Raw genomic sequence first — 118,385 nt, 5'->3', positions numbered from 1 at the left:
TCAAAGCATTTCTGAAATGTTAAAATTTCAGTAAAATCACTTTTGAATCTGATACCCTGTATTTGTTTTCATTTACCAGTTTGTTAAACTTCTGAACCTTTGAAGCTCTTCTATGTCCCTGTGATGTCTGTGATAAAACCTGCAGTACAGACCAAAAGTTTGGACACACTTCCCCATTTGTTTGAAGGAGAAGGTGTGTCCAAACTTTTGGTCTGTACTGTATGTCTAAGAAAAATTGGGATTTTTTTTTTTTTTTTTCATTTGTTTTTTTCAATCCAACAGATTTAAACAGGTTGTTTATTGTTTTGCTTTTCTTTCATTTGATACTAGCAGATTGACAATTATTTTCATACTTCACTGACCAACCCTATTGTATTCAGAAAATGTAAACAAATCCCACAAACCCATGGAAAGAGGTATTTTTTTCAATTTTTGCTACATCACTTCCTTTAATTACGCTCTTCAATCACATGAAATCCCAGAACTGGTGCAGTTCTGCAAGATGAATCTGCAAAACTGATTCAGTTCTTGCTGAATACAGTATTGCAACTGCCTGTACCGCTTTTGCTATCATCTGATTCTCCTTCATTTTGCACATTTTCAAAAGAAAACAAATCTGGCACACAGGCAGATCCATGATTTCACAACATTTTAAGTTGTGGAGTCTGCATTGCCCTACAGAATTCACCTCAGATCTTACTCGAAAAGGAATCCCCTTTGATTGTTGCATATGTCTCCAAAATTCAAATGAACACCTCTGCATTAATGTTACCTTCATATAGTGTATGTACTGTAAGATAAGCATGATGATGCACCATATACCATTACAGATACTGGCTTTTGCAACTTTTGCTGAAAACTGCCAGCTGATCTTTCTCATGTCTTTGGCACAAGGAATATGATATTTAGCTTTCTTTTTAAATGACCAGAGTACTCCTTTTCTCTCCATAGTGGATATATAGCTGATATAGTATGACACAGTTTACATTTATGGATGCAGTAGGAGGCTGTTGAGTGACAATGATTTTTCAACCAATGAACCAATGATTTTCAACTGTGGTAAATTGATGGCTGTTGTCATGCAGTGGCACCTGAGGATTTGAAGATCTAACCCATCCAAAAGTGGTTTCCAGCATTGGCCTTCTAATTTCTTTTAAAAAATGTCTTTACAGTTATAAAACTTTACAAAGTGGTCACATTGCTGAGTTTCCTGGCATGTTACTATATATAGCCTACAGTCATGTGACAAAGCAACCTAAACAGAAGTCACAAAGCATTACTATAAACTGTGGAGGAAACAAACTCAAACGAACGCAAAAAACAGCATATCATTTGTAAATGTAAAATTTTGCATACTTTTAAAATGAATAAAATGAATACAATGCCTTATTATGGCTAGCATTAGTTTCTCCTATAAAATTGAACCAACTTTCACGCATGTTAACATAAGAGATGTTTGTTTGTTTGTTTGTTTGTACTGTTTATTCCGAATATGCCAGGAAGCAAAATAATAAAGCATAGAAAAACCGAAAATAAATGACATTCGAAAAGGAGTGAGAAGAAGCATAGCTTATTAGCTCTCACCCCTTTGTCTAAAATAATTTAAAAAAAAAAAATATATATATATATATATATATATATATATATATATATATATATATATATATATATATATATATATACATACATACATACATACATACATACACACATACATAGTCTACATACTGTATCCATATATACACATACACACATACCTAAACATACCTACACATACATGCACACATATACATATACACATATACATACCCACACATACACACACACACAGGCTTCTCTGCCTCTCATCACCATGCCATATCAAATGAATGATAATAAACAATAATCATACATGAACTTTATCCTTTGTACCCTCTAAACAACATATTTGTGTACATTTTCTTGAACTGTTGGATATTTGGACTTTGTTTGAGTTCCTCACTTAGGTTGTTCCATAGCTTGACACCGGTAATAGATATACAGAAACCTTTCAAGGTTGTTCGTATGTTTAAGATTTTGAAGTTATGTTTCCCTCTTAACTGATACCCTCCCTCCCTATTCCTAAATACATTTTGGATATTTTCTGGTAATTGTCTGTTTTTTGCTTTATACATGATGATTGCTGTTTGGTAAGATATGATGTCAGTGAATTTCAGTAGTTTTGATTGTATAAAAAGTGGATATGTGTGTTCCAAGTAGTTGACCTTATGAATAGTCCTTATTGCTCTTTTCTGCAGGATGGTAAGTACTGTAGACTGTAATGAAGTTTTGTAATTATTTCCCCAAATCTCAGCACAATAATGTAAATATGGCAAGACCAGTGAACAGTAAATTGTGCGAAGTGAATTGTGATCCAGTAGTTGTTTTGCTTTGTGTATGACTGCAATGCTTTTTGAAACTTTGGACTGTACATGTTTGATGTGTGGTTTCCAACTCAGTCCGTCATCTACTGTAACCCCAAGAAATTTGTTTTCGTGCACCCTTTCAATTTCAATCCCATCTATTTCTATTTGCACCTTTGTGTTTACTGTGCATTTGCCGAATAACATAAACTTGGTCTTACTTACATGATAATTGATAATAATTGATAATTTATTCCAGTCAAACCATATTTTTAGTTTTTTCATTTCCTTGTTTATAACTGTTTCCACTTGTTTAATGTTTTCACCTGAATAAAAAATATTGGTGTCATCTGCAAAATTGACCAATTTTAACCACCTAGATACTTTACAAATGTCATTAATATACAGGATAAACAATTGTAAATGTAATGTAAATGCAAATGGATCACGGAAAAAAAACTAGCAAATTAAAACTCAATAAACATTTATCCAATAGTTTAAACAAATGACTACATGTTCAGTGGGAACCAAGTCAGAAAATAACAAGACATTCTTTGGGCTCTAAAAGATTACAAAATAATGTGACCTGTGCCATTCTCTACCAATGCCAGTCTAATCTTATAAATCAGGTCAAACTGCTGTTAACATCAACCACAGAACGAGGAAGTAAGTGCAGTCAGGCTTTCATTTCTGTGAAATTATTCTGTTTGAAATGTAAAGTGTCACTTTGTCCAGGCTTTTATTTTCAAGACTCTCCTACAACGATGACTCGCTGCTCAGAACTGAAATGTTCTGCTGTCATAATTCTGACTTTCAACATCTTTTGTACCGTCTCACAAAGTAAGAATACCTTTAAAATCCTTAGAATCCTTTGTTTTAGGTGGAGTTTTACTTAACTTTTTTTATTTGACGGATTCTGTTAAGATACTTAAATATCATCTGAAATTTATACCAATAATTTTCTTTTCTTTTTTTTTTTTACCCCAGATGCGCAGGTACTTGATTATTTTGTGGGCTGCTTTGAAAACGGCACAGTCGAGGTACAGTTGGAATTGAATTCTCAAGAAATATTCTATGTGGATTTTGACAAAGAGACAGTTGAATACACCGGGCCTCCATTTTCTAAGTTTGACCCAAGCTTAATATTTAATCATCTGCACTTATACAGTAATGCTAAGAGAAACAAGAATGCCTGCTTAGCAGCAGCCCCATTGGTAGCAATAGAAACAGGACATCCACCAGAGGAGAGAGGTAAGTACAGATGCACTGTGTCATTATTTATCAAACAAAAATTAATTCAACATGCAGAATAGCTGTAGTGCACCCAATGATTTGAGAACTTGTAGAACCAACTTTAGCATTAATAACACATTTTCTGTATCGCATTATCAGTCTTTCACACTGTTCTGGATTAAATTTGGTCTATTTGTCTTTATACCATTATTTCACTTAATTTACATTTGAGGACATTGGTTTTTTGCACAGCTCTCTAAGGGTCCCAGCATAGTATTTCAAACACCCTGAGGACTGGACTAGAACTGTTAGACAGATGCCCTTCAGTTTGGCTCTAAGATTCTCTGACGTTCGTGGACAAAATCATTGACTGCAAGACACAAAACAGGCCCCATTCACCACCACTTTGACAGTTGGTATAAGGTGTTTTGGATGTCCTTTGTACCCTACAGACATCTCGATTTTTGGTCTAACCGATACAAAAGACGCTGTTTTGTGGTCTGTTGTGCTGTCACATTCTGTTTGGGAATAAAGGATTTGTCTGTTTTTCTCTGATTGTACTGTCATGAACATTTACATTTAACATCCTAAGCAAGGAATATCAAGTGAGATGAAATTTCCAGAAATTTTCTTTTTTTTTCTTACTATTCTTCTATTGAGGATTGAACAATGAGATTAACTCGCTGGGATGTTCACTCCTCGCAAGTTTTGCAACTGTATTGAATGATCACCACCTCTGAAAAACCTTCAGAAAGACAGAAGCAAAAAAAAAGTACAACTTTTCTAAGACTGATGGGGAGAAACAGTTGCCCAGTGACTATGTCTTTCATCTTTGTCATTATGTCAACACAATGTGCATGAATGAATCAAACCAATAAATTGACAAAATTCTGATTTTACAGAGGTTCTCACACCTGCTCCTGCCTATGTACTTAACAGCCTGTTTTTCATACGCTGCCTCTGCATGTTGTCTTAATTTGTTAAATAAAAAAAAACATGTCATATGTTCTTGTTCATCTGAAGATATTGTGAATAATTGTAAAATGTTATTATCCTCAAAAGACCCTCCTGAGAGTGTCCTCTACACTGCAGAAGAAGCTGAGCTGGGAGTGAAAAACAGCCTCATCTGCTTTGCCAATAATTTCTACCCGCCTTTAATCAAAATAAACTGGACCAAAAATGGCAACCCGGTGACTGAGGGGGTCTCACTCAGCCGGTATTATCCCAATGAAGACCACACCTTCCACCAGTTCTCCACCCTGATGTTCACTCCAAGTGAGACAGATTTTTACAAATGCATTGTGGAGCATTCAGCACTGAAGATGCCTGAAACGAAGATCTGGGGTGATTATCTGTTTAGATTTATGTTTTTAGACTTTACACATTCACAAACACACATGTATATATATATATATATATATATATATATATATATATATATATATATATATATATATATATATATATATATATATATATATATATATATATATATATATATATATATATATATATATATATATATATATATATATGATTATTTGGTGTAAATGAAGACATAACGATTAATGTTTTAATATGTTGCTCCACAGAACCCAAATTTTCTCCTCAAACTCCTGAAGCTCTTGGACTGGATGTTTTCTGTGGCTTGGGCCTGACTGTGGGCGTGTTGGGTGTTGCAGCTGGAACATTATTAATAGTCAGAGCACTCCCCTGAAAATTATTTCTTAGTCCTTAAGAAAGTATATTGCTAACTATACATGGAAAAAATTATTGTATTTATTCAAGAGCTTGGTTTTGAAAGAAGTCAGAGGTACAATAGTTATTTCTGTTTTCAGTATCGTGTAATACTCTGGATTACTTCTGTTGCTCGGCAGAGATGTTCCATATTTTTCTCTTTGTTTGGTATCATGACTGGCATAGCTACCTTACCAGCCTCGAGTTCCCCAATCACTTGTTTCTACTCTGCAAATGGGTCCTTTTTTGTATAGTTAACTCCAGATTTAAATGTTTGAACCAAAGCTTTGTAGCAACTATTTCTCCTGTTTTTCCTTTGCTCTGTCCAAGCGCTTTACCTATTTTGGATTTCAGGGATAAGCCTCATATGTAAGGATTTTATTATGTGAACGAGTCTTTTGTGATATACATTAGCTTCACTCATTTAAACATTTTTTTTTTTTTTTACATAGTTTAGCAACTTTATCCATATAAAGACCAGCACCTGTGATGAAGCACCTGTAATTTCGTTGTGCATGAACAATGACAATAAAGAATCTTGAATCTTGAAATAACATATCTATCGTATCCTTCTTAAAATAATGGCCTAAGTCATATTTTTTTTAGGTTCCTTAAAATACAGAAAAAAACTTGAAACAAATAGTTTCTGGGTAAGTTTTTTGAAAAACTTGTAAATAAGCCATTGGGACAATATATTAAGAGAGTGAAGATATGCACATCACACGTAGACACACCTGCCAATCCAGGTTCCTACTGAGCTCTAAAGACACTAGCAGAAGCTTCTGGTTTTGCTGACTAGTATCAGGAATAGTATTTCACCTTTCATCGTAATGTTCACAATGCATTGAGAAATATCTTTTAATGTATTTCTTTATCTAACCTCTGCTACTTTGATTCTCCATTCTACTATATTTCTGTCAGAAATACAACATCAGATGTAGTTAACAAATAAAAACCTATGCTTTAGCCAAAGGAGTTTAACAGACGAAGCATTGCAGCTCTGTTTTGGCTTTTTCCTTTTCCTACGGCAGATCAACATGTTTTGCTTGTTGATTTGGCCTTTAAGTTTCCAGTCAAATGCGCTTCCTGATACATCCATCTCCCTTTATCAGAACTTGGGACCACCAATGAGAACACTGGTGACCCCTTAGTGATGGATTTTTGGGGAATGGGGCAATGAGGGTTTCAGTGTCCTTGGCATGAGATATTTTAGCCGCACTGGCAGCAAAATAAGATGCCAATTGCATGTAAACTCAATAACTCAACAATATTACAGCAGGGGCGGGAGGGGGTCCCACATCACCCGCGTTCCCTCACCGGCCTGGGATAGGTGGGTCGGGGTACCCGGACCCGGCGGGGCTCGCCGCGCAGCCTGGGGTGCCTTCTGGCAGTGTTGGACCCCCCCGGGGAGGGGGAAACATGCGTGATTGTGTGTCTGTGTCGGTGAGAATGCGGTATGGAAGGGTCCTGCCATGGAGGATTTGAGCCTCCATTGGCAGGACATCAAAACTTAATAATTTATCAATATTATATTATACAAAGATGGTTATTATTATTATTATTATTATTATTATTATTATTATTATTATTATTATTATTATTAGTAGTATTATTAGTATTATTAGTATTATTATTATGTATAGTATATCATATTATTATTAGTATAGATATCGGATAGGTGAATGGATGAATGAATGGGATGCCTGGGTCTGGGGCCCTCCGTTGTCGGGCCTGCACGTGTGTCGCCTTGTTGGGGGGTTCCCTCTCTCCGGGCCCGTCTCCGGTCCCCCCCGCTGCCTCTGCGGCGGGGCGCCCTTCTGGTCTTGGAGGGCCACTTTCGTGGGGGGCGGGTGCGCCTGCCCGCGTCGGCGGCCGGGGCGGCTCTGTCTCTCCGGGCAGGTTGGCCCCCTGCCGGGTGGGGGTCGTTGGCCTGAAGGGTGAGGGCCTCCTGGCCGCGTGTCCGGCCCGGACCGGGTGGCCGGGGATTGCCTGGGTCGCGGTCAGCTGCCGCGGGATCCCTGGCTGCTTCTTCCCGCGCCGTGGGGACCCCGCCCGCGGACCCCCTCGGTCGCTGCCGGGGGGGGGGGGGCCTCGCAGGCGGTGGGTTGCCTCCCTCCTGCTTCTCCCCTCTGTGGGGTTGCTGGTGGCCTGGGTTCCGGGCTCTTCCGTGTCGGCCTCTGGTCTCGTGGGTGGCGGGGTTGCTCCCCCCCCCTCCCCCACTATAGATACACTTCAGGTAGAGCTTTGTTTGGTTTATTACACACACACACACACACACACACACACACACACACACACACACACACACACACACACACACACACACACACACACACACACACACACATATAGCCACTTAGTCACATGAATATACACAAACATAAACAGCCACACAAACATATACATACACACACACACACACATAGACATACACACTGGCTTGTTCACCTGCATGCTGGCTCTCTAGTTTTTGGGGTTAGGTAGCGGTAGCGGTAGCTTAGCTCAGACTGCGATCAGATCTCAAGATTTAGGTCGATTGCTGTTGTTGTTTTGGTTGGCTCCGTGCCGGTTTCGTGTTTTGTTTGTGGTTTTTTGTTGCAGATTTCCAGTGCGTGTTTCCATGTGTTCCTGCTTCCTGGATTGGCAGTGGATGTCGTCACCACCCCCCCCCCCCCCAAAAAAAAAAAAAAAAAAAAAAAAAACAATATTACAGCAGAATATGTCATGAGTATTCTAATAAAACTCCATGTTTACTCAAGTGTTTATATTGAACAGTGTGATGTTATCTGCTTTCAAAGTTAATGTCAGCCGTAAAATATGAAAATGTGTGATATTCTGATGTAAATACATAAATGTGAAGCCAGCTTTGATAGCAGTAGCAGATAACTGAATGTCACACAGACACATATATATATACAAGTACGTATATATGCATATATTATCATCATCATCATCATCATCATCATCATCATCATCATCATCATCATCATCATCATCATCATCAACATTATTATTATTATTATTATTATTTTATTATTATTATTATTATTATTATTATTATTATTATTATTATTATTATTATTATTATTATTATTATTATTATTATTATTATTATATTGGTCCCTAACTTTCATCTTCATTGATCAAACAAAATGTGAAAACAAATAACTCTAGAGCACCACGCCTATCAAGCGCTCCACTTTCTTAAAAAAAATGTAGTTGAGCAGTCTGTTGATTCACTTCCTCATTGTCTTTCAGTTTGCTGCCTGAGGTTGTATTATATCCTTAGTCACCATGCTTGTTCTTAAAAGTTTTTTGTCACTATTTTTCCTGTTTTTTTCAAGTTCATGTGAGTAGCATTCAATTCTAAATATGTTCAAGGACAAGTCTTAAAATGTAAAACTTGAAATTGTGTTGCGTTGGAATACATGATAACCAGCAAACTCCTTTTGGTTCTGCGTTACAGATGCTCTGTATGGCTATGCTGTGGTCCGCTGCCAGTTCACCTCCACCCGTGATTTGGTGTATCTGGAGCAATTCTACTTTAACAAGGTCTTGCTGGGCCAGTACAACAGCACGCTGGGAAAGTATGTTGGCTACAGCAAAAAAGCAAAGGAAATTGCAGATGATCTCAACAAAAGCTTACGCATTCTGGCGCAAGCGAAGAAGAATGAAGAGAAATGCCGAAATAACATCGAACCACTCTTAAATCTAACAAATCCAGGTGATTATTCATGAAACCCTTTAATTATCCTGATTATAGTAGCCTGCAAATTTCATTCATAATGTCACTGTTGTTGGTGAAATTCTGTACTTCCTCTGAATATGTAGTGAAACAATAGAATAATAAAAGCAGTGAGAAAAAAAGGAACAAGTCAGAGATAAAGATGTAATAGCAATGCTTCAGAAAGAGAACTTTGAACTGTAAATGTTTTTTTATTACAGCATAAAGTGGCTATTGATGCTTATAGGGAAGTGTGGAAAGAATCACTTTGGTAAAAAGGATAGTCCTGGAGGAAGTTATCAGATATGGGATTTTTTTTAAAGATAAAAGTGTATGTGAATTGAAAAAGTTGAATAAGAGGTGAACTAAAAACAGGAGTGATAAACTGTTGTGATTAATTTAATAGTTATCTTATAAAACTAAAGCCGTGTTTTATCATTCAACCAGCTTTCACCTGGGTCACAGATGAAAGCAAAAAAAACTATTGAAAAATGGAAAACTAAAACGTGAAAGTTGTCCGCTGACCTTTCCAACTGCATCACTGTAAAAATAAAGGCTCCTTTTATTTTGTCGTTTACAACATTCAACACTTTTTTACTTTACCTTGAGAACACTAAACACATTTTACTTTTTTACTATTACATTAATGTTCCATTTACTGTTCCATTTACCAATTATTTTGCTTCATCATTACAACATTCACACAGTTTAATATACTTGATGCATTACTTCTGACATAATGAGTATCTCCAAAAATACATGCATGGTATTCATCTTTAAAGCAGTAAGATCATATTATTTTCCCTGACATTTAGAGATTTGTATTTTTAACATCCAATAACTTTAGTTCTTTGCCAGCAGAGTGAAGCAGATAGTTGACTACCATGTGAGGCCATTACCAAGATGGTGTAATCTTGCAAAATATGTCATTAACTTTTTCTTCTTCTTTTTATCTTTTGTTTGATCTTTTTTTTCTCAAACTATGTTTGGTTTGGCACACCAAAGAAAAAATATAGCATTTTAGGTGCAAACAGAAACTGATGGTGTTAAGTTGATTAATTTTCTGCTTCTTTTTTTTTTCAGTTGAACCCTCTGTCAGGGTGAGGCAGGTTGAGATACGGGACAGTAACCAGAACACGTTCTCATGCAGTGGGTACGGCTTTTATCCCAAACAAATTAATCTTACATGGCTGAGGGATGGAAGGAAGGTGACAGATGGTGTGACATACTCGGACGTGCTGTCCAGTGGAAACTGGCTCTACCAGATCCACTCCTACCTGGAATTCACCAACATACCTGGAGAGAAAATTGCCTGTCAGGTGGAGCATGCCAGCCTCAAGGAGCCAAAGAATTATTACTGGGGTAAGAGAGTGAAACAAGATGTAAGGTGCAGCAGCTTATCAAATTAGGTTGAATCACCATATTAAGCTTACTATTCAGTCTGTAGCCTGTCTTTCTCTTGCCTCTTTTTGTAGTGTATTCTACTCGTCATTTTAAACACTCAATAAAATATATTTACCTTACCCCCGTAGCTCAGCATAGTAACACATGAAAACATTTAGTACATATAAGAAATACCTGACACAAATGAGAACTCAACCGGTTGAAGCATAGTTGTGAACACTGAAGAGATAACAAAAGTTCAGCTTACAGTACAGGGTTTCCACCATGCAACATGTCTAGTAAATCTTTCAAATTCAGCTCCTAGAGCATTGCTTTGTCCTTTAATTTTGTCTTTCACGTTATAGTCAAGGGGCAACTTTAGAAAAGAGCCTCGGTTAAGACTTTTGCTCACATGTCTAGGTAAAGTTTGACAACCTATTTTTTTTGTTAGAACAAATCTATAGAATGAATTTTAGGGGTGTTGTCATCTTGAATTGTTTTGCTGGTTACCACTAGAGGCCCTAGAATATTCAAATTCTCAATTCAGGCATATGGTCAGTTTTGGTCAACCTGTATAATTTGTATGCATAATTGTCAAGATTAAAACATTGTATATCTAAGGAAATAGATAAAACAATACTAAAAAAGCCTTTATGAATCATATTGTAATATTTTAGCCAATATTGGATCCAAAATATAACTTTTTTATAGACGTTTTTGACACAGAATTTCATAGAAAATGTGTTTATTCACACTAAACAACAGAAAACATCTTAATATATGTGGGTCCAGTAGCTGGTCTCCTTGTTTGAGAGAGGGGGGAGCATGTCAACTCGCTGGTTAATGAAAGACATGATATCTCTCGAACTGGTCAACAAGTTTATTGACATCATCATGATCCCGTTTGACTCTTGATGGAAGACAGTCTTTATGGGTATCTTCACCATCCTCATCCTCATGTGTCAGTCCAAAGAGTGATCTTGTATCCTCTGCCAGGGAAGCACGTTCATTGTAGGTGATGGACCAGCGATTTCTCGCACTCTCATTTCTTGTGATGCCCACCAGTCCTCCAGCAACTTTTCCTGTTTTGTTGATGTGTTCAAGGCGAAGGTCAAAAGGCACCCTGTGAGGAACCAGAGCGGCCTCCCCACGTACAAGGGGACAAGGCAAAACTGGACCTGGGTGATGAGGTGTAAAAAACCCTTGCAGAGCGTAGAATGCCAAAAAAATAAGGCTTTTTATTTTATGTAAAAAAAACACAGACAGGCGGAGGGCAAAATCAGCATTCCAAAAAAGAAGGCACAATGGGGCATAGCCTCTCAACAAGCTTCCTCCATTCAGCAGACCCCCTTCTGGTATGCAGCTGCTGTTTATAAACCCAGGCAGGGTGGAGAGGTTGATTGGACACAGGTGTGCCACAATCAGCAGAACCAGGCACACCTGTGTGCTGCTCCCCCGCAGACCACGCCCAATCCTCCACTCTGCCACACACATTAAAAAAAAGTCCGGTGATGGTGAGAAGGCTATGCTTGGTTTCTTTGGCAACAAAATCACCATCTAGAAATCCCTGGTAGACCTCTGGTGCTGTGTGTGCCAGATGTTCCATGTCTGCAATGAATACAGTACCCCATCTTGTGTAATGAGTGTGATCATAAGCAGCGAACCAGGACATCATGCTCTTGAATGCTGACATGTATAGCTTCCAATCTCCGCACCTAAGTGCCCGTGTGAATGCCAGGAGAATAGACATGAGCTCCATGTATTGTCTCCAGAAGGTGAAGGTTGGCTTGTCTTCATGGGCCTTGTCAAACTCTGCAATGAGATTCTGAACCTTACCGACTTCCAGCAAAAGCTCCTCATAGCATGCTGCAGCTGTTTCAACATCTCCATTTCTTATGTGCTCTGATAGTGCACCTGCCAGCTCCAAGCACCCCTTGGTGATTGTGTATTAATTGTCTTCCACCCGTTGGAGAAAGCTTGGCCACAAGATCTTCCAAAGTGGTTCAAAGACAAGTTTGTGTGCACGGGCTATGCGGTTCCATCCCTTTCCCATCATGATATTATCTGCTGTGTTCTTCCCAAACACACCGCTTTCCTCAAGGATGTCTCTCAGCCCTGAATCGGCAACATGATGGCCAATGACCTTTGCAAAGTTCATTTGCACATGAAAGCCACCCAAGAGGATCACCATGTTCTCACGCTCCTTTTGATGGTGCCACTGAAGCATCTTTGCTTTACAATAAAGCTGCTCATCAAATGTTATGACTCTGTACTTTTGGCCTAGGTTGTTGGTCATGTTATGGCAGTTTTTTAATACTGTCCAAAGTGTATCATAGTCAGGTGCTGGAGAATTAATCATTGGCATCATTCCGTTCAGTCAAGCCAGAAAGTGAAGCCCTAAAAAGCATGATGCAGAGCTCTAGCTAGCTTGCCTTGCTAGCTTGCCTAGCTACCTAGCTGCTTCAATTAGCATAACATCCCATTACTAGTTAGAATGCAAAAAAAAAAAATGCTTATTATGTGTGTGTTCAAAACGCCTATAAAAAAATCATATTTTTTAACCAATATTGGACAAAATATAGCAATACAGTTAAAAAATGTATGTTTTATCCATTTCCCTAAATATAAAATCTTGAACATTGAAGATTTTGCATATAAACTATACATTTTGACCATTATTGTGACCATATGCATGAATTGAGTATTTGAATGTTACAGCGCCTCCAGTGGTCACCAGCAAAAAAATCCAAGATGACAACGCCACTATTATTCTTCCTAGGGGTTCCTTCTAACAAAAAAATAAGGTTGTCAAACTTTACCCAGAAGCGTGAGCATAGTTACCAATCTTAGGATTTGCCCCCAGACTATTATTGTTATCTTCTCTTTCGTCTGTGTGGGAGTGTTGCTCGAAATTTTGCTAATTTTGTGAGTACCATGAAGCAGCATTCCTTGTGCTGTAATTTCTGAACTTCATAAATACATTAAACCTTATTTGAGGTTAATTTAATGGAATTATTAATTGGAAGACATGTGAATTAATTAATTATATGCTTATAAAAATTTTATATAACTAAGACACCATTACACAAAGGGCTTGGTTCAAAGATGACGCTGCACATTATCACATATTGATAACTAAATGTGTATTAATCAAGACTAAGTATAATCTTATCGTGGTAAACAGATTACAAATGCACTGGTTTCTAAACAAGGCTGTTGATGGCCACTTTATTCAGATGGGCTCTAATTCACTGGTGGCCCTAAAGCAGATACGATAGAATGAAGAAAACAGTTTGTAAATATGAAAATACAACATGTACAACTGATGCCTGTGATAAATCTATTTTTCAGAGCCAATGGGTGAGGCTAAATGGAACAAGATCGCTGTTGGGACATCAGGGCTGCTGGTTGGTCTGGTGGTTTTTCTTGCTGGACTGATAATGACTCTCTGTAGGAGCAGCACTAATGGTAAAAAACTTGCTTAAAACACAGAAAACTTCATCAATTTTAGAAGAAAAACGAATCAATGACATGTCAATCTTTCTGCGACTGTGAATCCTTTGGTAGCCTCAAGAAGCTTTGCCACAGAAATGCACTTCAGGAGATTTATATCACTATTACAATATAATTCAATCATCCATTCAACACCAAATTATTGTGGTTTTAAATCAACAATCTTTGACTTTTTCTTTCTTTTGTTTCTATCCCAGGTCGGGTGTTGGTGTCGACCGTGTCGACGGATTAAAATGCCTTCCATTTAAGGTGAAGCATTCATCGCTCCTTGCATTTTCTAAACCTGTTACATCCTAGTCAAAGGAAAGGTCACTCACATTAACTTATGTCATTTGTATGTCATTGTTATATATCATATCATATGCCCATTTTATTTACCACTGTGGTTCCCAGCATGAGGGAAACTCTAGATCTTCTATCCATCATGCTGGCAGCAAAGGTACGGTTTAAATGAGAAAGAGGACTTTTCCTGTACACATTGGCAAAGGCTCTTCTTCTGCATCTCCATAGTGAAAATAGCATGGAGCCCACTATAGAACCGGGAAGTAATTGAGCATTTACAGATCTGTCCAAAAATTCATAAAATATGTTGAAATCACTGCTAAAGACTCTTCTCTGCACCATTGCTTTAAATTTTGTGTAGAGTATGACACCCAAACACACCGGGATGTAATGGTCCTCTATTTTGCTGCTATTCTTATGTTGTTGTTGTTTAAACACTGCCTTACTGTTTTTTAATTCTGATTTTTATTTGATTGCAAAGCTCTTTAGTTAGTTTAGTTGTTTTTTTGATGCTCTAAATAATTTGACCTTCACCTTGTTCAGCGCTGCTGGACCCTATCCAACTGTCATAAGATAAGAGACATGGTATACTTGTATCTTGGGAAGGGTCATCAGCCCATCAAAGGACTACAGAGAGACACAGTTGTACTCTCACACTCTTATGGAAAATTTTAAATAGTAAATTTACTTTGGACTAGGGAAGGAAGCTGCAGTAACTAGGGAAAACCCACATAGGCAATGGGGAAACACCTCCAGATGGGATTCAGGCTTATGCTGTAAGGAAACAGTGCTAACCACCACACCACCCTCCGACTTTGGATTAAATATTTATCATCGAACTAAAAAGTGAAATGATCAGAAAATTGGATGGTCCAGGCACAAAGGTAGTGAAATAGGCAAATGCAGGTTGGTATGCTGCATATACTGTATGTATGCAGCATACCATATGTTGCATACATATATGCCTCTGATTTGTGAAGCAATATCTACTGTAATAATATTCTAATCAAACTCTCCGTGAATCCTCTACAAGCCAAACATCTGGTAATGGTAATCCAGAAAAGCTCAAACAAACGGGGGTTTGAGGCACATATGTTTTGTGGGTAGCTGAATTTCACAATGACTTAAGATTTATTTATTTCATGAAATTGATTTTAAATTGAAGAATGAGGTGTGAAGGACCAATTGCCCTAATTTGGTCATTTCTTTATTCGATTACTTCTCTTATACAAATATTTATGATTTACATTATTTTTAGCACCTGTCTTTAATGTAAACGATGACAGAAACTTTATTTTGAAAAGGACTTTTATTTTGAATATTCGGACAGGATATCCTCCTTTTTGTTGGTATTTGCTGCTGCAGCTGCTGCGTATGTATGTGCAGGTGCTTTACTAAAGGGGCGGAGATTTCAACTGATTTTTTTTTTTATAGTGCCTCAGTTAGAGAGGAAAAGATAATGTTATCAATGAATACGTTTGTAAATATTTGATTGAAGTGTGTTGTAAAATGAATATATGTTTACTGCAGCTCTTATGGTGCGAAGGAACTTAATAAACTCCTGAACATCAGTTAAAGACTCAATTGTTTCCCCCTGAGGACACTAGTTTTCAAGTTTCAAGTTTCAAGTTTAGTTTATTCATACATAGCCATTACAATAAACGTATGTAATTGAGACCAATCAGACATCTATAAATGTCCTTTGGCATGTATGAATGGGTCCCCCAAAGTAAGCTATTGAAAGGTTTTGGGAGGGCGCCCAAAGTTCATGAAGGAAAAAATGTAAATTACAGTGCAATGTGGTACCGTTGGGAATATGAAAACAGTAGATATTACAATACAGACAATCAAACATACAAATACATACAATAATTCATACAGTCATCCCAATATCTACGTCATGTGGCAAGGGTATTTTATAAATAGGTAGACAGTAAATTTACTTTTAGATTTATTTTAAAAATGGAGAGAGAACACAGCATCTTCAGGTCGTCATCAAGTCTGTTCCAGATCTGAGGCCCTGCAGACAACACTCATACCAGTACAATGTAAACGCCGTTGTTTACCTGTCATGTGCTGGGGGTGGCAGATAGGGGTTAGATTAGATAGGGTTTAGACCATTTACAACTTCAAACATTATGCAAGCATTATGGAAGAGATTGAATTCATTAAGTCTTAGAAGACCATGGCGATACAAAAAGCGGGTAAGTGGGAGTATCTATAGCAATACAATCAGAATCAGAATCAGAATCAGAATCAGAATCAGCTTTATTGGCCAGGTTCGAACATTGTCCAACAAGGAATTTGACTCTGGTAGTTTCGCTCTATGGTATTAAAGGTAAACAATAAACAAATGAACAATAGACAAATGTGGAATTTCTATGTACAGTATTAACATTTTAAAGGTGCAGCAGTTTGAGGTAGTGAGAATAAGTATGACCTGTTTACAATTTCAACAGACAAGAATTATGCAAAAAATACAAGATAAAAATAAAAAATTGTACAAAAGAAATACAAAGTGAGAGGTGCAGCAGAGTGAGGCAACATGAAAATTAAAGAGGGTGCTAGATGATTTATTTATATATTGATGATTTATTTATATATTGCACGTGTTTGGTTACTTGCTCTGAGACTGTTATTTGTGAGAGTTCATCAGAGCAACCGCTTGCGGGAAGAAACTGTCTTTGTGTCTGGAGGTTCTGACGCACAGAGCTCTGTAGCGCCGTCCAGAGGGGAGGAGTTGGAACAGGCTGTGTCCCGGGTGTGAGGGGTCGGCAGATATTCGACCTGCCCGTTTCCTGGTCCTGGACCGGTACAGGTCGTTGATAGATGGGAGGTTAGTCCTCTCTGCAGACCTGATTGTCCGTTGCAGTCTGTGCCTGTCCAGTTTGGTGGCTGATCCAAACCAGACAGTGATGGAAGAGCAGAGGAACAGACTGGATTATTGCAGTGTAAAAGGTGATCAGCAGCTGCTGTGGCAGGTTAAACTTCCTGAGCTGCCGCAGGAAGTACAACCTCTGCTGAGCCTTCTTTCTGACGGAGTTGATGTGGGTGGACCTCTTCAGGTCCCGGGAGATGGTGGACCCCAGGAACTTGAAGGAGTCTGTGGAGGAGACGGTGCTGTTGAGGATGGTGAGGGGGGGGAGTGGCGGTGGGTTTTTCCTGAAGTCCACTGTCATCTCCACAGTCTTGAGCGGGTTCAGTTCCAGGTGGTTCCAACTGCACCAGTGGACTAGCTGATCCACCTCCCTTCTGTACGCGGACTCGTCACCTTCCCGGATCAGGCCGATGACGGTGGTGTCGTCCGCATACTTCAGGAGCTTCACAGACGAGTCCCCTGAGGTGCAGTTGTTGGTGTAGAGGGAGAAGAGCAGTGGTGAGAGGATGCACCCCTGGGGGGCACCAGTGCTGATGGTCCGGGTGCTGGATGTGGTGCTCCCCAGCCTCACCTGCTGCCTCCTGTCATTCAGGAAGCTGGTAATCCACTGACAGGTGGGGGCAGGCACGGTGAGCTGGGTGAGCTTCTGGTGGAGGATTGCGGGGGCGATCGTGTTGAACGCCGAGCTGAAGTCCACAAACAGGATCCTCGCATAAGTCCCTGGGGTGTCGAGATGACGCAGGATGTGATGCAGTCTGATGTTGACTGCATCATCCACCGACCTTTTTGCCCGGTAAGCAAACTGCAGGGGGTCCGAGCAGGTAGCCTCACACAGCTCCAGGGACCGGTTGAAGATCCGTGTGAAGGTGGGAGCCAGCTGCTCGGCGCAGGCTCTCAGGCAGGAGGGGGACACGCCATCAAGACATACGTATGACTTTCTTTTGTAGGCTCTCAAGTTTTAGAAGGTAACTGGGAAAAGTGTTTGACCATATGACATTACAGTAACTCAAATGATGTTCAAAACGAGGTTTGTACATAGTAATTAAAGCAGATAATGGAAGAGAATGTCTGAGCTTGTAGAATAGACCAACATATTTTGATAACTTCTTTGTCAGATGATCAATTTGGCATTTAAAGTTGACAAACTCATCAATATGGACCCCCAGGAATTTAGTGGAGTTAACTCTTTTGATCTCCTAACCGTCAATATTTATATGTAGCATTTCAATATTAATTTTCTTCCTGTTTGAGCGAAATAAAATATAATTAGTTTTGCTAATATTAAAGCGACACTACGTAACTTTTCCACCTTAATATCATATTTCCAGAGTCATTGTGATGGTACATCAACTTCCAACAGGTTTAATGACACCTCTGTCATGGTCTGAGGGGTCTGTATCGCTTTCACTGGCACTACGTAACTTTGAGGAGCATGGTAGGAACCCTGCCACACTAAAAAACTACAAATTTTACGGCTTTGACTGCTTTACGGCACATACGTCACTTCCCCCTCCTTCCCGATTCGCAGTCGAGACGAAAATGGGCGGGGCGTGGAGCTCAGAGCTCCGCAGAAGCTGGTAACCCGTGCTGCGTTATGGCTGCAGCAGCTCCACATAACAGACCAGGGAAAAGATCCTAATGGTTTAACTTTTCAACGGTTTCCTGCTCGGAGGCAGAACCACGCAGGCCAAGTATCTGATATAACAGAGTAAAAGAGTGAAAGAGTCGTTGGCTCGCTTTGGATCGCGGCTGTAACGACCAAACATCGGCTTCCACACAGTAAAGCCTGAATTATGGTTCTGCGTTAAATCGACGCAGACCAACGGCGTAGGGTACGTGGCGACGCGCCACGTACGGTGCGTCTCGCCGCGTACCCTATGCCGTAGGCTCTGCGTCGATTTAACGCAGGACCATAAACAGCCTTAAACCACAAACACTCACAGACCGGGGTCGGATCAAAACACGGGTTTTATTCCCCACTTCGCCAGCTAAACACAGTTGCTGGCCAGCTCTCTGCGGTGCAATTAACCCCAATCTTCAGATAAAACTAGTTTGTTGAGGAATAAATATTAACTCTTATTTGTAGCTGCAGAAGAAAAAAATAATCTCACGAGGAAAACGCCTCGGAGCCTCTTCACCATAATATAGCAGTCAAAAAAAAAAAGAAAAGAGAAGTAAGAGGGATACAAAACATGTACTGTATGTTGTACTATTATACAAATTTATTGAAACACATGGGTCTTCAGTAGGGATTTCATATGAATCCAGACCGTTAATAATCATTATTTTCTCCATATACCGCTCCCTGGCTTCCTTGTTTAAGGTATCCCGGTAAATTCCAGTTCCTTTCCAGCAGTTTAACATCTTTTTTTTTGCATTCCGTCTGTTCACTTGGTGAAACAGAAAAGCATCCCGTCTCCTCTCATCAAAACAAATGCAGCGACGGGACAGGAGTTTTCCGGCAGTACGCGCTGGTGCTCATGGGAAACGTAGTGTTCTTTCTGGTAAAACAATACCGCTTTTGTCCAAAAGATGCCGCCAAACTCAGAAAAGCTGAAAGTTACGTTGTGCTGCTTTAAGTGACAGTTTATTACTTTTAAACCAGGCATCCACTTTGATTAGCTCCGTGTTTACAGTGTCTTGGAGAGTGAGTAGGTTTCTATGTGAGGTGAACAGACTTGTATCGTCAGCAAAAATTACTTTGTGAATTATTGTGAATAATAGCCTATATTATTATTAGTATATCGGATAGGTGAATGGATGAATGAATGGGATGCCTGGGTCTGGGGCCCTCCGTTGTCGGGCCTGCGCGGGTGTCGCTCTGTTGGGGGGTTCCCTCTCTCCGGGCCCGTCTCCGGTCCCCCCCGCGGCCTCCGCGACATCAAGACAAGACACTGAACGCGTACGTGACCTGCAGTTCTCACTATGGCCGCTAGTTGCGCTGTTCCCGGTCTGATCCCAGCTGGCCCGATCATGCTGCTCTCAGCTGGAGCAAGTTCCCCATGCAGGTTAACTTGTCCCTTTTTAACTCACTTTAACTTCACTTTAGTTTTACACCAGAATATGTTGTTTTTTTTATTGAAAGAAAGATATAAACAAACAAAGCACATAAAAGTCATATCGGAATTACAAACTTTTGCCTTGGGTTGAGCAACATCAGTATTACAAAATATACACTGAGAATCTAATTATTGTACAACATTAAATAAAAATTTAATAAAAATATCTTATATTATTATCTTATATTAAATCATATGTTTCAAGTAAAGAAAACAGTTTAAGGGCTTTCTTTTCTATAACAAGACTCAAGGACTTACTCGAGAGCTTTAGCTCATTTCTCCAATGGGTCAAACATGGTTTGGTCTTAAAAAAATCTACATTTGTGAATGAAGAACTTTCCCAATAACACCAAATTATTAAGGACAAAGTCCAAATTCTTGTCTTCAACAAAATAATATTATTCTAGTCTATCCACCCATTTTTTGGAAAATCATATTAGGAACAATAAACCAGATGGAATGTCTATTTGTAAGGAAAGATTTTAACCATTTCAGTTTCAAGACACCATTCATAATATTGAAATCGATCACATTCAACATCATCATAGTTTTTTACCATGTCAATCTTTCTTATATATTGACATATATTTCTCCATATGAACTTAAAATTAACTGTATTTATTGTTTCGTCATTCTTGTTGAGATGGGTAAGGAGAATGCCGGATAAATTAGTCTGGACAGACTATCCATTTTTGATAATAAGACGCCAAAAAATGAAATATCCCTTTGCAGCCACCTGTTTAGAATTGACTTACACTTGACCACATTGTTCTAAATATTCATCTTTTCAATTGCTGTTTTGTCCTTAGAGATAAAAATCCCCAAATATATGACCTTCTGTTTTATCTTTATATTATATAGGGATTATAAGCAAAGCAATAATAATAAGATAAGATAAAATAGTCCTTTATTACTCCCTCAATGTGGAAACTCACGTGACTGCTGTTAACATTAACCACAGAACAAGGAAGTAAGTACAGTCAGACTTTCATTTATGTGAAATTATTCTGTTTGAAATTTAAAGTGTCACTTTGTCCAGGCTTGTATTTTCAAGACTCTCCTACAACGATGACTCGCTGCTCAGAACTGAAGTGTTCTGTTGTCATAATTCTGACTTTCAACATCTTTTGTACCGTCTCACAAAGTAAGAATACCTTTAAAATCCTTAGAATCCTTTGTTTTAGGTTTGAGTTTAACTTAACTTTTTTTATTGGACGGATTCTGTTAAGATACTTAAATATCATCTGAAATTTATACCAATAATTTTCTTTTTCTTTTTTTTTTTTTTTTTTACCCCAGATGCACAGGTACTTGATTATTTTGTGGGCTGCTTTCAAAACGGCACAGCGGAGGTACAGTTGGAATTGAATTCTCAAGAAATATTCTATGTGGATTTTGACAAAGAGACAATTGAATACACCGGGCCTCCATTTTCTAAGTTTGACCCAAGTGTAATATTTAATAATCTGCACTTATACCGTAATGCTAAGAAAAACAAGAATGCCTGCTTAGTAGCAGCCCCATTGGTAGCAATAGAAACAGGACATCCACCAGAGGAGAGAGGTAAGTACAGATGCACTGTGTCATTATTTATCAAACAAAAATTAATTCAACATGCAGAATAGCTGTAGTGCACCCAATGATTTGAGAACTTGTAGAACCAACTTTAGCATTAATAACACGTTTTCTTTATCACATTATCAGTCTTTCACATTGTTCTGGATGAGATTTGGTCTATTTGTCTTTATAACATTATTTCACTTCATTTACATTTGAGGACATTGTTTTTTTGCACAGCTCTCTAAGGGTCCCAGCATAGTATTTCAAACACCCTGAGGACTGGACTATAACTGTTAGACAGATGCCCTTCAGTTTGGCTCTAAGATTCTCTGACGTTCGTGGACAAAATCATTGACTGCAAGACACAAAACAGGCCCCATTCACCACCACTTTGACAGTTGGTATAAGGTGTTTTGGATGTCCTTTGTACCCTACAGACATCTCGATTTTGGTCTAACCGATACAAAAGACGCTGTTTTGTGGTCTGTTGTGCTGTCAGATTCTGTTTGGGAATAAAGGATTTTTCTGTTTTTCTCTGATTGTACTGTCATGAACATTTACATTTAACATCCTAAGCAAGGAATATCAAGTGAGATGAAATTTCCAGAAATTTTCTTTTTTTTTCTTGCTATTCTTCTATTGAGGATTGAACAATGGGATTAACTCGCTGGGATGTTCACTCCTCGCAAGTTTTGCAACTGTATTGAATGATCACCACCTCTGAAAAACCTTCAGAAAGACAGAAACAGAAAAACAGTCTTACAACTTTTCTAAGACTGATGGGGAGAAACAGTTGCCCAGTGACTATGTCTTTCATTTTTGTCATTATGTCAACACAATGTGCATGAATGAATCAAACCAACCTGATCTCACAAAAATCCGTGAAATGCCCACGACCTGTCACCACTATTTTCCGTGGTACCAACACGGAAAGTGGTATAATTCCGTGTGGGCACCACGGATATTGTACCATGCAAAGTCAAGGGGATCCGTGGTTGTGATATATACACGGATTATGACATTATTATTATTTATATATTATTCTTTGTTATAGTGGCTAAATTATGCATTTTTGTCGCGCAAGGTACTGTTTTTTACTGTCCGTTTGTAAAAGCACGTTTTTAACGCTGCTTTAGCAGTGTTTTATTGAGGTTTTAATGGGAGCACCACGGATATAGCACTATGCGAAGTCAATGGGAGGCGTGGTCGTGATATATACACGGATTATGACATTATTATTATTTATATATTATTCTTTATTATAGTGGCTAAATTATGGGTTTTTGTCGCGCAAGGTACTGTTTGTTACTGTCAGTTTGTAAAAGCATGTTTTTAACGCTGTTTTAGCAGTGTTTTAATGAGGTTTTAATGGGAGCACCACGGATATAGTACTATGCGAAGTCAATGGGAGGCGTGGTCGTGATATATACACGGATTATGATATTATTATTATTTAGATATTATTCTTTGTTATAGTGGCTAAAGTATGCATTTTTGTCGCGCAAGGTACTGTTTTTTACTGTCCGTTTGTAAAAGCACGTTTTTAACGCTGCTTTAGCAGTGTTTTATTGAGGTTTTAATGGGAGCACCACGGATATAGCACTATGCGAAGTCAATGGGAGGCGTGGTCGTGATATATACACGGATTATGACATTATTATTATTTATATATTATTCTTTATTATAGTGGCTAAATTATGGGTTTTTGTCGCGCAAGGTACTGTTTGTTACTGTCAGTTTGTAAAAGCATGTTTTTACCACTGTTTTAGCAGTGTTTTATTGAGGTTTTAATCGGAGCACCACAGATATAGTACTATGCAAAGTCAATGGGAGGCGTGGTCGTGATATATACACGGATATAGGTTCATGTTAAGGACATCCATTTTAATTAGTTCTCCTTCGATTATGACAAGTTATTAATGCTCAGGGTGTAGAAACGTATAGGTCTGAGAGCCTCCTGACTAATGGTATGGGGCCTATTTTGTGTCTTTTTTTGCACAGTTCACTAACGCTTTGAGCTAGGAAGCTGACATTCTAGACTCTGTATCAGGAGGTGACTCTCATCCACTGTGCCAAGTTTCAGATCTGTGTGACCTTCGGAAGTGTCAAAGGTCACCGCATGTGTTGCGTTTCGGCCCTGCAAAGCGCTATTTCGTGTCTTTTTTGCACAGTTCACTAACGCTTTGAGCTAGGAAGCTGCAATTCTAGACTCTGTATCAGGAGGTGACTTTCATCCACTGTGCCGAGTTTCAGATCTGTGTGACCTTCGGAAGTGTCAAAGGTCACCGCATGTGTTGCGTTTCGGCCCTGCAAAGCGCTATTTCGTGTCTTTTTTTGCACAGTTTACTAACGCTTTGAGCTAGGAAGCTGCAATTCTAGACTCTGTATCAGGAGGTGACTCTCATCCACTGTGCCGAGTTTCAGATCTGTGTGGCCTTCGTAAGTGTCAAAGGTCACCGCGTGTGTTGCGTTTCGGCCCTGCAAAGCCTATTTCGTGTCTTTTTTTGCATAGTTCACTAACGCTTTGAGCTAGGAGGCTGAAATTCTAGATTCTGTATAAGGAGGTGACTCTCATCCACTGTGCCGAGGTCCAGACCCGTGCGACCTTCGGAAGTCCCAAAGGTCACCGTGTGTGGTGACTTTTCTGGGCCTTTTTTGTGTTTTTTTTTAAATAATTCACTAACGCTTTGAGCTGGGAGGCTGATTTTTATTATTATTTATATATTATTCTTTGTTATAGTGGCTAAATTATGCGTTTTTGTCGCGCAAGATACTGTTTGTTACTGTTAGTTTGTAAAAGCATGTTTTTAACGCTGTTTTAGCAGTGTTTTAATGAGGTTTTAATGGGAGCACCACGGATATAGTACTATGCGAAGTCAATGGGAGGCGTGGTCGTGATATATACACGGATTATGACATTATAATTATTTATATATTATTCTTTGTTATAGTGGCTAAATTATGCGTTTTTGTCGCGCAAGATACTGTTTGTTACTGTTAGTTTGTAAAAGCATGTTTTTAACGCTGTTTTAGCAGTGTTTTAATGAGGTTTTAATGGGAGCACCACGGATATAGTACTATGCGAAGTCAATGGGAGGCGTGGTTGTGATATATACACGGATTATGACATTATTATTATTTATATATTATTCTTTGTTATAGTGGCTAAATTATGCATTTTTGTCGCGCAAGGTACTGTTTTTTACTGTCCGTTTGTAAAAGCACGTTTTTAACGCTGCTTTAGCAGTGTTTTATTGAGGTTTTAATGGGAGCACCACGGATATAGCACTATGCGAAGTCAATGGGAGGCGTGGTCGTGATATATACACGGATTATGACATTATTATTATTTATATATTATTCTTTATTATAGTGGCTAAATTATGGGTTTTTGTCGTGCAAGGTACTGTTTGTTTGTCAGTTTGTAAAAGCATGTTTTTAACGCTGTTTTAAACTTAAACTTAAACTTTATTTATTTATATAGCACTCTTTATGCAACTGGAGTGCAACACAAAGTGCTTTACAAAAATACATTAAAAAAAAACAATCTCCCTTGACCCCCCCCCCCCCCCACACACACACACACACACACTCCCCGTACCCTCATTCATAAGACATACACACACATACACACAGCATACTATACAGATGCAGACCCACCCGGCACCCCCCACCCTTATAAAATGGAGTATGGCTGAGCACTGATAGACCATAGTGAGGAAACACCGTCCTATGGGAGCCATCCACACCGAGAGCTGTCCACGACTACAGGGGACGCCGCCGCAGAGACCCCACGGACCCAGACAGAGAGGGGCCCACACCACGGCTATAAAGCCCTGGAGCAGGACCCCAACTATCCAGGCCCTGGAGCAGGACCCCCAACTATCCAGGCCCTGGAGCAGGACCCCCAACTATTCAGGCCCTTGAGCAGGACCCCCAACTATCCAGGCCAGGACAGCAGGACCCCCAACTATCCAGGCCCTGGAGCAGGACCCCTTACTATCCAGGCCCTGGAGCAGGGCCCCCAACTATCCAGGCCAGGACAGCAGGACCCCCAACTATCCAGGCCAGGACAGCAGGACCCCCAACTATCCAGGCCCTGGAGCAGGACCCCCAACTATCCAGGCCCTGGAGCAGGGCCCCCAACTATCCAGGCCAGGACAGCAGGACCCCCAACTATCCAGGCCCTGGAGCAGGACCCCCAACTATCCAGGCCCTGGAGCTGGACCCCCAACTATCCAGGCCAGGGCAGCAGGACCCCCAACTATCCAGGCCAGGACAGTAGGACCCCCAACTATCCAGGCCAGGACAGCAGGACCCCCAACTATCCAGGCCAGGACAGCAGGACCCCCAACTATCCAGGCCAGGACAGTAGGACCCCCAACTATCCAGGCCAGGACAGTAGGACCCCCAACTATCCAGGCCAGGACAGCCCCCCGTAGGCAGACCAAGCTCCCGGCGTGGAGGGCCCCCATGAGGAGAACACTGGCGCTGAGAACTAAGAAACAATAAACAAGATATGAACAGAACTAAAAGGAGTGTAAAACATACTAAAAACAGCATAAATGAATGTTACTATAAAATATAACTTATGGGCACTAACAGTGCCCATAAGTACACTGACAGTAGAAGCAACATTAAAAAATAAATGAGTAAATAAGTAATAAAATAAATAAGTAATTAATAAAAGCTTTAAGAGGAACTTAAGAGGAATAAAATGACATAGAGGAAAACATTAATAAGTAGTGCTAAACAAGTAAAAGGAGATTCAGTTAAAAGCTAATTTAAAAAGGTGAGTCTTGAGCCAACCTTTAAAAGCATCGACAGTCTCTACGGCCCTGAATTCCTCCGGCAGGCTGTTCCACAGGCGTGGGCCATAAAAATGAAATGAAGCTTCACCAAAGGTTTTGGTTCTCACTTTGGGAACAGATAAAAAACCGGTACCGGAGGATCTTAGGGCCGATATGGTAAAAGCAGGTGTGAAAGATAAGAAGGGCCAAGGTCGTTAAGACACTTAAAAACAAGTAAAAGAACCTTAAAATCGGTTTTAGCAGTGTTTTATTGAGGTTTTCAGACTCCTAGCTAAAAGTGTTAGTGAACTATGCAAAAGAAGACACAAAGACCCATTCCATTAGTCAGGAGGCGCTGAGACCTATACGTTTCTACACCCTCCTAACCAGCCAGGACGTTTTGGAGGAAACACTGTTGCAGAAGTTGTTTGGGGGCATCCCCTGAACAGACAGACGTTAGTTTGGTGCAGATCGGACCTGTACTTTTCGATGGGCGGGGCTTTGAAACTTCACCTTTTCCAACATTCGAACGGATGCCGTTGCCAGAAAATTTGACCAAACCAAGTAAAACTTGACCTGTGGCCACCATGTGGGGCCTTGATTGGGCTTGCCAAGTCTCAACTCTGTGAAACCTCTGCAACGCCAACTAGCTCTGTGGAAGTCATACAGCCACGGGACCAAAAGATCTTAGAAAAGGGCCTTCTGCATTGCAACATAGTAAAAAATCAGCCTCCCAGCTCAAAGCGTTAGTGAATTATTAAAAAAAAAACACAAAAAAGGCCCAAAAAAGTCACCACACACGGTGACCTTTGGGACTTCCGAAGGTCGCACGGGTCTGGACCTCGGCACAGTGGATGAGAGTCACCTCCTGATACAGAATCTAGAATTTCAGCCTCCTAGCTCAAAGCGTTAGTGAACTATGCAAAAAAAGACACGAAATAGGTTTTGCAGGGCCGAAACGCAACACACGCGGTCACCTTTGACACTTCCGAAGGTCACACAGATCTGAAACTCGGCACAGTGGATGAAAGTCACCTCCTGATACAGAGTCTAGAATTGCAGCTTCCTAGCTCAAAGCGTTAGTGAACTGTGCAAAAAAGACACGAAATAGCGCTTTGCAGGGCCGAAACGCAACACACGCGGTGACCTTTGACACTTCCGAAGGTCACACAGATCTGAAACTTGGCACAGTGGATGAGAGTCACCTCCTGATACAGAGTCTAGAATGTCAGCTTCCTAGCTCAAAGCGTTAGTGAACTGTGCAAAAAAGACACAAAATAGGCCCCATACCATTAGTCAGGAGGCTCTCAGACCTATACGTTTCTACACCCTGAGCATTAATAACTTGTCATAATCGAAGGAGAACTAATTAAAACGGATGTCCTTAACATGAACCTATATCCGTGTATATATCACGACCACGCCTCCCATTGACTTTGCATAGTACTATATCTGTGGTGCTCCGATTAAAACCTCAATAAAACACTGCTAAAACAGCGGTAAAAACATGCTTTTACAAACTGACAGTAACAAACAGTACCTTGCGCGACAAAAACCCATAATTTAGCCACTATAATAAAGAATAATATATAAATAATAATAATGTCATGATCCGTGTATATATCACGACCACGCCTCCCATTGACTTCGCATAGTGCTATATCCGTGGTGCTCCCATTAAAACCTCAATAAAACACTGCTAAAACAGCGTTAAAAACGTGCTTTTACAAACGGACAGTAAAAAACAGTACCTTGCGCGACAAAAATGCATACTTTAGCCACTATAACAAAGAATAATATCTAAATAATAATAATATCATAATCCGTGTATATATCACGACCACGCCTCCCATTGACTTCGCATAGTACTATATCCGTGGTGCTCCCATTAAAACCTAATGAAAACACTGCTAAAACAGCGTTAAAAACATGCTTTTACAAACTAACAGTAACAAACAGTACCTTGCGCGACAAAAACGCATAATTTAGCCACTATAACAAAGAATAATATATAAATAATAATAATGTCATAATCCGTGTATATATCACGACCACGGATCCCCTTGACTTTGCATGGTACAATATCCGTGGTGCCCACACGGAATTATACCACTTTCCGTGTTGGTACCACGGAAAATAGTGGTGAGAGGTCGTGGGCATTTCACAGATTTTTGTGAGATCAGGTTGAATCAAACCAATAAATTGACAAAATTCAGATTTTACAGAGGTTCTCACACCTGCTCCAGCCTATGTACTTAACAGCCTGCTTTTCATACGCTGCCTCTGCATGTTGTCTTAATTTGTTAAATAAAAAAAGACATGTCATATGTTCTTGTTCATCTGAAAATACTGTGAATAATTGTAAAATGTTGTTTTTATCCTACAAAGACCCTCCTGAGAGTCTCCTCTACACTGCAGAAGAAGCTGAGCTCGGAGTGAAAAACAGCCTCATCTGCTTTGTCAATTATTTCTACCCACCTTTAATCAAAATAAAATGGACCAAAAATGGCAACCCGGTGACTGAGGGGGTCTCACTCAGCCGGTATTATCCTAATGAAGACCAAACCTTCCACCAGTTCTCGACCCTGATGTTCACTCCAAGTGAGACAGATTTTTACAACTGCACTGTGGAGCATTCAGCACTGGAGATGCCTGAAACGATAATCTGGGGTGATTATCTGTTTAGATTTATGTTTTTGGACTTCACACATTCACAAACACACATGTACATGATTATTTGGTGTAAATGAAGACATAACGATTAATATTTTAATATGTTGCTCCACAGAACCCAAATTTTCTCCTCAAACTCCTGAAGCTCTTGGACTGGATGTTTTCTGTGGCTTGGGCCTGACTGTGGGCGTGTTGGGTGTTGCAGCTGGAACATTTTTCATAGTCAGAGCACTCCCCTGAAAATTATTACTTAGTTTTTAAGAAAGTATATTGCTAACTATACATGGAAACAATTATTGTATTCATTCAAGAGCTTGGTTTTGAAAGAAGTCAGAGGTACAATAGTTATTTCTGTTTTCAGTATCGTGTAATACTCTGGATTACTTCTGTTGCTCGGCAGATATGTTCCATATTTTTCTCTTTGTTTGGTATCCTGACTGGCATAGCTACCTTACCAGCCTCGAGTTCCCCAATCACTTGTTTCCACTCTGCAAATGGGTCCTTTTTTGTATAGTTAACTCCAGATTTCAATGTTTGAACCAAAGCTTTGTAGCAACTATTTCTCCTGTTTTTCCTTTGCTCTGTCCAAGCGCTTTACCTATTGTGGTTTTCCAGGTTAAGCCTCATATGTAAGGATTTTATTATGTGAACGAGTCTTTTGTGACATACATTAGCTTCACTCATTTAAACATATTTTTTTTACATAGTTTAGCAACTTTATCCATATAAAGACCAGCACCTGTGATGAAGCACCTGTAATTTCTTTCTGTATGAACAATTGAAGTGGGTGCAATTCATCGATGTGTCGATGCATCGCGATGCGTCACGTGACGATTTGGAATCAATTAATTAAAAAAAAAAACATTTTTTTTTTTTAAGTTATCCTATCCAGATTCCAGACTGAATAAGCTGCTGAATCATTTCATTTTCAAGAATGCACATTTCTTATTGTTCACTTGAAATATGGCAGATATGTTTACACTAAATAAATTTGATGGAAGTACATATCTTGTTTACTTGAATTAATGAACTCATTAAATCCAGGGCTTGACCGTTTTCAGTGTTTTCCGCCAATAGAGGGCGCTCTCATGCAAGTGCAGCTTTCCCTGGTCAAAGTTAAGTAAGTCAAAGAGCAAATGTTTACATAGTCATAAAATAAATTATTTTGTGTCTTTGAAAAATACATGTCAAATGTTCAAAAAACCTTGTTATTTACTTAATGAGTGTTGTTAGAGGAACTGAGTTAATTGATTGGCTATTTATTTACAAATGTAGCCACAGATGAAGACAAAATCAATCTTGTATGGAAAAAAGCATTAAAAATCACAATAATCGAAGAATCGTGGCACCAATAATCGAATCGACAATCGTTATAATTGAAGAATCGAAGAATCGAAGCTCCAATAATCGAAATCGAATCGAATCGTGAGGTACCCTTGTTTGCACACCCCTAATGAACAATGACAATAAAGAATCTTGAATCTTGAAATAACATATCTATCGTATCCTTCTTAAAATATTTCTTTAAGGTTCCTTATAAAACAGAAAAAAACTTAAACCAAATAGTTTCTGGGTAAGTTTTTTTAAAACTTGTAAATAGGCCATTGGGACAATATTTTAAGAGGGTGAAGATATGCACATCATATGTAGACACAAATTATGTGATTCAGATTCAGTTTTTTAATGCAATTATTCAAGTTGAGCAATTCAAATTCAAATATAAATGATTCAAATTCAGTTTCTAGTGGCATATATTTCTGCCCATACACGTGACTGTAGGCTATATATAGTAACATGCCAGGAAACTCAGCAATGTGACCACGAAGCCAAAACAGAAGTCACAAAGCATTACTATAAACTGTGGAGGAAACAAACTCAAACGGACGCAAAAAACAGCACATCATTTGTAAATGTAAAATTCCGCATACTTTTAAAATGTACGTGAAAGGGGAATAAAGTGAATACAATGCCTTATTATGGCTAGCATTAGTTTCTCCTATCAAATTGAACCAACTATCACGCATGTTAACATAAGAGATGTAAATGGATCACGGAAAAAACTAGCAACTTAAAACTCAATAAACATTTATCCAATAGTGTAAACAAATGACTACATGTTCAGTGGGAACCAGCTGGTCCAGTCGTGTCTTCCTACAACAAAATAATGAAGTCAGAAAATAACAAGACATTCTTTGGGCTCTAAAAGATTACAAAATAATGTGACCTGTGCCATTCTCTACCAATGCCAGTCTGATCTTGTAAATCAGGTCAGACTGCTGTTAACATCAACCACAGAACAAGGAAGTAAGTGCAGTCAGACTTTCATTTCTGTGAAATGATTCTGTTTGAAATTTAAAGTGTCACTTTGTCCAGGCTTGTATTTTCAAGACTCTCCTACAACGATGACTCGCTGCTCAGAACTGAAATGTTCTGCTGTCATAATTCTGACTTTCAACATCTTTTGTACCGTCTCACAAAGTAAGAATACCTTTAAAATCCTTAGAATCCTTTGTTTTAGGTGGAGTTTAACTTAACTTTTTTTATTTGACGGACTCTGTTAAGATACTTAAATATCATCTGAAATTTATACCAATAATTTTCTTCTTTTTTTTTTTTTTTTACCCCAGATGTACAGGTACTTGATTATTTTGTGGGCTGCTTTGAAAACGGCACAGTCGAGGTACAGTTGGAATTGAATTCTCAAGAAATAGTCTATGTGGATTTTGACAAAGAGACAGTTGAATACACCGGGCCTCCATCTCCTAAGTTTGACCTAAGTGTAATATTTAATAATCTGCACTTATACCGTAATGCTAAGAGAAACAAGAATGCCTGCTTAGCAGCAGCCCTATTCATAGCAATAGAAACAGGACATCCACCAGAGGAGAGAGGTAAGTACAGATGCACTGTGTCATTATTTATCAAACAAAAATTAATTCAACATGCAGAATAGCTTTCATGCACCCAATGATTTGAGACCTTGTAGAACCAACTTTAGCATTAATAACACATTTTCTGTATCACATTATCAGTCTTTCACACTGTTCTGGATGAAATTTGGTCTATTTGTCTTTATAACATTGTTTCACTTCATTTACATTTGAGGACATTGTTTTTTTGCACAGCTCTCTAAGGGTCCCATCATGGTATTTCAAACACCCTGAGGACTGGACTAGAACTGTTAGACAGATGCCCTTCAGTTTGGCTCTAAGATTCTCTGACGTTCGTGGACAAAATCATTGACTGCAAGACACAAAACAGGCCCCATTCACCACCACTTTGACAGTTGGTATAAGGTGTTTTGGATGTCCTTTGTACCCTACAGACATCTCGATTTTGGTCTAACCAATACAAAAGAAATTTCCAGAAATTTTCTTTTTTTTTCTTGCTATTCTTCTATTGAGGATTGCACAATGGGATTAACTCGCTGGGATGTTCACTCCTCGCAAGTTTTGCAACTGTATTGAATGATCACCACCTCTGAAAAACCTTCAGAAAGACAGAAACAGAAAAACAGTCAACAACCTTTCTAAGACTGATGGGGAGAAACAGTTGCCCAGTGACTATGTCTTTCATCTTTGTCATTATGTCAACACAATGTGCATGAATGAATCAAACCAATAAATTGACAAAATTCAGATTTTACAGAGGTTCTCACACCTGCCTCCTGCCTATGTACTTAACATCCTGCTTTTCATACGCTGCCTCTGCATGTTGTCTTAATTTGTTAAATAAAAAAAAACATGTCATATGTTCTTGTTCATCTGAAAATACTGTGAATAATTGTAAAATTATGTTTTTATCCTACAAAGACCCTCCTGAGAGTGTCCTCTACACTGCAGAAGAAGCTGAGCTGGGAGTGAAAAACAGCCTCATCTGCTTTGTCAATGATTTCTACCCGCCTTTAATCAAAATAAGCTGGACCAAAAATGGCAACCCGGTGACTGAGGGGGTCTCACTCAGCCGGTATTATCCCAATGAAGACCAAACCTTCCACCAGTTCTCCACCCTGATGTTCACTCCAAGTGAGACAGATTTTTACAACTGCACTGTGGAGCATTCAGCACTGGAGATGCCTGAAACGAGAATCTGGGGTGATTATCTGTTTAGATTTATGTTTTTGGACTTCACACATTCACAAACACACATGCACATGATTATTTGGTGTAAATGAAGACATAACGATTAATGTTTTAATATGTTGCTCCACAGAACCCAAATTTTCTCCTCAAACTCCTGAAGCTCTTGGACTGGATGTTTTCTGTGGCTTGGGCCTGACTGTGGGCGTGTTGGGTGTTGCAGCTGGAACATTATTAATAGTCAGAGCACTCCCCTGAAAATTATTTCTTAGTCCTTAAGAAAGTATATTGCTAACTATACATGGAAAAAATTATTGTATTTATTCAAGAGCTTGGTTTTGAAAGAAGTCAGAGGTACAATAGTTATTTCTGTTTTCAGTATCGTGTAATACTCTGGATTACTTCTGTTGCTCGGCAGAGATGTTCCATATTTTTCTCTTTGTTTGGTATCATGACTGGCATAGCTACCTTACCAGCCTCGAGTTCCCCAATCACTTGTTTCAACTCTGCAAATGGGTCCTTTTTTGTATAGTTAACTCCAGATTTCAATGTTTGAACCAAAGCTTTGTAGCAACTATTTCTCCTGTTTTTCCTTTGCTCTGTCCAAGCGCTTTACCTATTGTGGTTTTCCAGGTTAAGCCTCATATGTAAGGGTTTTATTATGTGAATGAGTCTTTTGTGACATACATCAGCTTCACTCATTTAAACTTTTTTTTTTACATAGTTTAGCAACTTTATCCATATAAAGACCAGCACCTGTGATGAAGCACCTGTAATTTTGTTGTGTATGAACAATGACAATAAAGAATCTTGAATCTTGAAATAACATATCTTTCGTATCCTTCTTAAAATAATGGCCTAAGTCATATTTTTTTTAGGTTCCTTATAAAACAGAAGGAAACTTAAACCAAATAGTTTCTGGGTAAGTTTTTTGAAAAACTTGTAAATAAGCCATTGGGATAATATTTTAAGAGGGTGAAGATATGCACATCACACGTAGACACACCTGCCAATCCAGGTTCCTATGAGCTCTAAAGACACTAGCAGAAGCTTCTGGTTTTGCTGACTAGTATCAGGAATAGTATTTCACCTTTCATCGTAATGTTCACAATGCATTGAGAAATATCTTTTAATGTATTTCTTTATCTAACCTCTGCTACTTTGATTCTCCATTCTACTATATTTCTGTCAGAAATACAACATCATAACTGTAGTTAAAAAATAAAAACCTATGCTTTAGCCAAAGGAGTTTAAAAGACGAAGCATTGCAGCTCTGTTTTGGCTTTTTCCTTTTCCTACGGCAGATCAACATGTTTTGCTTGTTGATTTGGCCTTTAAGTTTCCAGTCAAATGCGCTTCCTGATACATCCATCTCCCTTTATCAGAGCTTGGGACCACCAATGAGAACACTGGTGACCCCTTAGTGATGGATTTTTGGCAACGGGGGCAATGTGGGTTTCAGTGTCCTTGGCACGAGATATTTTAGCTGCACTGGCAGCAAAATAAGATGCCAATTGCATGTAAACTCAATAACTCAACAATATTACAGCAGAATATGTCATAAGTATTCTAATAAAACTCCATGTTACTCAAGTGTTTATATTGAACAGTGTGATGTTATCTGCTTTCAAAGTTAATGTCAGCCGTAAAATATGAAAATGTGTGATATTCTGATGTAAATACATAAATGTGAAGCCAGCTTTGATAGCAGTAGCAGATAACTGAATGTCACACACACACACACACACATATATATACATGCAAGTACGTATATATGTATATATATCTTTATCATCATCATCATCATCATCAACATTATTATTATTATTATTATTATTATTATTATTATTATTATTATTATTATTATTATTATTAATATTATTATTATTATTATTACTATATTGGTCCTTAACCTTCATCTTCATTGATCAAACAAAATGTGAAAACAAATAACTCTAGAGCACCACGCCTACCAAGCGCTCCACTTTCTTAAAAAAATGTAGTTGAGCAGTCTGTTGATTCACTTCCTCATTGTCTTTCAGTTTGCTGCCTGAGGTTGTATTATATCCTTGGTCAACATGCTTGTTCTTAAAAGTTTTTTGTCACTATTTTTCCTGTTTTTTTCAAGTTCATGTGAGTAGCATTCAATTCTAAATATGTTCAAGGACAAGTCTTAAAATGTAAAACTTGAAATTGTGTTGTGTTGGAATACATGATGACCAGCAAACTCCTTTTGGTTCTGTGTTACAGATGCTCTGTATGGCTATGCTGTGGTCCGCTGCCAGTTCACCTCCACCCGTGATTTGGTGTATCTGGAGCAATTCTACTTTAACAAGGTCTTGCTGGGCCAGTACAACAGCACGTTGGGAAAGTATGTTGGCTACAGCAAAAAAGCAAAGGAAATTGCAGATGATCTCAACAAAAGCTTACGCATTCTGGCGCAAGCGAAGAAGAATGAAGAGAAATGCCGAGATAACATCAAACCACTCTTAAATCTAACAAATCCAGGTGATTATTCATGAAACCCTTTAATTCTCCTGATTATAGTAGCCTGCAAATTTCATTCATAATGTCACTGATGTTGGTGAAATTCTGTACTTCCTCTGAATATGTAGTGAAACAATAGAATAATAAAAGCAGTGAGAAAAAAAGGAACAAGTCAGAAATAAAGATGTAATAGCAATGCTTCAGAAAGAGAACTTTGAACTGTAAATGTTGTTTTTTTCTAAATTACAGCATAAAGTGGCTATTGATGCTTATAGGGAAGTGTGGAAAGAATCACTTTGGTAAAAAGGATAGTCCTGGAGGAAGTTATCAGATATGGGATTTTTTTTAAAGATAAAAGTGTTTGTGAATTGAAAAAGTTGAATAAGAGGTGAACTAAAAACAGGAGTGATGAACTGTTGTGATTAATTTAATAGTTATCTTATAAAACTAAAGCCGTGTTTTATCATTCAACCAGCTTTCACCTGCGTCACAGATGGAAGCAAAAAAAACAACAATAAGTTGTCCGCCAACCTTTCTAACTGCATCACTGTAAAAATAAATGCTCATTTTATTTTGTCTTTACAACATTCAACACTTTTTTACTTTAACTTGAGAACACTAAACACATTTTACTTTTTTGCTATTACATTAATGTTCCATTTACTGTTACATTTACCAATTATTTTGCTTCATCATTACAACATTCACACGGTTTAATATACTTGATGCATTACTTCTGACATAATGAGTATCTCCAAAAATACATGCATGGTATTCATCTTTAAAGCAGTAAGATCATATTTTTTTCCCTGACATTTAGAGATTTGTATTTTTAACATCCAATAACTTTAGTTCTTTGCCAGCAGAGTGAAGCAGATAGTTGAATACCATGTGAGGCCATTACCAAGATGGTGTAATCTTGCAAAATATGTCATTAACTTTTTCTTCTTCTTTTTATCTTTTGTTTGATCTTTTTTTCTCAAACTATATTTGGTTTGGCACATCAAAGAAAAAAAAATAGCATTTTAGGTGCAAACAGAAACTGATGGTAATAAGTTGATTCATTTTCTGCTCCTTTTTTTTTTTTCAGTTGAACCCTCTGTCAGGGTGAGGCCGGTTGAGATACGGGACAGTAAACAGAACACGTTCTCATGCAGTGTGTACGGCTTTTATCCCAAACAAATTAATCTTACATGGCTGAGGGATGAAAGGAAGGTGACAGATGGTGTGACATACACGGACGTGCTGTCCAGTGGAAACTGGCTCTACCAGATCCACTCCTACCTGGAATTCACCCACATACCTGGACAGAAAATTGCCTGTCAGGTGGAGCATGCCAGCCTCAAGGAGCCAAAGAATTATTACTGGGGTAAGAGAGTGAAACAAGATGTAAGGTGCAGCAGCTTATCAAATTGTAGCCTGTCTTTCTCTTGCCTCTTTTTGTAGTGTATTCTACTCGTCATTTTACTCACTCAATAAAATATATTTACCTTACCCCCATAGCTCAGCATAGTAAGACATAAAAACATCTAGTACATATAAGAAATGCCTGACACAAATGAGAACTCAACCGGTTGAAGCATAGTTGTGAACACTGAAAGAGATAACAAAAGTTCAGCTTACAGTACAGGTGAGGGTTTCCACCATGCAACATGTCTAGTAAATCTTTCAAATTCAGCTCCTGCATTGCTTTGTCCTTTAATTTTGTCTTTCACGTTATTGTTATCTTCTTCTTTTTTGTACACCATAATCTGTCAGTTTATTTTTTGCTGTCTGTGTGGGAGTGTTGCTCCAAATTTTGCTAATTTTGTGAGTACCATGAAGCAGCATTCCTTGTGCTGTAATTTCTGAACTTCATAAATACATTAAACCTTATTTGAGGTTAATTTATTGGAATTATTAATTGGAACACATGTGAATTAATTAATTATATGCTTATAAAAATGTTATATATGACACCATTACACAAAGGGCTTGGTTCAAAGATGACGCTGCACATTATCACATATTGATAACTAAATGTGTATTAATCAAGACTAAGTTTAATCTTATCGTGGTAAACAGATTACAAATGCACTGGTTTCCAAACAAGGCTGTTGATGGCCACTTTATTCAGATGGGCTCTAATTCACTGGTGGCCCTAAAGCAGATACGATAGAATGAAGAAAACAGTTTTTAATATGAAAATACAACATGTACAACTGATGCCTGTGATAAATCTATTTTTCAGAGCCAATGGGTGAGGCTAAATGGAACAAGATCGCTGTTGGGACATCAGGGCTGCTGATTGGTCTGGTGTTTTTTCTTGCTGGACTGATAATGACTCTCTGTAGGAGCAGCACTAATGGTAAAAAACTTGCTTAAAACACAGAAAACTTCATCAATTTTAGAAGAAAAACGAATCAATGACATGTCAATCTTTCTGCGACTGTGAATCCTTTGGTAGCCTCAAGAAGCTTTGCCACAGAAATGCACTTTAGGAGATTTATATCACTATTATTACAATATAATTCAATCATCCATTCAACACCAAATTATTGTGGTTTTAAATCAACAATCTTTGACTTTTTCTTCTTTTGTTTGTATCCCAGGTCGGGTGTTGGTGTCGACAGGTTAAAATGCCTTCCATTTAAGGTGAAGCATTCATCGCTCCTTGCATTTTCTAAACCTTAATGCCACTCTTGGCCTTCAGGCTCTGTGGTCAGAAATATGGGTGTGCAGTGGTTAAATATAGCTTTTTCCAGGGGGATTTCCAAGGAAAAGCCTTTTGTCCCCCTCATTGACTTGGGGAAAGTTATAGATGCTCTGGTGTAGACTATTGAACGCTCTCTATCTCAGTTAAGATCAATCTTATCTGCAATGCTTGCCAATAATTCAGAATGCAGAAGGTCCTTTTTCCGCCGGCGCTTTTACAAAATAGTATGATCACGTAATCATTCTTCTCCACTGGCTCCTTATCAGACTCTGAATTGATTTTCAGATGTTTTTGTTCACTTTTTAAAGTTTTAAATGAGTTGGCGCCTTCTTGTTTATTAAAATCCCCTGCACATCCATACCCCCGTAAGAGCATTGCAGTCAACCAGCAAGCAGCTTCTAGATGTTTCAAGATGCAAACTAAAACACAGAGGTAATTGAGCATTTACAGATTTGGCCAAAAATTCATAAAATATGTTGAAATCACTGCTAAAGACTCTTTTCTGCACCATTGCTTTAAATTTTGTGTAGAGTATGTCACCCAAACACACCGGGATGTAATGGTCCTCTATTTTGCTGCTATTCTTATGTTGTTGTTGTTTAAACCCTGCCTTACTGTTTTTTAATTCTGATTTTTATTTGATTGCAAAGCTCTGTAGTTAGTTAAGTTGTTTGTTGATGTTCTAAATAATTTGACCTTCACCTTGTTCAGAGCTGCTGGACCCTATCCAACTGTCATAAGATAAGAGACATGGTATACTTGTATCTTGGGAAGGGTCATCAGCCCATCAAAGGACTACAGAGAGACACAGTTGTACTCTCACACTCTTATGGAACATTTTAAATAGTAAATTTACTTTGGACTAGGGAAGGAAGCTGCAGTAACTAGGGAAAACCCACATAGGCAATGGGGAAACACCTCCAGATGGGATTCAGGCTTATGCTGTAAGGAAACAGTGCTAACCACCACACCACCCTCCGACTTTGGATTAAATATTTATCATCAAACTAAAAAGTGAAATGATCAGAAAATTGGATGGTCCAGGCACAAAGGTAGTGAAATAGGCAAATGCAGGTTGGTATGCTGCATATATGTTGCATACATATATGCCTCTGATTTGTGAAGCAATATCTACTGTAATAATATTCATGCACATATGTTTTGTCGGTAGCTGAATTTCACAATGACTTAAGATTAATTTATTTCATGAAATTGATTTTAAATTAAAGAATGAGGTGTGAAGGACCAATTGCCCTAATTTGGTCATTTCTTTATTCGATTACTTCTCTTATATAAATATTTATGATTAACATTATTTTTAGCACCTGTCTTTAATGTAAACGATGACAGAAACTTTATTTTGAAAAGGACTTTTATTTTGAATATTCGGACAGGATATCCTCCTTTTTGTTGGTATTTGCTGCTGCAGCTGCTGCGTATGGTATGTATGTGCAGGTGCTTTACTAAAGGGGCGGAGATTTCAACTGATTTTTTTTTATAGTGCCTCAGTTAGAGAGGAAAAGATAATGTTATCAATGAATACGTTTGTAAATATTTGATTGAAGTGTGTTGTAAAATGAATATATGTTTACTGCAGCTCTTATGGTGCGAAGGAACTTAATAAACTCCTGAACATCAGTTAAAGACTCAATTGTTTCCCCCTGAGGACACTAGTTTTCAAGTTTCAAGTTTAGTTTATTCATACATAGCCATTACAATAAACGTATGTAATTGAGAGCAATCAGACATCTATAATGGTCCTTTGGCATGTATGAATGGGTCCCCCAAAGTAAGCTATTGAAAGCTTTTGGGAGGGCGCCCAAAGTTCATGAAGGAAAAAATTAAAATTACAGTGCAATGTGGTACCGTTGGGAATATGAAAACAGTAGATATTACAATACAGACAATCAAACATACAAATACATACAATCATTCATACAGTCATCCCACGTCATGTGGCAAGGGTATTTTATAAATAGGTAGACAGTAAATTTACTTTTAGATTTCTTTTAAAAATGGAGAGAGAACACAGCATCTTCAGGTCGTCATCAAGTCTGTTCCAGATCTGAGGGCCTGCAGGCAACACTCATACCAGTGCAATGTAAACGCTGTTGTTTACCTGTTATGAGGTGTTTGTTCCTGGTTTGGTGTTGGTGATGGGGGTGCCAGATATGGGGCAGGCCGGTCAGTCTGGGGTTTAGACCATTTACAACTTCAAACATTATGCAAGCATTATGGAAGAGATTGAATTCAATAAGTCTTAGAAGACCATGGCGATAGAAAAGTGAGCGAGTGGGAGTATCTACAGTATAGCAATACAAGACATGGCACGTATGACTTTCTTTTGTAGGCTCTCAAGTTTTAGAAGGTACCTGGGAAAAGTGTTTGACCATATGACATTACAGTAACTCCAACTAGGTTCAAAAAGAGTTTTGTACATAGTAATTAAAGCAGATAATGGAAGAGAATGTCTGAGCTTGTAGAATAGACCAACATATTTTGATAACTTCTTTGTCAGATGATCAATTTGGCATTTAAAGTTGACAAACTCATCAATATGGACCCCCAGGAATTTAGTGGAGTTAACTCTTTTGATCTCCTGACCGTCAATATTGATATGTAGCATTTCAATATTAATTTTCTTCCTGTTTGAGCGAAATAAAATATAATTAGTTTTGCTAATATTAAGTGACAGTTTATTACTTTTAAACCAGGCATCCACTTTGATTAGCTCCGTGTTTACAGTGTCTTGGAGAGTGAGTAGGTTTCTATGTGAGGTGAACAGACTTGTATCGTCAGCAAAAATTACTTTGTGAAAGCTACTGGTGGAATTTACAAAATCATTAATGTATAAGAGAAATAAGAGTGGACCCAAAATTGAGCCCTGGGGAACCCCATACTTTATGTGTGTCACAGAGTCACCACTTACCAGTGGAAAGTGAGGTGCTTGGGTTTTGCAGCTCACAACAGCAACTTCCTGTTTGCCATGTCCCTAAAGATTTCAACCACGTCACTGTGGTTGATCGGAACGTCCTTCTCAATTCCCAATAATAATATTCTGTCAACCTCAGAAGGAATAAGGCCAGTGTGCTTAACACACAAACAGTGATGCACGGGGAAAATCCAAAATCCACAAAGGGAAGTGGAAGACCTCCATGCATGTTTTGTCCATAGCCATCAGCTTTATAGCTGCTCTGAGTTCTTTAAGAGATCTCTAAATGAACAACGACAATACATCAAAGAAAAGGGATTGTGTTATGGATGTATGGAAATCGGCCACAATGGAAAAGACTGCTGGCATCGCCTGTTTTAATCAGAATGTTAGTTCTCTAGCACACTGGACTAAATGTTATGAATGTGGTATGGTTTTGATACGGAAGGTCTGAAAGCAATTTAATTTTGGCTGTTAAAAAATATGTTACATAATAAATGGTGGTTATGAGGTTTGCAGATTCATTTGTATAATTAGTGTCCCAGCCAAGAAACTCCTACATGAAAAAAACATTTATTTATTACATTTATTTTATTGTTTATTTTCTACTCACTTTAAATAAAATCATGTCACCTACCTTCATGTCTTTACATAACTGGGCACAGCAGCCCTCAGTAGTGTCTTACTGACAATGAGATACTAGTCCTGGAATGCTGCTCTCACCAATGTTAGTTTATGCCAGACATGGCTTCTATTCCCCTATTAGTACATGCATGGGAGAGAAAGCTTTATTTTTTCTTTAAAAATTAGTTTGGCTCTATTAGCTTTTTTTTTTTTTGTATCCAAAGCAGCTTAGATGGGGGGACATCCCTCAAGCTTAGGAACTAGTGGAGCAGGTAAAGAAATACAAACGCAGAAAAAAGGCAATACAGACTAGGCGTTTTGATTAGTGATGGCCATATACTGAACTATTTAGTTTTGCAGGATAATCTGACATCAAAGACCTAGATCAGAGTGTAATTATCAAGCTTCTTCGCCTTTATCTCTTCCCAGCTTCACATCATGCTGCCTTTGCTGTACTATGGAAGGGAGTACAAAACAGTATTGACAGATCTCAAAAGAGGCACAGAAGAGGGCGTGGACTGGAAATTTAGTGTCTCACTCCACTACCTAAAAACATTAATTCATCTATCTATCCAATCTATTTATCTATCATAAAACCACAGGTCTTTCTGACTAGAAATTGAACAAAGATTTGGACCAATTAGGCATTTTTTAGCTGCAAGACAACGCGCAGGGTATAAGTCTCCCATATCTTCCTCACGATGCGCCTGCGTTCTCTGGAATGAGCCGTTTTGGATTTTATTTCATTTTTCTTTTCCTATTATGGAAAAGTCCGAGTCTAATTCTCTTCATATGTTTCGCTACTTATGTTTACATACATTACAAGACGCGGTAAAAAAAAAAAAAAAAGAGAGAGAGGGAGAGACGCCTGATGAAAGCAAACGCGAGGGAACTGATGGCACCACGCAGATGTAGAACAACAACAAACATGAATAAAAAGAAAATCCCGTCATTTCTTTTCTGCATCCATCTCTTGTGTTTACAAACACGTCACGGATTTGTTGTCCTTGTCAGTCCGGCTGTGAATGGCGTCAGACTGGAGTGATAAACTGCTGTTCCGCCCCGGAGGTTACACCAAAAACCAGGTCAGACGAGTTACGTTACCGAGCAGCGATAAGACCCTCGGGATGCTTGATAAGACGCTTTTTATAAGGCAGGGGATGTCTGAAAACATGATGCTTCTAAGCTGCCGAACCGACAATACAAGGCTGGTAAGATTTTAAGATCTATTTAATTCCAAGGGCATTATTTGTTGTACTACTCCAAAAGGGAAAATAATAACTTGAACCACGTTTACATGTGTGAGCATTTTAACTGTTGGTGGTACTCCTGGTATTTTTCTATTTTACCCTTCACTGCAACCTTATCCAGTTATAGAAATACACTCATTGTACTTCTGAATAGTCCTGAAGTACTTTTTACCTGACATTTTGGATGTTTATGTAATAATAATTGCTGGGGGGTCATGTTCTGGGTCTCTGGAAAGATCCTAGAGACAACTTCTGTTGTGATAGACGCTATATAAATAAAATTAAATTGAATTGAATTGAAAACATATTGCCCCTGTTATTCCACTGTATTTTAAAACAGCTACTTCTTAAATTGGAAGTCATGATGACAATAAATAGAAGCATTGTTGTTGGATATTATATACCTGGAATGAATTCCACCTGGGTTTCTAGATGGATATATTAAAACTATAATCATATTGATATCACACACACACATAAACACACACACATATATGTGTGTGTGTGATTATGTGTGTAAGTAGATATATACATAGATATAGAGCAGATGCAGTTAATAGAGACAGTATGGTGTAAATAAGTATAAATATTTATATGTGTGTACAAATATACAGAAATATTCATCTATGTGTATGTATGTATAGGTATGTGTGTGAGTATAATTACAGTATGTAATAATAATAATAATAATAATAATACTGTTATTTAGAAGTGTGAGTACAGTGTGTGAGTATTTATAAATACGGGTTAAATGATTAGTGAATGGGGGTAGGATTAAATAAGTTTATACTTTTGTTTTCTTAAACTTCTCTTGAAGTGTTGTTTTTTACATGTACAAAAATAAAACAAATCAAATCAAATCAAAAAAATATAGGCCGAACAGTGTTTGTTAAAGTTTATATATGTGAAATGTAATAGGAATGTATTGTAAACAAGTGTTTTGTTGTCTATGCTCTCCACAGTTCTTCTCTCACTACCCCTAACTTTGCTGTTCGTACAAATGGGTCTCTATCTCTCTGCTTGGCTGAACGGCAGGGCAACAGAAATCATACCCTCATCGTTATCAGTTTTTCTTCCACATGCAGTCCAACCCTCTTCACGCCTTGCGCTTACTCTAAATTCCTCCCCAGTGCCTCCAGGAGACAGGCGTTCACACTGGAGCTCGGTCCATTGCTCTTCTCACTTCCTGTTGTCGCCCTGCAAACAGGAAGTGACACGTACACCTGCTGAGCTCAGCAGTGATGGAGTGAGAGCAGAGGTAGGGGTGAAAAGTGGGCTTCATGTGTGGGAGGTGAAGTGGAGCCCCGAACACAGAGGAAGCCATGCGGTTATGGGAATTTCGAGGCAGGATTGTCCTCTTCAGGCCTCAGGCTACAACGTGCTGCTCGGTGGAGATTCACAATCTTGGGGATGGGAGCTTAAAAAAAATCAGCTCTGGCATGGTGGACAAACTCTGAAGCCTTACCCAAGTAATAGGAAGAGATGTCCACCCAACATAAAGGCAACAGAGACCCCTCTCCTCATACCTGAGTGTGTCCTGCTGGTCCTGGATGCCGATGCTGGGACTCTAGGATTTGTTGTTGATGGCAATTTCCTTGGCGTAGCTTTCAAGGACCTTCCCCGCGGAGTGGAACTGTTTCCAGCAGTAAGCAGTGTGAGAGGAGGAGCGAGGATACGATTACGTTATCTCAACGGCACCACACGTGGGTATCACACATTTACATAAAAAATGCAATGCAATTTAAAACACAAGGTAATAATATAATATTTTGTCATTCTTTTATTCTCAGGTACTCCCCCATCCCTAATGGCTTTATGTGGACTGTCAATTCATCACTATTTAGGGCAGCAAAGGCTGAATCAAATGGACAAATTACCTCTTCCACCTGCTCTTCATCGCTATTTGCTTTCTTGTTTTTAATTTTAACACTTGATGTGGATATTTTTTATTTGTTTGTCACTGTGCATCAAAGCATTTTTGAGCCATTTCTTTTTATATATATGTAATGTAATATAAATGGGATTTCTTCATTTTGTTTAACTTATTTATTACAAGTTGGCATATGTTTCACAATATTTGAAAGAGATCCGGGATGATAATGAACTGGAGAACAGCAGCAATGCGAAAATTAAATCTCTTTTCTGTATATAATGGATGACTACTTGAAATAAAAGTCATTATTATTGATGTTTCACAGTTTTACAATGATTTCATAAACCTCTGAAACTGTGCACTGTGCAATAGCACCAAGGCTTTCTGCTTATAATATAATAAGATAATATATTAAGAAACACAGGGCCCATATAAGTGTGTGCTTGCTTACCTGACAGAAAACCTGTCTCGTATATAGGTGGTGGAGAATATTGACCCATATTCCATCCATTCATTTCTATTACCATTTCTATAGCTACTTCATCTTGTTCAGGGACATAAGTGTCTGGATGAACCTATTATCCATAATCCCCAGTCCTGAAAGGAGAAAAAAGAAAATTCTATACATTTTTGTTAATTGTAGATGTTTTCGGTACTTCAAAAGATTTTAAGAAGCAAATTCAGCACTAATTGATGATTCTTCGCATGTTTGGATATTAGGCAAGGCAAGTTTATTTGTATAGCACAATTCAACACAAGGTAATTCAAAGTGCTTTACATCAACATTAAAAGCGGCAAGACACAATTAAACAGTAAATAACAAAATGAAATAAAATGATAAGAAGAGGTAAAATAATAAAAAGCACAAGTTGTTAAAAAGTAAGGGCAGTAGAGTACAGCAGGTAAGTATTTAATTTAAGAGTACGCTTCAGTAAACAGTAATGTTTTTAGGCCTGATTTAAAGGAGCTGACAGTTGGAGCAGACCTCAGGTCTACAGGAAGTTTGTTCCACCGGTGAGGAGCAGAATAACTGAACGCTGCCTCACCTTGCTTGGTTCTGGTTCTGGAACCACAACAAACCAGATCCAGATGAACCTCAGGGGTCTGGGAGCTTCATAGGAACTAACAGATCCAGCATGTATTTTGGTCCAAGACCTTTCAGTGCTTTGTAGACCAGCAGTAAGATTTTAAACTCTATCCTTTGACTCACTGGAAGCCAGTGTAGCGATGACCGGTGTAATGTGGTCCAGTTTCCTTGTGAGGACTCTGGCGGCAGCGTTCTGGATCAGCTGCAGCTGCCTGATTGATTTCTTGTTAAGGCCTGTAAAGATTTCATTGCAATAATCTAACCTACTGAAAATGAATGCATGAATACATTCATTTTCATGAGTTTTTCCATGTCTTGTTTAGACAGAAACCCCTTAATTCTAGCAATGTTTTTCAGGTGGTAATAGGCAGATTTAGTGATAAACTTTATATGGCTGTTGAAGTTCAGGTCTGAGTCAATAATTACACCAAGATTTCTGGCTTGATTTGTAGCTGTCAATGACATGGAGCCAAGGTGAACACTGATCTTTTCCCTTCCATTTTTAGGGCCAAAAATGATCACCTCTGTCCTTTCTGCATTTACCGGTAGCTGGAGAAAATTCTGGCATATTTATTAAAAGTTAAGCAATCTAAAAACATTGTTTACAACTCTGAATATTATTTAATTCAATTATTGAATTCAAACTTAAAACTTTGAAACTCTAGGTTTCAGAGATTTAACTAAAACATGAAGTCATAGCTGGGGAAACATCCAATGTAAATAAAGTTTTTGAATGAAGGTTACACTGCAGGTGCAGACAAAAGGTCAAGACCTCATCAGATCACAATCCTGCTCTCAGCAAGACTGAAACTCCCTGACAACAAAGGAGTGTGATAAACAAATAAAATAGGGAAAAATGGTATATTATACTTATACTTATATGTTTAGATATTTATGTGGATATTTACGTAGTATATATTATATGTTGAGAGGGATAGTTATAATTATGTAATATAGTTTAGTTTAGTTTAGTTTATTTATTTAGCAATATAAGACAAATTGAACAATAAATGTAAAAACATTGAAATAACATGCAAGGAAAGGAAGAAGCCTGGTGGCTTATATAGAATCCTTTCCATATATGAATAAAAAACAAAACAAAAGCTACACAAGGGGGAGTAAAAAAAACAAAAACACAAAAGAAAATATAACTTAGATTAAATAATAAACACTACAAAGATGAAACAATAAGAAAGTTCTTTAAATGTTTTTTGAATATTGGCAAGGATGGTGACGATGTAAGAGATTTATTGAGTGAATTCCACAAGTGGGGGCCTCTGAAAGTGATGAAAGATTGATGTCATCATTGATATATGTTATATATTTATTATGTACAGTATGTAGCATATATATATATATATATATATATATATATATATATATATATATATATATATATATATATATATATATATATATATATATATATATATATATATATATATATATATATTTATGTAGTTTATATAGTATATATTTATATACCTTTATATAATATTTGTATTTTCTATATATTGATATAATATTTATGTAATATTTATATTTTCTATATACTTATATGGATAATTATGTAGTAATAGGCATGTTTATGTAGTATTCATATAGACTATATTTATATGGATATTGTGTGGATATAATAATAGCAATAATATAAATTCATAGAGTTATAAAGGGGTAGGAACTAGGAAAAACTGTATACTTCTTCCTACTCCTTTTTCGAACCTATGTGCATATGAAGAAGTTACTGTTTATTTTTATTTTTATTTTTTATATACATGTTCGAAATAAATTCAATTCACAAAAAATTCAATTCACAAATTCACGTTTCTTTGGTTAAGATCTATATTTACCTTTGACCTCCACACGTCTGTCTACCGAGCTGGCCATCCTGAAACACTTTAAAGACGAATTAAACCAGAGTGAACCAGATTACAGGTAACAAGTGTTACGTACTTTAACATCTATACACTTTTGACTCTCTTTCTAACATAAGATGACGTTTACAAGTGTATATAAGAGGCTAGTTTTTGAAACACAATTGTAAACTTTAGAGGCTCAATCCTGTCACCGCCGTGATGACTGTGTTTGTTTCAGCTATCTTAAGCTAGCACGTTAATCGGAAAGTAACTTGATAACTACAACAAAACATTCGTCAACTGCGATTTTAAATGTTATCTTTAATTAATCAAGAAGCGTTTTGTGATAAAGAGCTTAGTTAAGATAAGTGTATGAATGTGATTTACAGTAACTGTCAGCTACTTCATGGTGCATTCAGTTTTAACTCGGTAAATATTTATTAAAGTTACTCATTATACGATGATGGCTGCAAAAATAAATAAATAATACATACAATTTGTAAAGCCAATCGGTTTTACTCATTAATATTTTGCATGTATAGTGTGACTACACTGCAAAAACTCAAAATCTTAACAAGAATAAAATGTCTAATTTTTAGTCAAAAAAATCTCATTACACTTAAAACAAGACTCCTCACTGGGAAAAACAACTATTTTCACCTGTTTCAAGTAGATTTTCACTTAAAATAAGTAGAAAAATCTGCCAGTGGAACACGATTTTTTTGCTTGTAATAAGAAGATAAATCTTGTCCCACTGGCAGATTTTTCTACTTATTTCAAGTGAAAATTTACTTGAAACAGGTGATAATTGTCAAATAACAAGTTATTTTTCTGGTAATGACTCTTGTTTTAAGTGTAATGAGATTTTTTGACTAAAAATGAGACATTTTAACTAGAAATGAGACAAATATTCCTGATATGATTTTGAGTTTTTGCAGTGTAAACAAAAATCTTGACCGTGTTTGGGTAGGAATTTGGCATTTTATTGTTTATTTCACAGCTTGCAAAGATAAATGGTTTCCCCACGTTTAAAGTTTACTGTCAAACATGTTTGAAAACAGCTATGAAAGTGCATGCAAACAGTATCTGACTGATTAAAAACATAATCTGAAGGGGAGCAGGTTTTGGAGTCACATCAAAATGGAGGAAGCAAAAAAAAATCTCCTTCATGACAGAAGAGAAGCAACTCCTCATCCAGGATGTTGATGGCACTGAGCGATGAATGAGCATGAACAGCAATGAAAAAGAATATTGGATATATGTAAAACTCCAAGTGAGAGACAGGGTTCATACGTTTGGAAAAAACCTGGAAAAGTCATGGAATTTGAAAATGTCATTTTCAAGGCCTGGAAAAGTTTTGGAAACATAAGTTCACCCCAAAAGTTTTGGAAACATAAGTTCACCCCAAAAGTTTTGGAAACATAAGTTCACCCCAAAAGTTTTGGAAAAGTCATGGAATGTATTTTTCTAATATAATAACTAATAATAATAATAACAGCCTATAAGATAGATTTGAAATTGATCAATAAATATTTCGTATTGAAGTCTCACACGTTCTCACGTGCCTAGCATCTTGCGCATCATGCAGATCGGTTATTATTACAGTTAGATTACTATACAATATATACTACAACATATTGCTGGTATATCAGTGTTAATTTAAAAAAATGTTTATTTTGTATAAAACCATAATTGTCATTAGATCTCCACTGTGCTGATTTTTCACATAGTTTTATTTGTATATTTCATTCATACAGTACATTGATGTTTTAGAGGTCATGTATAGCCATGGAAACTTGCTGCCAAGTCACGGGAAAATCATGGAAAAGTCATGGAAATTTGTTGGTTAAAATGTGTATGAACCCTGAGAGAGGACAAGATCAGCTATCAATATTATTGAACTGGTTCTTTCAGGCTGATGGCGGAGGACCTGAGAAGAGGAGCAGGCATGGTTTTTGGAGGTCCTGCAGGTAATGCAGAGGAAGAAGAGGACGACTCACCTCTAGTAAGCCCAGATGGTCACATGTCTGAGTAGTATTTTGGATACTTAAAGCATTCAAATAACCCTCTTTGTGTTTTCATGTTTATTTGTAGATTTTATTGAGTGTTTTGGTACAACATGGGCAGGTGGGTCTTTGCTTCTATGACAGCGAGGACTCATCTTTACACTACATGCTAGATACTCCTGATACTCACAATCTCCATCTGCTGGCCAGAGGTAAACACAAGATAAAATGCCAGTGTCACCCTTAAGAATACTAAAATTTATGATAGCCTAAAGATGTAATTATATTCCTGTTTATTCACGTCACGTTTTTCTGTTGTTCAGTTATTCAGGCGATTAGTCCCCATGTGATCATTACAAGTGCAAAGATGGAATTTTCCATGACTCGCTATCTTCATCAACTCGGTGAGCTTTGCAAGAGAGAAGAGGATCAAAGAGTATTTTGTTTAGATGTAATGTGGAACAACTTGTTTCTGGGTCAAGGGAATTCAATGAGATTAGGGATGTTTGACACTGTGGCCAGTAAATGTGATAAGGGGAAGATTGTACCGCTGTTATACGCTGCGTTTTACCTTTACTGAGGACATTTAAACTACCTAGTGTGAAAGTATTACTTTTGTCAATAAAACTTTCTCTTTTGAACTTCAGCATCCAACCCACTCTACTCACCAGAGGTGGTAACTTATCCATATGTTGACTTCGGTAAACAGCCACCCACGCATGGAATCATATGTCTTCATTCTTCAGGCATTTTTGCATGAAAATGTCAATTTTCCACAAATAGCTGCTTAATTGTGCATCATTATTGAATTTTGCAGGTTTGGAGGTTGGCAAGCAGAGGCTTCTCTCTGCTCATATACCTTTCCTTCCAGGCAGCATGTCAGAAAGAGACAAAATGTCCTACCTTTCCTCCTGCATTAGCTTTGACTCGCCCCTGATGGTGAGCCAAGTGTCTGTACATCAGTTTTCCTTCATGGTTTTGCTGGAGCTGATCATGGTTCTGTAGTAGCCATGATTTTCCTATATTTGACTGCTTATGTGCATCTGTTTGGTTAGCTCAGGGCAGTGGGTGCTCTGCTGAAATGTCTGGACAGGAGGAGAGTGGGAGTGGAGCTGGAAGACAGCAGTGTTGGAGTTCCAATCCTACACTTCCATGCCTACACACTGTACGTAACAAGAATTAAGTTGTGCACGTACACATGCATCCAGCAGTTATAATGTTTTTCATGGAGAGGCCCTTCAACTTATTTATTTTTTTATTAGTTCAGTGACTTTTCTGCTCTATATTTAGAATCAGAGGTTTTATACATGTACTCATGGTAGGGCTGGGCGATATGGACCAAAAGTCATATCTCGATATTTTCTAGCTGAATGGCGATACTCGATATATATCGATATTTTTTCTGTGCCATAATTGGGGTTTCCCCCAAAGCATTATAGCATAGCATCTCTGTTAGCTTCATTTTTTTCTGAGGCAAACCCTTAAAAAAACAGTCAGTTTTAATACAAAGCCTCATGCTAAATGTCACACAGGTTCCTTTATTAACAGAGGTCTGCACAATATCAAAATGTATAAAACAAATGAAATAAAAAAACTGCATATATAGAATAAAAATGCTTCTTGAATAAAATAAAACAAATATCCCTTTCCTGCATAACAATTAAATTAAAATACACTGTGCAATTAATACAATTAATACAGGCAGACTTTTCCACTGAGGTTGACGGTTGTGCAAATAACAAAAAATTTGTGCAAATCTCAAATAAAACATTCAAGTCAATTTGTCACAAAATAAGCTATATAAAAAAAAAAAAAAAATGAAATCGATATAAACGATATTGTCTCGTACCATATCGCGTTTGAAAATATATCGATATATATTAAAATATCGATATATCGCCCAGCCCTAACTCATGGCTCTTCATTTTAATGTGTAAGGATATCTAATATCTATTCCTTAGCAAACCAAAGCTGTCTAATGTGATTCACAAGTTTCTCTGCATAAATCTTATACATTTTCTGAAGTAATTGTTTGTTTTCCCAATATAGTGAAGGTGTGGTGTATATTGATAAAGACACCTACAGGTCAGTGTTCAATATTTAATGTTTAAGGACAGTGAGGTCCTAAATCAATCACGAGCTGCATTCAAGCCCATGTTTCCCTGCGCCAGAACACCTGATTAAAGTGAATTGGTTAGCTTGTGGGTTCTTCTTCAAGCTTTGAAAAAACCTGGCAACAACCAATTTATTGTAGGCAGGGAAAAGTAAAACAGGCAGAGCTGAGGGTGATTGTCCCTCCCAGTTGCTGGTTTTATGTTTTGTAACATCTCTGAAGACTGTTTTCTATTTCTTATAAATGTAGTTAAATTAACCAAACACAATATTTTCACCTGTGTAAAATGGTCAAATTGTTGAATTGATTTTAAATGTATTTAACTTTTGTCCAACTAAAGCAAAGACAAAAGTTTTGTATTTGTATTTGTATCCAGTGTGCTCCAAATCTTCAAATCAGATCCGCACCCGTCAGTGTACAAGCTGCATTCAGGTGAAAAGGAAGGTCTCAGTCTTTATGGTATGCAGCTCAGACGGTAGAAATGAACATGTCTTTCCATTTAAAAGCTGTTTACATGAAGCACTTGTTTTGTTTGTGCTTTGCAGGCATACTCAACCGCTGCAGGTGCAAGTTTGGCTCCAGACTTCTACGGTAAAAAATACCTCTGTGTCTGGTTACGCAAAATGAAACTAAACAAGGGGTATTTGATCACCTGTATGAGAAAATAATTAGTTTTTGTTATTATTATTTTAATAATTATTTAAGATCCTGCATTTACTTTGAAAGATATGAAGTCTGTTTAATAGAATTTCAGTAAGTGTACTTGACAATCTCTCCTCTGACAGTCAGTGGTTTCTGCGGCCGACACGGGACCTGGTAGTGTTACGAAGGAGGCAGGAAGTGATACGTTTTTTTACCTCACCTCGGAATTCAGATGTCCTGAGTACCCTGCGGGCCTCGTTACGCAACATCAGAAACATACCAGTAACAAACTGAATCTGTGGCCATATTCACCTCTAATCTTCTGAGGCATCGTCTGAAACGTAATACCATGCCATCAGTTGAGACTGGTTTACATGAATGTGTTTGTTTCTCTGTGTGTCTGGGGTAGAGTCTTCTTCGCCGTATGGCTCTCTCAAACACCAAAGTGACTGACTGGCAGAGCCTCTACAAGGTTGGAACCAGAATAGGCTGTTACAACATGTATTTTTGTTATGCAACAGGTTCTGGTAAATGTTGACAAAAATGTGTGTTTGTGCTTGTTTGTCAGACGGTATGCAGTGCGGTTTGTATCAGGGATTCAGTGCGTCATCTCCCTCAGTCTATTCAGCTGTTTCACGATATCAGTGAGGGGTTCTCTGATGATCTCCAGCATATTTCCTCTCTCATCAGTCGAGTTGTGAGTTCTTCTTTTACACAAAACATATAAACAATTTGCTTTTGTGGCAGTGAGTTGTGCTTCTTATGACTTTTATTATTATTAAGTGTGAGGAAAAAAGTAAGGTAGATCTGTATCTGTAAGGTGGATTTTGAAACCAGTTCAGAGGAGAATCGCTTCACCATTAAACCAAATGTGGATCCTGCCATCGACGAGAGTAAGTGCAGTCAAATGTTCTTTTAATTATAAGCCCTTTGGGCCCTTTGTATTCTCTTTGATCCGAGTTCTGCAGTACTCACATTCTGTCCCCCTGTTAGAGAAGAGGAGGATGGTGGGGCTCTCCGACTTCCTGACAGATGTTGCCAGAAGAGAGCTTGAACAGCTGGACCCACAAATCCCTTCCTGTTGTGTCATTTATATCCCTCTGGTCAGATCCTTACTTCAGCACAACTAATAACTGATTTAGATCTTCTCCCAAAACCCAATTTTCTGTTACTCACTTTGTATCTCTTCACATATACTTTATTATTACTTGGATACATGTTTACAGATAAGGAACTTGCTTCTCATTGTGTGTCAGGGGTTTTGTATCAGGCTCTAGTGTCTTTTCACAGATTGGATTCCTGCTCTCTGTTCCTCGGCTGCCTAGTATGGTGGAGAAAGAGGATTTTGAGATGGAGGGCCTTGATTTTATGGTGTGTTTGTAATCATGTGAAGTTTCTGTGTGAACACTTAAGAGAATCACAGAATTGCTCATGTACCTCCGTTGTCTGTGCTATCTCTGTGTTTATCTATGTGTGTGCCAGTTTCTCTCAGAGGACAGACTGCACTACCGCAGCCAGAGGACCAGAGAACTAGATGACCTTCTAGGAGACTTGCACTGTGATATTCAAGGTGTTTTTTTTCTCTCTCACAAAATGATCACTTGGTAGCTGTTTTCCTGATATCTGCACAACACTTTTTTAAATAATTTTTTTTCATACTTTACCTGGGGGTGAACGTCTTCTCTCTCAGACATGGAGGTGGCAGTAATGACACAGCTGCAGAATGCAGTCCTGGAGAGGAGCAGCTCCCTCTATCAGGTTGGTGGGCCTCCCTGAGGATCTCCAGTTTAGAGTGTATTAAACATGACCCCCCCCCACTCTATGAGCACCTGAAAGGGATTCGTGATTGTGAGCATCAGTAATGCTTTCACTGTGTGTGGGTGGATTTTATTGTGATTAACTGTTCCTCTACTTGGATTGTTTTATTTTTATCATGAAACATGTCCTGATCTTTTGGCAGGTTCTTTCTAACAAGTATAATATGTGTCTCTTGATTGATAAGTATACATGCTATTGTTATTTTCAGGGCAGAATGAGCATTAAGGTTAGCTAATGGATTAATATATTTACACTTTTTTGCTTTGGATAGTCAGTTATAGGTGTTAGGCAAATTGCAACTTGGCAGTTTAATTAAGAGAAAATAAGCTCCGAACTTTGTTGTGAATTACAAGTTTCAACATTTTATAAAATGCAATATGGCTTTCAAAATCTCTATTTCTTAACTCACTTCGTACTACTTTTTTTTTACAGTTAACATTTAGAGAAAGCTCTTAAATCAGCATTTACCACATCATATTCTGATTCGTTTTTTTCTCAGTCTGCTTAACATTTATCATATCTTAGTAGTTTTCCCCAAATATGGACAGATAAGTAGCTTGCATTTCACTCTCAGTAGGCAATTGGTTTGTGTATGGCGTAGCAGCTGTTTTGTCTCAGGTAAGGAGGTTTGCTCTGTTAATCAGCACGTTCATTGTATTTATTGTGGAGGTTCTGGATCTCGCTGCTGAACTGGACTGTCTGATGGCTTTGAGCTCGGCCTCTCAGGAGTACAGCTACACCGCACCCAAGCTTGCCAACCACAGGGAGATAACAGTCACACAGGGCAGGTAGGCACCCACACATCAACTCTAGTGTACAATATTAATAGACAGTAGAACATGCCACCATTTTATACACAACTGCTCTTCTAGACACCCACTACTGGAGCTGTGTTCCCCCGTGTTTGTGGCCAACTCTTTCCACAGCTCTGATTCAGAGGGCAGAGTCAAGATCATTACTGGCCCCAACTCATCTGGCAAGAGCATTTATCTCAAACAGGTAGGGAAGCCTGTCCACGACCAGAGCATATAAGTATGGCAATATCAGTATTAGGCGCATTATAAGGTGCATTATCAATGCATTATCAATATCTATTTTCATACATAAGGCGCATGATAATACATAAATAAAGCAAAACAAAACAGTCATGTAAGTCAAACTTTATTCAACTCATTCACAATAACTCAGAATATCGTTCAGTTGTAACAAATACAGAAAATAAACTCACATTTTAAATGATTCGTCTTCCACAAATAAAAAGTGGAAGAGGTAGGGGGAGGTTGGTTCATCGTTGCCAGCGATTATATTAATTATAATTAGATTTTGATATAGATTTGAAAATTGGGTTTGCGCTAAAAAGCTAAGGTTGGCTGATGGTTGCCTGCCAGCGCTACATAATTAGTTATCTAACGTTGTCTGACGTTACAACCCATAGTCAAACAAGGACCGACTTTAATGTGTCAGCTGAATGGTCCGACAATCAATCAAGCGGAGCGGCTTCGTCGCTTACCACAGTCGCACTAAAACATTTTGACATCAAATTGGTTTGAGGTCAGTAAGCAGAACAAGAATTCATACAATTCATACATAGCCCGGGATCATAAGGCACACTGCCGTTTTTTGAGAAATTATAAGGATTTTAAGTGCGCCCTATAGTGCAGAGAATACGGGAGTATATTCCTTAATCCTTTTGTATCAGTTTGCTGCCAAGTCAGATTTTTGGGGTTTGTCACAGTGAGTGTACATGGCTGAACCTGTCACTAACGTTTAGGGCTGCATAGATCTTTTTCTTCTAGTCTTCTACAGATACACCCAGTGATGAGTTCCCTACATGCAGTGAAGCAGCTGCGGTAGAGACTGCTATTGGACAAAAAAAAAGTGGAACTAATCAAGTGGAAGATCTAAAATTAGTCACTGCATATAATCTACTTTATAAATCTATATTCATGAGCTCTACTTCATAGACTGCTGTAATGATTTATATGTTCCTTTCTTTTCCAAATCCTTTCTCTTTGTTAGTTATGAAAAGAATCCTTGACCTAATTTAAATGTTATTGGAGCTATGATTATTAAGTGATTTCTTTTTTGTTGTTTTTTTCATGTAAGACTTCATGTTTCAACCTAGGTTGGAGACGTCCTGATGTCACAGTCACATGAAATAACTCACTGACCGATCATATTTTGATTTTGCTAGGTGGGTCTAATCATTTTCATGGCTCTGATTGGCTCAGACGTGCCGGCAAAAGAGGCAGAGATCGGTCTGGTGGATGGGATATTTACACGCATGCAGAGCAGAGAGTCTGTGTCTGTGGGCCTCAGCACCTTCATGATAGACCTCAACCAGGTACTGCTCTCACACAGACACTCTTTTATGTGTGGGTGTACAAATACAGTAGATTAAACTTCAACACGGGAGTCTTCTGGCTCTGCTCACTCTCTCCAAGTGTTAGGAATGTTTTGTAAAGCACTGGTTGTTCCTTCTACGACCATCACAATCACAAACAATGAAATAACATGTTGTCCAACAGTTTGTTGTTCTCTCCTCCAGATGGCTCAAGCTCTTAACAGCAGCACTGGCAACTCATTATTACTCATCGATGAATTTGGAAAAGGAACCAACACAGTAAGAAGGAACAGTTCAAGCAGAGAATTAAGTACATGTGTATGTGCAGAACAAGGACACACAGTGTCATTAATGTGAAACAGTCACTCAGGTCAGCCCAACACGTGTCACCTAAGGCAAGCAGAGCTGCAGCCTTTTAGACCGGCAGATCGAGAGGTTCTTTCTTAAAAATCGTTTTGTTCTCACGTCCACATCCAACTCAGACTGTTACTGTTACATCTACTGTAGAAGAGAAAGTGAAGTGTGAGTTTCATCCATGTCTGCTAAGCTACACTGCAGAGGGACACAGAAAATCCAAACCAGTTATATTTATCAAAAGAAAATATAAGAATGCATCAGAATAAAAAGGAAATGTAAAAGAAGCAGGTGTATATTACTATCTTTCATCAAGAGAATTTCATTTTACCTTGAGTTGTCTTTCATGCCTTCACTCTTAGATATTGTGCTCTTTATCCCTCAGAACTCCCCACACTCAAAATGTCCCTCCTTGTTTGCAAATCACCTCTGCTTTCCCTAGATACTCTGTTTCTGCACACATGCTGAGTGTTGTGCATACAAATGCTCTGCTCTGCAGTTTGAGCTTCTTCTATCCATCCACTTGCAAAACTGTAATATCATTTTGTGTTCTCGGATTACTGTGAAACAAGTACGACAATACAGTTACAGATACAGTGTCATTGTCATCACTTATGTGCTGTTTTGCTCTGTTCTTGACAGCTCATGTTCTAGACTGGATTCAGCAGATGACTTGCCAACATTTATCAGTAGAACCGGTTAATTAAATACCTGTTCAGCTTAAAAGCTTTGTTTGGAATCAAATATGGTGTTTTATTTATTTTTTCAGTGCAAAGCAGGGCAATGAATCTGAGTGCAGAAATTAAGTTTTTAGGTAAAAGAGGACATATTTGAAAACTAGAAAGGACTTGATTGTGAAGACTATCTTTTGAGATAGAGCAGTACAATATTGGAGTTTTAAAATCTAGATTAAAGGTAGTGACATAACTGCAAAGATTCATGTTTTCCATCTTCATAATCATAAGTAGTAATTTTGAAGGATGTAAAATAGCATTTTTGTTAAAATATTGAATCAAATTTGCAAGAACAATATGATAATGTTGGTTAGGGTCACTCCTTATAATGGACCACTTAAATCTGTGGGACTCATCGACCTCTGCAGTTTTTTTTTTCAGTGTTCACATAGCACCAGGCAGGTGTGGCTGAAAGTAACTGCTATGTGAGCACAAAAAAAAGCATCTTTAACTCTGCAGTGCACCAAAAAAAACACCAACAATAAACAAGAAAAACAAAAACAGCTGAATTGTCTGCACTTTGCCCCAGGGAGTTAGCAGATGAAAATCAGAGCCAGCGGTGACTGATAACTAAATATTACCCAAATTACTCTCCAACTTCCAGATGTATACAAAAAAATCACTGTATATTAACTAGATCTCTGTACGAAGGTGATAACCTGCGTTGTCTTACAACTTAATTATGCAACAAGGAAACCAGAGGGATACAAATCTATATAGAAGTGACACGGGTGGAAGGCGCTTATGTTGCATGTTCTCCTCTTTCACTTTACTCACTCAGAGTCAGAGATCAAAACAAGTTCTCCCCCTCTGCTGATCCTAACTGCTGCTTTCCTGAAGATGATGCATGTTTGCACATTTAACTGTAGCCAGACAAGAAAAACTGATGAAAGTATCAAAGTAAACATGTTTAATTTTGAAAAATGAATGAATTCAAATGTATTTACCGGTAATTGAAACCAGAAAAGCAAACCATAATTAAGATAAAAAGTTGCTTTTATATTGATTGCTCTGGCACAATAACTGATTGTTAGTAGTTTTCAGTGGTGAACTGGGACATTAACATTCATTTAACTGAGATGTTTACTGTTATTTGTTATTCTGTCACAACGAAAGAGGAACTTCTGATGGTGGGAACTTTTTATCCAGAGATTTATCAGAAGAAAGGTCCTGTTTGTTTCTTAGTTTTTTTGTCTTGATAACTGTGGCAGAGTGGAGTAGCTGCAGCCACTCAGGTGGATGGGAAACAGGTGTGTCCCATCAGCCTCTCCATTCTGCCAGCCTTGATAAGGACTGGGAGACTGCAGCTGGGGAGGTGGGAGACTGAGAAGCTGCTGCTGTGCCATGCTTGTGCACTGTGTTGTGATTTGGGTGTAATAAAGAAGGGTCTGCACGAAACGCCGTGTCCTCTCCATCCTTCGGTCGGGCCCCCGTAGCATCCACCGTGCTACATCTGGCGCCCAACGTGGGGCCCGAAGAATGGACGAGAGAGGCACGGAGCGGGCCCTGGACGCGCTCGCCCGGGCCATGGCGGGCATGGCGGCCGCCTTCCGGGACCAGGGCGAGCGGCAGCTGGCCGCCATAGAAGCCCTGGTGGCCGCGGGGCGACCCACCGCCCCTGCACCCCGTCTGAGGGCCGCCGCAGCAACGCGGGAGGAGCTGGTGGCGCCGCAGCTGAGAGGCCGGGAGGCAGAAGCTGCGGGCCGCCAAGCGACGGCTCCCGAGGCGACGGGACCCGCGGAGCGACCCATCCCTGCACCCCGTCTGAGGTTCACCGCGGCAGCGCTGGTGGCGCCGCAGCTGAGAGGCCGTGAGGCAGAAGCTGCGGGCCGGCAGGCGACGGCTCCGGGGATGGAGTCAGCGGCGGAGACGGAGACGGAGGGGGAGACGGAGGCGGAGTTGGCTGGGGAGGCGGCTGCGGAGGCGCAGCCGCCATCAGCGACGGCAGGGACGGAGGCGGACCACCAGCCAGAGCAGGGCTGCGTTGCGGAGGAGGAGGAGGAGGAGGAGGCGGTCCCGGAGGCGGACCGGCAGCTGGCGCAGGACTACGCCACGGAGGAGGCGGTCCGGGGCGCACCGTGTGGCCCGAGGCCACCACGGGCCCGGCCAGGAGAGCGTTGTCCACGGCGACCGGGCCGACGCCGGGGTCGCCCCCCCCGACCGTTGCGCTGGTCGGGCCGACGCCGGGGGCGACCACCCCGACCGTTCCACTGCTCAGGCCGACGCCGGGGACGACCCCCCGACCGGGAAGCCCGGAGGGTTCCTCTCCCGCTCCGAGGGGGCGGGGGGGGGAGTATGCTCGGCCGGAGGGACCCCGGCTCGAGTTTGTCGTTGGGGGTGTGTGGCAGAGTGGAGTAGCTGCAGCCACTCAGGTGGATGGGAAACAGGTGTGTCCCATCAGCCTCTCCACTCTGCCAGCCTTGATAAGGACTGGGAGACTGCAGCTGGGGAGGTGGGAGACTGAGAAGCTGCTGCTGTGCCATGCTTGTGCACTGTGTTGTGATTTGGGTGTAATAAAGAAGGGTCTGCACGAAACGCCGTGTCCTCTCCATCCTTCGGTCGGGCCCCCGTAGCATCCACCGTGCTACAATAACAAATCCATGTCATTTTATAAGTGGTTTGCATGAAGAGTTCCACCTGAATTGAAACTGACGCTTCTTACTTGCTCAGAAAGGTGTGATTTTTTTTTTTTTTTTTTTTTTTTTTTTTTTTCAACCCTTTAGGTGGATGGACTTTCCTTACTGGCCGCATCAATCTCTCATTGGCTCAGAAAAGCTGTAGTGGATGTTCCTCACATTCTGCTGGCAACTAACTTCCACAGTCTGCTCCACCTGGGCCTGCTACCGTCCAGTAACCTGCTGTCTTTCCTGGTAGGGTCGGTCCCTGACACTGATATGTTTCCTGAGGCATTATACCATTATAATATGCTAGAGAACAGTGGTGAGAGTAGAAACAAAGAAAAGACCAGTTAAGCTATGAAACCTTGATTATTTTCTGTCAAATACATTTTGTTAATGTGAATGTATGTGCATCTGTGCATGTGATTGTTAGACCCTAGAGACAGCCATGGATGGAGATGAGTTGGTGTTTCTGTACCAGCTAAAGGAAGGGATGTGTCAGTCCAGCTACGCTGCCAACATCGCAACACTGGCAGGCCTGCCAACTTGCCTTATACACAGAGCAGTGGAGGTAACCACATAAAACTATGCACATTCTCACGCAAGGATCCACTGTCATGTGCTGACAGACCATGTTTTTTTTTGTTTTCTTTTAAGGTGTCTGAACACTACAGAACAGGGAAGCCCATCAAGCCCGTAGATAAAGCGTCATCAGATGAACAGGCTAAGAGGTTTGTCACACTTTAATAAGCTAAAAGGACAATTTAAGACCTGTCTGTGTGACAAATAGAAATATATGGCTGATAGGTGCACGTCTGTGGTGGAAAAGTTCCTGAGCCTCGACCTGGAGGACAAAGATCTGGATCTTCAGAGATTCATGAAAGATGAGCTCCTACCCTCTGCTGGAGAGCTGCTGAAGCGCAGCTGAACACTGACGCTGCGGGGGTAAATGTGATTCTACAGCCTTAATTCTTCATTTTTTGAGTTGAGTTCCGGTAATAGCGCTGAGGCATCAGGGTAGAGTGATACAGAATACATGACTTACACTTTATTATATTAAAACAGAAACGTTTATTATCTTCCATTTGATGCAAAGGTTTGTGATAAAGATGTAAAATACATTTTTTCAGTTGAGTTCTGGTAATAGCACATAGGCATCAGGGTAGAGTGATACAGAATACATAACTTATACTTTATCGTATTAAAACAGAAACATTTATTATCTTCCATTTGATGCAAAGGTTTGTGATAAAGACGTAAAATATAAAATAGCTGTATTGTTTGTGTAAGTGCGGTGTGGACATTTGTACGTTGTCACTGTCTTATTTATTCACTATTTAAATGTTTATGGGTTATGTAATACATATCTATTATTCTATAATTATCTAGTATCTCTAAATTCATTACTCACTGCAACAATTTTGTTAAACTAGCATTTTTTTTTTGTTCTTAACTATATGGCTTTTTCAGCACCACTTCACAAAGTCTTTTCCAACAGCGAAAACAAATAAATGCCAGTTTTATTATTATCCTGTCGAGGCGTCAGTGAGGTGCCAGGTCGTAAAGAAGGCAGTGAACTGCAAAAGTGTGTAGATTGAAATTCTGCATGCCGAGTTGCAGAAAGGTGTGTCACAACAGTGTTTGGTCATGACGAAGATGTTTTTCTTTAAAAAGACCTCCACTGTGGTCTCCACGTTACACTCCTCTTTTTTTGTGCAGCCCAACATCTTTACATCCAGAGAATCAGCTGTGGAGAGAGAATAATTGCATTCAGTTTATTCAATATAACAACTGAAAAATCCCTACATAATCTCACATCATTTCATATGCTTAGATGTTAGTAGACACAAAATACACACCAATTACAATTTACAGTATTACTCAACGCACCTGCCTTCCCACGGCCGGTGTAGCATAGCTCCCCGAGGCTGCAGTTGGTTTTAGTTGTATAACAGGCATCCCAGAAACCCAGATCGCAACGAAAACACTTCAGATACTCTTGGTCTTCTTCTAATCCCACTGATTCCATGAGCTGCTCCAGTTGCTCTTTTTCCCCACCTGAGCCCAAAAAATACCACTGGTACTACGTTTTCTTAATGTACAAAACATGTTCCTCATCTACATTAACAACAAGGCAAAAAAAAGCAATGTATGTCACTATGACAGCTGAATAAGGTAAAAAGCTACAGTTACAAGCTGCACATACGGGATATGGAAAGTATTGCATGCAACAATTTAGAACATCAAGCCAAACTCGAGACCAACATTGCAAAACATGCTGTTTAGTACTTCAACATCTCAGAAATATTTAGTTTATTCTGCGGCAGTCTGGAATTTGTTTTTGTGAGAAGGTAACTTGCAGTAATCAGTGAGTGCTGCAAGTCTGAGGCTCTTAAAGCAGTCATTCCTCTGCGGACGTTCTTAATTCCATTAACAGTGCCATTTTACTCTTAAATAACTGAAAAGAATGCCTGCTATTACTGAAAAACAGCATGTTAGTGCACAGGTAGGGTTTATATTATATTTAATTCTGTAGATGCTTTTATCTAGGGACACTTTTAAGTGAAGAACACCTTACCTAAGGGCACCAAAGCATAGACTGCAAGTCAGAGAATTGAAGCAGCAATAGTTCACTAGGTGGTCAAACCCACCTAGTCTCACTACTCATTTCCTCAATTGCATTTCAGTGTGACTTGAAATCCTTATCCTGCTTGATCTTATTAGTGTGACCTCAGCTGAACGAGCACACTGAGGAGGTGAGTTGGGGTACTATATGTTTAGCCACATCTGACGCTTGTTGTTTAAGTCGAGTCTCCCTAAGGCAGTGGAATACGTGGAATTTGCAGTATATTGCAGATTCCATGATCTTAGTAGATTAAAAAATATATAATATCAATGTTTGTTTTTGTTTCAGTTTTTTGTGATTATTCTGTGTTTAAATCCAAACAATTAGAAGTAAGGTGGTATTGTCTTAATCCGTTTCAGCAGAAAATCTTCATTAAAATCTTCAAAGAGGTAGGATTGATTTTTCATTCATTGTTAAGCTGCACATAGTAAACTGGTCTCATAGTAAAGTGAATAAATGTTGATATTGCACAGATTATACCAGAGGAAACAAGTTAGTTTTCAGTTGTTTTTATAAATTATAATAATAGATTTACCAGGAAATTAATCTACAGATTCATGAAAAAATTGACTATAGTTAAGATGGTGCAAAAATTGAATTGAAAACAGAATTTCTATTGAACAATTTTCTTGTGCTTAATGGGTTTACGGATTTTTTTCACCTCTTGCTCAGTTTCAATTATTTACATTTATTTATTTATGAACTAAATACTTTCAGTCTAACACAACACAAATCTGGACATGATGTACAAATAGAAAAATGTTAAGGGTCCTGGTTGATGTTAAGTGAGCTGCAAGTTTGATCAAAATTGATGAATGCATCATATCAGCATCTTTAGAGTCCGGACTTTTATGATAAGCATGAATAACTATCTGGAATTTATTTAGTTTTCAAGTTGCACACCTGAAATGATCTGTATAGGTTTTTGAAATGGTTCAGGAGAGAACATACTGTTTGAGTTACACCTTGTAGAAAAACATCCTCTAAATCAGTGTTGGAAACACCCCTGTGTTTCGATATTGTAGGCACCTTTAAAAACTAATTCAGACTTTGAAAGAGTGAGCTTACCTTGAGCAAGTGTGAGCATAGTTATGACAAAAACACAGGATAGTAGTCCCTTCATTTTGAGCCGGATGATTCTTCCATTGGTTGCACCGTACGGACTGCTGAGATAGCCGGGAGGTGGCTTGAGACTGGATTAGTAAGTAATAGGCTTGTTATGCATTTGACACCTGTCATAGTCTCCAAAAGGGTGTGGATCGTCAAACGCATTTCTAGGAATGGCTGCAAAGGGTTGTTACAACAAAAAAGAAGAACTTTAAAACTAGACCAGCCTCGAGAAGGACTTTATGTCTCCTTAGATTACAAAAAATGTGATTAAAGTATATTGCTGGTTTTAAGATAAAATGGCAGCGTTACAAATTAACACACAAGTCCTTCTGTTTCTACTGAATAACAACTGAATATCAGATGTAAACGGAGGTTAATTTAATCCTCGCTGGTGGCAAACATCTCCCTTCCCTTCATTCTCACCTGTCATAATGACTTCTTTACTGAATTCCTTTTTCAGTTAAAACAGATGACAATTTCCAGTGAAATTAACACTTTTTCCTCATCTGGAATTTTTAAAATGAAGAAAATGAAAAAAAAAAGATTGATTGTAACTTCTTTACCTTTCTGTGACGGAACAGAAGCTGTGTGAGTCCTGAGTCAGCCCAGGCTTAAGCAGCTTACGGCTCCCAGTCCACGTGCTAAGATATGTATCAATGCACGCACACGAGCACAATACTCTCTGAGAGGAGAGGATTTGATTCAGTTATATTCTCAATGCAGCAGAAAACCTGCACTGCTGACTTATGTAACACTGCTGTACAGACACAAATACACATCTACGACTGAGATGAGTGCCTGAACTGCGTGCTGCTGCAGTGATCTCTGCATGCATATATATCTGTGCTGACATGATTCCCTCCGGACAGTTCAGTTTCAGATACAAAAAGATTAAAAGTAATCACTGGTTGCAGGCTGACAGTGAAGCTCTCTTCTTTCTAAATGCTAACACATCAGACCCAGTCACGCTGAGCAGGGCTCTCTTATGGGAGAGCGGGAAGGATGAGCTGCCTCTTTATGTGAAAGACTTTGCAAGAGTCAGACATCTCATCCCTGCCACTAAAATATACATCCAGCCTCTGAGATTAGCATGCCGTACCTACACAACTCCTCCACTGACTGGTCTGAGAGAGGGAAGGGTGCTGTTTCTAGTGAGGGAACTGTGGGGCTGCAGATTTGTGCACACTTCAGTCTCAGTCATCATCTTGATGGCAGGATCCCAATATGGGCCCAAATAACAAGGAAATACTCAGCAGTCCTTAAAGCACCTATAAAAACCTTCAAACTGGTCCCCCATGCAATTAAAGACTGGAGGAGAAATACTGGCAATAATTAAAATAAAATCCGCCCTCCCTTTCCCTCCCGACTGTTCAAACGTTCTCATTTTGGCTTAATTGTACCTGCCTCATTTTCCCTTGCTTTGTCCTCGTGCTTTGTTCTCCACATTGCTTTATATCTGCTGTTTTCACTAATATTCAGTTTGGGAGGGAATCGTGATGGAAAAATAGGGGGTGAAAGGTCAAGAAGCCTTGAGGGTGAGACTTCAATTACTCAACTAGCAACAACTGCTTTTCACTGTACATGCACGTCAGGAATAAATCATAACAGCTTCACCAGAATTTTTGTGTGGTTGTGTTTTTTTTTTCTTCGCTTTTAATGTTGTTGCACATTTCTGTCTATCCACTCCCTGAAAAATGTTTAGAACTTCCCTCTCCACACTTGTGCAAAGAGAGAAAACTGAGCAAAAGACTTTGGCAATCCAAGGGAAAAGGTTAGATTACAGTATAGATATATAAATATGTATAAATCTAGATCTTGCATGGCTCTGAGCACCAGCTGGTATTTATAGTTTGGCTGTAGGTGTCAAGTGAGAGGAGTGTAGCCTTCTGTCCTTGTTTGTACTGAAACAGTATTTTTCCCAGATAGAGACGATTACACTGCACGTGAGAAAAGATAAGACTCATTTAAGACCTAATCTGAGTCATTCTCTTAAGTCAGTCTCTACGGTGACCACGAGTGTGAGAAGGGAGAAGGGAGAAGAGGGGGAGAATGTTTATCTCCCAGTATGGCACCCAAATAACTTTTCAGCAAAGCTCTTCACGTCCAAATATAGTCAAACCCATAGTGGCTTTAGGGATTTTTAGGGCATGGCTGAGCTCAAAGACAACAAAATAGTGAGCCGACATCAAACAGCATAGCTCTAATCTTTCAAATGTGAGTGAGTCAGAAAGTGATGTTGGACACAAACACCCTCCACAGATTGTGACTCAGAGCAACTGCACCACTCGGAGACACTACAAAGTACCAACAAACACCAATGCTGTTTATTGAGGAATGCATGGTCTGCACATGTGTGTGCATTTGAAACTTTGAATGTCTCATCATGCGTGTTTTCCGAGACAGTGCCTGCGGAGGTTCATTGTTGAGGTGGATCTAAAGAGTCTGTCCGTACGTTGAAGTTGCTCTGGGTTGAGTTGGAGGAGTCCGAGCAGACGGAGCTCTTGGACACGGACGGGCAGGGGGAGGGAGGGGGAGGAGTGGGCTCCTTGTGGTGCAGAACTCGAGCCAGCAGAATTGACTTTCCCTCCTTCTCCTCCTCCTGCTCCTTCCTTTCTCCTGCTCCTTTCTCCACCACCTCTTCATCTGAACCCCCTGCCCCCAGAGGAGGTGGTGGTGATGGTGTGCTGCTGCTGATGTTGTGTCTGTTGGAGTGAGTCAGAGCCTGGGGAAGCAGAGAGCTCTGACTCGGGAGGGGGAGGATGTGGGTTGGAGTGGCCCAGGATGCCTGCTCTCCATCTGTATCCTCCCACTGCTCCTGACAACCGAAGCTTGGCTGTTCCTGCGAATCCTCCCAACAACTTCCCCCCTTCAGATTCTCGAGGTCATCAGATGTCCCTTGTTTGCGGGCTTCGCTGTCCCTGTTCTCGTACAGCAGCGTGGCAGCGCAGATGAAGATAAAAAGGCCCACTCCCATGACCACGGGACCGGCCAGTTTCATCCTCTCGACGTGGGTGCTGCCACGTCCGGCCACCGGCCTCGGTGCTGCAGAAACGTAGCCCGCAATCGCGACGCTCATACCCACCAGCATCACCAATGCACCCAGCAGGAGCCACACACCCGGGGCAGAGGCCAGACGCAGGTTTGTCTGGAGGAGCTCACATTTCCTCAGGTGGCCCTGGCATTGTTGGAGGCAAACTGGTGAGGAGTGGGAGGAGGTGGGGCTACAGGATGGACTGGCAACTGTCATCTTCTGGATTCAGACTGAACGGAGATTCACAGACACAAAGTTAAAACATGAAATCACTGTAGCTGCAGCATCTGTGGAGGAAAATACGAGGCATTCACAGTGAAGAGTTGACTCTGCATTGCACACAACAGGAAATAGCTGCTTTAATAAGACATGTGGCTCAGTTAATGAGATGCCAACCTCTCTGCAGTTCCACCAGAGTCTCTGTGGAGCAACTCAGTCTCCTCACTCTGCCTCCCCACTGAACCCAGACTCAACTCCTATTGGAAAACCCTCTCTCCAATCAATCAATAACTGACCCAGTTCAGGATCTTATGATTTCACCTCACGATTTCACTGCAGTCACAAGAATTGAGTCATACCGCCGTGGAAATTGCACCGAATTCAACTCATAATTAATCTTTTTCCTGAAGCAAGTGGACACAAGAAGCGATTCAGGGGGAGAAAGGGGGACGGAAGATGAGAAATCCCTTTGCAACTTGGCTCCTATTCCGTTCGTTTTTGCGCATACATCAAAAGCGCTATATTCTAGTTATTTTTTTTTTCTTTTGGTCGACTGCACTGTTGCTCACTGTAATATTTCACTTCCTGTTGTGTTAAGGCAGCCTAAACAGTAGGACTGGGGTACTTGCCTGGTTTTGAACGTAAATCCAAAGCAGAAACAGTCTCCTCGGCATTGTCAAAATACATAATCCCGAGTTGCGTTATTCCTCCCACTCATCCACTTTGATTAGCGGTTAATCCACACTTTCTCCCAGTTCTCACTGAGACTAAAGCTTTTCTTCTTTTCTTCTTCTTCTTTTCCCTCTCAGTCGTTTCACAGTGGGAACCAGCGTGCAGCAGAACCGCTGAGCCGAAAATGTAGCTTTTATAGTGAATAAGAGTCTTGGCTTGAAAAGAAAAAGAGAAAAAGTGGTGCAGCAACGCCGCTCTGCGTGCAGTCAGCTGCCTCTCTGCCCGCGGAGCGCTGGTGTGTGTGTGTGTGTGTGTGTGTGTGTGTGTGTGTGTGTGTGTGTGTGTGTGTGTGTGTGTGTGTGTGTGTGTGTGTGTGTGTGTGTGTGTGTGTGTGTGTGTGTGTGTGTGTAGAGGAGGGGTCGTGGGAATCTGTGGCTGGTCCAGGCCAGTCCCAATGTGTGTGAACCCTGTTTATTTTCTGCGATCATCAGCCAGAAAGTGTTTTTGAAGAAGTTTCCCTTTCTTCCATCCATCCAGCATCTATAATGTAAATACATAAAACATGGGAGAGGCCCCCCAGCTGAATATAAATCATGGGCATTTAAATTTTTCAACGACTCCAACATTTGCAGTTTTTTTGGGGATGTTCACTGCAAAAACTCAAAATCTTAACAAGAATATTTGTCTTATTTCTAGTTAAAATGTCTCATTTTAAGTAATAAAAAAAAAATCTCATTACAAGACTCATCACTGGAAAAAAAAAACTACAATTTTCACCTGTTTCAAGTAGATTTTCACTTAAAATAAGTAGAAAAATCTGCCAGTGGAACAAGATTTTTTTTCTTGTAATGAGAAGATAAGATAGAAGATAAGAAATCCTTTAATAGTCCCACAGAGGGGAAATTTCCAGATTACAGCAGCAAACGGGATAGTGCAAAACACAAGAGGCATCAATATCACACAGTAATAATAAAAAAAACACTATAAACAGTATATACAATAATAATAATAAGAAGAAGGAGAATAAAAATAGTAATAAAAAATACTAGTATATAAAAAGAATAAAAAGAATAACAGATGGATATTTGAGAAGATAAATCTTGTCCCACTGGCAGATTCTTCTACTTATTTCAAGTGAAAATTTACTTGGAAAAGGTGAAAATTGTCAAATAAGTTATTTTTCTGGTGATGACTCTTGTTTTATGAGATTTTTTGACTACAAATGAGACATTTTAACTATAAATAAGACAAATATTCCTGGTAAGATTTTGAGTTTTTGCTGTGTTTTTCATGTCCTCCTGGGGCACATTGAAATGTCGCCGTGACCCCCCTCCTCTCCTCCTCCCCCTCACACACACATCTGTTCCTTGTATCATCAATCCAACTAACTCTTAAACTTAATTTAAGAACTTTCAGGGAAACACAACTTTATTTGGGAATATGCTCCCTGCAATGATAAAACAGTCTTAAATAATAGGTGTTTATAGAGTACAGTGAGACACAGAGCCCCTCGACTAGACAGTGTTTGATAAATACGCTGGACCAGCTGCAGCTAGTTGGTTCCTCCATCCATCATCTATACTTCTTGTTTTTCCTATTCAGAGTTGCAGGGACCTGCTGAAGCCTGTCCCAGCTTTCTCCAGGCAAAAAGACCCAGTGGTCTCCAGACTACAGCAGGACCACACATAGATAGATAGACAACCACTCACACTCACTCCATTATGGGCAATTTTAGAACCACTAAATTACCTTTGGCTTGGATTGTGTGACGACGCTGGAGAGCCTGAAGAAAACCCACACACGCAGTCATGTCAACCAAGCCACTGATGCCAACCACAAACCGATAGCAAACTACAGAGGGTCCTGAAAAGTGATTCTTCGCTTATTTACTTGGGCCAGTAATCGTCCTCACAAAACTCAAAATTTTGGACATTCGGACAACTGATCTGTAATCACTGAGGGCAGGTGGATGAGACTTTTCAGCAATAGTAACATGACAGGACGTCCTCAGCAGAACTTGTGGAGGGAAATGCCACTGGAGCATGGGTGCAGATCCCGGGGGGGACCGGGGGGACATGTCCCCCCCAATTTCTGAAAAACATGAATTGTCCCCCCCAATAAAAATACCCTAAATTATTCAAAATTGAACAAATGTATTTTCAGACTTAAAGGTTGAATATGTAGAATATTTATTAAAAATATCTTTCTAAAAAAATAATAATTGTTGTGTCTACTGGTCAGATTGATGATAAAAAGGGCAACATGGGTACATTTTGTTGATAATTTTCATGATTTTGTTGTCTCTTCTCTAAATGAATGACTATATAAATGAATGAATATGAATTTATTGTCAGGTTGTATTATCCATGAGTTGTCTAGATACAGATAAGAAGATTTATACAGACAAGGGCCGGGTTTCCCAGATCCAACCTCTCTTAAGGATTTAAGAGAGGTTCAAAGAAGGTTTGAACTAAGAGAGAACCCTAAGATATGGGTGTTTCCCAGATGACTTCTTAACACCGTTCTTTAGTTTCGCTCTTTCAGAAGCTCTTTGGAGCAGCTGTCCGGTTCTGAAACCAAATCAATCGATGCCAGGCAAATCGATCACCGCTCACTATCAGCGCATTTTCACACGCAGCACTTCCACCTAACGCATTAATTCCCTGCTGCCTGTGCGTTATAATGAAAAATTAAGATGATAAATATAATTCAATGACCCTTTTTCATCCAAACGGTGCGTTACTCCGTTATTTCTGGCTACAGTGAGGCTTTTTTTCCCCACACGCAGAAACCGGGAGGAAACGTGGTGGGCGTGCGTGTGCGTTCAAAAACATGAGCCAAGAGAAGGCGAGTTTCGCAAATCGCAACGTGGAATTACAGCAATCCCTGGTTTTTCGCAGGGGTTATGTTCCAAAAAGAACCCGTGATAAGTGAAATTCTTTTTACAATTATAGAGGGCTTCAGATTGCAGAGATCATCCCCGCCACGCACGTATTCCTGCTCTTCTGATGCTGCTGCATCCCGCAGGTGGGTTTTTTCAAGAGAAGAAAATATAGTTATGGGTCGTTGTCTTCGCTCTTTTTTCTTCTGGGCAAAAAGATTCTTTAATATAAACCGACACCATTGATTATATTTGAGACTGTAATGAACGATTCATCAAAGGATCCCGTTGATCAGCTGCTGCTTCCCTGTCATCACATAGATGCGCTCGGGCGCGGCGCAGGAGGATCGGTGTCCCGGCTGCCTGGACAGCGCGGACCGACAGCACGTCCAGGGGACTGAAGTGCTGACGCACGAATGCGTTCATAAAAACAGTTCTGCTTCGCGCACGGTGACGCGGTTGATTTGCAGCGAGAACATGCTGTATAGCAGCCAAATCATCAAATAAATGATATTCATGATGATCGTTTTATTTGTGCGTAATGCATAAAGCATATACAGGAACACACACTTGTTATTCCTTATTTTTCTTTTTTTTCCCCCCTTTGCTGTCACCAATAAATGCTAAACAATATAAATCTAAAGTATAAAATAGATCAAAACTTGTGCGGGGTGCATTGTTTTAATATCTCATTACTTGGTGTGATATTGTTTTGCCTGACGCGGCTGGATCTGTGAGTCTTTGCTCACTAAGATGGTTGTAAAGACTGGGTCAGCAGCATCTTTCATTTCCTTCTTAATGAAAGAGATACTTAAGCTAAGAGCGACTCTGGGAAACGCGATTTTCTTTCACAGGCTCCTTAAGAAGGTTTGAAAGAAGTCTTTCGCTGTTAAGAACTACTTAACTGATGTGGGAAACCCGGCCAAGAAGAGTTAGCCTATTAAGATACAGGATCTCTTCTTCCAGGGAGTCCTGGAAAATGACAGATGAAAACGAACATGGACATTTATGTAAATAAGTTTGATGTTGGGTCAACTTGTGCTGTGTTTATTGTGCTCTTAGCAATGTGTCCTTTTTTTTTTTTTTAGAACTGTTTGCCACCATAACTGTGTTAAAACATGATCAGTTAGTTTGAACAACTTGTTTAGGGCTCCATATTTCATCCATATATCAATTGATCGTGCATAAAGTAGTCCCATAGGATAAAAGGAAGATGGTGAGAAGAATTTGAGATGAGTAGACACTACATGCCCAAAACCCTTAAAATTATGATTTACGAATATAACAGTTAAGTAAGCAGTGACACACACTGTTGGCTGTTTAGGAAAAATAAACAAGAAAGGTAAGCACAATAAATAAATGATTCCCTTTGCAGTATTTTTTGGCGAGCCTTTACCAATTTATGGCATGGTATGAGTTGCATATTGGCTAAAAATTAAAATCACGTTGGTGTCCCCCCCAAACCTGACATCGGATCTGCACCCCTGCACTGGAGCTATATTTCAATGCATGGAAAACATACATGATGAGACTGTATAGGTGTCACAGGTAAACTGTGGTTCGAGGGAGATTGTGAAGTCTGCTTAGGTGGAGGCAGGAGAGAAGGCTGAACCTATTAAAAACGTTTTTAGCTTCCATCAGTCAGCACCGTTCCTCTCCTTGAAGTGTCAAAACATCCCTTCTAAGGGTGACCTGAGCAACCTTTCACTGTGCTGATGGAGATCATAGCCGAGAGAGCTTTATATAGTTGTACAGGCTATCAGAGCTGTCATCAAAGGTGTTACTTTTACAAAACTGTCACTGTGGGCCAGATCTGGGCCAACTTGTGGCTCATTTCGTGGGAAAGTCAACACATATCATTTAGGCCAGATATCAGGCCACTTTTGCACTTTGGTTTATTTGCGATTCAGTAGTGTCATGTGTTTCAGTTTACCTCACATGGGCTGGATGTGCCCACAAACAGAATACTAATTAGAGGGTTAGTTTGCACATGGGCCATATGTGGGCCTCACAAAGTCAGAATGGATTTTTCTGGGTTGGTTTTTGACGAGATACTTGGGGACTTTTTAGAAAAAACATGTAGAGCTCTTAATCATTAATGATTGTAAAATGACTACATAGCAGCAAATGATCTGAAAATATTACTATTACCCTTTCACTTAAATATACCAGTTGAATTGCATAAATGAGGAAAGAGTCAGGCCTGTAAATGTGGCAAATGGGTTTCAGTATGTGGTAAATATTATTTTACTTCTCAAGTTGTTTTGAAATGAATGCCAACAAATAAATTGTAACAGCTCCGTGGCTCACTCATTCAGATGACCTAGAAGATAACAGGATAGTGGAAAGCTCTTGAAGAAAGACAAATGTGACTAATTATTAGAAACTGCAATCCCTCCCTCTCCCCCGAATACACTTCCTGTGCACAATACGATGAGTTAATTCACCTCTTTATCTGCAGACGCACAATTACCAGTTTAAGAAACAACAAGGGAAACCTTAATAACTGCTCTAAGTACACGTTTGGGTTTAAATATTAGGACAATGAGTTGTGGTTGTTTTGGTAAACATGGAAATGAGTAAACAGGCAAGCAGCAATGTAGAGATAGACCACAGCTCAGATGATCTGGAGTGTGAGTGTGTGTGTGTGTGTGTGTGTTGAGAAGAGTGAGGTTAAATGAGGACAGCTGGCAGTGAGCATCTCATTTATTTTTCTCTCATTCACACATTCCATCAGACATCCACAGCCTCCTCAGAGCCAGACTAACGTACCATTATCCCTTAATTTACGGTACATAAATAAAAGCCGTTTGCATATAAACTGTTGTTGATATACACATGCTGACTTGCTGACTTACACGCTTATATACAGACACTGACAATCGTTTTCTTTCTCACCAAAAATCAATGAAGTTAGTGGTATTTCACTTCACTGCCACAATGTCCTTCCCAGTATGGAAAGATTTTAAGCTTTTGCATAAACAAGCAAGAGTAAACTCTGGTAGGGAGCGAGGCTCCTGTAGCTGTATACTATTTACACTAGGGATATCAGAGGTTAAATGAACCATGAACAAGGTGGTGATTATCAACACAACAACTTGAAGTTGTTTAACATTCTTATTCAAAAATGAGAGGAAAAAAAAACAAATAAATAAAAAAAAAGATAACAAGGGCTGGTATATTGTCTTTTTTTTGTGTTTTTAACCTTAAAAGCAAGGTTTCTTGATTTACCTGTTAGCCCTTCAGTCATGTTAGTCACAAAACAATTGCTGACAAAGCAACACACAGGATGGCAGGAAATCACATCCTCAGTTCTCAAGGACACCCAATCATATTTGCACACAAAAAACGCCTTTGACCATCCCCATTGAATTCTAGCTCCTGCAAACTCCACATAAATCCAACAATGGTGCTCTTTGAGCTTGGTGAACAGCCTTTTGACTCCATCTGCAGGAGAAAAGCTGAACTACTAGTGCTTTTGCTCCACTGGGTTTCACATTTAAAAGTTCTAACTACCTCCCGATTGCATTTTGCAGCATTTTAAAGAGAAAAAGTAACGTCTGATTCTTTAGTAATTAGCAACACAAACACCTTTGTTCCTCCTGCTCTGAGCTCATGCACCATTTTGTTACACTAAGAATAAAACAAGAAATGCAAGAATCAGAATGATTAATCCAATTCATACTGTACAATGTTAAGAAGCCTTGAAGGTGCCTGTAGTTTTTTCCTCCCCCCCAACCATTTAGTAAACAAACACAACAGAAGTTAAACTCTCCCTCCCAGGTTGGCCAGTGCTGTCCATCGTAAAGAAAGAGAGGAGAGATGGGACGTTTTAAAGATGATGGCTTCCTGTTGTCTCTCTGTTGTAGCTGCAACACAGCAGAGCACAACAAATTAAACTTGTTCTCGTGGATTCTATCAAAAGGCTCTCATCTGGGAGAACGCTCAGCCAGAGCTGAAGGACCAGAAAAAAGTGAGTGATTCTTGGTGAAGTCTGCTTTCACTCTTCGTCTGCATTCTTCAGCATGAGGATCGAGTTGTAGATCTTCAGAGCGGGTCCTAGCTTGATTGACAGGATCTTGACGATGTCTGCTTGGGTGAGAAGCAGGAAGGCTTCGCCATCTATTTGCTGTGGAGACAGAGGATTTTTTTTTTTACTCTTTGAAAATATAGATCCTTGTACTTCAACAGTTCAGGTTTATCCCTTTTTATAACTGAAGCTTCGCTTCAAAATTACAATATTTTAAACCTACGTTATAATTTCCATAGTTCCTTAGCAACATCAGTGACAAGGATGAATACAACCTTTACAACTCTAGTATATAGAGCTGGGGAGTACACTAACTTATTATATCCGTCTGAAAGTTCAGTTACCGTATTTTCCGCACTATAAGGCGCACCTAAAAGCCTTTAATTTTCTTTACTGCCTTATAATGCAGTGCGCCTTATATATGATCATTACGGTAATTTCTGTTACTGTAGTCAGGGGGATTGTAGCTACTGTAGTTGGTGTCGCCAAAGTAATGGCGCTAAAAACGTCAGGAATCGTCACAGACGTTCAAGACAACAGCAGCGACGCCGACTCGCATAATGGCGACTTTGACGAGACGGAGCAAAGCTGGTTTTTATTTTGTTAATAAAGTTTGACATACGGTACTTTTTTTCTTGTTTTTTTTTTTTTTTTTTGCATTTGCTGTAGGATTTTGTAGCATTTCCTGTAGCGCAGCTAGATACGTAACTCAACCCCAGCCACTATAGTACGGTATTTTACCATATATTTAATGCGCCTTATATATGGAAAAAGTTTTTAAATAAGTCATTCATTGAAGGTGCGACTTATAATGCGGTGCTCCTTATAGTGCGGAAAATACAGTATTTAAAAACAAATGTTTTCACTCAGTTCCATCAGTCAAATAATGGACAGAACTATATCCTCAGAAGAAAGGAACTGACTTATCTCTATTTTCTTCTAAAATAAAACTAGATCAAGAATTAAAAGCAATCTACATCAGTAATAAATAACTTAAGTGCCACCCATAAGACACTTTGTATTTCTTAGCACACTGAAATGTTGTAGTGCTGACCTCTGTTTTAAAGGTTGCTGCATGCTCTTTACATCCTGGCAGTCCTTTGACAAAACCGGCAACCTGACGAAAAAAATAAATTGATTAGCCACCGATGAGCAGTCAAACAGCCTTACGATCAATAAATGATTATCTGATGGACAAAAGCATTTTGCATGCCTTTACAGAACCTCAATCATTAACTCCACAGACAGAACGAAGGCACCGGCGATTCAAATGAGCCATAACAGATCTTAAGTGCATGCAATGCAATCATGAGCAAACTATGCCTTCATGTTGGATGAGTGAATGCAGAGCATGTCTGCTTTTCATGTGTTGACAGAATGTGTAAATGTGTCTGACCTCTTCAGCACTCCAAGTAGCCACTCTCTTGGCAGTCAGGCCCAGGACCTCAGGCAGCAGCTGGCAGTGTTTGTCCCAACAGAGAGCCACCCGGTGGGGGGGAGAGGCAGAGATGCCAGGGGAGAACACAGACTCGTGGAGTGCTTGCTGGAGAGAGATGGCATCTGGAGAAGCTGAGGAGAGAAAATGGCAGTAAGAGGGATGCGGATATGATGTTCATGCTTCTTTTCACCAGCTTCCACTTTCCCTACTCACCTTTACCATCACTAATCTCCTCCTTGACATAGTGCATTTTTAGGTATTTTGGAACTGGGGCTGTCCTGAAGAAAACAATAATATACATGTTATAAGTTCTGTTTTGGACAAAAACTAAACTTCAGTACAGCTTTGTATGACGGGATCGTGAGCGACGAGTACCGTTTAGGCCTTGTTCCATTGTGACTTTGCTCACTGGCTCCACCCAGTGACTCTGGCTGGTTGTTGCATACTGAATGCTCCGGTTCCCCTGCCATTTGTTTCCTAGCAACACAGACATTCATCTTTAAGGTAAAAACCTTGACATAGTTATGCATGTAGAAGCCAATAAGAATGATGGCGTGCTTTTATAACATGGTCATAACATTTTTGTGGACTTGTCAACAAACCTGCTCTGAGTGTCCCCAACTCCTTCAGACTGCTCTGCTGTTGAGGTGTTCTGTGTCGCAACGTTTGTCTGAGTGTCGGGGCGTCGCCCTCGTGGATGAGGCCCGCTAAGGGTCAGAGGTCTCTCGCCACTCAGACGGTCTGGCAGCAAGCCCTCTTTGTTCAGATTCATCTCCGAGTATGGACAACTCACCTGCCTGTACACACAAAGAGAAACAAACTTTATTCACACAGCCATTTAAAAAGACAGAAATTCATTTTCATTTATGACATTCTGAAATAAATCAGGCTGCAGCAAATAATCAGGAAATGCTGCCATTATCACCTTGACTCCCACAAACACGGTAGCATTACATTTAGACTGCACACCCACACAAATACAAATAACATTTGAAAACACTGAGTCTTTTGTCCTCTTTTTGGTTGCTTACACAATTTCTCAGTCAAGATAGTATATGAGGACTCTGAATGTGACATTGTAAGCACTGTAAGAAGAGAAGTAGGCGTATGCACCACAAAATAAAAACTTTGAATGAAAATGAAGAAATATGTGAATATACAGACACCATTTTTTGAGTAGGGAAATTAACGCAACTATGAATGTGTCATTTTAACAAAACAGTCAAGATTTATGAATGTAAAATTTAATTGAAAATATGTAGCAAATTAGCAACTGAAAATTAAAGTGTAGCATAATCACTGGAGCAAGTCATAGGAGCCTGGGGAAAAACAAATGTACTTAATAAAGGAATAATAAGAAAACTAACGTGTAGTGTGTCCCGTAGCGAGGTCCTCTAATGTGTCCAACTCCATTGCATCCTGGGGTGGGACATCCTTGTCCTGGGGCAGTAAACACATCACTGCCGTCTGAAACACACACACGCTCAGGTATTTATATAACAGTGCAAACAACATCTTTGACTTATCTGTCAAAATGTAAATGTGAGAACAATCAAATGTGTGTCTCACTATTTGGATACTGTAATGGATGTCCAGTTTTCTGACACCACCCAACAGGGTGCAGATCTGGACAGTCAGTCTCCACCCAGTAGTCATATTCTGAACTCCAGCCATCAAAGTGGATCTACAAGCGGAGCGAGGGAGAAAAGAAAATCTAAACACAATCCGAAAACTGAGAAAGTGATAGATTCTTGATCAAATAACACTCTGTACTTTAAGTCTGTGATCCTCGGTGTCCACTATAGTTGCAGCACGTATGAGCATGGGGTTTCTCTTATCAACACCTTCCACTTTCATGCCCATCTGGAAGCCATGTAGAGGTCGCTGCGGGAAAAAGGAAATTGCAAAGATAAGTAAACTTAAAACATAAATAAATTAAACTGTAAATAGCTTACCTTTTTTATTTGTTTGCATTCCATCTTTAAAATGAAAATGTACAAACTACTTTGTATAGTTTTTAAGAGAAGCTCCCATATGCATGATATACCGTTCAAATACACGGTTGAAAAGATCCAGCCACATCCACCAAAGACCATAAAATACCAGGGAAGGGCAGTGATGTCAATTTGATGATAGGGAAACAGTTAATTACTGCAAAGTTTGACATGGAACAGGACGGTATACTGGATAACATTACTAAAGTGTACATTAGATCTACAAGTAACAGTACGATAACCTGTTGCTGCACCAAAAACAAAAGCAAACAGTAAAATGTGTATCTTATCGAGAATGACTAGGTATGCTTTGTTGAGAAATATTAATGCTATTTAAAACTATAAATAGCACTAACTATTTAAAATGAGCTAACACTAGGCATGTCACTAAGCCCTTCATATGACAGATATTTGTGTATTGGTGCACGCATCTGTTTGTATCATACCGGTTTGAACGCTCGTGCAGGAGCAGCCTGTGTCCCTGTTTCTTCCAGGTATTTCTCCCATGAAAAACTCTTGGTTTCTTTACAGTAAAAGGAAGAGAAAAAAAAGACTTATTAAGCAATTTTCTAGCTTTCTTGGTGTAATTACTCCTTTCAACATAAATGGCACAAATTATCAGGAACCCCCAAAGTCTAAATATCAGATTGCACATCTTACACCCACTTATCTGTGATAAGACCTGGGTTTGATCTACAGTACCGGTATATTGATTTTGTGTCTTACCAGCTGGAGTGGTTAAAGTAAACTTATTCTCTTCACTGTAACCAACAGGATGGATGTATGGGCTGCTGGCATCACACCTTTACAAGAACACAGGAACTGTTTAAATACAGTTGCATCAAATCAGCTTGGGATATAATTAATATTTCATTTTTTATTGAATTTATTTTTTCAGACTGCAAAACTGCAATTAATTGTTTTTCCATACGCTACAAGATTTTTTCATCCATTTCAGATACCATTCCACACTAATCAAGTACACAGGTCAATCATACTGAGGAGAATTTAAACTACATTAACATTTTCATTGTGCAACCTTAAATCAAATTGCCAGACCAGGGGATGTCTTTCAGTAGTGTCCCATCTTTCACTAATCTCTTACCAGTAATCATGTGTGTCATCCCAGTTATCAAAGTGAATGAGCAATCGGTTGTCGACAACAGCAGCAATCGTTGCCACGCAGATCACCAGTGGATTCTTCCTGTCAGCTGCCTCCAGTTTCATCCCTGCTCTAAAGCCAGATGGAGTCACTGACTACAAAAAAGAAAGAAATCACAAAAAATAAGAAGAAAAGACCCTTTTCAGCCATACAATACCAGAATGTACCCGTTTTCTGAGCAGTAGTTGATGTTGTGCTTTGTACTCACTGTGTTGAGGCTCTTAAAGAGGTGTTTAGGTGCCAGCTGGCCCCTGCAGTTCTTCACATACATGCTCCAATTAAACTCTCCTTCCTTGCACCCTGCAATGAGACAAACCCCACTCAGGATATTTGTGTGCACTTATTTACTCTACGTTCATGTTTATTTGCATATTTACACATCATTACGATTCAAAAATTCAAAGTGTGACTACCTTTAGGCAACAATAACTTGTGTCCGTTCTTTTCACACCAGCCAGCTGGTTTCAGATCCCACGAGTCAGCGTTGGCCCAGAAGTCATAGCATTCTGGGTAACCGTCAAAGTGGAGTCTTACTCTGTAACCCTGGATCTGCAAGGCAAAGAAGTTGCTTCTGCATGAGTGAACAAGAAAGTACAAAAATGAAAGTACAAAAATTGGTTCAGTTAAAAAACTGAACCAAAGCATTCATACCTCTGCCACAGTGAGCACACAGAACAAAGAGGGGTGAGACGGGTCTAGGCCTTCCAGCTTCATGCCGACCTTAAAACTGTTCCTACTTTGAGGAAATGACTGGTGCTGCAAAACAAATGAACAACACGGCAAAGTTCAAATTTATAAAACTATCATGACACACTTAACAGTATTTAGTGCTGGGTAGATTTAGGTTCATGCCTCTTTGAATAGCTTAACAGGAGCAGCAACGGCCCTCTCCTCTTCCAGGTAAGCGGGCCAGCTCCATGCCCGTTTCTTATTGGTTGGGGCAGTTCCTGAAGGGAATAAACACTCATGTTATACACTCCAGTCAATGTTTGTAATTTCCATAAAAGCTCATTCGTCATTATTAATGCATGCTCACAACTTTATATTGCAATTCCATTAAGAATGAGCAATTAAAGTTTGAGTTATTATGTTCAATTTAATGTGAAAGCAAAGCCATGCTCATAACATTTACAAAATCTAATCCAATTAATACAAACATTTGTTTGTGTTGCGTTCTGACACGTGTAAAATTGTCAGAAATGATATTCTAAATGCCAATCAGGAAAAAAAATAAACAAACTAGAGTTTTCAAAACTGGTTTAAACTATGCAACAGAAACAAAATGCCAAACAATAAATAACATTTACAGAAAAGTTACGTCGTATTTCACAGTGATACTCTAACATACCCAGCTTGGCAATCTTTGCTCCTCTCCTCCCTTTGATAGTCTTAGCCTTTTCCTATGAAAATACAGTTGAAACTTTAATGACAACAACAATCATGAGGGAAAAGAGACTCGTTCTAGTCCAAGAGAAGATCGGCATGAAAAGTTGAACCCATCACAGCCAGATGATTCAGTAGTGGAAGTAAACTATTTGTTTTGGTATGCTTCTCACCTCTGGTTCCTCTTGGTTTTCTTCCTCTTCATCACCAGAATCCATGTAGATCTTTCTCTTTTTGCGCACCCGTTTTCCCAATCTCTCACCTTCTACTGCCTGACTCTCCCTTGCTTCAACAGGAGATGATCTTTATGATATTTTTTTTTTTTTTTAATGATGAAAAAACGAAATGAAATTAAACCTCTGATGAAATAACTCATTCAAACAACCTTAAAACAAACACAGAGGCATTCCAGCCTGACAGCGTCCAAGTTTACCTGCCACTGGAGGGCTGGGCACAACTGGCGCCACAGAATTTGCCCTGCAGTAGAGCATCTTTGGGAACCTGACCGCCACAGGTCTGGCACCTTGACAGCTCCCTATTAGGACCCACGCCTGCATTAGAACCAACTGCAGCACTGGCCCTAACTTCCATGTTGGAAGTCCCCGTGCTCGAGCCCTCTACTAAAGACAAAAACACAGAACCCGGAGCTTAAAAAACTGTGGGTGTTCATATTGAGAGAAAAAAAAAAGAAGGAATAAATGCATTTTAAATAGTAATAACTTCAATTCATAACAATAGCCATGTGCAACATAAACTGTCTTACCTTTAGTTTGAGCTCCAGGCTTACTCTGACTGGCTGGTGCTATAGTTGAGCCAGTCTGTGACTGGGCCTCTGGAGGAGGGGTTGGAGTGTGAGACGGCGCTGGGTCCAAGGTCTCACTCTTAGGCTCTGCCGACTGCCCTTTGACCTCGAGATCTGTGACAATCTCAAGAGTCCCAAACTCTGTCATGCGGAACTGAAACACCCAGGACAAAAAAAAAAGCAGACATACTCATCAGGGTTTGCCCCAAGAGGCAGTTGTGTGAAATTGATGTACCACCAAATTCAGACTCATTTTTTGAGTCAATTAGTTTATTAAGTGAAGGACAATATAGGCACGGCACATGATAATTAACAATGTTCCCTCTGTTTTAATTAAACCTTTGTGAAAAAACACAGATGCATCTTAGTTGTACCCTGATGTCACTGCCTGGCAGCGTGGCGATGCCGTCCTTCCAGTCCAGAGCACTTATCATGTCAAACTCAGCTCCCTGTGAGGGTCCATCACTGGGTGGAGTGTCTGTCATTCCCACTCCACTGATATGATTAACCTGCACAGGAATAACAATCACAACAAAAACAAGAACATTGTTAAATTGTACAATAATGGTGAAATAAAACAGAATAGTTCTTTTGATCCAACATTAATTTTCAGTGTGTTATATGTGCCTTTTTAGGACGTTTAATAATTGTTTTTTACCTATAGCGTGTTGACAGGGCATGATTATCGCCGCCAGGGGCGTCAATTGGGTATGGCAAGGTATAGCAGCCGCCACACCTTGGCTTCAAGGGAAAATGTAAATGTTTGTTTTTTAAATACATTTATGGAATTACTCTGTGTCTATTTGTATTGATCAATCTATTACTTAATACATATAGAATAACTACAAATGCAAATCAGAACAACATGATCGACTTCACTAGTTATTTTACACTGCAAAAACTCAAAATTTTAACAAGAATATTTGTCTTATTTCTAGTTAAAATGTCTAATTTTTAGTAAAAAAAAATCTCATTACATTTAAGACAAGACTCAAAAACAACCATTTTCACCTGTTTCAAGTAGATTTTCACTTAAAATAAGTAAAAAAATCTGCCAGTGGAACAAGATTTTTTTGCTTGTAATGAGAAGATAAATCTTGTTCCACTGGCAGATTTTTCTACTTATTTCAAGTGAAAATTTACTTGAAACAGGTGAAAATGGTCAAATAACAAGTTATTTTTCTGGTGATGACTCTTGTTTTAAGTGTAATGAGATATTTTGACTAAAAATGAGACATTTTAACTAGAAATAAGACAAATATTCCTGGTAAGATTGAGTTTTTGCAGTGAGCAAGACTGCATTTGAAAAAGTTCCAATTTTCTTTTACACAGATAAGCTCCATAGCAGACTTCTGTGATGAGTATTTGCTGGACATGTTGATTGATACTCTCGTTTTGTGACTCGTAACCTTGCCATACCTTAGCTTCGACTGAATTGACGCCACTGATCGCCGCTAAGCCGCCTCCTGACTGGTTGTATGTACAAAGTGGTTGAAATTACAAAACGCAGTTTCAACCTGCACTTGTAAACAGCAGTGCGCGGCATCACCGCTAGATGGCGACGGTGAGCAGCCTTGGAGGTTTACACCATGCACTCCGAATTCAGACAAAACACTCAATAATAAAAATGTTTTGCCGGTCAACTAACGGGTAAATACGTGCACAAATGACCTCATTGGAGCAAACCCTTATTACCACCACTGACCAAACCTTAGAAATGCGTCTCAACTTTAAGTTAACCACACAAGTTTATCTTTTCCTTGTTTTAACAGTATCTCTTAAAAACGTCAGTTTCCCTGGTTACGACTAAGGAAGAGGGTAATTTGGTTATCAATTTCACTAAGAACACAATTTTCTGCGGCATCTGGCCAAACTTAGGAGCGTTTCAAAACGTCTGTAATTGCGAAAAAACGTTTTAGTGTTGACGCATGTTCAATACTAAATTAAGGTGATATTTTCTGTTTGCATGGCCAATCACAACCGTGTTCAAAGTGAACAACAGCCACGGTTCCTGTGCCTCTGTTAAGTTTGACTTTGCGCTTTGAGAGCCTCAATTTAATTCCATCCATAAATAAAGTGTATAAGAGCGCCCATGATTAGCATTCGTCTTAGACAAAATGGCGGAGCATGGGAAGAGGCCACCAACACGTTCAAACTATGTTAATTACTCAAGTTACACATTTAAACAAATCGTGCAAAGCTGTTATGCATCAAACAGAGCCCCACGCTTTCAGTGTAATTTCCACACGGCGTGTTTTCATTCGCCCTGGTCGTTTTCCTTCACTTTCCCCTTGTCACGGAATGTCAGCCCGGGTGGCTACTACAACGGCTATGGCCGGGCTAGCGGGGGCTAGCGGGAGCTAGCGCCGCCCGTCCGGATGAACGGGGCTCGGCTAGGCGGCTAGCAGCGGCACTCCGCAGCAGCTAAGGACGAGCTGCAATAAAGAAGTTTCCCACTTAATAACAATAGGAAAACGCCTCTGCAAAGCGGTGACGTCTAACAGATTTGCACATTTGCTCAAATAATAACACCCCCTGCTGTTGCTTGATTTATTTCTTCTATAGAAACTTGGAAAAAAAAAAAAAACCAAAACGATTTATTCTCGCCGTTTTTAAATCAGAGTGGAAATAACGCGAACAAAACAAACACGTTGTGTTTTCTTGCTTTTCTTTTCATTTGCCTGCGTTAAAGGCAATAATTTGCATTAAGGCTTTTGCTGTTGTAAAAATAAATAGTGGAACTCACCTCGTTTGTGTTTTAACTCTTATTTAGAGCTGGATAGGAGGATGCGCATGCGTGCAAGATGCGCTGTCTGACAACTTTGGGTCTCCAAAAAGTTCACTTCACCATCGCTTGCCAATACCACGCCAGTGTACGTTTACAACACGCCCAAAACTCAGTTCGGTGCCGATATAACACACAGTCCCCGCCGGACTGGGGGTTCGTGTTTCCCTATTGCCCACAAACAGGCTGTGAAGTAACCCCCTCCTCTTTAAAGAACTACAAGTATGTATCAATGGAGCAGGGACCGCAGTCTCTCCATTAACCATTGACAAGGTTCCCGTTTCACCAAACATCACACTTTTTCAGCACGGTGCGAGTGTTAAATAGGTAGTTTACGCCGATGCCGTCCCAATACGGGCGATCATCCGTGCATTTTTTCACCCGGGCCCGAATATGGTTCAATCAAAACATAAAAACACTCAGACAGACCTATATAATAAATAAATAAATACATACATAACCAAAATTACATTGTCAACCTAATCGAGACAAAAGTGAAACAGGAATCTGGCGTGGGTTTGGCTCCTCAATGTGCACACATTTCGTCATAATAACCAGAAAATACAGCCTGCCTGCATGATTATCGGGCGTAATAACTCCTATAGGATTAATGAAAAACTATCTCCATTCGGGTTATATTTTGGATAGCTAGTTTAAAAGTAAGTGCGTCGTGAAATTACAGGGCATGGTGTGAATAATTAAAGGTCTTAATATGACAGCTCGTTCATTGTATTTAATAATAATGGGATTTCTTGAAATTATTCTTTAGGGTCCTTAAGGTATAAAATTACAAACAGTTATTTCTGCAGTAACCCGTCTCACATTGGACAGCTTTCTCCCGTCATTTACGTATATAGTCTGGGTCTCTGCCGATGGACAACACATGAAATATGAAATATCTAAAATACTCACTATAATAAATGTATATACTTGATCGGCAGGTATATATAAAGAAAAGTCGTGTTTTCGTATCAACAAAGGCCGATTCAACATGAGCTCAGCTCGGCTGTAAAAGCGTCGGCGCCGCTTCGTGTCATGTGGTTGTTCGCCGCTAGATGGCGGTAGTGCTCCAGTTTCAGGGGGATTAGTGGGCTCTCGGCGTCTGCATTATTCTGCAATAATAGCACATAAAACTATGAGATGGCATTCAAAGGTACAGCGGTCGAGTCAAAGGTAAGACAACAAAATACCACGATGTGTTGTCATTTATCCCAAACCTTCTGCCGCCGCGTCTCTGTCATCTGTGAACCTGTCTGGATTGACAATGATAATAACTACTAATGATTTGGATACGATAAGCTTTGTTCCGAGTTTAATAATGCACATATCTATAGTATCCTACTTTAGATCCAGTAGTGAGTCAGTTTGCTGCCTACAGTTACCTGTTTGACTTATAACACGCATCCCTTCCGCTGCAGCCAGGCTGAAATGTTCAGCTTCACATTGGTTCTATGTGGGAAATTTGCTTTGTGGTGCAGACAGGTGAGATTCTGCAAAATTATGACAATTTTTCTGTCAATCCTCCCGTAGACCGTGCTGTTCAATCTGCTGCTGTGTGTGGCCATATTCTACTCTCTTTTCTACATGATTGGGAGTGTGTGCTTTGGTGCCTTCAGGTGAGAGCCCTCGCACGCATGCGCACAGGCTCTGCAAGGCTTCGTGTGGCGACACTGCTGTAACATTTACAAAAAAAGATAGCTGATTGTCATTTAATATCATGATGAGGATTTCAACTGGGCAACAACCTTATTCCTCTTAAATGAATGTTAGCATTACTTTACTCACATACAATGACTAAAATGTCACGGTCAGTACTCGAGTTGTAAAATAAAATCAGGGGGGATGGTGGATTTTATAATATGGGGACAGATAATTTGTGCTGATTACAAATAATATAATATATTACAAATAATAGCACTGACCAAAACAATGACAGAAAAGAATTACATAGCAGCAGTTAAATGCAGCCTTCTGTAAGCTTTAAATATCCACTGGGCTTACATCAAATACATCAAAACACAAAAATAAAAAACAGTTTTCTGAACTTATCAATATGACTCTGTCCTTCACAGGATAGGTAAATTGGATCACTGCAAAAACTCAAAATCTTAAAGAATAATTGTCTTATTTCTAGTTAAAATGTCTAATTTTAGTAAAAAAAAATCTCATTACACTTAAAACAAGACTCATCACTGGAAAAAAAAATTCACCTGTTTCAAGTAGATTTTCACTTGAAATAAGTAGAAAAATCTGCCAGTGGAACAAGATGTTTTTGCTTGTAATAAGAAGATAAATCTTGTCCCACTGGCAGATTTTCCTACTTATTTCAAGTGAAAATGTACTTGAAACAGGTGAAAATTGTCAAATAAGTTATTTTTCTGGTGTTATTTTTCTGGTGATGACTCTAAATGTTGAAATAGCAGTAAAACCACATTCATTGATGAAATGACATAAGGGATGGAAAGGGGGAATGGCAGTTTTACAGGGGGGATGATTTTGACCATTTTTATTTCAGGGGGGATGCCATCCCCCCTCATCCCCCCTCAACTCGAGTACTGGTCACGGTTCATTTACAGGATGCCAAGAGAAATCCCACAGTAAAGAGATATCCTTACCCTTATGTTTCCTATTTAGACTGAGACACTTTGATGGACTGATTCCATTTGACTTCAAGACTGAACCTATTGAATCCAACTCCAAATACCTGGGTTAGTAGGCTATTTGTTGTACGTCCAGCGTGACCATCACCACTGAGTCTGAGATTTACAGAAATAATGTATTTCCTCACTTTACTTGCCCCCATCAGTGAACCTCCTGTCCCTTGAGCTCACCTACTTTTGTAGTGGCCTTTTGTTTGCTGCAGTGGTGAAGCGGCGGGTTTGGGATTATGCCCTTACTGTCACCCTGTTACATGTCATAGTTACCAGCATAGGTGAGCAGGAGTCTAATAATAAATACTACTTTGTAAACATCTGACCACATGTTTTTCATAACGGCACATTTTGTTTTTGTGTTGCAGTAATGTTAGAGTTTCCCATGGTGTGGCAGTGGTGGCTGGCCTTAGGTAAGACAAATGTCCTCATGAAATGATGTACGTTTCATGTATAAACTGAAGTCTTTACCTATCTGCATCTGACTTTTTTCCATAGGCAGCGGCTTATTTTTGATGATTTGTAATGGTCAGCTGATCGCTTATTTCATGTGCCAGAGTGAGGAGACCTATGCCGCCTTCAGTGTCTACTGACACAAAGAAGTCAACTCTTATAATAAAATCAACGGCCTTGTGAAGTGAAATACTGTAGATAAGGTCAGAGAACACGCTTCTTGCATTCTCAAAGTAATGGGATTTTGTCGCAAAAAAGACATGAAATGTCTGGATGCAGTTTGTGATAATAGTTTCAAATAGTGTTTATGTAACCGCCACAAGATGCTTTTTGCATTTTGCTTGCAAGACAATGCTTATTTCTCAATGCAGCATGAAAGAAGCCCATGAAGTATTATCTGTACTTTTGTAATGTGAATAGCAGAAATGGGAACTGTGCAATAAATGTATATTTTTTATAATGCAAAAATGAAAAATAAATGTTTTGAGTGTTTATTGTTCCATACAAAATCATGAAATGTAATGAAGACATGAAATAGTCACTAGCCTATCTCATATAATGAACTGATACTGGACATGACACTGGTAAAAATAAATAATGTAAAATGTAATCAAGTGAAAACAACCCAACATGCAACAAATTGCAATGTTAGGATTCAAAACTGTAGCTTAAGTGCTTAAAAAGATATGTACATTTCAAAATATATAGCATAAAAATAAGTATTTGAACAAACAGGCTCCCAGATGATCTGATATTGTTATGAAGGTTGCTTTGCAGCAAAGTACTCTTCTGGGTTACTGAAGGAGAATCCAGGGAAGGCTTCGCTGGCATAGACTGGTCGCTGCCTGCCCCCCACAGAGGCGGGAACAGGTTGTAGTGTAAACTCTGGATCAATGTAGCTGATGTCACAAGGACCTGCCTAGAGATGAGAGAAGAGTAAGTATACACTGTCTTCATTAAAAAAGGAAGAAAAAAATAGGAGTCCTTTACTAATCTGTGATTAATTCGTACCACTTTTGGGATGAATGTGGGTTGGATTTTCCTGGCCACAAGGTCATCCCAGTTGATGGAGGAAAAGATGGGATGTTCTTGGAGTTCCTCCTGACAACACAACACTGTTAACCCTTCTGTGGATGTGTCATTACATTTATGACAGCTCTTTTGCGCACCACTTACAATGTCCCGGCTCTGCCCTAGACGTCTGGAGGGGTCCCTCTCCAACAATCCCTCTAATAGTGAGCGGGCAGCTTCAGAAAACCTGCTGGATAGCTGCAAAGGAGCATGAAGGATGTTCTCAAACATCTTTTCCTTGTTTGGGCTGTGAAAAGGAGGCTGGGAGACAGAACAGGGAAGAGGGGTAAGCTGAAGATGCAGAAGTGGAATGTGAAATAATGGAAGGGGGCAAAAAAGGTTATTTCAATCATACTCACAAGTCCACAAAGCATCTCAAAAAGCACAACACCAAGTCCCCACCAGTCCACAGCGGGGCTATATGGATGGCCTTGTAGCACCTCTGGAGCGAGATACTCTGGAGTGCCACAGAAGGTGTGCATAATCCCACCAATTGCAACACCTTCTTTACAAAGACCAAAATCTGTCAGCATCACATGACCCTCACTGTCCAGCAGGATGTTTTCTGGTTTGAGGTCTCTGGACAGAAAATACACAGGACAAAAGTGTGGTACGAATCTATTAGTGTCTTTTTCTTTTCAGCTTCTTACCATCTTTATCTATTTATGCAGTGTTCAAAGCCATGGTAGCAACATTACTTTGCATGAATAAATTAAGCATGGAAAATTTAAATGAAACATGAACAAAGTAAGTAAGAAAGCGGAAAGCCAAGAAAAACTTGGAAGTGACTGCAGTGACCTGCCTGAACCTGTGTATGTGTGTGTATCTGCACCTGTAAACAATGTCAAGAGAGTGGAGGTAACCCAGAGCTGAAGCCATCTCAGCAGCATAGAAAGTAGCTCTAGGTTCTGGAAATGAGCCCTCTCTCTGCAGGTGGTAGAAAATCTAAAGGCAGAAGATGTGAGGTTTCACAAATGGTCATGAATTTCATCAACATTATGAAGAACCAGTTTCATTTCTGCAGCCAAATAGTACATTATACACCATGTAGCTGTTGGTTGACATTTCTACAATGGATATTTTTTTACTCACTTTTAATTAAATACTGAAAAGAAATACACAGTTTTGATTGTACCAGTCTCCCAAGAAAGTATCACACTCTTATTTTTTTTCCTCCCACACATACCTCTCCTCCATTAATGTAGTCCAGGACAAAATAGAGCATGTCTGGTGTCTGGAAAGCAAAATGTAGCCCCACCAGAAATGGATGCTTTAGACCCTTCAGCAGCACACTCCTCTCAACCATCACATTCCTTTGCTATAAAGACAAAACAGATACAGATACCGATACAGTTAGGCCCCTTTTCAGGCATAAGATAGGTACATTTTGCATTAATGTTTCTGAGCGTGCAATGCTTATGTAAAACACAGCAGGACTGTATGGAAGCAGCTCAAATATGTACTGTTCTTCATGCTTAAACTTATGCAGTGTCATGTAGCTGTTTGCGATGACATTAATTACGTATCATCCCATTTAAGTTTAAAAGAGCCAGGTTCCTCTATATTTGGTTTGTATCTTAAAGAGACTGGAAAATAAACATGGAAATTATAAAAACGTTGTTAACACAGGACTAAGGGTGCCTAACACCTTTGCACAGTACTATATATTATCTAGCCAAGCCAAGCCAACTTTATTTATAAAGCTGTTTAAAAACAGCAAGCACTGACCAAAGTGCTAAACATAAAATACACTTTACACCACTAAAAGAGACAAAATCAAAAACATAAAATGAAAACCACAGAGATAAGATAAGATTAAGATAAAAATAATTAAAATAATTAAAACAAGCTAAAGTCAACTGGAGTCATACTGGATTAAAAGCCTGGCAGAAAAGGTAGGTTTTAAGAGATGATTATGGCCCAGGAAAAAGACTGATATTAACTGGTGACACGTTCCACAATTTGGGGGCTACAACAGCCCGGCCTGTCCCCCCTGAGCCTTCGCCGAGTGCTCAGTACATCCAGGATCAGCTGGTCAGCTGATCTGAGTGACCGGGAAGGAGAGTGTAAATGCAGCAGCTCAGAGAGGTAGGGTGGGGCAAGACTATTTAGAGATTTAAAAACAAATAAAAGCATTTTAATATGAACTCCAAAATGGACAAGCAGCCAGTGCAGTGAGGATAAAAAAGGAGTAATGTGCTCTTTCTTCCGTGTTCCTGTTAAAAGCCGTGCAGCAGAGATATGCACCAGCTGAAGATGAGACAGCTTGTGGACTGATTAACACCAACGTACAAGGAGTTACAGTAATCCAGCCGACTGGTGATAAAAGCATGGATCACTGTTTTGAAATGTGATTTGATAAAATAGTCCTTATTTTTGCCAACTGTCTCAGATGAAAAAAGCTAGATTTCACCGCTGCACTGATCTGACTGTCCAGTCTGAAATCCTGGTCCAGTCTAAAAACCAGGTCAGTTACAATCCACTTCACGTACTGTCCTAGGGGGCCTAAATCAGAAGGAGAGAAACCTTTCGTGACACTGGGACTAAAAACAATCACTTCTGTCTTGTTTTCATTAAAAACTAAGAAGTTTAGAGCTATTCAGGCTTTCAATTCTTCAAGGATCTTTGTCAAAGTTTGCAAGGAGTTTGCATCCTCCTGTTTTAGGGGCACATAGGCCTGCGTTTCATCTCCATAACAATGAAAGGCTATATTGTGCTTTCTAAAAAATTAAGCCAAGAGGCAGCAAGTACAAACGAAAAAGCAGAAGCCTAAGTATTGAGCCCTGCAGGATGCCACATGACAAAGGCGCAGAAGAGGAAATGAAATAATCGAGACTGACACAAAAAGATCTCTGAGCCAGGTAAGATCTGAACCACTCCAGGGCCGTTCCATGGACGCCTATACGCAATGCTCTAAACTAGTTAATAAGATGTATGATCCAGTGTCAAAGGCAGCTGTTAAATATAAAAAAACTAGGATTACATAATTCCTTGAATCTGTAGCCAAGAGGATGTCATTAAAAACTCTCAACAGCACAGACTCTGTGGTATGAAGAGGCTTAAAACCATACTGAAAATCCTCAAGGATATTATTTTTATCTAAGAAGGCTTTCAGTGGACCATAGACAACCTTCTCCAAAATGTTTGAGAAAAAAGGAAGCTTGGAAATAGACCTATAATTTGAAAAAGACAGTGTGATCCAGTCCAGGTTTCTTTGATCAGTGGTCCACTTACGTTCATCTATATACATATACATCATCTATATCTTTATATTATCATTTAACCATTGTTTTTTCTCTCCTTCATTTGCATCAGATGCTCTGAAAATAAAAAACAACCTGGTGTCCAGACTTGTGTTGTATTGAAAATGTTGCCTAATTGTTTATTCATACCCTCTTAATCTGATGCCTCGTCAGACTGCTGTCACAGAATATTACGGCAAAGCATCAGTGTTAATTCAGACATGACGCTGACATGCTGTGTGGTTGTTTGATTAATGGGAAGTGTTGCGTGTCTGAAAGGGAGAGAGACATATACATATATGGTGAAGTAATTGGATAGCTACCTCTTTCCTTTTGATGATCATCTGTTTCTGCAGAACCTTTACTGCATAGTGGCTTCCTTGTTTCCGATGTCTTGCCAGCAGCACCTTTAAAAAAAATGGCATTTCTGCATTTAATTCCTGTATAGTAAGCTGACAAAACACACACAAATGCACACACAGGCAAATAACTAAATTAATAAAAAAATTCTCACCTTTCCAAAGGTTCCTGTGCCAATAAGTTTGAGGTATTCAAAGTCTGAAGGTTTCATTCTGATTAATATGATTAAAAACAAAAGACAAAAACGTAAATAGTAAAAGTGATTTGTCAGTTTGTTTAGATTGAATAAAAATATAAAATAAATCTGAATTCAAAAAGTTTAAATATCACTTAGCCCTACAATATGAGACCAATGCAATTATCTGGGAGGGGAGTTTACAAAATTGGGAACCAGTAAATTGACCTCAAGCCTCATCGTCAAAGTAAGCACTTCTCAACAGGATTAATCAAAAATAAAAAGTTCATCTGTGATGTGAAGTAAAACTTTTCTCCTGATTAAGATATAATTCTTGGTGTTGGGGAGGGAAAGGACTTACTGTAAGTTGTCCGTGTTCCCAGAGCTCTGAGAAACAGAAAGGACATACGGGTAAGATGGTCAGGAGGTTAGACTCAATTTCATTTCCTGTCAACAGACATTATTTTAATAACTGTCTTTAGTCTGAACTCACCGATTTAGTTTTCACCTCCTTTTGTCTCCTCGGCTTGCTCTGTCGCTGCAGGTGTCTTTGAGTGTCCCCGCTTCAGTCCAGAGGTCAAATAAAGTGGGTTTGAGTTTGTTTGCAGGATTGAGAGCAAAGTAAAAGCAGTGGGAATTATTATAATTGTTCACTTACCATTTGCAGAACTGCTGACTCTTTACGAGTTTGTGAAAGAAATCACTGAAGCCAACTTTCTTGCCCTTGACCAGACCTGTAAGACGGACAGACAGTGGGTTATTACATAACTGAAGAGCATTAAACTATATGTGGTCTGCAATCAGTTGGCGGACTTGTCAAGTTGAGAGTAACGAACTAATGTAGCAGGGTTAACAAGTGTTCCTGCCTTATCGTTATTATTATTAAGCAGAGTAGATTATTATTATAATATTAATCTAAGAGGTCACATAATTTCCTGGAGTGCACTGTACTTAAATGAATGCTCAGCTGTCTCAAATGACCTGTTTAAATTAAAACAGCCGTCAATTTAATTCATGCACTTTATTTTCTTACCTGAAAGAAATGTCACGAGCCCTTTCATTTTGGCGTAAGTCATCGGTCGTTCTTGAGTCCCAGTCATTTGGATGAAATCTGACAACTGAAAGCTTTTGAAGAATGAAGCTCTAAGTGGGAGAAGACAGGTGGCTGTCACCGTAGTAACAGAGCCCCGCCCCCTCCCGACGCTCCGCTCAAGCAGCTGACGCACAGACAGTTGCATTCACTGTCTTCGGAAATTATAGCGCTTAATGAAACTACTAAAGGATATCTTACGTACCCGTGACCTTATCGGTATAATATTTACCTCTCCATGTCTTGGACAGTCATTTATATCGTTGGGTTTTGTGTTTTGTTTAAATAATTAGTCTTATGGATGAAAATAGACTGTTTCTATGTGAGTTTATTCAGCATCAACTTGTTTGCTCTGAAACCATCATGGCACCTGAATGTAACATCCTGTGAAGCGGCAAAGAAGAACCAGTTATACAAAACACGTGGTAGGTGTAATAACACTAGACTTTCTTTCTTTCTTTCTTTCTTTCTTTCTTTCTTTCTTTCTTTCTTTCTTTCTTTCTTTCTTTCTTTCTTTCTTTCTTTCTTTCTTTCTTTCTTTCTTTCTTTCTTTCTTTCTTTCTTTCTTTCTTTAATTCTTTCTTTAATTCTTTCTTTCTTTCTTTAATTCTTTCTTTCTTTCTTTCTTTCTTTCTTTAATTCTTTCTTTCTTTCTTTCTTTAATTCTTTAATTCTTTCTTTCTTTCTTTCTTTAATTCTTTCTTTCTTTCTTTCTTTAATTCTTTCTTTCTTTCTTTAATTCTTTCTTTAATTCTTTCTTTCTTTCTTTAATTCTTTAATTCTTTCTTTCTTTAATTCTTTCTTTCTTTAATTCTTTCTTTCTTTAATTCTTTCTTTCTTTCTTTCTTTCTTTAATTCTTTCTTTCTTTAATTCTTTAATTCTTTCTTTCTTTCTTTCTTTCTTTCTTTCTTTCTTTCTTTCTTTCTTTCTTTCTTTCTTTCTTTCATGTTGACATTTTTCCTAGATAAATAAATAGATTAATGGAGCCCCAATACTTGACAGAATGTGTGTCTCCTTTACTCCTTTATACTACCATACACTTTTGAGGTAGAGCTATCTACATTTCTGGCAGCACTCCAAACATTTATTATCGTGTTTTGTGGCTGCGCCACGTTTTGGAAATTGTCAGGACCTCTCCAGACCTTTAATGTCAGTTACAGGATTGTGATATAGAAGGAGTTTTTTTTTTTTATTAAAAAAAGAAATAAAAGAAAAGAAAAACAAAGCCAAATCATTTCTTAATTTCTTAAAGTCAAATCACGAGTTGCTTTTGCAGCAGTGACACACATCTACATGTTCTTGGAGTAACAATGGTAATAACTTTATTGTTACAGCCACAATTACTCTGCAGGTATAAAATCGTGTTTTCTGATTCACTGTAAAGTTGTAGCAGCGCAACACAGCAAAATGAAAAGAGGATCTGTGTGGAAACAAAGATATTAGTGTTTCACTCTAAAAAAACAAAATGGTCCTTATTTTACATGGTTAAGTCACATTATAAAAGCCCATCTATGATAACTATTGTCTCTCAATCTGCCAGACCATAATATCCTATCAACAATAACATTTCAACTAGCGTTCTAGGAACTAGTTTCTATTATGACATTATGAAGCTTCTTGCTGAGCCTAGCATGATCAAATTTTGTCCTTACATAATAGCATTACATAATGAAAGAGAGAGGATGGGTCTGGCACTGCTGGTGGTAAACATATTATTGAGTGATGCAGAATGGAAAAGATATGACTGACGAATTTAAGCTCAAGCAATAAATCAGTAAGCAGACATGAATAAAACAGAGTGGGTCTTGACAGAGCATAAAATATATTTCGAAAGTTTGCAGGAACTTGAGCTACGCTCTTAAACTGGAAACGAGTATAAGAAGAACATCATTGGAAAACAGTATGAGATCAGAGTAAGAGGGTATGGATCAGACATGTACATGAAGTTCAGAGACAGAAATAACATTGAGTGTGTCTCCGTGTTCAGGAATCTAACTTTGGAGCCAACGGGTGCAGGGCAAAGAGCATAAGGGGTTTTGCTTCCTGGTGCAGAAAGCTGATCCTCTGACGGCAATAGGGGGAGGTTCCTTTCTTTCTCAGCGTGAGTGCTTGTTGCAGGGGGAAGCCGGAGAAAGAGGAACCTTCCTTCTTCCCTCCGTCACTCCATCAGGAACCAGCGGCTGCTGGTCTGACCAGCCACCCTCAGTTTCGTACGTCTCGTCCCATGACTGCATGGGAACAGGTTAGAGCTGGTTTTAGGTTTCAGGAATGCAACATGGTGATGCTGAGCACAACTAACACATCTGAGTACCCCAACTGCATTCCTGCATTGTGAATTTGGAAGCTCAAATCAGGGCACAAGTTTTTGAAGTCTGCCAAATTCAATGGAGAAGTGTGTGTGTTTTCATATAATTCAAGTAACAAAGCCAATAACCTTATACTCAGAGGTGGGTAGTAACGAGTTACATTTACTCCGTTACATTTACTTGAGTAAGTTTGGGGAAATGTTGTACTTTTAGGAGTAGTTTTGAATCACTATGCTTTTTACTTTTACTTGAGTAGATTTGTGAAGGAGAAACTGTTCCTCTTACTCCGCTACATTAGTCTACATTGAGTCTACGCCTTTTATCCGCGTACGCTTCAATCTCATGACATCACTGGGTGATTACATTTACACAGACTCAAACACACACACACAGAGTTTCTATGAATTCATGGGCTTGTTCTAGTTCTGCCTGGTTAAAAAAGAAAAGTACAAAGGCTTGAAATTTTGTGCAATTTGTGCTTAATTTATTTCTTTATTCTGTTATTTTATTTTATTATTTATTACTAAGTACTATTAGTATTATTAAGTACTTGAATTTACTTTAAGCCTATTTTAATTTAAGCTATTTTTTATTCATTTTAATTTATTTTATCGATTTAATTTGCCTGGAGATGATTATTTTGTACTTTTTTCTGTTTGAATGGGTGTGTTAAAAAATAAACCAAACGTTACTCAATAGTTACTCAGTACTTGAGTAGTTTTTTCACCAAGTACTTTTTTACTTTTACTCAAGTAATTATTTGGATGACTACTTTTTACTTCTACTTGAGTCATATTATTCTGAAGTAACAGTACTTTTACTTGAGTACAATTTTTGGCTACTCTACCCAGCTCTGCTTATACTATATTTTATCTTTATCAAAAATACATGCTAATAAAACCGAGAAAATGTGGTATACAGCAAATGAGAACTTTTTATTGATAAAAAAAAGGGAAAAAAAGATCCCATAGTTACATGTGATAGGATTTGAGAAGTAGCTAAGACCCTACTTGATTGTTCAAAGTTGTCTGATAACATGCGTTATATACTCCTGCATTTGTATTATTTTTCAATATCACTAAAGCGGTTGTAGTTTTAACCCCTGACTGCCAAATATATATTTACAATAAATGACTTGTTTTTGCCGTCACGTTGGTTGCATTCAGTCCGGAACTGGTTTGAGGAGAATTTGTTACAAATGTCAGCAAGGGGTTGGTCAGGATCATAATGGCAGACTTAAAAAAAAGGTCTTATATATGAAGAGCTGGATAGCACTGGGCCCTGACATGATCCATAGCTACATTACCTGAAAAAACCAACTGCACTCAATGAATACCTGAATACCTACTTGACATGAATATTAGACAGAGGACATTTTCAAAAATCTACTGAATATTTGTTGTGACCGCCCTTTGTCTTCCAAACAGAATCAGTTTTTCAAGGTGTGCAAAACATACATTAATGTCCATCAATTGTAGGTTGAAACAGTCATAAACAGAAACAGCTGTGTAGACTTAAAACTGGGTAAGGAACATTGAAGCTCTGCTACCAAGGTGAGTTTGTGGAAGACAGATGTAACATTTTATATACAAACTGAGAAAAGCAACACCACACAAGGTAAGTAAACTATATCAGCAAGGTCTTTCCCAGACAAAGATATCAGAGCAGCCGCGGGTGTTGAGATGTGCTGTTCAAACTTCTGTGAAGAAACAACAAGAAACGGGCAACATTGAGGACTATGAAAGAAGTGCTCGGCCAAGGAGAATTAGTGCAGCAGATGAAAGATAAATCATGTTTCTATTCAAAATCTGAAGATGTGCAGCAATGCTGTCAGCTCAGAGCTAGCAGGACTTGTGAGAACCAGTTATACACATCTACCGTCTGGAGAAGTGGTCTTCCAACTCTCAGGGCCACTCGTACTTTCTGTACCCAGAGTTAGAACCAAACATGTTGAGGCAGCTTTCAGCTTTTGTGCTTTTCACCTGTGGTGAAAACTCCCAGAATGCATCAGGGCTGCTGAAACTCTCAGTTGCTTTAAATCAAGGTTGAAAATGTTTTTATTTACTGCTGCATTTCAGTAATCCACCATAATGCACTGCAGCCTTTATTTCTTGCATCTCCTTTGTTAATTCTTTTTAATTTATGTCTGTTTGTCTTTAATTATTGCTTTTTAACTCTTTTCTACACTGGTTCTTTTACATTTGAGTTTCATAACTTAATCATATTTGAAATCCTGTCAATTCTGTCATGTAAATCCTATTATGTTTTATTTTATTTATTTATCTTATTATTAGTTTTTATTTATTTATTTTTTGTTTAAACTTTAAATCATGCTTTTTATGTATGTTTTAATATCTTTGTAAAGCACCGTGAATCACCCTGTTGTTCAATTGTGCTATATAAAAAAACTTGCCATGTCTTGCCTTCGTGGGAAAATTTCAGACCAAAATAAAGCAACACCTCTGACGTATGCCAACTATGCACGAAAACATAGGATCTTGGGTACATAAAAATGGCAACCACTGCTTTGGATGAGTCAAAATTTGAAATATTTGGCAGTAGCAGAAGGCAGATGCTTCATGTCAACATGACTGAGTCTGTCTGGGATTACATGAAGAGACAGAAGGATTTGAGGCGGTTCACATCCACAAAAGATCTGTGGTTAGTTTGAACCCAGATATTTGGACCAACCCACTTGCTGAGGTCCTTCAAAGACATTTTTAAAACTGTTAAATCTAACAGTTTAAGCAGCTGTGAACACCAATTTCTCAGAAGAGGGACTGTTTTTGTGATGTGTTTCTAAAACTTGCCAAGATCTGATGCCTGTGTTGGACGCAAACAAAGTTAGAAGTCTTGACATACCTGGAGATGACGTCAGGGGATGGATCGCACTAGAAAAAGGTTATTCCTCAGAGGTACTGAAGAGCCCAAACAAGCCTAATCCCTCAAATCATAAGGTTAACTCACACCAATACAGCTGAGTATGCTTGTAATTATATTACTGGTATAATTCCTGTTACGTAAAGTGTAATCTGTGCAATAAAGCCTGATTATTAGTGTAACAAATATTTGTTAACACCAAAATAGATACAGTAATTACATTTATTATATTTGACAAAGATACTGCTAATTGAACTTATATTATCAGTTTTCAGATACAAATACTGATAGTTAGCATTCAGTTCTATGATACTTTAATCCCTAATTTCATATTACAGTAACTATCAGTCAGTTATATAGTCATGTAGGGAGAAGGGGTTTCTTGTTTTGTAGTCATCGGCCACTGGATACTGTGTACTGACTTGATTACTCACCATTTTATTAGGTATACCAGGAATACCTAACAAAATGCCTGGTGAGTGTATACTACAGCGGATTAGAAGAGGCCTCTGATTGAAGCCACTCTGTTGTTGGATCACTATATTTTGAAGAGGATGCTCAGTATTGTCTATTATGTCTTTACTTTATGAAGCATTGTCCTTTGCGCAATCAGTTCTTGAGGCTCCAGAGAAATCTTCTTTTCTTAACAGTTCTTTCAGTTTCTTAAAGTTTCTGGCTCTGACTTTCCTGCCCCAGTACATAACTTCCTCGAGAAGTTTGATCCGGTCTCTTTTTGTAGATAGCTTCAGTGTGGCATCTGTAGTCCATTCTGTATTTATATTCCCCCATCATCTCTACCTCTTCTCCTAGGGTAGAAGTATTTGGCAGGCCGGGTTCTTTTAATCTAATGTTTTTACAAATGATTAATCTTCTAATATAAAGAAGGCTAATAAAATATGTCTGGATATTACAGATATCCAAATCCAAATCCGTGTCCTTACATGGGTATTGGGAGTGTTTTAATGTTATGTCTCCTTACATCCAGCAGCGTTAAAACAGTTGGTAAAAGATAAGGAACATGTTATGATAACGTGTACGACACAGCTGCAGTGCGACATGTGTCCTATAGATGGCGATCACAAACCACAAACAATTATGATGAAGAGCGAAACCTTCTCTTTTTTATGCGTTTATAGGATAAAACTACCCAGCAGATTATCATAGACCAGGCTTTATCCCTAGTACTGCAGCGACATTTATGACATTTCTTTTTCACATTGATGCATAAACTCTGCTTATTTAAAACTCCATACTTTGATAAACGTACAAGTGGGTCATAAACAATGACATATCGTGTAAAAATATTTTCTCAGGGCGTGCCTTCGTAAAAATTTGAATTTGAAATGTACTCTGTTTAAAATCTTAATACACTTTTTAACCCTTATGTGTTTAGTCAATAATAACAGTTTTATCTGTGATACAAGACTGAATGTTTTCCTCTAAACAAAGTAAATTACCTACCCTGTGAAGATAGTTTGAAATACATATTGGACTACTTTCTCAGTAATATGCTTCAAATTTCCTGTTAAGAGTTAAAAATTAAGTTTTAGGCTTCATGTTCTCTGTGAAAATCCCTTCTTGGTGTCACATTTATGAACTAAATGAAATTATTAACTACAATGTTGACATTCATACTCTATCTATAGAAGATAAGGCTGCTGCAACTACCATATAATAAACCTCTTATTAATCATGAACATGGAGAATTTGCTAAAGTGACAAATCTACGGAAGAGTATTAGGGCCATGCAGGAGAAAAAACATTTGAGAGGGGAAGATTTTTTTTATTGTGCACTTCGAGAAAAAAAGTCGAAATGTCGAGAAAAAAGTAAAAATGTTGAGATTAATGTTGAAATACAATTTCGAGAAAAAAGTCGAAATTTCGTGAATAAAGTCGAAATTTCGCCTTCTTTCTCAACATTACAACATTCTCGACATTTCAACTTTTTCTCAACATTTCAACTTTTTTCTCGAAATTGTACTTCAACATTAATCTCGACATTTCGACTTTTTTCTCCACATTTTGACTTTTTTCTCGACATTTCGACTTTTTTCTCGAAATTGTACTTTAGCATTAATCTCGTCATTTCGACTTTTTCTCGACATTTCGACTTTTTCCTTGAAATTTCGACTTTTTTCTCGAAATTGTACTTCAACATTAATCTCGACATTTCGACTTTTTTCTCCAGCTTTTGGCTTTTTTCTCGACATTTCGACTTTTTTCTCGAAATTGTACTCAAACATAAATCTCGACATTTCGACTTTTTTCTCCACATTTCGACTTTTTTCTCGACATTTCGACTTTTTTCTTGAAGTGAAAAAAAAAGAAAATTAAATGAAAAAAAAATCTTCCTCCTCTAAAATATTATTTTTATTTTTCTCCTGCCTGGCCCTAATACTCTTCCATACAAATCCTCAGCATTTGGTGGTTTGTTGAAAAAAAAAACTTTTAATACTTTAATAACATTAACATTTTAAAGCCACGACTTTAGCATGTAATTTATTTTTATTCCCCTCCTCCAGTTTAATCTCGGGTTTTGGATTTGCGCGCTCCCGACGCGCGCCCCCGCATGTCCGCGGGAGCGCGCGTCGGAGGGGCGGGGCCGCGCGGAGCCAGCGCAGCCAGGGATGTGAAACTTGTCCCGGATATTTACCTAACTATACCTGGCTTTCCCGACGCGCCCCGTCCCGACGTCTTCACGGCGGACTGGCTGAAGTACATGCGCCGCGTTTGAAGCGGGACTTCCGAGGTATTGACGCTTGTGTTTCCCTCTTTGAACACACTTTGTTTTTCTTCCCAGAACAGCTGAAGTTGGCCGGGCTGTCGCTGCGGGGACCGCGGTGGGAGGAAAGTTTGCCCGGGTTGTGTTCCTCCTCTCTGGGTGCAGCGGTAGGAAAGTTCAGCCTGTCAACAGGTTTCTGGTTCGATCTGTGGCTCAAAGTACAGCGAGGCCGCAACAGTGTTTATTATTATGGATAGACGAGTCTGAGAAAACAAAAATATGGGCTAATACATTTAGATCAGCTCTAGTTTAGTCATTGATAAGACACATAACAATGAAGCAATAGAGACGAGGTTGAGGAATTCGTTAACAACATCAAGTCTAATCACAAATGTCTAGATAAAGGGAAAAGTTTATTTTTTTAAATTAGATTTTTCTGGAATTTGTACATCAGTGTACATGAACTTGACCACCGGCCATTAGAAATATATGCAAAAACACCCAGTAAGGTCACAGCCTCCACATCATGTCTACTTAATTTAGCATTTACTTGTAAATTCATCAGAGGCCTGCCTGTGAAAGGTTTACAATGGGAAATCGGTCATCCAACTGGGCCCAGCTTTGTTGTAATATATTCAGCGTGTGGTACCGTGTTCAAACATTAACTCAAACATTGTGTGACCTTTCAGAAACTGTGCGAGACAGGCCGGCCAGATCTGCTCAGCTGGAAATTCAAGACAGGACACATGTACGTTCGCACACATCCATACATATACATGCTCACACGCATGGATCTTCCCTAACAAAGTGCAGCTTTGAGTGGACACAAGCATGCATATGTGCATTCGTAGTACACGTATTTGTGTACATGCCTGGCTTCCAGTGGCTGTTCTGCAATCAGCGGTAGTGCTGTAGATGGGGCGTGTTCAACTCTGAAAATGTTTAACATTCTTATCATTCAGCTGCCTGCAAAAGGCGGAGAGATGGAGAGGGAGAGCAGCAGGGAAGGGAAGGGACATGTTCAGACCCAGGCCAAGTAATAAGAGATTACACACACACATACAGAGTTACTCCTTCACATTCATAGTGCATTACTCACTGCAGGACGATGCTCCATACAGCACATGCATTACTCACCACACAGTGTCATCCAGAGTGAGGTGTTTCCAGTGGAAGACAAGAGGCTGGAAACATCTGACACGGTTTTGTGGTTGTGTCTGATTGCATGTCTCCAGGTCCCCTCCCAGCGACGATCTGAGGTCCAGGTGTTTGTCTTGAGAGGAAAAGCAGAGTTACCGTAGTAACAGACATGCCAAAACCGGACCTGCTCTGCCTGGTTGAGCTGCTGGACGGCACCATCGAGACCTTCAGAGTCAGCGTGCGTATCACAAATAAACACACAATAGCTGTCTCCTATCTGACTTTGTGGCTCGTCTTCGTTAACGATTGTTGTCACTCGTGACGGAGTGGCAGACTATTCTTTTATTTTCCATTGAGTCTCTCACTTAAAAGTGGAACCCTGAAGGACACACTCATCTCCTGCAGCTTACATATGCTTGTTCCACTTGGGAGCCTATAACATCACCAGAATATGTAGTACAGAAAGACTGACGACCATACATTCACATTAGGGCTGGGCAATATGGACCAAAAGTCATATCTCGATATTTTCTAGCTAAATGGCGATACTCGATATATATCTCGATATTTTTTCTGTGCCTTAATTGGGGTTTCCCCCAAAGCATTATAGCATAGCATCTCTGTTAGCTTCATTTTTTTCTGAGGCAAACCCTTAAAAAAACAGTCAGTTTTAATACAAAGCCTCGTGCCAAATGTCACACAGGTACCTTTGTTAACAGAGGTCTGCACAATATCAAAATGTATAAAACAAATGAAATAAAAATAAACTGCCTGCATATATAGAATAAAAATGCTTCTTGAATAAAATAAAACAAATATCCCTTTCCTGCATAACAATTAAATTAAAATACACTGTGCAATTAATACAATGTAGACAGTAACAGGCAGACTTTTCCACTGAGGTTGACAGTTGTGCAAATAACAAAACATTTGTGCAAATCTCAAATAAAACATTCAAGTCAATTTGTCACAAAATAAGCTATATCAAAATCATTAAAAAAAAATGTAATTTTTTTTTTTTTAAATCGATATAAACGATATTGTCTCGTACCATATCGTGTTTGAAAATATATCGATATATATTAAAATCTCGATATATTGCCCAGCCCTAATTCACATCAATATTGCAGTTGCTATTTTACTATATATGACAGCCCTTGTGCAACATTTTTAAGTGAACAATGGGACTGCTGTGGTTATAATGTGTAAGCAGACTAATTTCTCCATGACAGTTTCTTTGCATTGTGTGAGACAGATTTTTACTGAAACATTTGAAAGGGCTGACAAGATGTGAAGGATTTTGTGTACACATACATCAGAAATGTATTGTTTCCTGCTTAAATAAATATTTGCTGAAACTTAAAGTACACACTGTCTGTTTGTGATGTGGATAACAGTCCAGGTTGGGAGGAAAAATGTGAAAGGGTTGCAGATGAGCTCTGGGATAGCCCTCAGAGTGATTAATAAAACATTGAATATTTTAACAACAGTGTAATGTAGCTATCAGCCTTCTTGGAAATTAAATATTAGCCCATAATGCATCTTTTTCATTTATTTATAGCCTTTAACCACACTCGTGTTCTTTACATAATCACCAGCATGTCAAATTGCATCGGAATCATTTAGTAGTATATTTATGAATACAAATAAGCATCCTCAAACTTTGGATGGCTGTAAGGTCTTTTCTTTATTTCCATCTCTCAGAAGCAGGATGAAGGCGTGGTTCTGTTGAACCTGGTATGTAACCACCTGGGCCTGCAGGAGAGGCAGCTCTTCAGTCTGCAGATCAGAGAATCCAGCACAGCCATCGCCTCTATCACAGCCAACACACATTCCCCTGTGAGCTCACTGTTCCTCGGCTGCACATTTGGGCTGAGATTGTAATATCTTGCTCTAGCTGATCGTAGTTCGCTTTATGATAACCACGGGGCGTACTTGCATTTTTTTTTTTTTTTTTTAGCCCTAGTTAGCCATTATCCTTAATGAATATGTTTCTTTCAGAGGTGGTTGGAGCCTGAGAAACCATTGAAGAAGCAGATAAAAGGTATCTGAATTGTCTGGCACAAGAAAATACACTGTCTTCATTAGAATCGCCTTTCTACTAACCAAATAATCGGTTCACATGCATAGATAAAACTTAGGTGTAAGAAAAAACAGGTTTTGTGGTTGGGTGGACAGAAATATATGCCATTTTTTGACATTACCTTTCTGTGCAGGACTTGCGTCCCCTTTTTATCTGAACTTCAGAGTACGATTCTTCATATCTGATCCCAACTCTCTGCAGCATGAGCAGACAAGGTTAGTGGATGAGCCTTGCAGTCAGGACACAGCAGTGATACAGTGTGACATTAAACCCTGTTTATGGTTCACAAGTTGTACCCGTTTAATATTTGTTTTTTGTTGTTTTTTTTCTTGCTCCAAATTAAATAAATGCTACATTTAAAGTTATTCTAGCTGCTATTTGAAAGAGCCAAGTTATATTAACACTGAGGTTCTCACTTTAACAATGCTGACACTGGTATTTAGCAGTTAAACAGTGACATACTCTGTCAATTTATTTTTAACCGGAATTGGAGAATAGTGAAACAAAGAAGAAAAACTTGATTTCCTAAAGAAATAATATTTGATTAGTCACACGTCTAACATTTACTCTGGAAGGTTAGGACTTAGTAACACCTACATCCATTGATTCTTATTGCAGCTTGTATAACTTTCATGGTGTTCTAAGAGTTTGTTTTACTTTAATTGGGAGTTTTCTCACCAGTTATTCCAGCAGAAAGCTTCTCGCTCTTTTGAGATTTTGGGCTGCCTTGCATGCACTACTATCAGGATGTTTAGGTCAAAAACTGTTTTGGTCATGTTTAGCTGAAAGGACTTCCGCTAGTGCTTATTTACATACAAAGTGTGTTTACACACAACAAAGCATGACCGAACCATCCCTTTCATAATCGGTTGAAGACCTGCTCATATTTAGTTAATTTTTAAAGAAATCCTGAACAGCTTTGGAACATCGGGTTAAAGTATCCTCTGTAATTTGACCAGGAGTGCTCATACATTTGCATGTCTATATATATGCAGTGGTGGACAGTAACGGAGTAAATTTACTTGAGTACTGTACTTAAATACATATCCAGAGGATTTGTACTTTACTTGAGTATTAGATTTCTTTGGTACCTATTACTCTTACTTGAATACATTTCCAAGACAAATATTTTTACTTTTACTCGTGTAAATTTCTAGGAAGGCTGAAAAGTACTTTCTTCTTCTTCCCTAAAATCCTATTGGACACAAGCTGTTTTTGTCAAAGGAGGAGACCTATCACAGTGCACGCTCTCCACTGGGATGTACGTAAAGCGGAAATACGTCAAGCCTCCTCAAAACGATACCGCCAAAGTAGCCTGCGTTTGTCAAGACAGAGCCGCAACAAGTCAAGACATAGCCACAACAATGGCTACGCCTGCGTCAGGAGGGGGATCCAGACTTAGTTGGATGGTGCAGGTTCATTTGGTTTCAGTTCATGATTGTTAATAAACTCTGCATCATCTGCTGTCCGCTTATGATCCCATTCATTTGATTTGTTTTTGGTGTTTCTGGAGGTTTTATATAACATTGTGGTTCTAAAAGCAGCACAACAGTGCAGCTGGTTTCAAAGAGTTAATTCTCAGAAACAATAGTTAAAAGATCCTTAAATTAATTTAGAAAAAATATAGTAATTTACTGATGTGGAAAATAAGAAATTTACTCTTACTCTTACTTTTACTTAAAGTAAATTTAAAAGCATTTACTTTTGGATACTTAAGTACCTTTAAAAGCAAGTACTTTTCTACTCTTACTCGAGTAATATTTTGACTGAGCTACTTTTACTTGTAACGGAGTAAATTTTGACCAGTAGTATTTGTACTCTTACTCAAGTACTGGGGTCGAGTACTCTGTCCACCTCTGTATATATGTATATAACATTTTATATGCCTGGATACACGTGGTGTCTGTACAGAATTGATAATCCATTCAATGAATGTTAAGATATTTAGTAGGACAAATGAAAGTTTTATCCTCTGGGGATGACTAATATCTGTAAACAATTTCACAGCACTTCATTTGAGAGCTTTCTAAAGATTTCAGTGTGGCTGTATAAACTAACTGGCTAACCAGCAGGGGCAGATTGCTGGTGTGGTAAGTACAAACATGCATGGATCATTAAAGTTCCTCTTTTGTTTTCCCTCCAGGCACCTTTACTTCCTCCAGATCAGAAGTGACATTAGAGAAGGACGGTTAGTAGCACAGCTTCAATCTGAACCGCCTATCCCCTTTTGGCACAGTATTTGTTTAGCTGTTCCGTGTGTAGTGTGTAATCATTGTATCTGATTGCAGGTTGCAGTGCCCGCTGAATGCAGCTGTGGTGATGGCTTCTTATGCTGTGCAGTGTACGTTAAATCTCTTCCCTTAGAAGCAAATGAATAATGATTCATTATTAACTGTTTGAGTAATTATTCCTAGGAGGATGCTCAACTGTCTCATTTAGAAGCTCTCTTACAATAATCTGATGTCAGGAGGATATGCTGATGTGTGGTGCTGGTTGTGTGTTCCTGTATGGATGCTCAGTGTTTCTTTCCACCACTTGTAGCGGAGATGGGGGATCACTGTCCAACCCAACTCTCTGGTTACCTTTCAAAGTGCCACTTCATCCCTGAACAGGATGAAGATTTCCTTTCTAAAGTGGAAGATCTCCATCCACAGCACAAGTATATCAGACAGTTCATTACCTCTACTGATAAACCGCAGTATCGTTGTGCAGTCCGAGTTGTTGTATGTGACTGTTTGTGTGTGTGTGTGTATGTGTGTGTGTGTGTGTGTGTGTGTGTGTTTCTAGGAGCCTTAAGCAGAGTGAGGCAGAGCTGTGTTTTCTAAACACAGCACGGACACTGGAGTTGTATGGAGTGGAGCTACATGCCGCCATGGTAGTGGGATTCCTTGTATTAAAGTGTAATTTATTAAATATATGTGCTACTTGGGGCTGGGTCTTATATTATGTTCCCCACTTTAAATACATCTTCGTTGTCAGAGCTGGAACTTAAAAAGAACTCACAAAAGAAACAAAACACTTGCACGTTTATATGTTTTGATTGGTCACAAAAGGCTTTATTGATCAGAATGGAATCAATTAGAAGTGAAATCAGTGGCGGGCAGCACGGTGGCTTGGTTTTCTGCCCTGTTACATGGGTTTTTGCTGGGTACTCCAGCTTCCTCCCACAGCACAAAAACGTCTAAAAAAGATCAACTTGTGATTCTAAATGTCCCATAGTGTGAGTAATAGTGTGAGTAAGTGTGAGTGTGGTTGTTTATCTATATGTAGCTGTGGTGTCTGGGGTGAACTCCTGCCATTTGCCCTGAGGAGAACCGAGATAGGCTCCAGCAGATCCCTGTGACAGCGTGGAAATCACCGGCATTGGCCAGCCCCTGTTCTAATGTAACTTCTCCTGCATCTTTTGTGCACCATTTTTATTTTCAACTACATGTATTCCTTTTAGGACACTAACAATGCACCTCTGATGGTGGGTTTGGCCTCAAGTGGTGTTGCCGTATTCTGCAGTATGGTTTGTTCCAGTTTCTTCCCTTGGTGAGTAATGATGCCAATTATTAGTCAGCTTGTTTGTTATTTATTTATTTTTTTTCTCAGTTATTGACCAACTGTGATGCTTTTATATAGGGGGAACATCATCAAGATTTCATTTAAGAGAAAACGCTTTCTCATACACCTGAAACGTAAACACGTGAGTTGTTTTCATCATTTATTTGTTCTTATTGAAGCAAAGATAAATAAATACTTAGTTTAAATCCCTTTGCATGCTTGAGTGGTAAGCACATTTAATCTTGTGCAAAGATTTATGGCACATTTTCTTCTCAGTGTTGATATGTGTGACATGTACTAAATAATTCATAACAATATGATAACAACCAGTGTTTAGTTACAGCTACAAATGCAACGTGGTCACCTTAAGTTTCAAATCAGAAATGATGTGGCCTTGAATGTTGGAATGACATAACTCTGAATTATGAACTCTGTATGTTGTAGGGGGAGACCCAAGATTGTGAGGTGTCTCTTATCCTTCCCTGCCCCAGGACTTGTAAGAACCTTTGGCGGTCTTGTGTGGATCACCATTCCTTCTTCTCCTCCAGCCGCATTGGAAAAGGCGCTACACACATTAACAGCACAGTTCAGTCCTACAAAAAGATAATAACACAACATTTGGGCCTCGGCCACAGTAAATCAGAGACGTAAGTTTTCCATTTATTGTGCGTATTTACTCAATCCGCACATAAATGCTGCCGATTTCAAAATGTCCTGTCTTTGTCCCTTTCAATTGCAGTGGTCCGGTGTGCCAACGCGTGGTTGGAGGGATGGTATGGAACCCGGTCCTGCGGAAGTCACTTTCACTGGAGCAACTTGAGACAAAGAGTCTACCCTCCAGATCGCCCCCATCCACCCCCAACTGGTAAAACTGCCAGTGTCAATCTGAAAGGCTTTAGCTGTCATTAGAATTAAATACATCCTTCTGTTACCTTCCTCGAACTCACTCTGTCATTTTTATATAATTTGACTGCTGCCTTGTTTTGTGGCAGGCGAAGTTCCCGAGTTCGGCACAGGATCCATAAAGCTCGTCGTCCGTCCTCTGTGGAGTTTGTCACTGAGCTGAAAGACGTACCTGAGGGGGAGGATGTCTTCTACACGTACAGAGTATCTGTGAGCAGTAACAAGGACAGTGAGGGGGACAGCGCATCTCAGCAGTTAGTATCCCTTATTTCAGAAACTATTTTCAGGTCTATTTAGTGCAGCAGTTCTGCCACAAATCCTGTTTGTGTTTTGAGGGCACCATCATTATCGTAGGAAGAAAAAATAATTGGATTTTCACTCAAATATAAGTGAAAAATATAATCTTTATTTAATCTTTTTTGGCCTTCCTGGATATTACAGCCATGGACCAGATGATGCTGCATTCCATAATGATGACAGTATTGAGGACAACCTACCCTACCATGATAAGGTACCTTCTCTCAACTCATCAGATGTAATCATGTTTATTACTGTGTATCGATACATATATTTGCATGCAGAATGTGTGAGCTGATAATAAGTTCTTTATGCAGGGTGACAGTGACTTGATGCTAATATGTATCACTCCAGACCATGAAGGGAAATTTGGTTTTAATGTTAAAGTAGGTGTCTTTCTTTTACACACATATATGCCTTGATGTTTTAATATCATTACTCACTTTAATTGATCATATTGTTGAACTTCTCGCAGGGTGGAGCAGATACAAAGATGCCTCTAGCAATATCTTGCGTTCAACCTGACTCTCCGGTAAGAACAGAGTCGGGTGTGTTAGTGTTGTTCTTTTTTTTCCCTCTCTCTCTCTCTTTCTCTGTGGTGTGTTAAATTAAGATTATATCTAATGGATGGATCACTCCACATAGTCTGGTGGTTAGACCTTTGAACACTGAATGTTTCATATTTCTGCATACATGTAACCTAAAACATCAAGAGCCTTGCATACAAGGCCTAAAAGTGGATAAGGAAACCCATTTTAACTAAAAAAAAACAAAAATATTAGAGTCAGCCCTTTGATTAATTGAGGAAAATGATGCAATGTTACCTATCTTTGAGTGGTGAATCATGTTCACGGGGTTCAGCAGTTCATTCGATTTTGAAATTAGAGTCAGAGGTTTTCAATCAGTACAAGAGAATCAGTTGTGAGTGAGTGTCCCGTTTTTTTTAAAGAATAAAAGCTGTTTGGGCTTGCATGCGTCTGAAAATGTACTAATTCAATATTTCCTTTGAATAATATATTACCAGATATATTATTTTGGTTCTATACACAATTTCAACATAAAAAAAATAAAAGTTTGGATACTAACTTTATAAATCTAATAATTATATTTATTTTACTTGATTAAAAACTGGGTCATCTTTGGGTCTGGAACACTTTCTAATAGAAACCCTTTAAATACATCGGTTTATCAGATTATTAGACGATAAGTTGGTTATTATAGATAGATTTTAGATTAATAATCAATTTAACCGTCATCATTCTCCAAAGGATTTGAAAATGTGATTGATGACATAGTTTTTTCAATAGTCAAGTTTTTAAACACAAAAACAATCTGATATGGACTGATTACATTGTATTTTTCTTAATAATTGTGACCAAGCTGTGAGCAGGACATTTTAAAACTGAAATATGGGCTTGTCAAGGCACCTAAATCCTTTTGAAGTGACCCAGTGTTGTTTTTATAGGCAGGTCGAGCTGAGCCCAGACTCTTAACTGGAGACGTGGTGGTGCTCATCAACGGCCGGGACATTTCTGAGCACACACACGAACAGGTTGTCATGTTCATACGAGCCAGCAGAGAGTCGCACTCCAGACAGCTAGCCCTACTTATAAGACGTAAAGGTATGTATTTTTCTCAAGCTGCTTGAGAAAAATGCAGAAAATGGCAATTGAACCAAACATGTGCTCTGTCATGCTTCCATGAACATTTCTTACAGTCCTGAACTGCTCTTGTAATCCAGGTTCTGGCCGGGCGGCACCTGTCCTGCAGCAACCTCCCACCCTCACGCTCAACATCCAGTCACAGGAAAATAAGTCGCCTGGCCAGTGGGAGCGGGTCACATCGCTGGAGGAATCGATGAGGCTAATGGAGAGAGGGATACAGTCGGGCACACTATGTTTCCATTTTGAGGTATTTTAAAATAGGAATGGGACATAACGAGTGTTAAAACTCAAATGACTGTGTTTGTCTTTTGAAAGTAAGGATTTAGTTTGACCCGCTTACTAATGTGGAAAATCATAATGAGCCTTTTTTAAGTGTTGCTTTTAGGACAGATGTTGTCCCTAATCTGCAGCTGGATGATATACATAAAACAAAGTTGCCACCATTGAAAGTTTCAGCTTCTCTTTGTTCATGTTTGTGCGTGTGTTTACATGCGTGTTTATGTCTGTTCACATGCTTGTAATTCCCAGAATTTATACAGGAGGAATCCTGGTTTGTCTCTAAGCTGTGCACGGCTTCCTGAGAACGTGGACAAGAATCGATATAGGGATGTTTTGCCTTGTAAGTCCTTCTTATTGTGTCCATTTGGTGTGTCTTGTTGTTTGTCCCTTCCACCTCAAACTCGGGGGCCACCTTTCCAATCTTTATCTGGATCTCGCTGCTCTAGGTTCTCATGAAATTTAATGTGAGCCTCACCTGGTGCCGTCCTGCTCTCCTTACAGATGATGCTACGAGAGTGGTGCTGCAGGGTGAGATGGACTACATCAACGCCAGCCACATCACGGTGATCATTATGTGGGAAATCGCATGTCTTGTCCCCCATCTGACTTTTGATGTAAACTCATCCTGTTTGTGTGGTGTGTATGTTTATTTGTGTGTCTCTTAGGTGGCACCGCCCGTGTCTGGTGTATGTTTACGTTACATTGCAGCTCAGGGTCCACTGCCACAGACGTGCACTCACTTTTGGCAGACTGTGTGGGAGCAGCAGACGCACACCATCATCATGCTTACAACTCTAACAGAGAGGGGACGGGTATATTACACTTCCATTTTTCCTTACTTACAGTACGCACTGTAAATAACAGTTTTTAAGGTATAAAAATGAGCGAGAGGTAATTCAGTAACATTCATGATGCATTAACGCAGTGATAACTCCAGCATGACTGGCACATTATCACACGCTGTGCAATCTTTGATTTGATACATGATTACGGTAATTAGAGGGTTCAGTAGGGATGTTTGCAAACAAAAATGATCAATTTGCAATGTTGTCAGTAATCACAGTGCTCGATGGGGTAGAGCATAGCTAAGCGTGAGAGTGAGCTGGATGCCAACGAGATTAATAATTCGCGGGTGAAGACGCAGAGTTATTGAGGTATCAAGGTCTTGCTGAATGAACATGTTTCTATCTCAGCTTGCCTGTTGCTTAGTAACCAGACGTTCTCATTAATTGATTATTTTCCTGATAGTCATCAAGTGCCCTGAGTTTCACCCTACGGCACACACAAGTACACACAGACGCGCAGACACACACACACACACACACACACAAAACATTGACTTTCAGTTCACATTCTGATCCTGATGAATTGCTTTTGTTCCTCAGACCTCCCTCTAGAACGGAGCAGGCTGTTGAATACGAGCTTGATTTCTTGAGAGCAGAGCATAGCTGCTGTAACAACAGTAGTACACTGTATCCTGACTTGATGACCTATGTCAGATGTAATATGCTATGTTATGTAACATGCTGGTGATGTCATTCACTCTGCAGACCAAGTGCCACCAGTACTGGCCGCATCCACCGGAAGTGAAGGATTATGGGCACATGAGGGTGAAGTGTCACTCAGAAGAGTGTAACCTGGCATACGTGACGCGGCAGTTCACTCTGAAACACACACAGGTAATGTGGCAGATGGAAGTGATTAATCTATTAAACAGAAAATGAATCTGCACTTTTTTCTAGTGTAAAATTTTAGCACTTTTTCTCAGTTGCTTTTCCTTATTTTAATATTCTGAATTGAATGGCTTGGTGCTCCTGGCCCCCTGGAAGATTCCTAGGGGTTATTCCTATTGTTATAGGAAAAATGACAGTAATGTAAATCGGGATGCTGAGCAACAGAGGTTTGCAATTTTTTTTTTTTTTTTTATGTTGTCATCAGACTCTTGGCAAAAAAAACAACAAAAATAATCATCAGAAGCAGCCCTAGTGGATAGTTAAGTTAACATCTGCTCTAATGAAACGTGTGGAAAGCATGACCTCAGTCACACATTATGGGGCTCTTTATTTTGTATGTTTGCAATGGCATGTAGCATGTTTACGCCATATGTCACACAACAAAGCTCACCCCAGGCAGCAGCCACTCCTGGCAAAGTAACTACCTACAGCCAGCATACAATCATTTCTGTGTGTGTGTGTGTGTGTGTGTGTGTGTGTTTTTTTTCTTTTTTTGGGGGGGGTGTGTTGGTGGTAGTAGTAGTAGTAGTTCATGTTAACACATTTTTTCTGGCTGTCCTGTGTGAAGGTGTGAGAGTGCAGGTGTTGTTGGGTGTTGGCTTTTTCTGAGAAGGTTATCTGATTGTAGGTTATCAGATTAAAGACACTTCCGTCCACATCAGCCCCCACACTGAAAAGGTAAATAAACAAGTAATGCTTAAGGAGGCAGGAAGTGTAACGAACACACGTGCATACATAGATACTGCTGTGTTGGCCCATCTGTTCCTCTGGCAGAGCGAGTTAATCCCTGCATGGAGTCACAAGCCACATGGCCATTATAAACTCTAAAATCAGCCATTCCCTCAGCGTTCACTACTTTTTTTTTTTTTTTTTTTAGCTCTGGACTTTTCCTCTATCCTCTTGCCACTCCACCTGTTTTCATCTCTGTGTCCCTCTTTGCGTCCTAATCTCACTGTCATCCACGTGCCATGTGGATGTTTTGCTCCTTTTTTCCACTGCGCTCTGTTGTTTTTGTCCACTCACCTACTGAAATAATGTCAGTCATTATCCCAAAGGTTACCATTTATCATGTCAAATACTTGAATTATCTCCAATTATCAATCTCTTTGACGTGTGCGCGTGTGTGTGCTCAGCTGGCCGAGGAACGTGCAATCACACACCTGCAGTATGTTGCATGGCCAGACCATGGCGTACCTGACGACCCTTCAGACTTCCTGTTGTTCGTCAGCTCAGTGAGGGAGAGAAGAGGTGAAGAGCCACTAATGGTACACTGCAGGTAACACACACACACATGGTTAAACTTAACATGGCCCGATGATTTGTTTGTGCCAACTCCTATGAAATTAAGCCGGCAGTTGTTTTGGATTATACTTTCAGCGCCGGGATTGGACGGACTGGTGTTCTGATCACCATGGAAACGGCGCTGACTCTTTTGGATAAGGGTCGACCGGTGTTCCCGCTGGAAATTGTCAAAGCCCTGAGAGATCAGCGAGCTATGATGGTTCAGACCACGGTACAGAAAAAGAGAACACAGGCGTCTTCTTTGTTAAATGACACTGTTTCACTGTGGCTCATTGAATTCTTTATTGTACTGCAATATGATCACCCCGAGCTGTCTGCCTTTTGTGCTGTCTGTTTGACTGTAAAGCAAGCTTCTAATTACAATGAGGGCCATCTGATTTGTCTGTCTTCTTGTAATGTAAAATGCCCACCCACAGTACTGCAAAGCTCATAATGGGAAGTAATCTGTCAGGTTGAAAAAAAATATTTTTCATTGTTAGATGCATGAATGTAAGATGGGAAATCACTGCAGTGAACATTGGTGTCTGTTCAAGGCTGCAGCTAACAGAAGAGTGCAAGAAACAAATGTATTTCATTATTCCTTCAAGCTTCATTTACTGAGAAGATGCAGTTTTGTTTCTTTCTCTCTTTTTTTTAAATCTGAGTTGCATTTTTTCTCCTTGCTCTGTTGATTTGATTTAAATTTTCTATTTAGGTCCTGCAAGCCTCTGAAAAACAGTTGCACATTCAAGTTACTTCTTTAAAAACATCACAGGGGTTTTCAGAAAGACAACGTTCTTTATCTCTGATCTTCATGAATTGCCAGACCCTGGATTGCAACACCTACTACAGTGGTGAAGATGAGCAGATCCACTCAAGCCCCTGATAATGGAAATCGTGCTCTGTAGCATGTTGGTAGGATTCAGCGATGGGCAGGAAAATATTACTCATGGCTTCAAAAGGCAATAGTGCTGGGAATATGGCAAGCTGTTTCTTTGGCTCAGCTGCTGCCACGCTCACCCTTATTTTGAAAGGCTCCCTGGGGCGTCATCGCTCTGATGTGATGATGGAACACTTTCTCAGGTTTCCCTCACATGTTTGCGTATCAGCAATGAAACCATGCACAGTCAGAGGAAATCTTATTTACATTACAGATGAGACGGGCATTATTCTGCTCTGGTTTTTTTTGTTGTTGTTTTAAGTGCTTTACAAGTCCCATTCATGAATACTTGCTACAATGATTTTAATTTTCTTTGCTGATTCCGATTTCCAGTTTTCTTAAAGTTCAACCTGCCAGTCCTGTTTTTTGGCCGATTCTGATTGTCTTTGATCTATAATCATCCACATACATTAACTTAATCAGCATTGAAATATAGCAGAAGCTGTGTGCTCTTTTGGCTCTATTTGTAGCCCCTCTTAGTAATCATTGTATTTATAACATTGGGCCTGTTGAGTGAGGCTGTTTCTTGTCCCTAATATTTTGAATGTTGTTGCTCAATGACTTACATTTAAAAAGCACATGAAAATAAATGGATAAAAACTATAAGACAATATCATTCAGAGCTAATCAGGTGAAGATCAGCCAGTTGCGATCTCCAGTCCAAACCCTGGCTACAAGGTCAGCTGTTTTCTGCTGATTGGGTCGTCACAAATGCAGAAATGACAAATCAATGTCACTAAAGGGTTACTCTGTAAATGTTCAGAAGTTTTCAGTTGTGTCTCACCCTCTTCCCGGGCAGATGGAGTTTCCCAAATGTCCTCACTAACTTTGCAAACTGTTTGACTTTACTCACAGTCACATCAATCTGTTCTCCAACTCGGGCTGGCCTCAATTCTCGATCTTCTCATCTACTGGATGGATGGCATGAAATGTTAACTGTTTATTTATAGTTTCAAGACAAATGCTATTGACTTAGTGATTGTAAGATTTATTTTTTTTGTCATTTGTGAATTTTCTAAAATATCTTATTGTTGAACAGCCTGCCTTGAAATTTAGTAGACATATGTATACTCCCACAGAATAAAGTGTAATAACTTTTACTATTCCTTAGCTATTACAAAAAACAAAACCGCCAACAACAAGTACTGACTACTGTGGTCTTTGTGTCTAAGACCTGATAAATTATGCATATGCTGAAATCCATTTCCCTTTGACAGTTAATGTACTTGTGCTCCTCTGAGTGGTTATGGCAGCAGGATGTTGTATGTTGGACGGATTTAAATGTTCACACTCATCATGGGGAGACCTAGGCCGTACCAGGCTTTTTAACTTGCTAGAAGGATCAAACAACTTTAAATGTTCCTATTTCATGATTTTGTTGATTTTCTTTGCTTCCAAAAATAACCTTGCTTTCTAATAATTAAGGATTTTTTTTTTGTTTTTCAGTGTCAGTTTCAGTTTGTGTGTGAGGCCATTCTGAAAGTCTACAAAGAGAAACAGGGAAAACCGAAGACACCTTGATCCAAATCAGAGATGGGGCCAGACCAGACTTCTCTTACTCAGCTCAAAGTAGACGACTTCCACAGCTACAACAGATGAAACTGTCAAGCTTATGGGGCTGGAGCGCAGACTGGATAATGAGAGTGTAACATGCTTCAGAGCACGGCTGTCTGTGATCTGTGAAGCTATGTGAGCGTACAAATCTTGCACCTAGTTGGCCTTAGTTTTTGCTGACACAGCATTAAGCTTCTAGAGATTGCGGTCTCCATAGAGACTGATGTAAGACTGACGTGAGCTGCTAATTTCTGTACAGGAGGCCTCTCAGGAATGACGCTTCTGCTCATTAAGCTATTTGTGCCTTAGACTGACAGTTCCTGGTCAATGAATCCATCAGGGAAGAGTTTGATGAGGATTGTTGTAATCTGTGGTTTATCTCTTAAAATGAGAAACAAAGATGACTAGATCACTACAGCAGACGCTGTAAGGTCAGGGTGGTGCTGTCTGCCAGAGCAGCGCCAAATTCACTTTTAAATTATTCAGACACGAAATAAATTCATTGATTTATACTGATGTCTGCTTTGTCATTTCCTTTGGCATTTCAGTAAATGAGAACAGTATGTGTTGTGTTGGTGGCTATTTAAAGACGAGACGGGCTTTTTCCTGCATCTTCCTGCAGAACTAAGATACCAACAGACTTAAAAGTGTGGTGTGGCTGTTTGGCCTTCATCTGAGTTCCTGTAAAGCTGGCATGATATCAATAAGGCTAGCTTAGCATTACAAATCAGCCCAAACTATCTGATTATGACAACATTTTGGTTTAAGGAAAACAAAATTCTACAACATATAGTACTGCAGTGTCGTAACCTGCGTGTCTTTAACTGCTGTGCCTCTTTTAGAAAGTGTTTTCCAGCAGTTGGAAAGAATACCATATACGATTAGATATATAAAATATGAGACCTGAAGCTTGTTATTCAACCAATAAATCCAATTACATATATTCAGAACGTTGATAAACACACATAACCTTGTGCTTGAAGTTTTGTTCTTGTGCACTGCTGCAGGGTTGTATGTTGCAACTCAATTTCTACAAGGACCATATTTTCAGTGTACTTCTTAAGAGTGGCTGGGATTAAGGCAGATCAAATAAATAATTTGTGTAATATATATATATATATATATATATATATATATGTGTATATGTATATATTAT

General features: G+C 39.1%; 12 protein-coding genes across 23 annotated transcripts; 9 read left to right on the top strand and 3 right to left on the bottom strand.

The window, feature by feature from the left end:
* Positions 1-3,085: 3,085 nt before the first annotated feature.
* Positions 3,086-5,859, top strand: LOC133441006 (RLA class II histocompatibility antigen, DP alpha-1 chain-like). Its single transcript, XM_061718370.1, has 4 exons — positions 3,086-3,221; positions 3,369-3,632; positions 4,677-4,958; positions 5,207-5,859. Exons 1-4 carry the CDS (start codon positions 3,146-3,148, stop codon positions 5,329-5,331), a joined length of 747 nt encoding a protein of 248 aa, XP_061574354.1. The 5' UTR covers positions 3,086-3,145; the 3' UTR covers positions 5,332-5,859.
* A 2,742-nt stretch (positions 5,860-8,601) lies between these two features.
* Positions 8,602-15,824, top strand: LOC133431565 (class II histocompatibility antigen, B-L beta chain-like). Its single transcript, XM_061716818.1, has 5 exons — positions 8,602-8,700; positions 8,818-9,075; positions 10,159-10,437; positions 13,810-13,926; positions 14,169-15,824. Exons 1-5 carry the CDS (start codon positions 8,646-8,648, stop codon positions 14,201-14,203), a joined length of 744 nt encoding a protein of 247 aa, XP_061572802.1. The 5' UTR covers positions 8,602-8,645; the 3' UTR covers positions 14,204-15,824.
* A 5,317-nt stretch (positions 15,825-21,141) lies between these two features.
* Positions 21,142-30,218, top strand: LOC133431533 (RLA class II histocompatibility antigen, DP alpha-1 chain-like). The gene is made up of 5 exons (XM_061716815.1): positions 21,142-21,160; positions 21,230-21,334; positions 21,490-21,753; positions 28,929-29,210; positions 29,329-30,218. Exons 2-5 carry the CDS (start codon positions 21,259-21,261, stop codon positions 29,451-29,453), a joined length of 747 nt encoding a protein of 248 aa, XP_061572799.1. The 5' UTR covers positions 21,142-21,160; positions 21,230-21,258; the 3' UTR covers positions 29,454-30,218.
* Positions 30,219-31,482: 1,264 nt separating this feature from the next.
* Positions 31,483-34,102, top strand: LOC133431517 (RLA class II histocompatibility antigen, DP alpha-1 chain-like). The gene is made up of 5 exons (XM_061716814.1): positions 31,483-31,517; positions 31,587-31,691; positions 31,841-32,104; positions 33,026-33,307; positions 33,426-34,102. Exons 2-5 carry the CDS (start codon positions 31,616-31,618, stop codon positions 33,548-33,550), a joined length of 747 nt encoding a protein of 248 aa, XP_061572798.1. The 5' UTR covers positions 31,483-31,517; positions 31,587-31,615; the 3' UTR covers positions 33,551-34,102.
* A 1,210-nt stretch (positions 34,103-35,312) lies between these two features.
* Positions 35,313-41,959, top strand: LOC133431581 (class II histocompatibility antigen, B-L beta chain-like). 2 transcript variants are annotated; one of them, XM_061716820.1, is made up of 6 exons: positions 35,313-35,425; positions 35,543-35,800; positions 36,870-37,148; positions 38,010-38,126; positions 38,371-38,413; positions 39,186-41,959. In XM_061716820.1, exons 1-5 carry the CDS (start codon positions 35,371-35,373, stop codon positions 38,394-38,396), a joined length of 735 nt encoding a protein of 244 aa, XP_061572804.1. In that variant the 5' UTR covers positions 35,313-35,370; the 3' UTR covers positions 38,397-38,413; positions 39,186-41,959. The 2 variants fall into 2 exon arrangements, with proteins under 2 accessions (XP_061572804.1, XP_061572803.1); XM_061716819.1 differs by having other exon boundaries at positions 38,371-41,959.
* A 465-nt stretch (positions 41,960-42,424) lies between these two features.
* si:ch1073-228j22.2 (SPRY domain-containing SOCS box protein 1) lies at positions 42,425-45,394 on the top strand. Its single transcript, XM_061716816.1, has 3 exons — positions 42,425-43,241; positions 44,243-44,983; positions 45,071-45,394. Exons 2-3 carry the CDS (start codon positions 44,281-44,283, stop codon positions 45,199-45,201), a joined length of 834 nt encoding a protein of 277 aa, XP_061572800.1. The 5' UTR covers positions 42,425-43,241; positions 44,243-44,280; the 3' UTR covers positions 45,202-45,394.
* Positions 45,395-48,128: 2,734 nt separating this feature from the next.
* msh5 (mutS homolog 5) lies at positions 48,129-62,440 on the top strand. Its single transcript, XM_061716813.1, has 26 exons — positions 48,129-48,175; positions 50,011-50,101; positions 50,191-50,314; positions 50,426-50,506; positions 50,750-50,803; positions 50,920-51,041; positions 51,158-51,267; positions 52,152-52,187; positions 52,592-52,674; positions 52,761-52,806; positions 53,001-53,139; positions 53,267-53,329; positions 53,426-53,554; positions 53,678-53,750; positions 53,851-53,960; positions 54,148-54,228; positions 54,340-54,427; positions 54,548-54,615; positions 55,345-55,463; positions 55,548-55,674; positions 56,870-57,019; positions 57,224-57,298; positions 60,831-60,977; positions 61,159-61,296; positions 61,383-61,456; positions 61,533-62,440. Exons 2-26 carry the CDS (start codon positions 50,015-50,017, stop codon positions 61,651-61,653), a joined length of 2,445 nt encoding a protein of 814 aa, XP_061572797.1. The 5' UTR covers positions 48,129-48,175; positions 50,011-50,014; the 3' UTR covers positions 61,654-62,440.
* On the bottom strand, positions 62,014-68,667 carry LOC133431445 (uncharacterized). Of its 5 annotated transcripts, none has more exons than XM_061716809.1 (5): positions 68,341-68,667; positions 64,885-67,722; positions 64,420-64,635; positions 62,616-62,783; positions 62,014-62,472 (listed from the first exon to the last, which is right to left on the bottom strand). In XM_061716809.1, exon 2 carries the CDS (start codon positions 67,706-67,708, stop codon positions 66,878-66,880), a length of 831 nt encoding a protein of 276 aa, XP_061572793.1. In that variant the 5' UTR covers positions 67,709-67,722; positions 68,341-68,667; the 3' UTR covers positions 62,014-62,472; positions 62,616-62,783; positions 64,420-64,635; positions 64,885-66,877. The 5 variants fall into 5 exon arrangements, with proteins under 5 accessions (XP_061572793.1, XP_061572795.1, XP_061572794.1 ...); XM_061716811.1 differs by having other exon boundaries at positions 64,420-64,544; XM_061716810.1 differs by having other exon boundaries at positions 65,025-67,722.
* A 5,285-nt stretch (positions 68,668-73,952) lies between these two features.
* Positions 73,953-85,013, bottom strand: l3mbtl1b (L3MBTL histone methyl-lysine binding protein 1b). Of its 3 annotated transcripts, none has more exons than XM_061716805.1 (23): positions 84,820-85,013; positions 82,732-82,814; positions 82,448-82,582; positions 82,035-82,227; positions 81,705-81,891; positions 81,445-81,574; positions 81,237-81,288; positions 80,741-80,835; positions 80,540-80,644; positions 80,302-80,437; positions 80,097-80,188; positions 79,832-79,983; positions 79,453-79,529; positions 79,173-79,249; positions 78,506-78,616; positions 78,302-78,416; positions 78,100-78,199; positions 77,335-77,529; positions 77,108-77,209; positions 76,946-77,010; positions 76,691-76,863; positions 76,349-76,411; positions 73,953-75,393 (listed from the first exon to the last, which is right to left on the bottom strand). In XM_061716805.1, the coding sequence occupies exons 3-23, from the start codon at positions 82,556-82,558 to the stop codon at positions 75,265-75,267; spliced, it is 2,460 nt and encodes an 819-aa protein (XP_061572789.1). In that variant the 5' UTR covers positions 82,559-82,582; positions 82,732-82,814; positions 84,820-85,013; the 3' UTR covers positions 73,953-75,264. The 3 variants fall into 3 exon arrangements, with proteins under 3 accessions (XP_061572789.1, XP_061572790.1, XP_061572788.1); XM_061716806.1 differs by lacking the exon at positions 84,820-85,013 and adding an exon at positions 83,493-83,665; XM_061716804.1 differs by lacking the exon at positions 82,732-82,814.
* Positions 85,014-85,815: 802 nt separating this feature from the next.
* LOC133441005 (putative transmembrane protein 244) lies at positions 85,816-88,388 on the top strand. The gene is made up of 6 exons (XM_061718369.1): positions 85,816-86,031; positions 86,389-86,474; positions 87,493-87,566; positions 87,665-87,790; positions 87,878-87,922; positions 88,008-88,388. Exons 1-6 carry the CDS (start codon positions 85,999-86,001, stop codon positions 88,100-88,102), a joined length of 459 nt encoding a protein of 152 aa, XP_061574353.1. The 5' UTR covers positions 85,816-85,998; the 3' UTR covers positions 88,103-88,388.
* Positions 88,389-88,463: 75 nt separating this feature from the next.
* On the bottom strand, positions 88,464-93,928 carry sgk2b (serum/glucocorticoid regulated kinase 2b). The gene is made up of 12 exons (XM_061718368.1): positions 93,844-93,928; positions 93,469-93,544; positions 93,304-93,373; positions 93,172-93,197; positions 92,790-92,847; positions 92,599-92,682; positions 90,220-90,351; positions 89,866-89,978; positions 89,393-89,612; positions 89,139-89,294; positions 88,974-89,063; positions 88,464-88,881 (listed from the first exon to the last, which is right to left on the bottom strand). Exons 1-12 carry the CDS (start codon positions 93,908-93,910, stop codon positions 88,720-88,722), a joined length of 1,254 nt encoding a protein of 417 aa, XP_061574352.1. The 5' UTR covers positions 93,911-93,928; the 3' UTR covers positions 88,464-88,719.
* A 7,758-nt stretch (positions 93,929-101,686) lies between these two features.
* On the top strand, positions 101,687-117,741 carry ptpn3 (protein tyrosine phosphatase non-receptor type 3). Of its 5 annotated transcripts, XM_061716803.1 has the most exons (29): positions 101,744-101,802; positions 101,888-101,976; positions 102,499-102,557; positions 102,772-102,845; positions 103,045-103,187; positions 104,654-104,788; positions 104,951-104,993; positions 105,166-105,247; positions 107,176-107,220; positions 107,321-107,373; positions 107,574-107,691; positions 107,820-107,907; positions 108,478-108,566; positions 108,657-108,720; positions 109,023-109,225; positions 109,318-109,443; positions 109,571-109,735; positions 109,923-109,992; positions 110,096-110,164; positions 110,254-110,310; positions 111,244-111,400; positions 111,520-111,689; positions 111,971-112,061; positions 112,223-112,284; positions 112,387-112,533; positions 113,272-113,400; positions 114,588-114,730; positions 114,832-114,967; positions 117,122-117,741. In XM_061716803.1, the coding sequence occupies exons 5-29, from the start codon at positions 103,119-103,121 to the stop codon at positions 117,194-117,196; spliced, it is 2,586 nt and encodes an 861-aa protein (XP_061572787.1). In that variant the 5' UTR covers positions 101,744-101,802; positions 101,888-101,976; positions 102,499-102,557; positions 102,772-102,845; positions 103,045-103,118; the 3' UTR covers positions 117,197-117,741. The 5 variants fall into 5 exon arrangements, with proteins under 5 accessions (XP_061572784.1, XP_061572783.1, XP_061572787.1 ...); XM_061716800.1 differs by lacking the exon at positions 101,888-101,976 and having other exon boundaries at positions 101,687-101,836; XM_061716801.1 differs by lacking the exon at positions 102,772-102,845.
* Positions 117,742-118,385: the final 644 nt, after the last annotated feature.

This window comes from Cololabis saira, chromosome 3 (assembly GCF_033807715.1).
Source record: "Cololabis saira isolate AMF1-May2022 chromosome 3, fColSai1.1, whole genome shotgun sequence".
NCBI classification, from domain to species: Eukaryota; Metazoa; Chordata; class Actinopteri; order Beloniformes; family Belonidae; genus Cololabis; species Cololabis saira.
The sequence above is the reverse complement of the archived record's forward strand: the minus strand, read 5'-3'. Positions and strand labels throughout refer to the sequence as shown.

Bases quoted from the DNA above. Each gene is read 5' to 3' on its own strand.
- msh5 (XM_061716813.1), top strand. From the start codon at position 50,015: ATGGCGGAGGACCTGAGAAGAGGAGCAGGCATGGTTTTTGGAGGTCCT. The intron at 53,140-53,266 runs GTAACAAACTGA...TGTCTGGGGTAG, and splicing joins GCAACATCAGAAACATACCA to AGTCTTCTTCGCCGTATGGC. The intron at 60,978-61,158 runs GTAGGGTCGGTC...TGTGATTGTTAG, and splicing joins GTAACCTGCTGTCTTTCCTG to ACCCTAGAGACAGCCATGGA.
- LOC133431581 (XM_061716820.1), top strand. From the start codon at position 35,371: ATGCTTGTTCTTAAAAGTTTTTTGTCACTATTTTTCCTGTTTTTTTCA. The intron at 35,426-35,542 runs GTGAGTAGCATT...TCTGTGTTACAG, and splicing joins CCTGTTTTTTTCAAGTTCAT to ATGCTCTGTATGGCTATGCT. The intron at 35,801-36,869 runs GTGATTATTCAT...TTTTTTTTTCAG, and splicing joins CTTAAATCTAACAAATCCAG to TTGAACCCTCTGTCAGGGTG.
- ptpn3 (XM_061716799.1), top strand. From the start codon at position 103,119: ATGCCAAAACCGGACCTGCTCTGCCTGGTTGAGCTGCTGGACGGCACC. The intron at 103,188-104,653 runs GTGCGTATCACA...TCCATCTCTCAG, and splicing joins TCGAGACCTTCAGAGTCAGC to AAGCAGGATGAAGGCGTGGT. The intron at 112,534-113,271 runs GTATATTACACT...TTCACTCTGCAG, and splicing joins CTCTAACAGAGAGGGGACGG to ACCAAGTGCCACCAGTACTG.
- LOC133441006 (XM_061718370.1), top strand. From the start codon at position 3,146: ATGACTCGCTGCTCAGAACTGAAATGTTCTGCTGTCATAATTCTGACT. The intron at 3,222-3,368 runs GTAAGAATACCT...TTTTTACCCCAG, and splicing joins CTTTTGTACCGTCTCACAAA to ATGCGCAGGTACTTGATTAT. The intron at 4,959-5,206 runs GTGATTATCTGT...GTTGCTCCACAG, and splicing joins GCCTGAAACGAAGATCTGGG to AACCCAAATTTTCTCCTCAA.
- LOC133441005 (XM_061718369.1), top strand. From the start codon at position 85,999: ATGGCATTCAAAGGTACAGCGGTCGAGTCAAAG. The intron at 86,032-86,388 runs GTAAGACAACAA...ATCCTCCCGTAG, and splicing joins GTACAGCGGTCGAGTCAAAG to ACCGTGCTGTTCAATCTGCT. The intron at 87,791-87,877 runs GTGAGCAGGAGT...TTTGTGTTGCAG, and splicing joins TGTCATAGTTACCAGCATAG to TAATGTTAGAGTTTCCCATG.
- LOC133431565 (XM_061716818.1), top strand. From the start codon at position 8,646: ATGCTTGTTCTTAAAAGTTTTTTGTCACTATTTTTCCTGTTTTTTTCA. The intron at 10,438-13,809 runs GTAAGAGAGTGA...TCTATTTTTCAG, and splicing joins GCCAAAGAATTATTACTGGG to AGCCAATGGGTGAGGCTAAA. The intron at 13,927-14,168 runs GTAAAAAACTTG...TTTCTATCCCAG, and splicing joins CTGTAGGAGCAGCACTAATG to GTCGGGTGTTGGTGTCGACC.
- si:ch1073-228j22.2 (XM_061716816.1), top strand. From the start codon at position 44,281: ATGGGTCTCTATCTCTCTGCTTGGCTGAACGGCAGGGCAACAGAAATC. The intron at 44,984-45,070 runs GTGGGTATCACA...TTTTATTCTCAG, and splicing joins TTATCTCAACGGCACCACAC to GTACTCCCCCATCCCTAATG.
- sgk2b (XM_061718368.1), bottom strand. From the start codon at position 93,910: ATGACTGGGACTCAAGAACGACCGATGACTTACGCCAAAATGAAAGGG. The intron at 93,198-93,303 runs GTGAGTTCAGAC...TCTGTTTCTCAG, and splicing joins AGGAGGTGAAAACTAAATCG to AGCTCTGGGAACACGGACAA. The intron at 89,295-89,392 runs GTGAGTATGATT...TCTGTCTCCCAG, and splicing joins TTGAGATGCTTTGTGGACTT to CCTCCTTTTCACAGCCCAAA.
- LOC133431517 (XM_061716814.1), top strand. From the start codon at position 31,616: ATGACTCGCTGCTCAGAACTGAAATGTTCTGCTGTCATAATTCTGACT. The intron at 31,692-31,840 runs GTAAGAATACCT...TTTTTACCCCAG, and splicing joins CTTTTGTACCGTCTCACAAA to ATGTACAGGTACTTGATTAT. The intron at 33,308-33,425 runs GTGATTATCTGT...GTTGCTCCACAG, and splicing joins GCCTGAAACGAGAATCTGGG to AACCCAAATTTTCTCCTCAA.
- l3mbtl1b (XM_061716805.1), bottom strand. From the start codon at position 82,558: ATGACAGACACTCCACCCAGTGATGGACCCTCACAGGGAGCTGAGTTT. The intron at 80,189-80,301 runs GTAGTCACACTT...GTCTCATTGCAG, and splicing joins CAAGTTATTGTTGCCTAAAG to GGTGCAAGGAAGGAGAGTTT. The intron at 77,530-78,099 runs GTTAGTTTTCTT...TTGTGTGTACAG, and splicing joins CGCTACGGGACACACTACAC to GCAGGTGAGTTGTCCATACT.
- LOC133431533 (XM_061716815.1), top strand. From the start codon at position 21,259: ATGACTCGCTGCTCAGAACTGAAGTGTTCTGTTGTCATAATTCTGACT. The intron at 21,335-21,489 runs GTAAGAATACCT...TTTTTACCCCAG, and splicing joins CTTTTGTACCGTCTCACAAA to ATGCACAGGTACTTGATTAT. The intron at 29,211-29,328 runs GTGATTATCTGT...GTTGCTCCACAG, and splicing joins GCCTGAAACGATAATCTGGG to AACCCAAATTTTCTCCTCAA.
- LOC133431445 (XM_061716807.1), bottom strand. From the start codon at position 67,708: ATGACAGTTGCCAGTCCATCCTGTAGCCCCACCTCCTCCCACTCCTCA.